The sequence below is a fragment of the Toxorhynchites rutilus genome, chromosome 2 (genome assembly GCF_029784135.1).
Source record: "Toxorhynchites rutilus septentrionalis strain SRP chromosome 2, ASM2978413v1, whole genome shotgun sequence".
In the NCBI taxonomy this organism is placed as follows: domain Eukaryota; kingdom Metazoa; phylum Arthropoda; class Insecta; order Diptera; family Culicidae; genus Toxorhynchites; species Toxorhynchites rutilus.
The window spans coordinates 26,825,031-26,960,876 of NC_073745.1; the positions used below are offsets into that span (position 1 = coordinate 26,825,031).

Sequence of the window (135,846 nt, forward strand, 5' to 3'; positions counted from 1 at the left end):
TTTCGTTCGACGACATTTTTCCAAATTTACGAAAAATTGACAGTGAAGCATGGCCAACGTGATCTATACACTCTTATCTGATTATAAGCGAAAGCTGTAGATATAATTCCTAAAAATTAAATTTCTACAGCGTTTTTTCCGTGATGCAATTTGATGTGACACACCCTTTATTTCAAGCAGACATATTCCAACCAAAAGTGACAATTGAAAATTTTCGGAAAACTCTGAAGGAAAATGGGAAAAATCGAAAAATTTAATTCGCATGTGTTCTACAACTACATATTGTCAAGTGTTGTTAGTTCATTTGATGTTCGCGGTAACGAAATTAATCTTCGTTCGAAAGTGGAAATGGATTTTAATGTGATAAAACGCACTCACATATTCTTCTATCTATATAAATGAAAATGGATCGCCGAATAACACATAAGAACAAAACTCGAGAAAGGAATTGTCCGATTTAGGGCTGTCTTCATTCTATCATATTTCCTGGTTCAAACATTTATTCCATGTAACGAAGAAACATGTTATTTGCACGAGAATTGCGACTGAAAATATCTGATTTTAATATTGTCGAGTTTTAGTAGATGTACTGAAATTTTACAGTAAAAAATAATTTTAAAGGGTAGATTAGAAGATCAATCAATGAACAGTTCAGTGATTGGACCCATGAACGTGCGCTTAGTAAGAAAACTTGGATGTGACAACGAAATATAAATTTTGGGCGGGACGTAGTTTGCCGGGTCAGCTAGTAATTTTATAAATGTAAACCGTAATCCACTCAGAAAGTTTTGTCGTCAATGGAATGTTTAAGAGTAAAAATCGTGAATAGATGTAATCCTGTAAACGTTCGATTTATTTTTTTTCGAGGTTTCATGTTATCGGTGTTCGAAGCTTAGGGGGAGGGGGGCACATTCGGACACTTTTTTTTCCTTAATTTTAATATTTTTTTTGTAAATTAAAAAAAAAATCATTGAGAAACAGTTTTCCCGTTATGCAACCGTTAGTTGGGAAATTATCAAAGACAATGGACCCAGTTGGACCACCTGTGAGCTAGAATCATGAAAACGTTCTTTTCAAAGCTAGTTCGATAGCTCTTTTCTTCTCATCTTCGTTGAAGCTGGTTCTATCGGTTTTCTTTTAGTAGTTTCGAACCATCATTAGGTCTGAGAATCGGACTAAATTGATGTTTGTCAGTAAACAACAATCAGACACAAATTTAATGAGGTATTAAACAATGTCCGAATGTGCCCAACCACCATCCGAAGACAAATCATAATTTTATCTAATAAATAGACCTTTATTTCCCCGTTGTATGCACGTTTTTTTCATTTCATATCAGTTACTAACTGATGTGGTGTACTTAAATTTCTAAATCCTTCACAAAGGAATTAGGGAAATACTTACAACTTCAAGCGCAAATGTTTAGAAACGTGTATGAAAAAGGGCACAGTGTTGTTTTCGTAAGTAATAAACTACTAGGATATGTCAAACCATATGACAGCTGTAGGTGGAAGGGCTGTTAACTTACTTATATTTTTAATTTGGTTGAAAATTGTACCACTTAATTTTTACAAGCGTTGTCCAAAACTGCACCCCTTTCTTCTATCGATTACGACTTATGGAGCTCGGTTGGAAGTCATAATGGATTTATGAATCATTGCAAAATTGATAATAATATTCCAAATTTTATCAACTACCATTGTATCCATCAGCAAATACTGTGCGCAAAAATATTTGGTTAATATAACAGTTCGGCTGAAAAGTTTATAAGGTAAGACAGTAAAACTATTTCTTTTTGCAAAATTCAATTTTATTATTCAACATAATTGCCTTCGAGGGCGGTACAGCGACTATAGCGATCTTGCAACTTGATGCCATTTTTATGGTACTTTTTTGGTTTTTCCTCAAAATGGGCCTCCGTTTCGGTAATCACTTCGTCATCGGTCTTAAATTTCTTGCCAACGATCATTTCTTCAGGTCTGTGATCAGAAAATAGTCGCTGGGGGCCAGATCTTGAGAATACGGTGGATGCGGAAGCAATTCGAAACCCAATTCATGCAATTTTGCCATCGTTTTTATTGATTTGTGATTTGTCTATTTTTTTCACAATTAAAAAAAAGTTGCTTCATTTTCAATGCTGTAACTCACGAACCAATCGACCGATTGCTGTCAAATTTTGACACGTATCCATTGAAAGATGGTGCTTTGTGATAGTCAAGTAGATTTTTGCAAGAGGCGCCATCTAGACGTCAACCTTATGAACTTTCAGCCGAACTGTTAGATAGTCAAAATAGTTAACTACGTATAAAAAGCAGTTTGCAGAAACGCAAATTCAGGGCAAGAGAATTGTCGATAAAAAATCGGAGAATTATTATTACACCCCGAGGTGCAAAGTTTTTTTTTTAAAAAACCTCAATTTTTTAAATCATATCCTCAATAAGTGGGTAGATGATCTCGTTTTTCATTGTGTCATCATAGAGAATCAAAATGAATTAAATTTGAAACATCAACGAAAAAAAAAACTAAAAACACTCTTAAAAACACAATTTAGGAGACGAGATTTAAAGCAAATACGATCATTATGCAGATTAAATTTCTTTGTTACGAAATGAGTTCAACAGAAGATTTGAAGATATTTCAATACTAATATAATTCATGTCATCCAATGAAGGAATCAACATAGAAGAAATGTCAATGAAATCAAAAACATTGGTTGAAAATCAAATATCTTCAATTTTCATGGGGACATATTCAAGAGAAATCAAGAGAAATGCAACTCTTTATTTCAGAAATATTCCAATTTCAAAAATAATTTTTTTTTCATTCGCTATCCAACTCTTGACGAGTAAAGTTCAGTGTCGTTATTGTGCGTTGCCACTTTTACTATTGTGCGATTGGTATAGTGTACGAGTGAAGGTCATTGCTGTCCGCTTTCGAATTGACCTTTTGTGAAGTGGAACAAAGGAAGCAGCGCTCTTGCAGCTTGCAGCCCTTGGCGGCTGTTGAACATCGGCATAACGGGATCGCCATCGTGTGGCTGTCGTTAACGGGAATTAACATCACGTGACCGTGTGAGCTATTCTTGCGCTATTGTGTTGATCCATAGCGCGTAGCCTCTGTCTCTCCCTGGTTAGGGCAGTAGAGCGCAGTATCGGAACAACTTTTATTTTAAGGTACACATATTTAATATTAATATTATTATTCAACTCATTTGTTCATTGTTTAATATTATTATCATAATTTATTTTTGTTTTGTTATTTTTTTTTTTCGAGAATATTGTTAAAATCAATAATATATTAGAAATAAGACAGAAATTTTTGTAAAATGGAGGATAGTGGAGGATCTCCAGAGATGGAGATCTCCGATAATGAATCCCATTTAAGATCTGAGAAAAAACATAAACGAGTCCCTCAAAAAGAAGATAATTCTTCTGGGGACGAATCTGCTCATCCTTCCAAGCCCCCCTCTAAGAAAATAGCAAGCCTCCCTTCTGAACCGACTGTTACTTCCACTCCCCCTCTACCATCATCGATTTCGCTTCCCCCTTCTGATGTTTCCGATCCAACCCAATCCTCGTCCTCGTCTTCTCCCTCTGTTGTTTCCGCTCCACGTGTCAGAGTTTATCCAGAAGATGCACCTGGAACTGGCCCGTGGGTTGTTTTCCTCCGGCCAAAACCAAAAGGAAAAAGCCTTAACGTGATTCAGATCATGAAAGATCTGGCCAGATACACTTCTGTATCTGAAATTCGCAGGGTTAGACCGAACAAATTGCGGGTTGTCGTGAATGAACGGAAACACGCAAACGAGATTGTTGCTGACCAACACTTCACTCTCGAATATAGAACATTTATACCCTCCCATAACGTAGAAATTGAGGGGGTGATAACTGAAACGGGTCTGACGAGCGAACAAATAAAAAAAGAAGGAAAAGGCAAGTTCAAGAAGCTTCCTTCAATGGAAGTAAAGATCTTGGACTGTCGCCAACTCGGGAAACTCTCCCATGATGGGGACCAAACTAAATTTACGCCGTCAGACTCGTTTCGAGTCACCTTTGCTGGTGCCGCCCTCCCTGACTACGTTATGGTGGACAAATTGAGACTACCTGTGCGACTCTTCGTGCCAAAGCCCATGACTTGCAACAAATGCAAGTCAGTTGGTCACACTTCAGATTATTGTGCCAACAAGGAGCGCTGTGCCACTTGCGGAGAGCAACATGAGGGGAAATCCTGCAGTGCGACTGAGCATAAGTGTCCATATTGCGGAGGATCCCCACACGCGCTCTCAGCTTGTGAAACTTACAAGAGTCGCTGGGAGAAACAGAAGCGCTCTTTAAAGGAACGCTCGAAGCGCACTTTTGCGGAAATTTTAAAGGGCGCTTCTCCACTGGCCCAACAACAACAACAACCAATCTCAACACACAATAGCTTTTCCACGTTGCCAGTTGATGAAATGGAAGCGGACACAGCTAGCGGGGGCACACCGTTTATTTTCAAAGGGAATCCCCGGCGCAAAAATGTGACCACTCCCAAAGTTCAAGAACAAGTCCCCACGGTTAAATCCTCTGTTAGCTTGCCTAAAAAATCGAGTGCAGCGGACAAGCAAAATCAGGTTCCTCCTGGCTTCCGTGGGAATATTTCATCTTCGAACGACCCAGCACTCGAGGGGACATCAAAAACCCCAACTGTCCCTATTTTTCCGTCTAGTTCAACTTCCCAATCGGGATTTATAAAGTTATCTGACCTTTTGGATCAAATCTTCAAGTGTTTTAATGTTTCCGACTCCATCAGAACCATTGTCATCTCAATGCTTCCAGTATTAAAGACAATTTTACAGCAATTGATGCAAACATGGCCCCTCCTTGCAATGATTATCTCTCTTGATGTCTAATTTAGATAGAGAGGTCGGAGATATCACTGTTTTTCAGTGGAATTGTCGTAGTCTTATCCCTAAATTGGATACATTCAAATTTTTAATTCATAACTTCAATTGTGATGTTTTTGCTCTGTCCGAAACTTGGCTTTCTTCGCGAGATGATATCTCTTTCCACGATTTTAATATAATACGCTTGGACCGCGATGACAGATACGGAGGGGTACTATTGGGGATCGATAAGTGCCACTCATTTTTTCGAATTGACCTTCCACCTATTGGAGGGATCGAAGCTGTTGCTTGTCATGCAAACATCAGAGGCAAAGACCTCTGTATAGTCAGCTTGTATTGGCCTCCGAGAGCTGCGGTTAGCCGTAAACAACTTGATGACATGTGCTCACTCCTTCCTGAGCCACGATTGATCTTGGGAGACTTCAACTCTCACGGAACTGCCTGGGGGGAACAGTACGACGACAATCGTTCATTGTTGATATATGACCTTTGTAACAACTTCAATATGACCGTTTTGAACACTGGGGAAACAACACGTGTGCCTAAACCTCCTGCTAACCCAAGTGCTCTTGACCTCTCGCTTTGCTCGAATTCACTATCGTTAGATTGCAAGTGGAATGTAATCCAGGACCCCAACGGTAGTGATCACTTGCCAATCAAAATTTCCATCACCATTGGGTCGAATTCTTCTGAATCTATAAACATGGCATATGACCTCACAAGACACATTGACTGGAAAAAATATTCGGACGCGATTGCTCTAGCCATCAATTCCAGAGATGGTTTACCTCCATTGGAGGAGTATAACTTCTTTTGTCGTTTGATCTATGACAGCGCGGTTCGCGCTCAAACGAAATCCATCCCAGGTTCCACTATTCGTCGAAGGCCTCCCAATCCATGGTGGGATAGCATATGTTCCAAGCTTTATGTAGAAAAATCGAATGCATTTAAAGCTTTTCGGAAACGTGGAACCCCTGAAAATTTTCAGACGTATTTGGACCTTGAAAATCAATTTAAAAACTTGATCAAAGGGGAAAAAAACGTGCTTATTGGCGAAATTTTGTGGGAGGTTTGTCACGAGAAACGTCAATGAAAAAATTATGGAAAGTGGCTCGAAACATGAGAAATCGCTCTTCAACGAATGAAAGCAAAGAATATTCACATCGATGGATTTTTAATTTTGCACGGAAGGTTTGTCCTGATTCTGCTCCTGTGCAAAAAATTGTTCGAGATATACCACAAGATAGGTGCGATCTTGATTCCGAGTTTTCGATGGTAGAATTCTCTCTTGCTCTCCTTTCATGTAACAATTCTGCTCCGGGATCGGATAGAATTAAGTTCAACTTGCTGAAAAATCTCCCTGATGTGGCGAAACATCGCTTGTTGAACTTATTCAATCGGTTTCTGGAGCATAATATTGTTCCAGATGATTGGAGACAAGTACGAGTTATAGCTATTCAAAAACCCGGAAAACCCGCGTCCGACTTCAATTCGTACCGCCCAATAGCAATGCTGTCTTGTATACGGAAATTGTTGGAGAAAATGATCTTGTTTCGCCTTGATCGATGGGTTGAAACGAATGGCCTACTCTCAGATACACAATATGGGTTCCGCAGGGGCAAGGGGACGAATGATTGTCTTGCGTTGCTTTCTTCAGAAATTCAAATGGCTTACGCCGAAAAAAAACAAATGGCTTCAGTATTCTTGGACATAAAGGGGGCCTTTGATTCTGTTTCAATAGAGGTTTTGTCAGACAAATTACACTCTCGGGGTCTGCCGCCTCTATTGAATAATATGTTATATAACTTGCTTTGTGAGAAACATTTGAACTTTTCTCACGGAGATTCGGCAGTAAGTCGGGTCTCTTACATGGGCCTCCCCCAGGGCTCATGTTTAAGCCCCCTTTTGTACAACTTCTACGTAAGCGACATTGACAATTGCCTTACACAAAATTGCAGCCTAAGACAACTTGCAGATGATGGAGTGGTGTCTGTCGTAGGATCAAACGAATCCGACCTGCAAGGACCCTTACAAGATACTTTGAACAATTTTTCAACCTGGGCCATTGGGCTAGGGATCGAATTCTCCACGGAGAAAACAGAGATGGTGGTTTTTTCTAGGAAGCATAGACCAGCAAAACCAAAGCTTCAACTTTTGGGTAAACCGATCACTCATGCTATGTCATTCAAGTATCTTGGGGTCTGGTTCGACTCCAAATGTACTTGGGGGGCCCATATTAGGTATCTGAGTAAAAAATGTCAACAAAGAATAAACTTTCTCCGTACAATTACCGGCACCTGGTGGGGAGCCCATCCCGAAGATCTTATTATGTTGTATCGAACAACTCACTGAGAGAATTCTCAGTGATGGAGTATGGCAGTTTCTGTTTTCAATCAGCTGCCAAAACACACCTCATTAAACTCGAGCGAATTCAGTATCTTTGTCTCCGTATTGCGTTGGGATGTATGCCCTCAACGCATACCATGAGTCTCGAGGTTTTGGCAGGCGTACTCCCACTAAAAGATCGCTTCAATTTATTATCTCTTCGGTTCCTCATCCGGTGTAAGGTTATGAATCCATTGGTGATCGGAAATTTTGAGCAATTGATCGAGCTAAATTTTCATTCTAGATTCATGAGTTCATATCATGAATTCAACTCCATGCAGGTTGATCCTTCTTCGTATACTCCCAACCGTGTTTGTTTTCCTGACTACATCAATTCCTCTGTACATTTCGATCTGTTCATGAAGGAGAAAATCCATGAAAATCCAGATTATCTTAGATTGGGGTTCGTTCCTACAATCTTCAATGCAAAGTATGGGCGTATCAATTGTGATAATATATACTTTACTGATGGGTCCTCTATGAATGAGTCCACAGGATTTGGAGTGTTCAACGTATTTTTTAGCACCTCACACAGTCTTCAGAATCCTTGCTCGGTATATATTGCTGAATTGGCAGCGATATACTGGGCGCTGGACAGCGTCGCCTCACGACCTGTTGAACACTATTACATTGTAACGGATAGTCTTAGCTCTGTCGAAGCTATCCGTTCAGTGAGGCCGGAAAAGCACTCGCCGTACTTCCTTGAGAGAATACGAGAAATTTTGAGTGCTTTATCCAGACGCTGTTATGTCATTACCTTTGTCTGGGTCCCTTCACATTGCTCAATTCCGGGTAATGAGAGGGCTGACTCATTAGCAAAGGTAGGTGCAATTGAAGGCGATATATATCAGCGTCAAATCGCCTTCAATGAATTTTATTCTTTAGTTCGCAAAAATACCATCGCTAACTGGCAACGCAAGTGGAATGAAGATGAATTGGGCCGGTGGTTTCACTCGATTATCCCAAAGGTTAGCCTCAAACCGTGGTTCAAAAGTCTGGATTTGAGTCGGGACTTTATTCGCACCTTCTCCCGACTCATGTCCAATCACTGTTCGTTAGATGCACTACTCTTCCGTTTCAATCTTGCCAGCAGCAATCTCTGCGTTTGTGGCCAAGGTTATCACGACATCGAGCACGTTGTTTGGTCATGCGAGGTGTATCTGGTCGCCAGATCGAATTTAGAAAACTCCCTTCGGGCCCGAGGAAGACAGCCCAATGTGCCGGTGAGAGATGTGTTGGCTCGGTTAGACCTTGATTACATGTCCCATATATATGTTTTCCTTAAAGCTATAGATCTTCGTGTGTGATTGTCCCTACATCCTTATACCCTCCTTTCCTTCCTTTGCGGGTAATTCGTCCCCTTGCTATAAATAGTAGAATAAGTTGAAATGTAAATAAACTATAGATATACGAATAGATTTAAGAATTGAGTGTTCATCAACATTGTTACAATTTCCTTATATCCCATCCTTCTCCTAAAAATATGTCACCCTTCTAAACTCGAGTACACCGCGAGTAATCGGTTTTCCACCTTACTAACCATAGATGTAAGAAAATTGTTTATATATATATAGCTTTAAAAATATATTTAAGAATTCGGCTCCTTTAAACTTAAGTAACTGAGCCTGTAAAAATAAACGAATTAATAAAAAAAAAAATAAAAAATTATTTTTGTACTTTACTGTAAATTTTATTGGAATTTACTTTAGGGGCTGTCCACATACCACGTGGACAACTTTAGGGGGGGGTAGGGGTTACGAAAATGTCCACGTTTGTCCACGGTGAGGGGGGAGGGGGTATAGATAATGTCTACGTGGACAAGTTAAATAAAAAGTTAAGTAAAAGTTTGAAAAAAAATCACATCTTTTTTCAGCAGTAAATGAAATTTATTCCGTATTTCCAAGAAATTTATCGGTATTTATCAATAAAAAGATTGAGCTGGCTGATAGTGCTTACCGGACGATCCATATTTTTCATATCGAATGAATACAATCGAAACAAAATATCGCTCTCCTTTGACAGATTTCTATTTGGCAGCCTGTTTGCAAATAAATGTGAGTGCATTTGGACAAAAATATGAAAAACATGACCAAAATATACAACCTAATGTTTCCACCGCTTTATCAGATATAAAACAAGCATTCAGCACATAAAGCACAAACATAAAATGTGTTGCTACTTATTAACAATGACCTTAAAAACATATTGTATTGGTAGGAATGGGTGGTTAGAAGTTTGGCCACCCCTGCTATAGCGGATAAAGCATCAGATTTTCCGTTTATAACGACTGACTAAGGGTTGGTTTAGACTAGGGATATATTCATGTGAAGAACTATGACGAGATTTATAGAAATCGCATCATCCGTTTACACTAGCGTGAACTTCTATAATGAATATATTCATATCTTCGGTGAATTTATTCACCTGAAGTAGAACTGCATCCAACTTTAGTGATTTCTCACCAGTGAGAAATTCACAAGCGTTTACATATGCTGAATTTATTCAAGTTATATATACCTCGAATAAGTGTATCATATTTATTCTCATCCGTTTACACCTATTTTCACGTGAATAAATCCATCTATAGCTATAGATCTCCCTAATGTAAACCCGCCATAACATCTATGAGCATGGATCAATTGGACCAGGATCATGGATCAGATGTTGAAACAGAGGAACTTGTATCAGAGGTGGAAGTTTTTAAGACGCAGATAAAGGACCAATTCCCTGACCTAAACTCTTCGATGCCTTTAGGCATCTTGAACATTATTCTCAGATATTCTCTCGATGCATTTTATCCTAACATCGAGACGGCGCTACGAATTTTACAGACGCTTCCAGCTGGCAACGTGCGAACGCAGTTTCAGCAACCTTAAATTGATTGAAAATTCTCTGCGTTCTTAAATAAGCGAAGACCGACTCAATGGCATGGCAATTCATTCGAACGAGAAAAAATCGCTAAGACTTTGATTTTGATGCAATTTTGGACTATTTTGCTTCAGCTAGATTTGGCTATAGATCTACTTCACGTAGTACATCACACCAAAGTACAGATGGCACAGAATTCTGAAATCACTAACTGCTGATAGGAGGGACCATGAACGTGATCTAGTATTCGAGCTCTCGGAAGCAAAAAACGAGTACGCAGTTTCAACAATTCTTAAAAATGTCCCACACGGTGGATTTTCAAGCAAAAAAAAGCATGTTATCGTCATAAATTCAAAAAATGGCCTACATACCTTATGATTACGGCTTTTTCGTTTTGCTTTCTTTGCAAAATCTGAACTGGATGTGTCTATCGGGACTGCCCACACCATCATGACGAAGTACCTGGGATAGAATCCGTACAAGAAACTCAAGGTTCACGGGGTAACAACGAAGAAGAGGCTGAACAGAGCCAACCTGATAGTTTCACCGCACGCAGGTCAGGAGTTTGAGTTTTCTTATGACAAACTCATTGTCTTGCAACAGCCGCACAATGTCCAAAATGATCGGCTGTGGGCGCCCATGTTGGCCAGCATCGCCCCGTCCCACATAAACATCTCGCGGAGCCCCCAAACCATCACCGACGCGGCTCCCACTGGTGTTTATCGAGAAAAATGTGAAAATCAACGTCGCGTACTATAACACCGAGGTTCTGGAGATGGTTGTGGCCACGGCACTTCAGTACCTCTAAGGGAAGAATCATTACGTCTTTCATCAGGACGGCGCTCCGGCCGCACCTACCAATGTCGTTCCAGCGTGGTGTCGAGAGAATTCGATAAGAGTTTGTAACCTCCCAGCTCCCCAAACCTTAATTTTCAGGACTTCTATGTATGGTCGTACATGCTGGACCAATTTAAGAAGCTCTAACGCAGAAAAAAAAATTGTATTTTGATTTTTTCAACTCATTTTTGATGTGTATTCGATTTTATTGAAAACTCTGCCATGACGTGAGTGACATCCCTTTTATGAGCAGCCATGTTTTTGATGCCGACATCTCGAGCACCAAAGCAGCTGAGATGTAGGCGATTTGATTCGTTTTGAACGAGAGGTTGCTAAGTTGACCGCCTTTGTGTAGCCAGCACAGAAATTCATGAGCATAGACATCATAACCTTAGAAATGCTTCGTGCGATCCTGCTGCAGTATTTTAATCGCAATCGCAAAGTAAAGCTTACGAATGATATCCAAACATCTAAGAACTATCCAGCGGAATCCTTGGCTACACATCATCGCAAATGCTGAACATATTTGCATCAATATTGACTCCAAAAAATAAACAATGCGTGAGCCCTATCTTTATGCTGCCTATGCTCAATTTGTATTAGTTGGGATAGGAGTGATAGGACTCTGGTTTTGAACCCTACTGACAGCTGAGATGTAAGCACTTTTATAGCTTTTGAACTCCACTTGAACCCCATCCCACCTGGTCATATCGCCCCTATCTACCCTATGAATCGAGTTTTTATACAACTCTGAAATATCAGAGGACAGCACATAAAGCGCAGTAGCTCATGACTGGCAATCAAAACCGTTCATTAAATTTAGAAAATTCAAACCTATCTGTGCTTCCAAATTTTTTTGTAAAGATGAAAACTCCTTCATCCGCGGTTTTTGCACGAAGAGTTCGGGTTAGAAACCCCATCCGTCGACAGAGCAGAAATCCAAGATCTGCGAACAACCCCTCGACACAATCCAATCGGCAATTGAATCCCGTTGCGTCCAATAGAAGACTGGTGCAGGCAGTAGACCAACGAAACCGCAGAAGGATTACCGATCAAAATATTCCGATTGATCAGAGGCGCCCCGTTATCTGCGATGGCGAGAGCATCGCCTACGATGCCATTACTCAGCAGTTCGATGCCAAAAGAGTTCAAACTGCGGTGGACTGGTTCCAAAACGCCGGTCATCAGACAACCGCTTTCATTCCGAAATACTTACGGGGAAAGGCATCGAACGCATACGCGTTCGATAATTTGTACAACAATGGTAAGATGATCGAAGTCGACTGCAGCACCCCTGGAACGGCCGAAATGAACGTGCAATTGGAAGCTCAAATGCTCCAGAAAGCGGTTCAGGATGATGCGGCTGTGTTATCGGAACGGGAATTTCGACAATCATATCATGAAAACTCTAGTTTTCACCCAGTTATAGAACAAAGGGTGATTGGGTTTTGCTTTTTCAAATCTGCGATTTTCATTCCAACCGATCCGTACGGTCGCCGTGGAGCGAATCTTATTCAAATTCTGAGAAAATAAACAGTTTAAAAGAATCAAGAGTCAGTTGTCTACTCAAAAACTAAACATGTTTCATTGAAATCGTCGAACATACAGCAAACAAAACTATTTCCCTTGTTCATTTTTTTTTTTTTTGAACAGAAAAAGTAAACAAACCGTACAATTGAAACATTGTACTTTTATCCTTAGAGTTTCTGGTTTTCTATAATCTAACACACGTAATTTAATTATCGTCCTCCTCCTCGGAACTGCCGCTACTTCCCGACTCCTCTTCGTCCTCTTCGGATTCGGATTTCCGGCCCTTTTTCTGCGCGTTCATCTTCAGAACGTAGTCCTGGATGCGGTCCTTGGGTAACGATTTCAAGAAGCGCTCGAAATCGACCAGATACTGCTTCTGGGCTTGCTTCATGCGGTTGGCGATCTCGGTCTTTTTCGTCGCCGAAAGATTCGCGAACGATTCCAGATGTTTGCCCACCTTGCCCTTGTAGACTCGCTGCCGGTAGAACTCTTCGATCACTCTGCGAATGGTGGAAGGAGAGAAAAAAAGCAGGACGATGAGCGTGGTTAGCTTCTGATGGGCTACTTTGAAAGGTAAACATGAATTGTATATGGGGCTCTTTTTTATACACCGGTATCGAACTCTCACTGATCGGCTCAACCATTTGACCTGAATTCAATTACTATGTCGACAAATATGCGGTAGCTATGGGCCATCGTTTTGCCGTGAAACTTGAGCGAATGATGAACTGGACATAACGGATTGTGATAATTTTATATATATTTTTTGTTATGAATACTTTCGAACATTCACGTTTTCTTACTAAGCGAAACGTTCGTGGGTCCAATCGCAGAACTCTTCATTGATTGATCTTCTAATTGATCCTTTACAATTTCTTTTTACTATAATTTTCCTAGTACTTCTATAAAACTCGTTATAAAAATCTCGTGTTACGGCGTTTGTTACTGAACTCCTCCAAAACTGCTCGACCGATTTTGAATGAAATTATGCACAAAAAACCTGGTAGGCATAAGAATAGGTTGTAAACTATATATGATACCGCTAGGATATCGATTGCCATATCTTTAATACCGAATATACGTGTGAGCACATTTCAAGTCACAAAAAAACTCTGACGAAAATCCACTGACCGTTTTGAAGGGAAACTTTGAAAAACGAGATCCCGCCACAGGCACTTTATTACTCATTCTGAATTAATATTTATGAACATATGGTTAAAGGATACGAAACAATCAATATGTGGATTTTTATATGTATCGTATGATGGTTCGACATGATCAGGACAACGGGATTTTATGATGTCGTGAGCTATACTAACAATGCATGGTCGACAAATATGCAAAGATAGAGAGCGAACGACTGCGATTCATTCGACAGAAGCAACAAAAGCGGCGTGCAGAAGAATACATTCACTTGCGAGACGCTATCATGAGGAAAACCAACACAGCCTTTGCTATTACCAGGCCAAACCGCATGCATTGCCATGACACACGTATATTCATGCAAAATAACGGTCCCAGACGTTGCTGGATGAATGAGATTGAATGGTAAAAGCGTGGATTACCTCATACGCACTTTTTACTTTAGTTAGTCGACGGAATACGCTCTGAGGAAATCGGTAGCGTCATTTCCTCTGAACTTCTAAATCCGTCAACTGATCATCTATTATCCTACACTCTGTCCAACTTCTATAAGACTACCCTGATTCTATTTCGTTGCAACACAAACAGTTAGAATTTCAACAAGATACATTCATACATTGTATACTGCTTAGAATAAAGTATATTTAACGTCAATTTTGTTCCAAAGAGTTGTTTGTTTATTCATTGTGCTTAAATATGACAATTTCAGCTGTCCAGTTTCTATAAGACCACTTCAAAATTTATAAGTATTATCAATGAAAAATTCAAAACGATAGGCTGATTTACATGTCAATAATTGGTGTCCCACTGTCGGTTCATGTGAGCTTTCGCAAAACTCAGACGTCTTCCGAGGTGAGATGGTGTAATATGAGGAGTTTTAACCTTTTATGCCCTTTTTATGTGAGGATTTTTTACCAAAATTTGATGAATTGTCACCCGAGCAGTTAAGTAGTTGAAATATTGCTTTATTTACACATGCGATTGTGAGGTATTCGAACCTGTTCTGGCTATTTCCCGCTTATCCCGGTCAGAGAGCTTCGATTTACATGGAGCTCTCTTCTTCTTATCGTATCCTTGAGGATTCGCCAAATAATTCAGCACTACTTGATTGGATCGTCCAATCCGACAAGAAATTTCTCTGATACAAACATTTTCTTGGTGAAATGCATCGATTTGTATCTCTTCTCTCTCCGTGAGGACTTTTCCCTCCGGCATTTTCCAGATTTAATTGACAAAAACAACTAAAACAACGAAAAATGTAACTGGTCTTATAGAAACTTGACAGTTGAAAATACGAAAACGTTCTTTTACGCTCAGCACTTGAACACACATATAAAAATCATGCAGTGTATGGTAGTCACCTACACACCAGAATATAAATTGAAGCATTGTTTGTTCACAATGACACAAAGCAACAAGATCATCACTTGGTCAGAATTACCCGAACGGATCGCAATATTGCCTTCTGTAATCCGTACGGCTCAAATCCATTTGGGTTGTGCAAATGCTGCAACCTTGCCACACAATTTGACATAGACTACAAAAATTTAAATCTTCTACATGACTTCTATTTTATATGAAGAAATTAAAAAAATTAAAAAAATTAAATGACAGTCGAGCCGGGGCGATCTCGACCGGTCTGCTAGAATGTTTCAAGGCTACTGTAGCAGAAAAATACCGTCTCCACAAGATCAGATACTCGGACGGCTCAAAAGGACCACCAGGAGTTGGTTTTGGGGTAACAGATAGTAATAATAGTCTGATTTCCAGTAAGAAATTCGCGGACATCTGCCAGGTCTTCTCGGTCGAAGTGGCCGGCATCTTCGAGGCAAGTACAACTTCATCTTCCAAGCCGTTGTTGGTCGTCTCCGATTCTACTCTGCGACCACTGCCGACTCCACAACTCCGTCGAGCACTTCTTGCTTTCTTCTTGCCCGAAATTTGATGATCTGCGAAATCTTCATGGAATCAGTGGGAGTGTAAGAGACATCTTGAGGGATGATTCGTTCCAAAATCGTGCACGTGTTTGTTATGTGGACAATCCCTACCCGTGGTGATGAAATGGCATTCCCTCAATTAAGAAATTTTATCCCAGGTCTTCCGGCCTTGCCCCCACTCGTCTGCTTCCGTGGAACGTTTTATTTTGGAATATAACTTCTATAAGACTAAAGCGCGGAACCGGTTAACAATGCATAATATATTGGCCCCAAAGAACTATGTTAAACTGAACACCGAAGAAAGTGGTTTGGTGCACATGTCCGCAACTATTAAGGGGCGAACACGAAATTATTGCGACACCGAAAATGTCATGCCAATTTTCTTATAATGTTCAGAATCAAACCAAAATTTTGGGGTAGTTTTATACATATATTTACTTCAAAAATCAAAAGAAAAGTTGATCGATGGAGCCTTGAGTGTAAAATTGAACGCATTTTCGCTTGATGCCCTCCATCAAAGTCTTTACAGTGTCATCCGGTACCAGTTTCTCAGTTTTTTTTCCATTTTCTTAACATGTCCTTCTCGTCTTTGACTATCTTCTTGCTCTTCCGAAGTTCCCGCTTCATTATTGCCCAGTACTGCTCCACCGGGCGCAGCTCCGGCCAGTTTGGCGGGTTCATGTCCTTTGGAACAAAATGGACAGAATTGGCCTCACACCACTCCAGGACACTTTTAGAATAGTGGCATAATGCCAAATCTGGCCAAAATAGCGGAGCTTCGTCGTGCTGCTGCAAGAACGGCAAAAGGCGCTTCTCGAGGCATTCATATTTGTAAATCTCGTCATTTACTGTGCCCTCTGTCACGAAAGGTTCACTCCTCAGTCCGCAAGAGCAGATGGCCTTCCAAACGAGATATTTGGAGGCGAACTTCGACATTTTCTTTTTCTTAAATTTGTCGTCCACATCGAACTGGCTCTTGCAGGTTAAAAACTCCAACCCCGGAATTTGCTTAAAATTGGCTTCTATATACGTTTCGTCGTCCATCATACAGCAGCCATATTTTGTCAGCATCTTCTCGTGGAGCTTCCGTGCCCGAGTTTTAGCCGTCGATTGTTGCCGCTCATCGCGGTTTGGGAAGTTCTGTACCTTGTATGTATGTAGTCCAGCTCTCTTCTTTGCATTCTGGACGTAGCTCTGTGACATGCCGATCTTTTTAGCCAAATCACGGCTTGAGACGTTGGGATTTGCTTTAATCATCCGCTTCACCTTTCCCTCCGTCTTTTTGTTCTCCGGTCCCGGTTTTCTCCCAGCTCCTTTGCCGTGGTCCAACGTCAACCGCTCCTGGAACCGCTTCAACACTCTGGAGACGGTTGAATGGTGAATGTTCAACATTTTTCCCAACTGCCGGTGCGACAGGTCAAGAAATTCCAGGTGTTTGGAAAGAATTTGTTCTCTCGACTCGTGTTGGTTAACCTCCATTTTCGTTGAATCGAAAAACACGGCTTCGAGTTTGACAGCATGTAGACAATACACATCAATGAGAAAGTGTGCAAAATTTGGTTGATTTTTACCCAAAGGTAAAAAAATATAGGAGGTTGGGTTCAAGACACGACCGGCATTGTTGACGTAGAACTACACTGTAGTTTGATTCAAGTCGCTTGTTTATAACTGCGGATATTATTTTATAATGCTTCAAATATTTTGAAATAACCATTTTAACAGGTCGCCCTGAAATGTTTTTTGTTTATTGTATAATCATTTCACGATAATTGTTTGATGATTCATTCTTGTGCTCGCAGAACAATACATGCTCGAGATAAGCACAGCTGTCATCCTTAGTGGGGAAAGCTTTGCTACTGGCAAGCGAAACCAAATCAAATACAAAATTCCAGAACAACATTTACTTACAACATTTTCCCAAAAGGTAGTATCCCGTGTCGGGCACAGGTACAGAGCATTGGAGACAGCAACATCACAATTACGAAAACACTTGTAATACTAACCTCGAGCCAACCGCGAGTAATCGGTTACATATTACTAACATAGTTATAAGGCAAACATTGTCGAAATATTGAACTCCCGGCCCCGTCAGGTTGATGCCATATGAGCCTTAATAAAAATATATATTTTGGATAAAAAAAAAATAATTACTTTCTTGGTGACTAAATAAGCGAAATAAATTCTATCTGCACGCGAACCCAAATAAATCAATGACTTATTATAACTTATTGAATAATTTGGTATTACCCAAATATTTTTTAGTACACAACCTTAACACCTGCTTTATCATAGCGTCAGTTCAATGCATTGATGCAATGTCAAAGGCACCAACGAAGCCATGATGATGACAGAAAACAAACAATGTTAACTGCTTAGAAAAAAGGCTGAATATTTGCCTCAGCAGGGATTCTTTACTAATACCCTAGCGTAAATAATTCCCTCCCGCTATCTCCCCTCCTTGTTTATGTTTATCATTACAAATGGGGTTTCAGCGTAGCGAATATGCACTATTTTTACATACGGGTTATGAAGCACACACGTACGCACACAAATATCCATATATCGATGACTTGAAGCAACTCAATATACACACACTTATCTCTGTTTTGCGCCCTTCTCAACAGAAGCCCTTTTGTTAGTATTGCCAGTCTAGATTAGCTTAGCTGTCATCCTTTGGGAAGAGAGTTTTCCTACTGTCATGCGAAACCAAATCACTGACAAAATTCCAGAATATTTATTTTCTTGGTGAGCTGACGATAGCCTAGCTTGATGATTCTTCACGCAATTGTGAAGCAATACATTAATGCAATAGCGTCTGTTTGATACAATGATTGCAATGCCAGAGACATGACGAGACGAGTGAGTAATTTGGTCGCGTCCACAGCTCAGTCCGAAACGAAAACATATGATGGCGCAAAACAAGGGAGAACAAGCGATGTTCATTTTTTCGTATCTAGAACGATACTGAAAGTTTGCCTTTCCTTCCTTTCCTCGTTAAATCTAAGAGACTTTAAACTTCTTCAGTTCATTCGCCTCTAGCCGTCAGAAAGGCCCTTGGAAAACTCTACTCTTTCCTCATATTACTCCTCTATCTCCATTGCCTTGAGAAAACCATTCGATCCCTCGCCATCCAGCTCGCCCAGCAATGGTGTTGTCCAGTCGGTGTCCTCACGAAGAATAAAGTTTGCCTCAGCAAGATCCACTGTTTATACTCTAGGCAAATATCTCCCTTCGTTCTTCATCTTTTCCTTTGTTCACGGAGACTACACATCTTACGATTTTCCCATCGTCGCTCGTCGATAAGTTGCTCATTATTGACAGCTCTGTTCGGGAAATCACACAAATGGACAGAACAAATATATGAGGAAATGGGAATGCTTCCAATTTTCATTAATTTAAGCCATATACAGACTATGGGATTATAATGTATAGCATATCAAACAAATCTTAGGGAATTTCCGATTTGTTTGGTATGTAAATCGCCAGAATCCGTTCACGGCAAAAATAATTATTAACGTTAACTTTATTTCATAAAAACGTGACCTGTTTTCTGATTTGGCACCCTTAATGAAAGACGTAGTTCTACGTCAAAAGTTATGCCCTGTTGAATATGTCGCAAAAATCGTATTCGCCCTTTAGAGGCGAATGAACTGCAAAGTCTAATACAAACAAGGAAGGAAGGTCTGTAACCAACAAGTCTAAGTATGATGCGTCGATATATCTAGATCAACATGTCAAAAGGGCCTATCTCCTTTCATCGATTCTCTTCATCGGCTCTCTCTTTCGATAACCACGGCCTTTCAGACAGATTTTGCTCCAGTTTTTCCATGTAATTTGATAAACGAGATTCCCTTTCACACTCCTTATCGTCGAACACATCAGAAAATGTTGTTGCTGCTGAGTTATTAATGAAAGAGAATGTAGATGAATAGAATCGATCAAAGGAGATAGGCCCATTTGACATGTAGATATGGTAAGCAGAAAAAAACTGTTGAATCATGATCTACACATCATGACTTTAAACTTTTGCACTTCTAGTTCTGAGTAGAGGCCTTGTGGACAAACTCAATCCGAACTCTTTCTTCACCTGTCTTAAGAAAGATATTTCATTGCTCGTCAGCAAACTGCCTCCGCCTCCGCTGTTCGACCGTTTATTTTCGGTCGGATTTAAAAAATGTCGGTTCGACAAAAATCCAGACAAATCAAGACTTTTAATTTTCCAACATTCAGATTTCAATTGAATACACCTGGTAACCTTGTTACGTAGCGATAAATACGGGAGAGGACATTGCAATCAGCGTATCCTCAACAAACAAATTGGATACAAGTACTATTAAACATTCGCTATCCAACTGTTGACGAGTAAAGTATTGTGCTATTGGTATAGTGTACGAGTGAAGGTCATTGCTGTCCGCTTTCGAACTGACCTTTCGTGAAGTGAAACAAAGGAAGCAGCGTTCTTGTAGCGAGCCGGACTGGCAGCTGTTGAACTGTACTGACCGGCATAACGGGATCGTCATCGCGTGGCTGTCGCTAACGGGATTCATCATCACGTGGCCGTGTAAGCTATTCTTGCGCTATTGTGTTGTCTCCGTAGCGCGTAGCCTCTGTCTCTCCCTGAATAGGGTAGTAGAGCGCATAATCGAAACAATTTATATATTAAGGTACATATATTTATAATTAATATTATTATTCAACTCATTTGTTTATTGTTTAATATTGTTATCATAATATTTTTCTTATTGTTGTAAAAACCATAAATAAATTAGATATAAGACAGAAATTTTCTGAAATGGAGAATAGTGGAGGATCTCCAGAGATGGAGATCTCCGATACTGAATCCCATACCTGGGAAAAAACATAGACGAATACCTCCTAACGAAGATACTTCTTCTTATGACGAATCCGCTCATCCTACCAAACCCCCCTCCAAAAAATTGCAAGCCTCCCTCCTCAACCCACCGTTACTCCCACTCCACCATTCCCATCATCGCTTTCCTTTTCCCCTTCTGATGTGCCCGATCCAACTCAATCCTCGTCCTCGACCTCGTCTTCCCCCTCTTTTGTCTCCACTCCACGTGTCAGAGTCTATCCAGAAGATGCACCTGGAACTGGCTCGTGGGTTGTTTTCCTCCGGCCAAAACCAAATGGAAAAAGCCTTAACGTGATTCTGATCATGAAAGATTTGGCCAGTTACACTTCTGTATCTGAAATTCGCAGGGTTGGACCGAACAAATTGCGAGTTGTCGGGAATAACCGGAAACACGCAAACGAGATTGTTGCTGACCAACATTTCCCACTTCGCAAATCGAACAATCATACCCTCCCATAACGTAGAAATTGAGGGGGTGATAGCTGGAGCGGGTCTGACGAGCGAACAAATAAAAACAGAAGAAAAAGGCAAATTCAAGAAGCCTCAATGAAAGTAAAAATCTTGGACTGTCGCCAACTCGGGAAACTTTCCAATGATGGGGACACAACTAAATTTACGCCGTCCGACTCGTTTCGAGTCACCTTTGTTGATGCCGCCCTCCCTGACTACGTTATGGTGGACAAATTTAGACTACCTGTGCGACTTTTTTGCCAAAGCCCATGACTTGCAACAAATGCAAGTCAGTTGGTCACACAGCAGATTATTGCGCCAAAAAGGAGCGCTGTGCCACTTGCGGAGAGCAACATGTGGGCAAATCCTGTAGTGCGACTGAACATTAGTGTCCATATTGCGGAGGAACTCCACACGTGACTCAGCTTGTGAAACTTGCAAGAGTCGCTGGGAGAAACAGAAGCGCAAATTTTAAAGGGCGCTTCTCCACTGACCCAACAACAACAACAACCAATCTCAAAACACAATATCTTTTCCGCGTTGCCAGTTGATGAAATGGAAGCGAACACAGCTAGCGGGGGCACACCGTTTATTTTCTAAGGGAATCCCCGGCGCAAAAATGTGACCACTCCCAAAGTTCAAGAACAAGTCCCCCCGATGGTACCCCCTGTTAACTTGCCTAAGAAATCGAGTGCAGCGGACAAGCAAAATCAGGTTCCTCCTGGCTTCCGTGAGAATAGTTCACCTTCGAACGACCCAGCACTCGAGGGGACATCGAAAACCCTAACTGTCCCTGTTTTTCCGTCCAGTTCAACTTCCCAATCGGGATTTATAAAGTTGACTGACCTTGTGGCTTAAATCTTCACATGCTTCAATGTCTCCGACTCCATCAGAACCATTGTCATCTCAATGCTTCCAGTATTAGAAACAATTGATGCAAACATGACCCATCCTTGCAATGATTATGTCTCTTGATGTCTAATTCAAATAGAGAGATCGGAGATACCACTGTTTTACAGTGGAATTGTCGTAGTCTTATCCCTAAATTGGATACATTAAAATTTTTAATTCATAAGTTCAATTGTGATGTTTTTGCTATGTCCGAAACATGGCTTCCTTCGCGAGATGATCTCTCTTTCCACGATTTTAATATTCAGCCCTATTCTGTATTCCGACGGATTTCCATTTCGTTCGAAATCGTTATTTCGTTCGAGCTATAATTTCGCTTCACCTATTTCGAACGTTTTGCCACTTTAATTTTCTAAGAGAAACAGTTCGAACGAAATGCAAAAACAACTCGACGGAATACAGAATGGAATTTGATTAAGTCGCTCGAAATATTTCGAATCGATCGAAATACAGAATATGGGTGATTATAAGCTTGGACCGTGATGACAGATACGGAGGGGTGCCATTGGGGATCAATACGTGCCACTCATTTTTTCGAATTCACTTGAATTTCACTCCTTCATGAGCCACGGTTGATCTTGGGAGACTTCAACTCTCACGGTACTGCCTGGGGAGAACAGTATGACAACAACCGTTCATTGTTGATATAAGACCTTTGTAATAGCTTCAATATTACCGTTTTGAACACTGGAGAAACAACACGTGTACCTAAACCTCCTGCTAACCCAAGTGCTCTTGACCTCTCGCTTCGCTCGAATTCACTATCGTTAGATTGTAAGTGGAATGTAATCCAGAAGCCCAACGGTAGTGATCACTTGCCAATAAAAATTTCCATTACCATTGGGTCGAATTCTTCTGAATCTATGAACATGGCATATGACCTCACACGACACATTGACTGGAAACAATATGCGGACGCGATTGCTCTAGCCATCAATTCCAGAGATGGTTTACCTCCATTGGAGGAGTATAACTTCCTCTCTCGTTTGATCTATGATAGCGTGGTTCACGCTCAAACTTGAAAATCAATTTAAAAACTTGATCAAAGGGGAAAAAAACGTGCTTATTGGCGAAATTTCGTGGGAGATTTGTCACGAGAAACGTCAATGAAAAAATTATGGAAAGTAGCTCGAAACATGAGAATTCGCACTTCAACGAATGAAAGCGAGGAATATTCACATCGATGGATTTTTAATTTTCCACGAAAGGTTTGTCCTGATTCCGCTCGTGTGCAAAAAATAGTTCGAGATATACCAAAAGATAGGTGCGATCTTGATTCCGAGTTTTCGATGGTAGAATTCTCTCTTGCTCTCCTTTCATGTAACAATTCTGCTCCGGGATCGGATAGAATTAAGTTCAACTTGCTGAAAAACGTCCCTGATGTAGCGAAACATCGCTTATTGAATTTATTTAATCAGTTTCTGGAGCATAATGTTGTTCCGGATGATTGGAGACAAGTGCGAGTTATAGTAATACAAAAACCCAGAAAACTCGCGTCCGACTTCAATTCGTACCGCCCCATAACAATGCTGTCTTGTATACGGAAATTGTTGGAGAAATGATCTTGTTTCGCCTTGATCTATGGGTTGAAACGAATGGCCTACTCTCAGATACACAATATGGATTTCGCAGGGGCAAGGGGACGAATGATTGTCTTGCGTTGTTTTCTTCAGAAATTCAAATGGATTACGCCGAAAAAAAAAACAAATAGCTTCAGTATTCTTGGACATAAAGGGGGCCTTCGATTCTGTTTAATTGTGGTTTTGTCAGATAAATTACACTCTCGGGGTCTGCCGCCTCTATTGAATAATATGTTGTATAACTTATGTTCGCGCGCAACTGGTATAGTAGACAACTTGCAGATGATGGAGTGGTGTCTGTCGTAGGATCAAACAAATCCGACCTGCAAGAACCCTTACAAGATACTTTGAACAATTTTTCAACCTGAGCCATTGGACTAGGGATCGAATTCGCCACGGAGAAAACAGAGATGGTCGTCTTTTCCAGGAAACATAGACCAGCAAAACCAAAGCTTCAACTTTTGGTTAAACCATGCTATGTAATTCAAGTATCTTGGGGCTGGTTCGACTCCAAATGTACGTGGGGGGCCCATATGAGGTATCTGAGTAAAAAATGCCAACAAAGAATAAACTTTCTCCGAACAATTACCGGCACCTGGTGGGGAGCCCATCCCGAAGATCTTATAATGTTGTATCGAACAACTATCCTCTCAGTGATGGAGTATGGCAGTTTCTGTTTTCAATCAGCTGCCAAAACACACCTCATTAAACTCGAGCGAATTCAGTATCTTTGTCTCCGTATTGCGTTGGGATGTATGCCCTCAACGCATACCATGAGTCTCGAGGTTTTGGCAGGATCGCTTCAATTTATTATCTCTTCGGTGCTTCATCCGGTATAAGGTCATGAACCCATTGGTGATCGGAAATTTTGAGCAGTTGATGGAGCTAAATTTTCACTCTGGATTCATGAGTTCATATCATGAATTCATCTCCATGCAGGTTGATCCACCTTCGTATATTCCCAACTGTGTTTGTGTGCGATCCCTCTGTGCATTTTGACCTGTCCATGAAGCAGGATATCCATAGAATTCCAGATTATCATAGATCGGGGATCGTTCCTACGATCTTCGAAGCAAAGTATGGGCGTGTCAATTGTGATAATATGTACTTTACTGATGGGTCCACAAGATTGGGAGTGTTCAACAAAATTTTCAGCACATCCCATAGTCTTCAGTTTCCTTGCTCATGTATATTGCTGAATTGGCAGCCATTCATTGGGCGCTGGACAGCGTCGCCCCACGACCTGTTGAACACTATTACATTGTAACGGATGGTCTTAGCTCTGTCGAAACTTTCCGTTCAGTGAGGCCGGAAAAGCACTCGCCGTACTTCCTTGAGAGAATACGAGAAATTTTGAGTGCTTTAACCAGACGCTGTTATGTCATTACCTTTGTATGGGTCCCTTCACATTGCTCAATTCCGGGTAATGAGAAGACTGACTCATTAGCAAAGGTAGATGCGATTGAAGGCGATATTTATCAGCGTCAAATCGCCTTCAATGAATTTTATTCTTTAGTCCGTAAAAATACCATCGCTAACTGGCAACGCAAATGGAACGAAAGTGAATTGGGCCGGTGGCTCCACTCGATTATCCCTAAGGTTAGCCTGGTTCAAAAGTCTGGACTTGAGTCAATATTTATATTTGTGTTTGTGGCCAAGTTTACCACGACATACAGCACGTTGTTTGATCGTGCGAGGTGTATTTCGTTACCAGGTGGAATTTAGAAAACTCTCTTAGGGGCCGAGGAAGAGAACCCAATGTGCCGGTGAGAGATGTGTTGGCTCGGTTAGACCTTGATTACATGTCCCAAATCTATGTTTTCCTTAAAGCTATCGATGTTTGTTTGTGATTATCCTTTTATCCTTATACCCTCGTTTTCTTCATTTGCGAGTAATTGGTCCCCTTGCTATAAACAGTAGAATGATGATGATGATGTTGGATTAAAGAGGCTTTAAACTTTTCAGTTCATTCGCCTCTAGAACAGTAGAATAATTTTAAATGTAGATACACTATAAATAACGAATAGATTTAAGAATTGAGTTTGATCATCAATATTTTTATAATCTCCTTATATCCCACCCTTGTTCCGGAAAAAAATGTCACCCTTCTCAACTCGAGTCAACCGCGCGTAGTCGGTGTTCTACCTTACTAACCATAGAAATAAGAAATTGTTTATATGTAGTTATAAGAATATAGTTAAATTAATTTATAATTTCGGCTCCTTAAAACTTATGTAACTGAGTGTGTAAAAATAAACGAATAAATAAATAAAAGTACTATTAAACCCGATCGACTACTGGGAAACCCTCATCATATAAAGTGAAAACATGCCATCCATCCCGAAAGGGTCCACGGGTTCAAGTCTTCGGACTACCGCCATACAGTTCATACAATCAACGTTAGTCTACATCAAACATCAAATAAGCGCACTTACTTGGGGGGCCTTTCCGGTTCCTTCATGGCGGGTGTTGCCTGCTTCTCTACCTTGGGCTTCTTCTTTTCCGTCACCTGCAGGGGTGCGCCTTCCGGTGAAGAACGTTTCTTCGAATCACCTTTCCCATTTTTGCTCGTGGTACTTTTGTCCTCATGACCAACAGAGTTCGATGGTGCTTCATCATTTTGTTTGCTGGATTTTTTCTCCACTACCTTCACAGGTGATACCACTTTCGCTTTTTTATTCGGCTGGCGTGGCGGCGTAACATCTCTTGTCTCTGGTTCTGGCGCGGGATTTGCCTTCTTTTTCTTACTCTTGTTTTCTTTCTCTGGTTTCTGTATTGTCGTTGACTCTGCTGCTGGCGGATCCTCCTCCGCCGGTACGGAATGGCGTTCTTCTGCCTTGATGGTTTTTACCCCGTCAATGGATCGTTTTTCTTCCTTCCCCTTTTTACCCTTATCAACCATACTTTGCAAATATTGTATTTCGGCCTCCCGCTTCTCTGGCGGTAAATTTTGGATAAACACCCGATACTGGACAATGTATTTCTCCCGTGCGTCTGCATATTCCAGTTTAAGCTCCTGCGTCTGTTGTTCCGTCAGCTTCTTGTAGTCTTCGTTCATCAGGCGCTCGCGCTCAGTTCCAACGATGTTCTTCTCTTCATACTTTGGGCGAAGTTTTCGCATAAAGTAATCGTACGGATTCCGTCCAACAAAATCGGGTTTACCGTGATAGCGGTCCAGTATTTCCTGTTCCTTCTTATTCAGCTTACTTTCACTCTGCATCTCGAATGATTCTTTGATGTATTTGATCTTGTTCTTAACCGCCAATGTTTCCCACTCCTTTCGCGCCTGCTGCAGAGTTATATTGGATGAAATCTCACGGCGCGAGTAATAGAACAGATTGAAAGGCGTTTTCGCTAGACCTTTGATAACTTTGGGTGCATTCGCTTTACTCTGGACAGGGTTTGTCTTCCTGAAAATAATATTAAGCTCTAGAAGAAAAAAAAATGAATCGTAAACAATTACTACCATACGCACTTATATTTTTCCATCTTTTCCTTGTATTCAGCTTTCAGTCGGGCAGCTTCATCCTCATATTTACGCCGCTTCTTCTCGGAAAGATTCTGGTACTCACTGGCAGCATACTTGAAAAGTTCTCTCGGCTTCAAATCGTTTTGCTCCTTCCACCTGGGCAAATTTGTTTTGAAGAAAATGTTATAGGCTGACATTGGCATTTTTGGTTTATCCGCCTCCAACAGTTTGTGCACGACTTTCGGGACATCTTTCAATATCTCGGTTAGCGTTTTGAAGGGGCGCACCTTCGAGATCAGCATCAGTGAAACTTCCTTCACCTCTTCTGGGCTGTGGTTTGGCAGCTCTATCTTGTCCCAATCAATCGCCTGCAGTGAGGTCTTTATCTTCCGGACGTCCCTCTTTGGCAAGGCAGCATGCAACTTTTCCAGCAACAGATCGTAATCTTCCTGGGTCCAATTTTCCGAAATCACTTGGTCCTCAATCTCGGCCTCGGCGGCGGATTCGTCAGCAAGGTCCTCATTTTCAGTATCAGATCGTATGTCGTCGGAAACAACTCCCTCAAATTTCATCGACAAACGAGTACTTTCCTTTGGCTCAAACACCGACATAGAACGGTTTCTCATGTTTGTTTGATTTTTTTATATCACCAGCGTTTACAAGCAATCGTCTTCTGCTGGTGGCTATTTGTTTTGATGCACTCCCGCTGAAATGACTTTTGGGGTTAGACAACAAGCACTCTACTGAAAGCCACAAATCGTGAGATTTCACCGATTTTTTGTGCAATTTCCAACAGACTCCAATAACGTGAACAAATACGCGGATGTAGCTAAAGAAATTGACAAAATCGACATGCAGATTTGCAGGAAAAACGGCCACAATATACGCGCGATGCGTTGAGAGTCGAGCCAAAGATTTTGTACTTTTGTTTGCATTTGTTTCAAGATAAAGTGAAAAAGATGGGAATTTTGTAGGTATAATATCATATCAGGGTAGAGTAGTAGGCGGAATATATTTGTGTTGGTGAGAAAAATATGGTGTATTATTTGCATCCAATATACAATGTGATGGAAGAAACAAAAAAATTATGAAAATACTCATGGTTAGGCTGTCCAAACGGAACGTTTTGAACGGGACATTCATATTCCACTCCCAACAAAAGTCAATCAAACAATTATTATTTCTACAAACATAAATACTCATATATAAGAATGGCGATTCGTGAGGCTATAATAAACATTTCACGAAAATATTTTGCGCCATTTGTTTTTTTTCTATGTCTGTAATAAATCATATATGAGTATGGCAAAAGTCGTATTTGGTGCTTTGACAATTCATGAATGTATTCATATTAGATCGCAATTCAATTTCAACATAATCGCTATTATAGCCGGTCAAAGTTGCATATTCATCCAAACAAATCCGGTAAGCATTTGCCATGTATGTATATGGCCTCCACTTTTGCATGCATATGCCAGTTAAGTGCGATCCACATACAATATCCACGTCACGTTCACGTTCCGTCATGTCACGTTGCGTCAATTATTCTTCCTTGGAGGAATTCCATTGAAGCATTCACATACACTAACAACGGCAAGTCGAAGTTCCCGTTGCCGGTGTATGTGAATGTTTACATAAGAACTGCTTGGAAGAATAATTGACGCAACGTGACGGGACGGAACTTGAACGTGACGTAGATGGTGTATGTGAATCGCACTTTAGGCGCATTATATGCCAACCAAATTTTAGGGCATATAATGTTATATATACGCTTGTTATACGATGTAATGTTTGCTGGGTACATTTCGAGTTCGCCGGATCAGAATGTCAGTATGTCACGCGATGACCTCCAATTAATCGTTTCGCATCGAATCGCGTTCACTATGTCTTCGGCCTTAGAGCTTTCCCGCAAACGCGCCTGCATCGTACCGTCTGCACTATTTCTTAGGCCTAACGAATCATCAGTAAGTCGATTAACATATCGTTAGTAACGATGATTATCAGCAATTTCGTTTGCAAAATAAGTCCCTCGAACAATTGTTTCTCACAACTTCAAATTTCCTAAATTAAAATATTTTGACGTAGAACTACGTCTTTCAGGAAGGGTGCCAAATCAAAAAACATGTCACGTTTTCGTGAAATAAAGTTAGCGTTAATGACTATTTTCACAACGAACAAATTCTGATACTTCGCATACCAATGGAATCGGAAATTCTCTAAGATTCGTTTGATCTACTATACAGTACAATCCACTAACGCCTAAACAGTTTAAATTAATGAAAACTGGAAGCATTCTCATTTTCCCATACATTTGTTCTGCCGATTTGTGTGCATTCCCGACCAGAGCTATCAATAACGAGCAACTGATACATTCGTATCTGTCCGTTTTCAACATATCTGGTATAAAAAAGCCATCCGCGATTCGAAGCCACACCACTTCTCGTTTGGTGATCATCAAAGCAACATGGTTGCCGCAGAGCGTCGAGCGGGAGAGGATTGTTTTCTTGTCGGGTGGAGGAGGAGTATGGAATAGAGGTTCTTTCCACGAGGGACCTTCTCAGGGCTAGAGGCGGAAATCAAAAATAGAATAGAATGTAAACACAGATGCGAGTGAGCTAGCATAACACAACGAGCGGATATCATTAATGCCTCATGCTGATTTCTCACACATACACACACAACTCGATACAAGGAAAGGAAGCCCAGTGATGTTATTTCTAACACACGTGATGTCCGACGGTAACTCATGGGACGTTTTCGGATTACAGACTGCCGCGCGTTTAGGTTTTCATAAGACTGATTTTATTTTCTCTCTTCACTTACCAACTAACTTCGGTGTATGTTTTTATGTTCCCATTTTCCGTCCCCAAACTCAAGCCACCAACGATGTTTTCAAAATAAGTTAATGTCAACCATGTGTTTGACAAACAAATGTGCGTTGCAGCGTGAGCAAGGTTATGCCCATGTCGAAAGTAGGAAGTGGGTCATAAATATCAAATGTGTTCTGCAGCGTGAGCAATTCTATGCGCATGCCGAAAATATGGATTGGGTCATAAACATACTGCGCATGCTGTTTAGGTACAATTATGTAAATACGGAAGGGATATCGAATAGGCTTCGTCCTGGTGTCTTATGGCCTAGTGAAGATTGTCTGTTAGGCAGTAATTTTGGATGTGCATGAATAAAATGAGTGCACGTAAGTATAAGATAGAAGAAGGGTGAGTAGAGATGCTACAGCCCTCTGTATCGAGGTGTGCTACGACAAAGAAGAGCAGCATACGAGAATTTCTTGTGCTAGTGCGGATATTGAAGACTATCCAGAATTTTGGAATATAGATATACAGTGCATTTATTTAGATAAACGTATAATTCATGAAAGTATGCTTTCAAATTCCAGCAGGGTAATCTTACTGTTGCATGTTGTGGGGTTTGATCGCATCTCAAGCGGAATATAGGAGCAAAAGGGTTCATAGTTTGTGATAGATATTTGAGTGGGAAGGAGAAAGTCTGATGCGAGTTGAGCCATATAAACGAGAAGTACTGATAGATTTCGACTCTACTTGACCCATACTGAAGTAAAAATTTAAATACACCCATATCTCGCTTTACGGCTTAGATACGTTCCACGAAACTAGGCCGCAAAGCGAAAAGCCGTATAGAGAATCAATTATTCTAATACAAATTCATACAAATTCAATCGGATCGGTTGTAAATACGGAAAATATGGATAATGGTTTATCATTCAAAATACATATCATCTTTTCATTTTATTTGTACATAAAATAATAACAGACTTCAAAAACAAATCATAATCTATAAACAAAAATGAAACAACTTCATGTTCCATAAATTATGTATTGATATCAACAATTTTTTGCCGTTATAGCGAAACAGTTTATGCCGTAAATCAAAAACGTGCCTCAAATGGAGAGGGCCGTTATGACGAAATGCCGTATAAGGAGCGGCCGCATAGCGAGATATGGGTGTAGCTAAAATAATATTACAAAAATTTCGATGCATTCTAAAATAATATCCGAAGTGATGAACAAGTGGATTGAATAATATAATTCCGTAGTTCTACGTCGAAAACTGCGGTTGTGTCCTAGATACAACCCATTACAAATTTTTCCTAAAGTGCAAGCTATTCTAGTACTAAACTATATTTATGCCGGACTAGAATGACTTGCAAATTTCATTTGAATTTGTGCTTATTTGGAAAAGTAAACGTGCTTTCATTTTTCTCAATAAATATCTACCTAAAATAGATAGTAAGTTGATTCTCACCAATAATTCTACAAAAAACTCTAATCGATTACTTAAATGTAGATATGAACATCATGCCTTCTGTTCTGCTGAACACTCGAGTGAAATTACCAGATGTTGCGTTCTGGAGACTGACCCAATGCACAAATCACTGGATGAATATTCTGTGGATGGAAGAGCAATCGTGGACAATGGCGAAGGAATCCAAAAACGAATCGAACTCAACCGTTGAGCGAGAACGCTTCGACGTTGCGCGTGTTACTTTCCGAAGCCTTCCGGACTGTTCCAGGGAGGATCTCCATAAAGTTTGTAAACTAGCACGAGATCGTATTTCCCCGTCGACATTTCCGGTGATTCATTACAATGATCATTCGGAACCACGGTTCAATAGCTCTAATGTGGCAAGTTTTTGGCTCAATGATGACACGTACTCCAGTGTTCAGATTGAATCGTCAATGGCCGAAGTCCAAAATTGGATCAATTTTCCGGCGATTTTCGTGATTGAATGTGACACGGCCGAGATCTATCCGAAGTTATTTGAGGCAAACAGTAAGAGTTTCTGTTTAGCTTGCTGCTCTCTGGGTTCTTCGGCGTATTCATCGCTAACGCCAACGGACTTATTCAGCTGTTTGCTGTCAACACCCGTCCAGGTGGCTTACGATTGGCACTTTAGTGGAACTGGCCGTATTGCGGCGCCGATTCCAGGAGATCTGGGAGATAAATATTCACTGTACGGTCAGCTAGAGTGGATCTTGACAATAACAACAGATGCCATCGCTAGATATCGCTTTTCAACAAAGCTTTTCGAACGGTTGTTCCACAGTGATCTGTTGGTAGCGACTTTATTCCGCCGATTTATGCTTGCGGAAAGAATTATGAAGAAATTCGGATGTATCCCGGTATCTTATCCCCCACTTCCAGAGTCTAGTGGCGAAGAAATGTGGGTTCTGTGGGATCGCGCAATGGATCGAACGATTGAACTAGCTCCCGACTGTGACAAGCCAAATTTCACTCTAATCAACGGATTCCTAGCGGATATCATGGAGCATATGAAACCCAGAGTAATTCGAATCGGAAACTATAATTGAAACTTTTTTTTTTAGATTCATTTCTTTTCTTGCAGTACACATATTTGATTGCAAAGGTGCTGACGTATTCCAAATATAATTCGGACTATTTTGATGTTTTCAATCAATGTTGGGAAAATTTGTCCGGCAAACCACATCTACAGGATGCAATCACGAGAGAAATAGTCACATGTCTCAATTCAGTGGATCAGAACCTATTCGAAAAGATTGTAATGTTCCTTACCAACATTCTGTCCACGAAACTATCCAAAGTGTGCCACCTGAAGGGTCTATCAGAAGTTAATCTACTCTCGAAGCTACCGAAAAATTCAGATAATGACTTCTGTTTGAGGACAATATTTCTACAGCTAGTCGTAGAAAAGAATTTTCCAAGTAGCGCGGATAGCAAACAATTACTGACCACATATTGCTCAAAGCTCATGGATCATCCGAACGCAGACATTCGAATGGGGATCACTCTTCTTGCGGCCCTGCTGGCGAAAGGGAAGTCAACACTGGTTGAAATAAATGTTGAACGGCTTTTCCGCAATCCGGAGCCTAGAATGCGCGCTGTTGCACTTGAGGCTTGGGCCATAGCTAACAAGAACTCGGATGAGAAAGACGGCATCGTAGATAAGATTTTATCCATCTTCGTGGCCAATTGTAGTCCGTTTCTGCACGGAGAACTGACGGCACATCTTCGATCGACCGCTGTCGGACACGTTCAAGAGTTGGTTTCCGCTTGCAAACAGGAACAATCAAACGCGTCTGGATTGATGAACAACAAAAGCAAGTCTAAAAAGAAGCACAACAGAGCTCAACTGATGGCCAAATCATACAAAGAGGCTGAGGTGGCCAAACTGTGGCGCGTGCTGAATTCGCTTTCGGAAGATCCAGAAATGCACCTTCTAGTGTCCTTCATCAGACGGAAGGCTACCGAAAACGACCAGGTTAAGAAGAAAGCCAGAAAAAGAATTATCGACGAGCTTATGTTGATACTGCCGGAGAGGAAATCTTTTCTCGAAAGATCAATTCAGGGCTTTTTCGATAGTTTTACTGTAACTGCTGCGGCTGACGATATGGTTGCGGAAGCTCAACACGAAGGAGTTGGAAGTGAGGCAGAGTTTAACGATACGAGACAGCATAACCCTTCGGTGGCTGCTCTCAAAGAGCGGAAAAGTATTGTTACGCAGCACGCTCCGGATCTGATAGGATTTGGACCCGGTGAGCAGTTAGCGATCGCCTTCAGGTAAGTATTGGTAGTGAAAACGCAATGGATTTGTTATATTTTTTGGTTCATAAATGTACTGATGTAGCATAAATACTAATTTTTGAGGTTTAAAAAAAGATGACTACAGCAGAAGAAGTCAGATTCATTCTTATTGACGAAGCGGTTTTGACAATTCGTTTTTCCTATTTTTGGGAATTTATTTTCCCAGAAGCCTTCTAGAGAATACACATAGGGAAACTTGTCGATAATCAAACGGTAATTGATAATGATAACACACCTGGAAATAATCTCAGCAAACGGAAACACAAGTTTATCACGTTTTGGTCGATGGTTGACACTTCTCAGATATCGACGTCAGAACCTATCGTAGCACTAACATCGAATCAGACCACTATCTGGTGATGTTCAAACTGTTCTAAACTGTCAGTCGTCAATAACATAAGACATTAGCACACACCATGACTGCAGGAGCCGAACGCTACTACAACATACTCGTAGCGGGGTTAGAAGAGCAGGATACTGCTCCCCTTGATGAATTCTGGTACACCCTTGAATCATCGTCATCGGGTATGAACAACGTGGACAACGGAACGAATGATTTGATGGCGAGTACCGAGAAGGATGCAGCACTCGCAGCCATACTGCAAGGGGCGACTCGACAAAACGTGGAACGATACCAATTAACACGTTAAGCCCCGCGTCGATCCCTGGGGACTGACAATGATTTTTTTTAACCAATCTGACCGGACCGACAGTTGAATTTTCGTTCGAAGAGTGTCGGCATTGGAAACGACAACAACCAAGCTACAAATAGATATTTCGAAAAGTTCACTATCGAAAAGCTTACTGTCGGTCCCCTATTTTGGCCGGGGCTCAACGTGTTAAAGTTGTTTCGCCTTGATCGATGGGTTGAAACGAGTGGCCTACTCTCAGATACATAATATGGGTTCCGCAGGGGCTAGGGAACGAATGATTGTCTTGCGTTGCTTTCTTCAGAAAGGGGGCCTTTGATTCTGTTTTATTAGAAGTTTTCTCAGACAAATTACACTCTGGGTCTGTCGCCTCTATTGAATAACATGATATATAACTTGCTTTGTGAGGAACATTTGAATTTTTCTCACGGAGATTCGGCAGTGAGTCGGGTCTCTTACATGGGCCTCCCTCAGGGCTCCTGTTCAAGCCCCCTTTTGTACAACTTCTATGTAAGCAACATTGACAATTGCCTTACACAAAATGGCAGCTTAAGACAACTTGCAGATGATGGAGTGGTGTCTGTCAAATGTACTTGGGGGGGCCCATATTAGTTATCTGAGTAAAAAATGTCAACAAAGAATAAACTTTCTCCGTAAAATTACCGGCACCTGGTGGGGAGCCCATCCCGAAGATCTTATAATGTTGTTTCGAACAACTATTCTCTCAGTGATGGAGTATGGCAGTTTCTATTTTCAATCAACTGCCAAAACACACCTCATTAAATTCGAGCGAATTCAGTATCTTTGTCTTCGTATTGCGTTGGGATGTGTGCCCTCAACGCATACCATGAGTCTCGAGGAACATTTTTTGGTAGGCGTACTCCCACTAAAAGATCGCTTCAATTTATTATCTCTTCGGTTTCTCATCCGGTGTAAGATTATGAATCCAGTGGTGATCGGAAATTTTGAGCAGTTGATCGAACTAAATTTTCATTCTGGCTTCATGAATTCATCTCCATGCAGGTTGATCCTTCTTCGTATATTCCCAACCGTGTTTGTTTTCCTGACTACATCAATTCCTCTGTACATTTTGATCTGATCATGAAGGAGAAAATCCATGGAATTCCAGATTATCATCGATCGGGGATCGTTACTACGATCTTCAATGCAAAGTATGGGCGTATCAATTGTGTAATCGGTTATCGAGTAATCGGTTATCTACTTTATTAACATTAGAATTAATGAAAAATGTGTATATATATCTGTAACAATACAGATAGGAGTTTGGCTCCTTTAAACTTATGTAACTGAGCCTGTAAAAATAAACGATTTAATAAAAAAATAATAATTTAATCAATACAAACAAATGCTTACTAAAAAACGGTAGCCCCACGTCAACCTTGCGGTCAGGGCCCGAAATCTTCGAAGGTGAAAAATGAGGACCGACTCTACTCTCAGTAGCTTCGCTTCGACTAGAACTGCTTCGGCAGTCGCCGCCAACAAAAAGTGACTTGACTAGAAAATGAATTGACTAGCGTTGACTAGCGAGGATGACTGGTGAACTAGTCCAGTCAGTGGTTATTTTAGCTGACTCGACTAATGAATACAAATCTGCCTCTTCATTCAACTGACTTCAATCCACACTTCCATTTCCCCCTGACACTAATTCATACCCGCGTACACAATCTTATTTTTACGTCCATATAAAGAGGAACGAAAACATGATTTCTGATGCAAAAATGAAGTTACCCCATCAACGGACGGTTTATTGTCTACCCATCGTGAACTCAAACCAACGAACTTAGGACCTATAAAGGTCCTCGCGTTAGTATTAGTTAGTATTAGGCGTGCAAAATAGCGCGCACACACTGCACGTTATTTTATACGTGTAAGTAATTTTCGTGTACGATACAAAAGAATCTAGCTCACCTGTAGCGTATGTCAAATAACGTTGAACTCAAACATCGATGCATGCACATGTACATGGGAGAGAGAAAGAGAGGAACGAATTCATTTTGAAGGGAGGTTACTTCAAAGTGCAATGAGAACAATTTGACTGGGAAGAATGAAATGATATAGTAGAGTCGGTAGAGGGAGATAAACGCCCGACTGACTGTTCAGTCGTTTTGGCGGAGAAACTGCGTGAAGAAGCCAAAAATCATTACTAACTGACTATGGATATAGTCAGTCAGTTAGTCAGCTGACTATTCTCAGTTGACTATGACTATGCAGAGCCCTGCTTGCGGTTATATCATAAATATAGCCCACCCATTTTTTATAAGAAACGATTCTACTAAATATTGCGACATTCTGAGAGATCACATAACTTTTTTTATGTGAGATTGTTGTTTTATAGCATTTTATACCGCATACACACACCACTTTATTTTCATCATTATATAGATTAGTGATAAAACAACCACTAAAGTTCTGTTTCTATCCACCAGGGATCACGTTTGTTGGCAGTCTTATTCTGGAGAAAGTGCAATCCTGAAATCAACCGTCTCCACCGGCACAGACATATCTAACCACATCACATCGTTACTTCCCAACGTTCCACCAGTTTCCAACAATCTACTGGTGGGCCATAGCGATGGTACAGTTCGTATATGGCAAACGACTTCGACCGGCTCGGTTCCTGGTTATTCCTGGCAAGCACTGTACGGTCTCGATGCTATTCCTTCACCTAAAACAGCGAAGGTTCTGTTTGCCGCCTTCGGTGAAACACTGCTGTCGGCTGGAGCCCCCCGCTATCTTCGCATGTGGGACCTGGCGGAGGGATGGATGGTTGCGGACATCGATACCGGAACGGATCACCCTACGACAGCTATCGAGTGTCACTCACGCCAATGTCTAGCGGTTGGTGCAGCCGATGGGGGGGTTAGATTGCTGGATTTGCGTGCTTCTAATGCCGCTGGTAAGATGGCGGTAGTCGCGAAGCACCGAAGCTCGGTTCGTCGAATCAGTGTACGACCTGACGGGATGACCATGATGAGTGCTTGTTCGGATGGAGTTTTCTACACCGTCGATTTGAGGAAGCCGTCTGCTCCGCTGAAACAATGGACAATCGATGGACAAGCGGTAGACGACATTGCGTTCCATAAAGCCTACGATATTGTGGCCTGCGCTGGGGAATCGACCGGCGTCTACTCGACCGATGGTGAGCTTTTGTGCGATGTGAATGCTGAACTGAAGAGAGGACCGTCTTCATGCGTTGCCTTCCATCCGAATGACGCAATGTTATGCGTTGGATACAAGGATAATACAGCAGTGCTGTATTCGAGCGAGTGATAAAATGATACAACGTTTCTAGTGAAATAAAATGCCACACCGGTAAGCATATTCAAAATTTTATTCATTTATGGTTTACATATTAGTGCACATAGTCAAAAATCTTTTCACAGCTATCACATCCAAACACATTCATCTCAACATTCGTTAACAGCATATTATTACAAACATCAAACATTCTTTCACTGTTTTTTTAATATTTTCTTCTGTGTCCCTCTCAATGATACGATACGATACGATTCGTTCTGGCGTGGATTAAAAGCTAATGTTTCATCTTTTTTTTTAGTCATAAATTCAGTATATTTGCGTATTTCTGTATATGACTGTGGCGTATCTTACAATATTGTGTGTGTGTGTGTGTGTGTCCACTCGCTCCTTGAAAGTAGCTGTCAAAAGCTACTTGCTTTCGTGGCACAAAAAGGCAATCCTAAACTAAACAGACAGTGTGTGTGTGTTTTCGACATGCTCAAAGTTTCCATTTCCAACTACTTGACCGTCATTTGCGAATGGTGTCTAATATGGTTAAAATTAAAAAAAAGTACGGACATTACTAAACTCCGCTTGAAATGATAACTGTGGAGATGCAATCAAATTTGGCTATTATCATGGATTAATGGAAGCAGCGAGTGTGTGAGGCTATTATGTGTGTATGTGTGATACAGAGCAGTTCGACGCAGAATCCAGTGATTTCACCCTCTTCGATATTTTTGTAACCTTGTTCATGTTTTGTGGTGCAATACCAGTATCATATGAATAAATACAGTTGAGACTTTTTCTTACGGAAAGGCGAATCCAGAATTAGGGATCTTTTCACACGGAAATCATAACGTGAAAGCTACCTGTCTGATCGAAACGTGGCCTTGGGCAAAGTGAACGGATAGTAAGACCCTCAATTGCATGCAACTGATCATCTTGTGTGGAACGTGAATAATACCTTCACCCCTCCCAGTTAGACGTCTTTCCTTATTCAGAGAAATTCTAGAATCACAGTGAAAGACCGATAATGTCAGTGGAATCTAAACACACACGAAAATAGTAGCGGAACCCAAAGCTGTCATTGAGGAAAGCGGCGATGAAGGCACGTGATTCTCAATCCTACGCCCAAAGAAAGCGGCATTCGATCGCGTTGATCATGGAATCTTGCTTGCCAAACTCAACAGATTAGGAGTATCATCTAGCTTGCTTTCGTGGCTAAGCACATATCTACGCAATCGCAAAATTTCCGTTAAATCGATATCACTCGACTATTGCCACGTGGAACAAGATTATACTATGCTGACGACGTTAAAATTTATCTGTCTATTGATAACGTCACAGATTGTTTGAGACTTCAAAACTTGATTGTTATTTTGCGGATTGGTGCAGTTCTAACCACATGACAATCAACATTCAGGAATGCACTGCCATCAGCTTTACCCGCAAAAAACAACCAATCATATTTGACTACAGCATTAATGGCACGATAATCCAGCACAGTGATAGTGTCATGGAATTCGGTGTCGATTTGGATAACCCAATGTCGTTTAGACAACACTATATCTATATCATCAATGAAGTGTACTGTCAGCTTGGAACTATCCTTCGAATCGGTAGAGAATTCTGTGATCTTGGCATTTTACGCACTCTCTATTGCTCTTTAGTTCGTTCCATCCTTGAGACAAGCTGTGTTGTTTGGAATCCGCATTATGAGTACTGGATACTTCGTCTCGAAAGGATACAAAAGTGCTTCATTCGTAAAATTTGCGGCATGCTGCCTTGGAGAAACCCCGATGCTTTACCACCTTACGAGGAACTTTGTCAGCTTGATGGCATAGTTCCTCTCGAGCAACGACGCAAGGATATCATTGCAAGGACTGTCCATAAGATCCTGTCGGGTTGTTTAGACTGCCCTGCTGTTTTGTCGCGACTTCAGCTGTACTGTCCTGTTCGGCCTCAACGAAATCAACATTTGCTACGGGTTGATGCGCACCGCACTAATTATGGTCTTCACGAACCTATTCGTCAGATGGCTTTAGAATATAATCCGTCGTGGAAGTTTTTATGTACATTTAGATTATCTCATGTGCAACCGTGAATATGTATGCGTATTTTAGTATTGTTGTAATTGTTATCCAATTCTGTTATTTGCTAAAATTGTATGTCATTTTTTTTTGTTTACGATATAAAAAAGATATTGGGTTTTTATGATGCATTGAGTTCAAATTTTACGTTTGCTCAAGATGGCTTTTCCCAATCTTTACTCTTTACTTTTTACCATTAAGACTTATTGTCGGATGGTCGAATTTGTGAGAAATGTAAGAAACTATTTATGTTTTGATTATACAGTATCAAGCAAATTTTTGGATAAAAAATTCATTGAACAAAAAATATATTTTTAAAATTAAAATTCATTTTTCTCGAAAATATTTTTTCAAAATTCTCATACAATTTCCAACAAGTCACCCATACATCGGAAGATGGGCACTTTTATAGGGAGATAGTTCATATTTTAAAAAGATCTAAAACTTTGTCGAATACACTATATTCACTATTATATATAAGTTATCACAGTACCCTTTCCCAAAGGATGACTCAACGAGCACATTTACTTTTCCGATCCTGAAAACGTGAATATCAACTCCGCATCAACGAATATCCAAAACCGCTGATCATCCAAACACCAACATTTCCATCATTAAACCAATGCACCGAGTAATGCTGACGAATCAATAGAATCACGCCATCCACCATAATCGTTTATCTTTCCAAACATCGCAACATTCACCCAATGCTCCGAGGAATGCTTACGAATCCGTAGAACCACGCTATCCAACATTATCTGTCGTTTACAAAACACCCATCATCGAAGAGAATCTTCATCCAGCCTGATATCCAGCCAACCCTTAGTCATCATCGAAACGAGAGGATGTTTATAAACAAAAGCCACCAGTGCATTGGACAATCACCAACGAAAGGAGATAGCGCATCATCATCCAACATCATGAGAACCAAAGCCACGATCAGATTTGAATATTCCAAGTATGCTATGTATGATTCCAAGTTGTTTAAAAGACCCATGCGTTTACACCCGCAACGTTTCGCTGCTATCTGAGATGGTGTTGCCAACAGCCGGTCGAGTTGGCATGAAATTCATCACATCAATAGTAGACGTCATCATCAATTCGAAGTACTGCTTTTGCTGTTTTGTAGTCCAGTCAGCGAGTGTAATTCGATAATTGAGTTGATTTTCCGACCCAATCAACGAACGATCTCTGTATGGGTGACACATTCATTGTTGCTTGGCGGAAATATTGCATGAAATTTGAGTGATGCATGAAATCTAGCATCTGATTACTTCTACATGTTTACGTCCGAAAAAGGTGTTGTTCAAGAATGTGCCTGTCACAAAAAAGCCGAAACGGTCCATGACATTGGAGACGAAGGTCGAAATCTGCCTTGCTCAAGGTGAGAGACGGCCTGCATTGAGCAAAAAGTTCAATCTGAGCGGCACAACGGTAAAAACGACAAAAAAATTGCAAAATGACAAAATTCACGATGCTGTAATAACGGGTGGCAACTAAAATATTCGGTGATTTGAACGCTCAGGTCGGCCAAGAGGAGGAGTTCAGATCGGTAATTGGTAGGTTCAGCGCCTGTGCCTCCAAGAATACACGTAGCACCTTCTTCCAGCACAGCCTCCAATACCCTGGAGATCACCACAGCAAACAAAAACACAAATTGAGCACGTTTTGATCGACGGTCGGCACTTCTCAGATCTCATCGACGTCAGAACCTATCGTGGCGCTAACATCGATTCAGACCACTACCTGGTGATGGTCAAACTGCGTTCTAAACTGTCAGTCGTTAATAACATAAGACACCAGCGCTCACCACGGTATCACCCACGACGACTACAGGAGCCGAACATTGCTGCAACATACTCGCAGCGTCTTGAAGCTGCGTTACCGGGGGTAGACGAACTGGAAGCTGCTCCCCTCGATGAATGCCCGAAATGTGCAAGAACAAGGAAGGAGGCATCTTGACGAACGAACGCGAGGTGATCGAAAGGTGCAGGCAGCACGACGATGAACACCTGAACAGCGACGATGTATCATCCCCGACGATGAGTGAAGTTAAGGAGGCCATCAATCAGCTAAAGAACACCAACGCAGCTGGTAAGGATGGACTCGTAGCGGAGCTCTCCAAGGGAGGCCCGGGAAAACTTTTAGAGTGTATGCACCGGTTGATAGTCAGGATCTGCGACGCAGAACAGCTACCGGAGGAGTGGAAGTACGGGGTAATTCGCCCCATCTGTAAAGAAGGTGACAAGCTGGATTTTGGGAACTGTCGTGTCATCATAATTCTGAATGGTGCTTACAAAATTCTGTCTCAAATGCTCTTCCGCCGTCTATAGCCAATTTTTATACTGCGGCAGATCCTCCAAAAGTGCCGCGAGTATTAGGCAGAGCTGCAATCCATCACCGTCAATGTCACAAAAAAGCTGACCATAGCCACTCAATTCCTCTCACGGTACGTGAGATCCAAATATTCAGTAGTGCTACTCACTTTCTTGTTTCTGACACCTAACCAAATGACGGTTGGTTCCAATGCCTCTCACTGCCGATCGCTCTGTTTACAACTTTACGTTACGAGAGCGGTGGTTGTGGCGTATGATGGTAGTAGAAATGTGAGTGATCAGACAGTTCCAATCATTTTTGATAATCGCGACGGTTGTTTAGATTCGTTTGTTGAAGTAGAAGTTGTTGTTGTTAGAGATGTCTAAATTTTTCGTTTATTCGATTATCGATTAATCGTGCGCCAATATTCGATTCATTCGAACAATTGTCCTTCAGTATTCGATTAATCGAGCGAATATTTATTTCTTGTAGTTAAAATGAACAGACATATATAATAAAAAATATTATGGTGTCATGATTTTATAAGTTACATTAAATATAATTTTCAAATGAACATGGTGCAGCATAATGGTTTTTGAATGAAATGGTATTTAAGTATATTGATAAATTTACCATTTCATAATTATTTGCGGATCATGAAAACGATCCGATTGAAAACCGACAAGGCGTGTTTTTTTTTGAGAACTATTGAAGTTTAGTTAATAAACGTGAGATGAACACAAAAATTTAATTTTTTCATAAAACGAAAAAAAAGTGATCTCAAAGAATCGCTCAAAAATCATCCTCTTGCATTGAGGCTTTATTGAGAAACTTCTTATACCTTATACTGCGCCACGAACAATTCCAGATGGAATATATATTTGCTTCCTGGCTGCTCCCGGTGTTCATAATACCCGGCAAACTCAACGTTTGCGTCTTCAGACTCATATCGCGATTTTTAACCAGATTCGGTACCAATCCACAGATTATAACATTCGATAGAACGCCTTGGGATAGCAGTTCGTATAGCTGTTTCCTCACCACTTCCAGCAATCTTACAATCTTACATTCAAAATTTTAAGAATATCCTCCTAAGATAGAGCCGGCACTCTTATTCCCAAGCAACGACTCCTAACCGCGGGAATAACCCGCGAAGTAGAATTGGCGCACAAAATCAATCTGCACATAGACAAATAATTTTCAATGGTTCTTCTCAGCGCATCCTGGGTATCTTTGGTCAGCTAATCCACTTCGGACAAGACGAGTCTCATATTCCCTCTACCCACTGGGATCAATTTGCTTGATCAAATTCGATACGACCACCCTGCTATATATCACGGCAACCGATTAATTCAACTCGATGTGGTAATTACTGCTGATGGTCCTGATTTCCACCTTCCGGTTCGAGGGCGTTGTGAAATTGATTATCTCATTGCGTAGCCGTTCCGCGCCCGGTTGGTAAAGTTTCCGCAGCAGACACATGATGCGAGTTTTCTTACTGGCCTGGAAGGACCGTAGAACATGCGGGAAGTCTCTCTGGGAGCGAAGCTTAATCAGGTAGTCCAGTTCGAACAGCTGGCGCGGTCGGTAGCGGTCAACCCAGAGAGCCATTGTACACAAAAATATTTGATGTATAATGTATAAAAAAATACTTGGTGATTTGTTTTCGTGTTGGCCTTTGTCAAAGTAAGAGCCCCCGCATGCTGCAGACTGACTTGTCGACCGATAGTTCGGTCGGCTTCTTAATCAGTACGGAGAGGTATGCATGTACGCACATTACACCGATTCAATTGGGTCGGTTTTTGCACCAGTACGCCGATCCGACCAAACTGTCGGCTGAAAAAAAAGTCTGTAGTGTGCGGGGGCTCTAAATATCATCACCTCCAGAGATGTCAGATGTTTTTTTTTTTGAAAGTCTTCGACAAAAAATTGAAATGTTGATGTGTATAAATGGCAGATATTTTTGTAACCGCGAGAATAGCAAAGTAATGTATGAAAAAAGGGGTTGTTAGCGCAGGGAATCAAGTCATAAAGAGTAGAAATACCATATCCCTGCAGCTAGTAACTAAAAATATAAGTCTGCAACAGGATAGGCAGGACATCAAACATCAGTAAAATTGCGAACATGTCTACAAATTTAGCACCGTTGCAATGATGAGAAACAAATTTAGTAAAAAAAAATCGAAGTCGAACGGGTTTCAAAATGCATTATTTTGCTAATTTCAAACCCGATCGGGATCCGCAATAGAGGGGATAGTCAAGGCGTGTCATTCCACAAACTAAGTACTAATACAAATGACACGTGTAATACTACGTAGAGTCGGCGAAGTGCCACTAAAAACATTAAGGCCATCTGAAAAGATGAAAAGAAAATACATGCCTAAAAGTATAATATTCTTCAAATTATATTTAAAATGAAACTATATATTCACATCTGGCATCCCTGGTCGTAAAGAACGAACACAAAGAGGCGAATGTTGTGAATATCGCCAAACACCAAACCATCAGCTAGACTTTTGAGTGTCGCACTATTCTGACATTTCAGCAACAGGACACTCACCAAAGAGCTGGGATTTCTACTGTCAAGTAGAAGCTCACCATGTGTTAGTGTTGTGCTAATACTCTTCTCACACTATTGAACTGGCTTTGTGATGGTCACCAAAGATAATCGTAGTACAAAATTTGTTGATTATCTTTGTGTGAGTATCATCACTTGATTCTCACGACAAATCGCAGCTCTGGTATTAGGTCCCTACGCACCACATCTTCATTGACTTCAAGGCAGTATATGATACAATCGACCGACGATAGCTATGGAGGATCATGGACGAACATGGCCTTCTCCGAAAGTTGACAAGCGTGATTCAGCTAACGATGAACGGTGTGCGTTGCAGTGTGCGAATCCCAGGTGAGCTGTCGGAATCGTTTGAGACTCACAGGGGACTCCGATAGTCGATAGTCCCTCCTGTCTGCTCTTCAACGTGGCGCTGTTAGGTGTTATGCGGAGAGCGGGCTTCAACATGCCGGACACTATTTTCAACTAGTCTAATCAGTTTATCTGCTTCACCGACGACGTGGACATAATCGGAAGAACACATGCGACGGTAGCGGACTTGTATAGCCGACTGAAACACGAAGCAGGGCTGATTGGGCTTGGGATCAATGCGTCTAAGACTAAATACATGCTAACAGGGACTGAGGGACTGATCGCAACAGAATTCTTCTTGGTAGTAGTGTTGTGATCGAAGTCGACGAGCTCGAGATGGTAGAGGAATTCGTCTACTTTGACTAGTTGATAACAACTGACAACAACAACCGTGAAATTCGAAGACGCATAGTCTAAGGAATTCGCTACTATGGACTCCACAAATCCTTAATGGCCAATAAACTACGACCCCGTACGAAGTGTACCATGTAAAATTTTCTGATTCGACCGGTTGTTCTCTATGGACACGACGATGGCACAATGTGGAGAGGAGCCCAGCAAGCGAGTTGGTTGGCCCAGGTGGAGCAGGACTTGGCAAGAATCGGTGCAGTCGGGGTTGGAGAACTGAAGCTATGAACCGAGTGCATTGGCGGAACAATGTTGTGAATCAAATTCAATTTCGCATTCGCACTCAAGTGTTCCAACGAAACGTCGTCCCGGATGTTCGGAGAGGCGGAAAAATGAAATATGAATAATCATGAATATCATGACTCATATTCTCAATTCTCAATGACTCAATTCTTTCTATACTAAATTGAACAGTAGAACCAATATGGTGACGGATAAAACCTGATATCTGGAATGAATTCAACAGCTTAGGATAGAAATTGAAAATCATCCGAATCAAATGAAAATCAAACACTAAAGCCATCATCGTTCACCTGTTCAACACCAACGATTAGCAATCTAAATCGATCGTAGCTGAATTGATCTTTGGAAAATCGGAAAGGAAAAGATCGATCTTCTAAATATCGATCCAAGATCGTGATGCTCATGAACAACTGCTGAGAGGTCCAAAATGAAAAGCGTCTTACTATGATCATTTGGACTTGCGGTAGGATCCGTAGAACTGGATAATGAGTGACAGACTGCCCAGGATTATTTTAATGGAGTCGTAGAATAAAACATCCAAATCACGAATAAGGGTGTAGCTCATTTGGCATAAGGCTATCGTATCAAATCCGAGCTTCAAACAGTGGATAATACTGTATTCTATACACGAAGCCAGAATAGTGACATCATACCAACAGTTTCATTATTCCGCACTACACACATCGTGTTAAATCAATTTGCAAAAGTGCCTGGGCGTTGTTCTTTGTCTGTTATTCGCTCCGTGGGGCTAATATTAATCAGTGTTACGTTCGAAGGACGCTAGGTGTGTATGTGTGTGTGTGGGTGTGTATCCCTACTGGACCTTGCGTCTCTAGCGCAAGCTTTTCACAAATCGTCATCTCCGATCCACTCGAACGCTTCGTTGTGGACCGAATCCTTGCCATTCTTGAACCGCACCGTCGTGTTGAACTCCTTCAGCTTTCGCCGAATGAACGACGAGGTGCCATTGTTGTGGTTGCTTCCGTTGGATTGATTCGATGTACTGTTACTATCACTCTGAAAGCAATCAACATATTATTGATCGGACCTTTTCTACCCACCCAGTCATCTCTATAATTACAATACTACTCAGTGTATCCGTTGAGCTTGAGTCGGTGATGCAGTAATTGGTACCATCCCGTCTGATGTAGGAAAGAGGAGCGAACTCGGTCTGGTGAGACTGCAAATGGAATGCAATGATGAAATTTGAAGGTCAAGCATTCACCTTCTCAAACTCACCTGAACATTATTCATATCGTAGCCATTCTTCTGGTTTAGTAGTTCGTCTACGATAGACTGAAGGCACACGGACATAAGCATCGACTGTTCGCTGTAGATGGTGATCCATTTGAGCTGATTTTTGGCCATCAAATACTCGAACGAAAGCTCCAAGTTGTTCGACAATTCTCTGCTTTCCGACGATGAGTTTGAGCAGATTTCTTCATTCTGTGAAATAGAAACAAAGTGTCAGCATATTCCACTATTGGCTGCGCGAGCCTCCCACATGCACTACTAACGTTATGAATCGTTGTTACCCGCCAGCATCTTATTCGTGTGACCTTGAATTTGGTTTCCTGTATCTTCTTCCCGTAATGAGTTAACAAATTTAGCTCCCTGTTTCCAATGATCACCGTCGCCATCGTGTTCGACTGAGGGTAGTCTACGCACACCCGAGGAAACTGCAAACAACCGTACAGAGGCAGCTTGCGGACGATTTCGAGATACTCGCGCTTATTCCCCCGCGCCTGGAGATCGGTCAACTGCTCGCTCAAATCGCGACTGGTAATTATCCAGCCCCGTTCCACGTCGCTCAGCGACTGGATGTAGAGCAGATTCAGTGCGATCCGGTCCCGCATCAGCTCCAGGTCGTAATTGATGTCCCAGTAGCTGGTTCGTATCACTATCTTGCAGTCTTCCCATTGCTTTTGGGAAATGAAAGGTGCCTCAAAATCCATCAGCTTCTTGGCGATGGTGATGTCCCCGCTGCTCTCTTTGCGCACCAGGTACAGCGAAAAATAGTACGTGTACTCTTTGGGGAGGTCTATGAGGGCGCAGGCTTTCTCCAGAACCTTGCTCGAGCAGTCGGTGGTGAGCGCCTTGGTCGATATTCGGTAGCCGTTCATGAGATACACGTCCACCGTCACGTCGCGGCATTCTGTGAACGAGGACTCCTGCTGGGCATTCAGCAGAAACGTTCGCAGCAGCTCCGAGCGGCACAGAACCGGATCCTGACCGACTGCGGAAAAAAAATGAAACATTGGAAATTAAAGAGAGCTTGGGCGATGATGGAGAGCTAAGATGTAACTTGACAGACGAACTGTCCCAGTTATTCAGATAATCTAGAGAATTCTATGACTTTGAATTGTAAAAAAAAAGACGGGTGGGTAATGTCGGGGACATAACCGGAGTGACGTAGGACTATACAAAGGGGACAGCTTTTGCTAAATATGTATTTTAAATATATTGTTTTATTTTCTTCTCTTACGTGAATACCTACCTATCTACCTGAAAAATGGATTAGTTTACTGTTTACTCTTTATGAATATGTTGATGGTTCTGAAAAGAACCTTTGGTGTTGTGTTTTTGTTATCACTCGATATTCCCATCTTGTTCGGTTAAACCTTCCTGTTTAGCTATTGCGTTTGCCACTCGCCACAGCTTTCACAGTTGGAAAATTTCTTCCCATCCAGCTTGTGACATATTTTACAGTAAATTACATTCAATGGCACGTCGCATTACCACCACTCAGTATCGGATTGGTGGTAATTTTAACTTGTAATTGAACATTTGCGATGACAGTGGTACAGTGTCGACTTTCAATGTGGGGTCATAATTTGGACCCCGAACTCTATGTTTACAAAAATGTCCAACTAAATATGTCGCATTGCAGGTCCGTCCAATTAGCTAAATGTCGAGATAAGTGTAAATTACTGTACTTTCAATCTAGAAGCAATTTAAAAATTGGTGAAAATCAATAAGCTCAGAACAACTGCCAAATTCACATACTCATCATATCCTGGTAAACAAATTATGAAAAAATCAATTAGTGTTTTATTATTATTTTGGATATTGTTTTAGAAAGCATTGAGCTGTATTTCCTAAACTCTTTTTTGGAAGGTTTAATGGCCCTAAAAAGCGCCGTGTTTTATGGAATGGTTCCAATTTAGAAAACTTAATACTCGTGGTTTTGAAAAAAACCATTTCGAACGCCCTCGATGCCGCCTTGTTCTGGATTTGCTACAAAAGCAGTTTGTATAAAGAACAAACTTTTTTCTTCTGCTACCTGATGCCGTTTGGCGATTGCGTTTGCCACTCGCCACTCGCTGCGACTGCCTGTTGTTGTCTTGATGTGTTCTGTTCTGAATGCGGTTTTTCTTATCGTCGCGAGCAGCTTTACCAGCCAACTCGATCACTTCGGCGGCCGAAACTATATAACGCCGGCTAGGTGGACTGGTGCACTGGTACTAACGCGCTCGGCCTAGCTACCCTTGCGGGGAACTCCAGATCAACACGGTTCGAGCGGGATTTTGCCTTTCCCTTCAATTTTCCTTCTTTACCATGTCCAGACATGGCTGCTTTGGTTGGTTTGTTGATGTGTTGTGATGCGAACCGATGTGGTGTACGGTTTGAATGAGAATGATCGTTACGGCAGCGGAGCGGGAATTTTTAATCTGACTGGCTGGCTCGAGAATTACGCATGTGTGAGACTGCGACCAATGTTTCGTTCATTTTTTTCTTTTTCCTTTCCAATCGTGCTTCATTCTATTTCGCTGCTGCTCTGGTTGCCCGTTTTGGTCGGTACGATTTGAGGAGCACAAAATGGACCAATCGAAAATGGGCACATAGTGCATTTTGACAATGCTTGATATTTCACAATTATTCAATTATTTATCTCAAGAAAAATGAAATTTTATTCGTTATGATAGATGCGTAGATATATTTCCTATCAATTGATGCAAAAACCTTTGCGATCTATTGAGAAATGCTCGAGTTTTAAGCGTTCCAAATCTTGCATTTTTTCCTACTTGTTCAGTGCCTATATTTCCATTTCACCCCCTATATCTTCCGGTTAGACGTAGTCCTACGTCAAAAATTTGGAAATTTACAATGACGCTACATCCCATGTAGAGATTGGATCTTATTCACAACATTGTTCCGCCAATGAACCCGGTCCATTGCTACAGTTCTCCAACCCCCGGCCACACCGATTCTTGCCAAGTACTGCTCCATCTGATCCAACCACCTCGCTTGTTGGGTTCCTCTTCTTCTTGTCCGCAACGGATTCGATGCGAACACCATCTTTGCAGGGCTGCTGTCCGACAGTCTTGCAATACGCCTTGCCCATCGTCCTTGTCCAACCTTGGCGATTTTCTGGATGCTGGGTTCGCCATAGAATTGCGCCAGTTCGTGTTTCATTCTCCTTCTTTTTTCCTGTACACCGCCGTATATTGTTCTGAGCACTTGGCGTTCAAAAACACCAAGTGTTTGTGGGTCCACTTCGAGCATCATCCATGCTTCGTGCCCATAGAGAACAACCGGTCGAATTAGGGATTTGTACATAGTATACTTTGTACGGGGTCGGAGTTGTTTGGACCTTAAGGATTTACTGATTTACGATTTCCGTTGACTATGGGTATTCGAATTCCACGGGTGTTGTTATTGTCAGTTGTTATCAATGAGCCAAAGTACACAAATGTCTCTACCATCTCGAGCTCGTCGCCGTCGATAACAACACTACTACCAAGGAGGATTCTGTCATGATCAGCCAACTTTAGTGATTTCTCACCAGTGAGGAATTCACAAGCGTTTACATATGCTGAATTTATTCAAGTTATATATACCTCGAATAAGTGTATCATATTTATTCTCACCCGTTTATACCTATTTTCACGTGAATAAATCCATATATAGCTATAGATCTCCCTAATGTAAACCCGCCATAAGAGGCACTGGTCTCAAGCACAATCAGCTCGCTTCGTGTTTCAGTCGGATATACAAGTACGCTACCATCGCATGTGTTCTTCCGATTATGTCCATGTCTTCGGCGAAGCAAATAAACTGATTGAACTTGTTCAAAATCATGCTCCACATGTTGAAGCCTGCTCTCCGCATAACACCTTCCAGCGTCATGTCGAGGAACAAACAGAAGAGTCCATAGCCTTATCGAAGTCTCCTGTGTGTCTCGATCAATTCCGACAGATTACCTTAGATCAGGATTCATCGCAATTCTCGATCTGCTTGACGCCACAAAAACTGCTCAATTCCTACTGCACTGCTGGACTGAGGCAGATGATAGGAATCAAAAATGAAAACGATCATATACTTGATCTGTGCTTCGTCAGTGAAGAACTATGTGAGTCATGAAAGTCATGAAAGCATCAACACCACTTGTTACTGGTGAATCTTAAATTGAAACCTTTCCGATAATTTCAGGATGCTTTCGAAAGGGTTTCGTACGATTTCAGTAAACCTAATTTTAACGCGATGAACAATTTCCTGGTACAAATTAAGTGGAAAGACGTTTTTCAAGATTGTGACTGATCGACTAACCTCGTTGCATCGATCATGTCCAGTGTACTACTGTATGCAATTCAGTTTGTTCCAGTGAAGACGAGACGTGAGGATCCTAAATCTGCCTGGTTAAATGGTGCTTTGAAGAAACTTAAATGAGTGAATGAGTGAAGCAATCTGCTTTAAGACAGTTTATCAAACACCGTACGGATTTAGGATTCAACAAGAGTGAAATATTTGAAGACGAATGTTGAGTATAAACAGCATAATAATCGTCTCTACAGTGCTTATCAAGACCGTCTGCAGAGTCGTCTTACGGTGAATCCTAAAAGTTTTTGGCGTTATGTCACAGACCAACGAGAGGAACCCGGTCTACCGTCTACTTTGACCAACAGCTTATTGGAAGCAGATACGACTACCGACATCGCTGACCTGTTCCACTCTCAGTTCAGTTATGTGTTTGTCAATGAACACTTCGTCCGCAGGATGTTGCTACCTCTACCAGAAATGTACCCCGATTTCTTGCGTCTGAGCTGGATTTTGTTATCACCGACGATATGGTATTTGCGGCAGCTAAGAACATGGAAACCTCCACAGGAAAGGGGGCCCGCTGGGATTCCATCGCTCGTCTTGGAATGTTGTGTGGACACACTTACGTCGCCTCTAGTAACACTGCTCAATCTGTCCTTATCTTAAGTGTCACCTCTAAGTTGTTTGAGCTGATCGTACTTCATGTGTTAATGCAAAGCTGCTCACAGGAACAACACGAATTTATGCCTAAGCGTTCCACGACCACTAATTTGCCGTGCTTCACCTCGTTCGTGATACATCAAATTGAGAATGGACTATAACTAGACGCTATCTACACCGACAGATCCGCAGCGTTTGATAAGATGAATCATCGAATAGCAGTAGCTAAAGTGCATTTTCTTTTGCGTTTATTTTTGCTGAGTGGCTGCAGGGTCGGCACAAACCCCCATTTTCACCGGAGGACCATCATGCACAGCTCTGTTTAGAGTCTCACGTTGGAATGAGAACAGTGGGGAACACGGGAAACAGACACTGATTTGAGCCGCACCTTCGTCATGAAAAGACGATCGGATAGGCCTCCATTCCTGTCAGCATACGACCAAGATCTCACCGGGGTTCGTTACCCGATCTCCACTATGATTATCCGTATCCCAGTTCGCATTGCGGAGAGATAGTGTTATGTTTTACCGAACAGGAAGTTAAGGACTTCACAAATGGGGTCTATTTTATGCCTGCAGGCAGTGATGACATTTTCACTGAAATGATACACCCGCGAGTTTCATGTCTAAACTGAGGATACAGTCATCATTCACCAAAAAGAAACCATGTGCTTTTCCCTTTCACCGGCGTATATATAAAAAGCCAGTGTGCGCTAGTTTGGAGAAATCTTGGTGCGAGTGAGTCACACTCTCCTACACTCTTTACTCTTGGGAGCTTGAGTGGATGAAAACCTGTGTTCAGTAATGAAGCGAGCTGATCCACACTCTGTCACACTGAGGAGTACACTGAAGAGCGCAATCTCATTCGACATATAATCCAGATTATTCTCCATAGCTCTTTTCGTGTTATTGAATCGTATGCGGCTTTAAAGTCGATGAATAGATGGTGCGTAGGGACTCTGTACTCACGGCATTTCTGGAGACATTTCACGGCCGCAAGGTGAAAATTTGGTCAGTAGTAGACCGGATATTCGATTAATCCAGTCTGATAACCTCCCACTAATCTGTTTGTAAGTGGCGATAGACGACGGAAGATGATTTGGGAAAACACATTGTAGGCTACATTCAGGACGGTGATTGCACGAAAGTTTGCATAGTCTAGTTTGTCCCCTTTCTTGAAGGTAACCCGATCTTTCAATTCCTCCGGTAGCTGTTCTGTTTCCCAAATTATGACAGTCGACCGATACCAACTTTTCCGGGCCCATCTTGAAAAATTCCGCTCCGATGCCATCTTTCCCAGTTGATTTGTTGTTCTTAAGCTGTTTGGTAGCATTCCTAACTTCACCTATCGTTGGGGGTGGTACACATTCATTATTTACTGCACCAACGTAATCGTTTCCATCGTCATCTTGGTCCTCTGCCTGTACACCATTCAGGTGTTCATCGAAGTGCTGCCTCCACCTTCCGGTCACATCACGTTCTTTCGTCAGTATACTCCTATCCTTATGCTCATGGGATGAAGCCTTCTCTCGATGTACAGGTCGGACTCCATTATATACAAACTCGATTATATGTGATTCGATTATATACAATTTTGGACTCGATTATATAGTTTGGAAAAAAAATATTTTTTTTAATATCAAATATGACTTATTTCAAGAAGAAATGTAACCTTTCAACGTTAAGGTGTAAATTAAGTGGCTATTAGATGTATAGTGGGGTAGAAATTTTTGAAGATTTGGCTTGAATTTTCACTAGGAATTGTTTTTTGCGAAATTGCAGCCAAATTAAGAAAGATAGAAGTTAGGTGTCAAAGAACAAATTGTAGAGTGGTTAGAGAGCTTCAATTTAATTGATAGAGACAATCTAGTATAATATAAATTTTTAGGATGAAATCAATAACACATTAAAATTATTAACTTTTAAGTGTTTCCCTTCCAAAATGTTATTAAAATCCACTAATTTAGATGTTGCACTACTGTATCCTGTACTAAATTTTCGCATCTTTCAAATGAAAGCAACAGAATCGACTTCCGTAGCGTACTTTGTAGTGTAGTAACAGTTTGAGGCAACAGAGTCCGAAACAAAAAAAAGTTCTATAACTCTGTCATTGTTGAAATTCGAACATATGCGTAGAAGGATTTTTTTCGTCAAATATGATCGTCTATCCACCTCCTGAGAGAATCTGGATTAATTAATTGTTTTCATGTAAGAAAAATCGCTCTTCAACGAATGAAAGCGAGGAATATTCACATCGATGGATTTTAAATTTTGCACGGAAGGTATGTCCCGATTCCGTTCCTGTACAAAAAATTGTTTGAGATATTTCACAAGATAGGTGCGATCTTGATTCCGAGTTTTCGATGGTAGAATTCTCTCTTGCTCTCCTTTCATGTAACAATTCTGCGCCGGGATCGGATAGAATTAAGTTCAACTTGCTGAAAAACCTCCCTGATGTGGCGAAACATCGCTTGTTGAATTTATTCAATCGGTTTATGGAGCATAATATTGTTCCAGATGATTGGAGACAAGTACGAGTTATAGCTATTCAAAAACCCGGAAAGCCCGCGTCCGACTTCAATTCGTACCGCCCAATAGCAATGCTGTCTTGTATACGGAAATTGTTGGAGAAAATGATCTTGTTTCGCCTTGATCGTTGGGTTGAAACGAATGGCTTACTCTCAGATACACAATATGGGTTCCGCAGGGGCAAGGGGACGAATGATTGTCTTGCGTTGCTTTCTTCAGAAATTCAAATGGCTTACGCCGGAAAAAAACAAATGGCTTCAGTATTCTTGGACATAAAGGGGGCCTTTGATTCTGTTTCAATAGAGGTCCTGTCAGACAAATTACACTCTCGGGGTCTGCCGCCTCTATTGAATAATATGTTATATAACTTGCTTTGTGAGAAACATTTGAACTTTTCTCACGGAGATTCGGCAGTAAGTCGGTTCTCTTACATGGGCCTCCCCCAGGGCTCATTTTAAGCCACCTTCTGTACAACTTCTATGTAAGCGACATCGACAATTGCCTTACACAAAATTGCAGCCTAAGACAACTTGCAGATGATGGAGTGGTGTCTGTCGTAGGATCAAACAAATCCGACCTGCAAGAACCCTTACAAGATACCTTGAACAATTTTTCAACCTGGGCCATTGGGCTAGGGATCGAATTCTCCACGGAGAAAACAGAGATGGTGGTTTTTTCTAGGAAGCATAGACCAGCAAAACCAAAGCTTCAACTTTTGGGTAAACCGATCACTCATGCTATGTCATTCAAGTATCTTGGGGTATGGTTCGACTCCCAATGTACTTGGGGGGCCCATATTAGGTATCTGAGTAAAAATGTCAACAAAGAATAAACTTTCTCCGTACAATTACCGGCACCTGGTGGGGAGCCCATCCCGAAGATCTTATAATGTTGTATCGAACAACTATTCTCTCAGTGATGGAGTATGGCAGTTTCTGTTTTCAATCAGCTGCCAAAACACACCTCATTAAACTCGAGCGAATTCAGTATCTTTGTCTCCGTATTGCTCTGGGATGTATGCCCTCAACGCATACCATGAGTCTCGAGGTTTTGGCAGGCTTACTCCCACTAAAAGATCGCTTCAATTTATTATCTCTTCGGTTCCTCATCCGGTGTAAGGTTATGAACCCATTGGTGATCGGAAATTTTGAACAGCTGATCGAGCTAAATTTTCAATCTGGGTTCATGAGTCCATATCATGAATTCATCTCCATGCAGGTTGATCCTTCTTCGTACATTCCCAACCGTGTTTGTTTTCCTGACTACATCAATTCCTCTGTATTTTTTTATCTGTTCATGAAGGAGAAAATCCATGGAATTCCAGATTATCATCGATCGGGGATCGTTCCTACGATCTTCAATGCAAAGTATGGGCGTATCAATTGTGATAATATGTACTTCACTGATGGGTCCTCTATGAATGAGTCCACAGGATTTGGAGTGTTCAACGAATTTTTTAGCACCTCCCACAGTCTTCAGAATCCTTGCTCAGTGTATATTGCTGAATTGGCAGCAATACACTGGGCGCTGGACAGCGTCGCCTCACGACCTGTTGAACACTATTACATTGTAACGGATAGTCTGAGCTCTGTCGAAGCTATCCGTTCAGTGAGGCCGGAAAAGCACTCGCCGTACTTCCTTGAGAGAATACGAGAAATTTTGAGTGCTTTAACCAGACGCTGTTATGTCATTACCTTTGTCTGGGTCCCTTCACATTGCTCAATTCCGGGTAATGAGAGGGCTGACTCATTAGCAAAGGTAGGTGCAATTGAAGGCGAAATTTATCAGCGTCAAATCGCCTTCAATTAATTTTATTCCTTAGTTCGTAAAAATACCATCGTTAACTGGCAACGCAAATGGAACGAAGATGAATTGGGCCGGTGGCTCCACTCAATTATCCCTAAGGTTAGCCTCAAACCATGGTTCAAAAGTCTGGACTTGAGTCGGGACTTTATTCGCACCTTCTCCCGACTCATGTCCAATCACTGTTCGTTAAACGCGCTACTCTTTCGTTTTGATCTCGCCGACAGCAATATCTGTGCCTGTGGCCAAGGTTACCACGACATCGAACACGTTGTTTGGTCGTGCGAGGAGTATCTTGTTGCCAGATCGAATTTAGAAAACTCTCTTCGGGCTAGAGGAAGGCAGCCCAATGTGCCGGTGAGAGATGTGTTGGCTGGTTTAGACCTTGATTACATGTCCCAAATATATGTCTTCCTAAAAGTTATCGATCTTCGTGTCTGATTGTCCTTATATCCTTATATTCTCCTTTTCCTTTTCCTTCGCGAGAAATCAAATCCCTTTTTATTAACAATAGAATAAGGTGAAATGTAAAAACATATTAGATATAAGATAGGCTTAAGAATTGAGTGTAATAAATGTGAGTGTGAATGTGAGAGTGAACATTGTCAACATATCCTTTTATCCCTTCCTTTTCCTGAAGAAAATATGTCACCCTTCTAAACTCGAGTAGACCGCGAGTAATCGGTTTTCTACACCATTAACATTAGAATTAAGGAAAAATGTGTACATATACTTGTAACAATACAGTCAGGAGTTTGGCTCCTTTAAACTTATGTAACTGAGCCTGTAAAAATAAACAATTTAATAAAAAAAAATGTAAGAAAGGTATTTTCTGACTTTAAGTGGATGAATCAAAAATCAAATTCCTCTTTTATATTCAAAAAACGAAAAACATATGCAAAAACAAACCAACAAAAAAAACATTTTTTTGACTTGATTATATATGAAAAGAGAACAGAAACTGTATATAATCGAGTCCGCGCTGTATTGAGTTTCCGATAGAACTTTCGCATCTCATGAGAACGGTGCAGCTGTTCTAGTTCTTCACACTTCTCCTCTTCCATGCGGCGCTTCTTTTCCCGGAAGAGTTGGATTTGCTGTCTCCGCTTCTTTTGTCGTAGGATTACGTCTTTCGGGAACATATTGGGGTACAAATTGAAAATCGAAAATTGAGCACATCGTGAAAATTGTCCAATTTCAAACGCTTACTACTCAGTCATTTCATGATGGATTGATGAAATTTTCGCGTCAATCGATTTCGGCACTCCATAACAATTTTTCAAAATAATGTATGTCATGAAACTAACTATCGAACAATTGAAAAATCTCAACCCCTATCCTAATGGAAATACCCTCTTTTGATTGGTCGAAATTGACGACACATGCGGCGGGTCCCTAACAGAGACATCAAAACCAAGCAGCCTGGGGGAATTCGGCATTGCAAAAACATAAAAGAAAGAGGAACTTTTGTTCCTACCGAAATGTGTTCCCTAACAGAGACATGTTTCACACAAGGAAAGCTTATACGGTGAGAAAAATTGTAAAAGTGAAGAAATATTAGAAAATTTGATTTCTCATATGCTCTACATATAGTATAGTATGTTGTGTTATTGTTAGTCCAATTTAAATCCGCATTGAATTGAATAAGCACTCAGAAAGTATAAATTATAAAATAAAATTACCTTTTCTATTTCTAATATGTTTTCTCTATGTTAAAGTAACAACTTTTTACTGATGAGAAAAAATGATGATTGTGTACGGTATTGCTAATTATCTTATATTACATTGGTGAGTTTTTTTTCTTTATTTCATCCTTTTCATCATTTCATCATCATTTATTTCACAGGAGGCATCTCGTCTAGGATCACAGAGAGCTGTTTTCATCATATCTTATTCCACTTCGACATATTTTATCCGGTACGCACCATCCAACGACTGTTTACCATCCTTCTATCATCATCACTCGGTAAACATTGGAGGTGAACAGACAATACCGAACAACCAAACAAAACGGCCTTTTCAGGGCCATCAAATCATTATCAAAGAGTTCACCGATGTAATTTTTCCAACATATCCAAAAATCAACAGATAGCCTGACGGAATCCTAGGTCAACTATGCGGTCGTGTATCGGACACAACCCTCCTGTGACTTTTTTTTTTTAAATAATGATGATGGTCCCACCTCATTCCCCTACAACGGTTTGAGCAGGACGAGTTACCTTATTGATAATATTTGAGTTACTGTATTTCTTTATTACAACATACTAACCAGCAAGTATGGAAAAGTTCATTTGCTCATTTCTCCACACCTGATTATAAATCACTCTTGTATCTGCTTAGAATAATCATGGCGAAAAGAATGCAGCAAACAATCGTGAGATTGCACGATGAATCATTTTACACTCCCCGACCATCTTCATTCGGGACTGATAGAAAACATAACAAAACAAAGAGTGGAAAACAACATTCAATGAATGAGTGAAAATAGATTGAATCTGCGTGTATGTATGATTTTATTTTCCCTTGTACTCTTTTCCTTGTCAGCATTCAAGTGCACATGAAATCCACCTTCCCTCTCATCAATAACTTGCGTTAATATGGTCTTTTGCGTTGGCTTAGATCGTTTCATACTAGAAACACAAAAATGTCATGTCAAAAAAGTGCACAGGAAACAACTAGATTTCAACTATCTACCTATATTTTACTGCCGCGATCGAGGCTCAATGATTGCTATTTGAGTGAAAAACGAATGATTTTACAGAGACACTCGCTGGACAGTATTCCGTATTTTCCGTTCTAATCGAGAAGGAACTTTGCGAAGAGGATAGGTCAATATGTCAGTATTAGCCATGAATCTACAAGGGAAATCCCGCTTTATCAGATCCCCGGCCACGGCCTGCAATTGTGATCGTTTCTGAGTTCTAGTAGCTGAGCAAATCCAAGCCTAATTTTAGCCGATACTTCAGGCCCATTACTTTGCATATCCCAAGGCATGTCAAGAAAATTTCCAAACTGAAAAAATCCTTGACCGATTAGGAATTGAACCCAATACCTATGTCAGCATTAGCCTTGAATTTACAAAGGAATTCCCGCTTCACTGGATACCCGACAACGGTCTTTTAATCGTTTTCGAGACCAGACAGCTGAGCAAACCTAAGCCTAATTCCAGCCGATACTTCAGGCCCTACATTCAACCTGGGGTATAAACGTGTCAACCTGAATCTGCAATGAGATCCGCCACAACACAGAAGAGTCTTGATATAATTATCTGTTGAGATGATGAATTTACAAGTATTCCGATTGAGCTATCCCTAGCTTACCTCAGGTTTCCACATTAAACCCCTTATTTGATCAAAAATTCTTTTGCTTTTGTTCAATCTCACGTTTCTCTATGTTTGACAACGCGCGCGGGCTCAAACTATTGCAGACTTCACAATTATTTTTTTTAAATTTAATTGAATAACTAAGATTAATATAGAGCATAAAAAATACCATCATCACCATAGTCTTGACATGAAAAACACACGGACACACATACACACAAAAGACAATAATTTCTTCGTTTTATGAAATAATGAAAAATCTAGCGCAGTTGCTTACTGTTTTCGTCATAACTTCCACTTCTCCATAACTTCTTCCTGTTAGCGCTGTTAAATTTTGTTTAAAAACTCATGGGTTACTATGATTGACGATGCACAAGGCGTTAAGGTAAACGCTTGATTAATTGGTAAAATTTATTTATTTATTTTTTAATGCAAGCGTTAGCTATCTGACACTCTGTAACACCTGTTAAGTCAAGATAACAAATCTGTATGATAAATATTTGGGCTTAGGTATAAGATGTACTGAGTTGAAACTTGAGTTTGATTGATAATAAAAGTTTTCATCGAATCAAAACATGTCAAGTTCAGAACATCAGAAACTTAAGATATCTAATAGGTTTACTGAGTGAAAAAGAGAAAATATCAATAAAAATTATAAGAGGTTGTGTCCAAGATACGACCGCATTGTTGACGTAGAACTACGCTGTTATTTTATATAAGTCGCTTGTTTATACCTTCGGATATTATTCTATAATGCTGTGAAATTTTAGAAACAACTGCTTAGTAGAATAATCTCTGAAATGATTTTTTCATTGTAGAATCAGTTGACGATAATTGATTGATGATTCATTCTTGCCGCAAAACAATCGTATGTCGCAATTTATTTCATGTCAATGCATTAAAAATTTACCTCGAAGGCTATTCCGGTGGCCTTTTTCGAAATTGACATAGACTCGGCTACAGTCGATTATATACATGTTGCAGCAGCACCATTATTCCATATCTCATAACTACATCAATATATCTTTGGCACCGCATGTAAACAACAACAATGACAACCCTTGCACGTATCAAATATCATGCTACATGTTATTTAGTATTGCCTCAAAGGAATCGCACCTCTAGATATCGTTCGTACAAACTAAGCGTAAACCAAGCGCCTTGACTTTGGTTGCTGCCTGGGCGTTTACATTTTCGACCGACGCGCCGAAATCGCCTACTTCGCTGTTGTTCGGTGCGGTGTCACATTCGCGAAGGCTCGGTTCAGTGCAAGCGCTTTTCACTGCATCAACACCGCGTGCATCATTAGATGACGCTTACCTCGTAATTTGATTGCCCCTGGCAATGCGTTCGCTTTTTGCAGTACTCGAGCCTGCCTTCCTCTTCTTCTTGCTCATCGCACACTACGTGAAGCGTCCAATTTATGACGAGGAAAGAAGAACACACGATACGAATAACGCGAAAAACGAACAGAAAAATCAAACGACGATTTCCAAGTTGGATTACCACTGGTGGGGTCCAATCTTAGATCGAAGCGCAGCGAAAGCAAAGTGAACTGGATTACTCAACAGTCCGATGCCGAATGAAAGTTTGCCTCAGTTTGCCACTGTTTATACTCTAGGCAAGTATTCCCCTTCATTCTTCTTCTTTCCTTTGTTCACGGAGATTCCTTAATCCTACGATTTCCCCTCCGTTGGTCGTCGATAAGTTGCTCGTTATTGATAGCTCTATTCGGGGAAGCACTCAAATGGACAGAACAAATATATGGGCAAATAGAAACACTTAAAGTTTTCATGAATTTTAACCATTCACTAACCAGGGGATTCTAATGTATGGCATATTAAACAAATCTTACGGAATTTCCGATTCGTTTAGTATGTAAATCGTGAAAATCCGTTCGCGGCAAAAATAGTTATTAACGTTAACATTATTTCATTAAAAACGTGACCTGTTTTCTGATTTGACACCCTTTATGAAAGACGTAGTTCTACGTCAAAAAGTAGAAGCTTGGAGAGAAGATAAACAATCGATGTACAACATAGGGCGCTATTCCAGAAAACTAGACGAGTAGACGAGCGCTCGTCTCGTTTGTTTTCATATTCCAGAAGCCGAGCTCGTCTAAAAACAGACGAGTAGCTCGTCTGGTTCGACGACCGTTTGGCCGCGCTCGTCAATGAATCAGTCGAATCGTCTAGTTTGTTTGATGTGTTTGTTCACCTTGTTGATTGAAAGCATCGGTATTCTTCTGCTTCGTCTTTATCTCCAAAAAATGTTTCACGGCTAAACTAGTGTTGCATAAGCAATGTATGTTCTCAACTGCAACCATCAAATTCAATTCAGTAATTGCAAGATTTTACAGATTTTCAAATGGGCCTCTTCCAAACAACACAACCAAATGTAAACATTGAACTCATATCCAGGGATTAGAGATGGGCAAACCGTTCATGAACTGTTCAAAAGAACTAGTTCATCAAAAAGAGTGAACGAACGGTCGTTCTTTTTTACTGGGCAACAGTTCACATGAATTGCTTACCCAGTTCAGAACGAACTGTGTATACAGTTCAGAACGAACTGTGTATGGTGATCGGTGTATAAGAGGAAGGCGAGCGAATGAGTTATGCACGAATACTGCTGCAAGGTAAATAGTCCTCACATTAACGAATGGAAACAAACGAAAGCCCCATGAAATAACAAAAATAAGATGTCTGTATTGTCGTTTTCATAATAAAATGCAATATTTCAGGACACGATGGTTCTTAAATTGGATTGTTCGATTATTTATCAAATAAAGTTTTAATTTCATATTTTTAAGTTGAGGGTAAATATTTCAGTAAGATATGCAATCATAAAAAAACAGTTGAAAGCGAAACGATTCAAACAGTATTTTTCAACAGTAAATAAAAATGCTGATATGAAATGTTTTTATATTATATCATATTGTGCTTGATAATTTCGAGAAAGTCTTTCGCGTTTTGGTACATTTTTGCTATAGCAGTTATTGCAAAACATTGTAGAAAAGCAGCGCAACGCTAGTTTGTGCTGAAAATAACAAATCACGGCTCAAACTAGATCAAAATTTCAAAATCATAGTTTGATTTTCTATTTTGCTAAGATATTTTTAACAAAATTCGGACACAGAGTTATTGCTAACAAACAGCATTTCATGAATGAAAAGAACAGTCCTACATAACATTTCATACTTTTTTATACATGATTTGGCATATCCCTCTAATGTACGAAAGAGTGAGTGAACTGCTCAAAAGAGCTAGTTCACTTAAATGAACGGTTGGTCACTGAACGGTTCATTAAAGTGAACTGTTTTGCCCATCTCTACCAGGGATGCTAGATGACTGTTTTGAATATATTAACACGGCACGAAAAGGGTCTTCACATACTGAACGAAGATGAGTAACTCAAAACAACTACTTTATTGGAAATGCATATATATATATATATATATATATATATATATATATATATATATATATATATATAGATTTAAAATTTTACTTGATACATCGTTGATTAGGTGAACAAACATTGCCCCCAATAAATCCATAATAACAAAACGTCTGAGTGATGAAACCATATGCTCGAGAAAAAATATCAATGAAACCAAAAGATATATGAAACTTATTCCTTTTATGTTATGTTTTCTAAATATTTTGGCACTAAGAAAAGAGTATCGATTGAACAATTTTAAAACTGCCTGTTGTTTTTCTCAAAACAAAAAACAGGAAGTGGGTTATATCTATGGTATAACCGCAAGGGTGACGTAGGACTATCGTTGATTTAGAGATCATTTGTTTGAAGTTGAATCTAAATCCATCCTGAATGAATGAATAAATAAATATTTGGGTGACTTCAAAAACGAGAGTGTTACTTTGAAGACTCAAGGTTTTATGCATCCAATATTGGATACAAAAAACCTTGTTCTGAAGAATAATCTTCAGAAGCTTTCCTGTTAACTGCACTTGATTGACAAATCACAAAACCAAATGTATGTGGTCGCAGTATTATATGGATAGAAAACATTAAAATAAACTCGCTTGAATGTAATTTTCAATTCCAAGGGGAACTGGCAGATTATTTTTCAGCAACGATCATTTCTTTCCAGGTTTCCTCTCGATAACCAGCAAACGAAAAGAGTTGCGCGCGTGTATGTGTGTGTGTGTGGCGGCTGCTTCTATGTCTTCCCGAGGAACCGTATTTCGATGCTGATACTCTCTTGGTCACCTTCTCTTCTCCTTCTGATCGATCGGCTTTTCTGCGCTCCCTCACAGTTAAAACAAACTGATTGCATTTCAGGTCAGGTCAAGCCAGGTAATGAATACCTCGATCCCTCGCCGTTCAGCTCGTTCAGTAACGATGTTGTCTTGTCGATGTCCTCAGGCGTCGTGCACAAATTACGTAACGCAAAAATCCGGATTTTGAACCTCCCCCCCTTTCGTAACACAATTTCCTATCTCTAATAAACAGAAAGTAACGCAACATCTAACCCCTCCCCCCTTATCGCGTTACATAATTTGTGCACGACGCCTCACGAAAAATGAATGGGTTTCACCACCAGAATATCATTTCAGTATGCTTTTCGTGCGTGATTGAATCGAGAGAAGGTGTGGTTTACGATGGCAATTTGGAAGGCAAACTAGAGGAGAATGAACTCTCTGAGTATGAAAATTTCGGCGACTGAGCAATAATCGATTGAAAATTATATAATTTTGGCGATACGAAACATTTTCCGTTTTTCATGTTATGCATCCAATATTGGATACGAAAATTTCCACTGATTGGGAAAAAAATATTCAGAAGCTTTCCTGTTAATTGCGATTGATTGAAAAATAACAAAACCAAATGTATTTGGTTGCATTGTTATATGGATAGAAAACATTAAAATAAACTCTTTCGCATGAATGTATTTTTCAATTTCCAGGGGAACTGGCAGATTATTTTTCAGCAACGATGATAGCAACGAGAATTCCGCGCGTGTATGTGTATGTGTGTGTGTGTGGCGGCTGCTCCGATGTTTCAAGCGGAACCGTGGCATCACTCTCCTCCTGATGGATTCCCTTTTGGCCTTAGGTGCACAAACAGGCTCTTGGTGACACCGTTCATCAGCGTTTTCATGATAAACGAAATAAGCTTCACAACAACAGCGACAACATGCTCCAATCGCTGTTCAATCATAACTGAGTGGGTTTACGAGCGGCGCTCGCTTATATACCGATTGGTGATTTCAATAGCCTGTTTTGAAAGCAATTTTAAGACTATTGAAACAAGTTTTTGGATGAAAAAGTAACAAGTATATGACGCGTAGACATTTTATCTTTCAAATGAAGTGTTTATCATACCATTTCGTTCAGTTGTTTAAGAGCTATTAACGCTCAAAATCTCGGTCTCCAGCGTAACGCTTTCGTTCTCGAAACTTTGGTTTTACACCCCGGTATAGAAATGAAAGACGTAGTCCTACGTCAAAACATGTCTCCTCATCTGACATCACTGATCATACCGAGAAAAACTGACTGAAGTCTCTCCAGTCTACCAAATAAAACATTTCAATGAAACTAGTGTACTGGAATGGGATATTTTGCTCGTTTCGACAGTGACAGAAGCCGAGACGAGACGAGACAAATTGCTCGTCTCGTTTTATGGAATAGGGCCCATAATTAAACACAAGAAACATAAGAAGCTAAAATTTCCAAACAATCGAAAGAGTATCGAATGCAAATTGATATCTTGCAAAAAAACAGGAAGTGGGTTATATCTATGGTATAACCGCAAGGGTGACGTAGGACTATCGTTGATTTTGAGATCATTTGTTTGAAGTTGAATCTAAATCCATTCTGAATGAATGAATAAATGAATATTTGGGAGACTTCGAAAACGAGAGCGTTACGTTGGAGGCACAAGGTTTTATGCATCCAATATAGGATACGAAAAACCTTGTTCTGAAGAATAATCTTCAGAAGCTAACCTGCTAAATGTACTTGATTGACAAATCACAAACCCAAATGTATTATATGGATATTTTATGGATAGAAAACATTAAAATAAACTCTTTCACATGAATGTAATTTTAAATTCCCAGAGGAACTGGCAGATTATTTTCAGTAACGATTAGATATTTCCACATTTTCCTCGATACTGGAAGCCCACCAGTGGTTAATACTAACTCGATAACCACCTGTTAATAGTACTTGAATGAAAAATATTTGGTCACAGTGTTACATGAATAGAAAACATTCAAATAAACTCTTTCACATGAATGTATTTTTAAATTCCCAGAGGAACTGGCTGATTATTTCCCAGCAATGATTAGATCCTTCCGGAACTTTCTCGATGCTGAATGGCATCCAAACGGAAAGAATTCTGCACGTGTATGTGTCGATCCTTCGCCGTCCACCTCCTCCAGCACGTTAAGCAACGATGTTGTCTTGTCGATGTCCTCACGAAAAATGAATGTGTCTCACCACCAGAATATCGCTTAAGTATGCTTTTTGTGTGTGATTGAATCGTGAGAAGGTGTGGTTTACGATGGCAATTTGGAAGGCAAACAAGAGGGGAATGAACTCTCTGAGCTCGGAACTTTCGGCGACAGAGCAAGAATCGATTGCGGGCGCATACAATATTGGATACGGAAATATCCTACTGATGGGGAAGAATAATCTTCAGAAGCTATCCTGTTAATTGCGATTGATTGAAAAACCACAAAACCAAATGTATTTGGTCACAGTGTTACATGGATAGAAAACATTAAAATAAACTCTTTCACATGAATGTAATTTTAAATTCCCAGAGGAACTGGCTGATTATTTTCAGTAACGATTAGATATTTCCACATTTTCCTCGATACTGGAAGCCCACCAGTGGTTAATGCTAACTCGATAACCATCTGTTAATAGCACTTGATTGAAACATATTTGGTCACAGTGTTACATGGATACTATTTACATAAATACATGAATGTATTTTTAAATTCCCAGAGGAACTGGCAGATTATTTTCCGGATCTTTCTCGATGCTGAATTGCATCCAAACGGAAAGAATTCCGCGCGTGTATGTGTGTGTATGTAGCGGCTGCTTCGAGATCTTCCCGGGGAACCGTTTTTGGCATCACTCTCCTCCTGATGGATTCATGTCTAGCCTAAGGTGCACAAACAGGCTCTTGGTGACACCGTTCATCAGCGCTTTCATGATAAACGAAGAGCTTCACCACAACAGCGATAACATGCTCCAATCGCTGTTCAATTAGAACTGAGTGGATTTCCGAGCGGCGCTCGCTTATATACCGATTGGTGATTTCAATTGCCTGTTTTGAAAGCAATTTTAAGACTATTGAAACAAGTTTTTGGATCAAAAAGTAACAAGTATAGAACGCGTAGACATTTTATCTTTCGAATGAAGTGTTTATCATACCATTTCGTTCAGTTGTTTAGGAGCTATTAACGCTCAAAATCTCGGTCTCCGGCGTAACGCTTTCGTTTTCGAAACATTGATTTTACACCCCGGTATAGAAATGAAAGACGTAGTCCTACGTCAAAAAGAATAACAATCCGGAGCACCGCACACCAGAGTCGCGAAATCGGATCTCACCTAGTTGAATGTACCGCTCGAGGCTAATCCTCCGCTGTTCGATCTGTCCCGGCGTCAGTGGAAGCAGCTTCTTGGACGGAAAGCTCGGCAGCACCAGTGTGGGCAGTGACCGTTTCAGCTGCTCGTGAAGGCTGTGCAGCTGTTTGTAGCGCAGGCAGCAGTGGAAGCTACCATTGATGTGTATGTTGAAGCCCTGTGGAAAGTAAGCACAAGCAGAGAGAGAGAAATAAAAACAATGAACTTTGGACACGCTAGAGTACACATTTTGAAGATGCCGGCTAATAAGTAATTAATTATGTAATGATTGATGGGTGGTTATGTGTGGAACCGAGAGAGAGAGAGCGGGGTAGATACAAATGATTTACAAAGCACTGAACATAAATTACAAGAGAACACTTGAACGCAGAGATGAAAGCAACGCACTTGCTTGCACTGTGTGCGTTTCGGATTGGAGTCGACGGTTTCGTTCATATCAACCGCCTTCATCACGACGTGTATCAGATTATACAATAACACTTCTTTTTTTAGTTTGAAGGCGGCAAATTCATACATTTCAATCATCCTACCCCACGTTTCCTTGTCGCAATTGCTGAAGCGAACTGTTTGGATCTTGGAGTGGGCGAAATGAAAGTGATAACGATGTGTATTAAACAATTTGCGATCGGTAGGGGCGACATCGAATTGGTTCATTTGTGTGGAACGGAATTCGAAGTGCCTCTCGGTTCAATGGTTTTGGGCTGCAACAGAATTTATAATTGGCTGTTGGCGATGTGGTTGTCTGAACAAACGGTGGGCGGTTTAATAAACGATGTGCATCCAATGCAAGTGACGCAGTGTTGTTGTTCTTGAACCACAGACCGCTTGCGATGTGCGAATATGGTTTGCACTAGAATGGAAGAAGTTGTTCCAGTAAATTATCCACTAGCAAAAATAGGGTTCGTGTTTCGAAATGATAGATTTGTTCCCATGAGCTAAATAGACTGAGACCAAATGGATGGCACTAGAGTTCAATCACGATGACCTGATAAGGAATAAGAAGCTTGTCTGTTTGCTTTTCATCTTCAAAATTCCTCCATCGAGAGTATATGAGTGATATTCCTTCCAAACACCCAACCATTTTCTGTGGGATGAAACTTTGCACACGCTTTCGGTTTGGGGGACGAATTATTTCACACGGCTGTGAAAAGGTTATTTCCGACAAATGCGTTTTTTAAAGAAAGGTATCAAAAGGCTCAAGAACATTAATAAAAGTACTACACATACAGCCATTCCATGCCAAACCGATATAGTGGTTCTCAGATTTCTGTGGAAAGCAGTAGTTTTGTTCCTTATCGCAAAATACCAGACCCGTATTTCTCTATATTTTACTAGGGTATCCACTTCCATTTTAGGGTGGTCCAAAAAATCGTTTTTCCCCTTTTTTCCGAAATTTCTATTTGACGTAGGACTACGTCTAACCGGAAGATATAGGGGGTGAAATGAAAACATAGACACTGAACAAATAGGAAAAAATGCAAGATTTGGAACGTTTATAACTCGAGCATTTCTCAATAGATCGCAAAGGTTTTTGCATCAATTGATAGGAAATATATCTACGCATCTATCATAACGAATAACATTTCATTTTTCTTGAGATAAATAATTGAATAATTGTGAAATATCAAGCATTGTCCAAATGCACTATGTGCCCATTTTTGATTGGTCCATTTTGTGCTCCTCAAATCGTACCGACTAAAACGGGCAACCAGAGCAACAGTGAAATACAATGAAGCACGATTGGAAAGGAAAAAGAAAAAATATGAACGAAACATTGGTCGCAGTCTCACACATGCGTAATTCTCGAGCCAGCCAGTCAACTTAAAAATCCCCGCTCCGCTGCCGTAACGATCATTCTCAGCGAAACAGTACACCACATCGTTTCGCATCACATCACATAACAAACCACCACAAGCAGCCATGTCTGGACATGACAAAGGAGGAAAAGTGAAGGGAAGGGCAATTCCCCGTAGGTGTATTCGCCAATTGCTCCGCAAGGGTAGCTAGGCCGAGCGCGTTAGTACCAGTGCACCAGTCCACCTAGTAAGCGTTATATAGTTTCGGCCGCCGAAGTGATCGAGTTAGCTGGCAAAGCTGCTCGCGACGATAAGAAAACCCGCATTCAGAACAGACCACATTCGGTTCGGTGGACATCAAAACAACAACAGGCAGTTGTAGCGAGTGGCGAGTGACAAACGCAATCGCAAAACGGCAGCAGGTAGAAGAAGGAAAAATTTTGTTCTTTATACAAACTGTTTCGGTGACAAATCCAGAACAAGGCGGCATCGAGGGCGTTCGAAATGGTTTTTGACGTAGGACTACGTCTTTCATTTCTATACCGGGGTGTAAAACCAAACTTTAGAGAACGAAAGCGTTACGCCGGAGACCGAGATTTTGAGCGTTAATAGCTCTTAAACAACTGAACGAAATGGTATGATAAACACTTCATTTGAAAGATAAAATGTCTACGCGTCATATACTTGTTACTTTTTCATCCAAAAACTTGTTTCAATAGTCTTAAAATTGCTTTCAAAACAGGCTATTGAAATCACCAATCGGTATATAAGCAAGCGCCGCTCGTAAACCCACTCAGTTATGATTGAACAGCGATTGGAGCATGTTGTCGCTGTTGTTGTGAAGCTAATTTCGTTTATCATGAAAGCGCTGATGAACGGTGTCACCAAGAGCCTGTTTGTGCACCTAAGGCCAAAAGGGAATCCATTAGGAGGAGAGTGATGCCACGGTTCCGCTTGAAACATCGGAGCAGCCGCCACACACACACACACATACACGCGCGGAATTCTCGTTGCTGAAAAATAATCTGCCAGTTCCCCTGGGAATTGAAAAATACATTCATGCGAAATAGTTTATTTTAATGTTTTCTATCCATATAACACTGCAACCAAATACATTTGGTTTTGTTATTTTTCAATCAATCGCAATTAACAGGAAAGCTTCTGAATATTTTTTTCCCCATCAGTGGAAATTTTCATATCCAATATTGCATAACATGAAAAACGGAAAATGTTTCACATCGCGAAAATCAAGTCATTTTCGAGCGATTATTTGCTTTCTACTCATATAATGCTGCGACCAAATACATTTCGTTTTGGATTTTTTCAATCAAGTGCGATCAACGTAAGACCACGTCTTTCGGAAATTTATTAGAGGTGCAATGAATCTTTAGGAATTCCCGCTCTACGCGCACTGACAAACAAAGTTTACTCAACAATTTCTCAAACTAGAAATGGGTGTTGTGAGAAAGGATTAGCGAACGCGAAAACGACAAACGGGAGAAAGATACGTTTGGAGGTTGAAGGAAATTGGCAGAAAACTTCATTCTATCATTCAAATAATGTGATTAATACCACATCGTTTTGCCAGAAAGAGATTATTAATGCTCAAAGGAGGAATCGAGTCCTCCGAGGAAATTACCCAGCGCAAATTAGAGTCGACTATCGATTGCAGCATTCGTACACAAATAATTTTATAATGCATTTTCACCAAAGTTATTTCTTCGGATATATTCACTACATCATGTCATGTATTTCATATTCTTCATTAAGAAATCCATATCCATGGCACCTACCGGTAACGAATTATTATCGAAACCACGATTTTCGATAAATGCTCCTTTCAGTTCGGCCTGTAAAAAACTTTTCTGTACTCTAATCCATCAAATTTGGAGCCCTGAAAAGGGCCGTTGATTATATGCTAAGCTAATATAGCACGCTCTCCTCGGATACAATGGGCCAGCTGGATGTCCTTGGGCATGATGTGACGTGTTTTGCATGGATAGCACACAAATTGGTATCTTCGAATAAGCCTCCTTCAGCGTCATAGCCGCGGAACTTTGGAAGCGCAAGTCGGTTTTGAAGTCCTGAGCAATTCCACGAACCAAATGCTGCAAAGGTAGCTTGCGGATCAGCAATTCGGTCGACTTCCGATAGCGATGAATTTCACGCAAAGTTCCCGGTCGATAGCGATGTGGCTTCTCCACCTATCCTGCTACTGGTGCGCTTATCCGAGCTGACTTCGTGTGCCTTACCACCGAATGACTAACGAGATCGAGTCCTCACGGTGCGAGAGTAGAGTAAGAAATGAACGAAAGCAAAGGAAGCGTCATTTTATAAACCATAAAAGTATAGAATCTAAATCCCACCCTTATTATATTCGTGAGTATACAGTAAGCTTATACAATAAAGAGGGTGGGGTTTACATTCGATTCTTTTATGTTTTATAAAATGACACTTCCCTTGCTTTCGTTCATTTCTTACTCTACTCTCGCACCGTGAGGACTCGTTTCATCGGGACTAAGCAGACAGCTCGTTAGTCTTTCGGTGGCAAGGCACCACGAAAGCAGCTCGGATAAGCGCATCAGCCGCAGGAAGCGTGAAGAAGCCACATCGCTATCGACCGGGAACTTCGCATGAAATTCGTCGCTATCAGAAGTCGACCGAATTGCTGATCCGCAAGCTACCTTTGCAGCATTTGGTTCGTGGAATTGCTCAGGACTTCAAAACCGACTTGCGCTTCCAAAGTTCCGCGGTTATGACGCTGCAGGAGGCTTATTTGAAGATACCAATTTGTGTGCTATCCATGCAAAACACGTCACATCATGCCCAAGGACATCCAACTGGCCCATCGTATCCGAGGAGAGCGTGCTATATTAGCTTAGCATATAATCAACGGCCCTTTTCAGGGCTCCAAATTTGATGGATTAGAGTACAGAAAAGTTTTTTACAGGCCGAACTGAAAGGAGCATTTAGCGAAAATCGTGGTGTCGATGATAATTCGATACCGATAGGTGCCATGGATATGGATTTGATAATGAAGAATATGAAATATATGACATGTTGTAGTGAATATATCCCCATATCGAAGAAATCACTTTGATGAAACTGTTTACCGTTTGTCGTTTTTAATTGTTGGGAAAGGGCATTATTTCTGCTGACTAAATTCCAAGAAAAAAATCCATTCCTTCTTTAAGCGTGATTCATTCTGCCTCGGATCAACGGAACAGTGATAATCATTTCATACAAAAGATAAAATGTCCAAGAGTTATATGATTGCTATTTATTGAGTCGAAAAATTGTTTCAATAGCTTAATGATAGCTTCGAAAACAGGTTATTGAAATCATTCGTATCCGTATGTAGCGCGCCCACTTGGAAACCCATTAATCTTATTGGAATGTGAGATGGGGAAGCTCATACTTACGTCTATGCATTATGCTGTACACTACAGACTTTTTTTCTCCGTACTGATTAAGAAGCCGACCGAACTATCGGTCGACAAGTCAGTTTGCAGTCGGCGGGGGCTCTTAATTTCGTTTTTGCAGGCCGAACCGAAAAAATTTCAGTCGAGTTAACTCTTTTTTACAGTAATGCTTTTGAATCCGGACACTTTGCATTACATTCAATATCATACCACAGCCATAACATTTTTTTCATGTTGAATTTATGCGATTAATAGTTGCTAATATAGTTACTGATAGTTTCTTGATAGTTACTAATCAATCGCATTAATTCAACATGCAGAAAATGTTGTGGCTGCGGTATGGTATTAAATGTAACGCAAAGTGTCCGGATTCAAATACATTACTGTATACTTACTTCGATGTTATTCGTTTCTCTCTCAGGGTAAGCAACGAATATAATAAGGGTGGGGTTTAGATTCTATACTTTTATGGTTTATAAAATGACGCTTCCTTTGCTTTCGTTCATTTCTTACTCTACTCTCGCACCGTGACGACTCGTTTGTTTGGGACCAAGCAGATAGCTAGTTAGTCTTTCAGTGGTAAGGCACACGAAAGCAGCTCGGATAAGCTCACCAGCCGCAGGATAGGTGAAGAAGCCACATCGCTATCGACCGGGAACTTTGCGTGAAATTCATCGCTATCGGAAGTCGACCGAATTGCTAATCCGCAAGCTACCTTTGCAGCTTTTGGATCGTGGAATTGCTCAGGAACTCAAAACCGACTTGCGCTTCCAAAGTTCCGCGGTTATGACGCTGCAGGAGGCTTATTCGAAGATACAAATTTGTGTGCTATCCACGTAAAACGTGTCACATCATGCCCAAGGACATTCAGCTGGCCCATCGAATCCAAGGAAAGGGTGCTATATTAGCTTAGCATATAATCAACGGCCCTTTTCAGGGCTCCAAATTTGATGGATTAGAGTTTAGAAAAGTTTTTTACAGGCCAAACTAAAACGAGAATTTTCGTTTGGATGCCATACAGCATCGAGAAAATTCCGGAAAGATCTAATCGTTGCTGAAAAATAATCTGCCAGTTCCCTGGGAATTGAAGAATACATCCATGCGAAAGAGTTTATTTTAATGTTTTCAAATTATATGGCGAACACAGCGACCAAATACATTTGATTTCGTAATTTTTCAATCAAGTGTAATTAGCTGGAAAGCTTCTGAAGATTATTCTTTCCCATCAGTAGGATATTTTCGTATCCAATATTGGATGCATAACATGAAAAACGGAAAATGTTTCGTATCGCGAAAATTATATAATTTTCAATCGATTATTGCTCAGTCGCCGAAATTTTCATACTCAGAGAGTTCATTCTCCTCTAGTTTGCCTTCCAAATTGCCATCGTAAACCACACCTTCTCTCGATTCAATCACGCACGAAAAGCATACTGAAATGATATTGTGGTGGTGAAACCGATTCATTTTTCGTGAGGCGTCGTGCACAAATTACGTAACGCGATAAGGGGGGAGGGGGTAGATGTTGCGTTACTTTCTGCTTATTAGAGATAGGAAATTGCGTTACGAAAGGGGGGGGAGAGGTGGTTCAGAATTCGGATTTTTAGCGTTACGTAATTTGTGCACGATGCCTGAGGACATCGACAAGACAACATCGTTACTGAACGAGCTGAACGGCGAGGGATCGAGGGATTCATTACCTGGCCTGAACTGACCTGAAATGCAATCAGTTTGTTTTAACTGTGAGGGAGCGCAGAAAAGCCGATGCTGATACTCTCGTGACCAAGAGAGTATCAGCATCGAAATACGGTTCCTCGGGAAGACATAGAAGCAGCCGCCACACACACATACACGCGCGCAACTCTTTTCGTTTGCTGGTTATCGAGAGGAAACCTGGAAAGAAATGATCGGTGCTGAAAAATAATCTGCCAGTTCCCCTTGGAATTGAAAATTACATTCAAGCGAGTTTATTTTAATGTTTTCTATCCATATAATATGTGCAGCCGTGGACGAGTGGTTAGCGTCCCACACTATCATGCCGGGTGTTCGGGTTCGATTCCCGTTCTGGTTGGGGGATTTTTCGTCAAAGAAAATTCTTCCGGCTTGCACTGTGGTCACGCGTATTCTAGAGCTTGCCACTTTAGAGTACATTCAAGGCGTTGTTTTGCCGTTGAGACGGCAAAAGTTCCACAGGGAACGTTAACGCCATTCAAGAAGAAGATCCATATAATACTGCGACCACATACATTTGGTTTTGTGATTTGTCAATCAAGTGCAGTTAGCAGGAAAGCTTCTGAAGATTATTCTTCAGAACAAGGTTTTTTGTATCCAATATTGGATGCATAAAACCTTGATGCTCCAACGTAACACTCTCGTTTGATGTCACCCAAATATTTATTTATTCATTCATTCAGGATGGATTTAGATTCAACTTCAAACAAATGATCTCTAAATCAACGATAGTCCTACGTCACCCTTGCGGTTATACCATAGATATAACCCACTTCCTGTTTTTTTCAAAACCACGAGTGCTAAGTTTTCTAAATTGGAACCATTCCATAAAACATGGCGCTTTTCAGGGCCATTAAACCTTCCAGAAAAGAGTTTACGAAATACAGTTCAATGCTTTCTACATCTGTTACATCTGCATTGTATAGAAAAATAACTAAGGAGCAACATGATGAGCTATGTATTTCCTGCTGCCCTGTTCTTATTTTAAAGGACTTTAATCCGAAGGGCATCCGTCCCTGTATCTACTGTTGGTTTTTCAGAACGCTTATAGCTCGTTTGTTTCTCGACAGATCGTAGAGTTCGTCTCCAAAACCTCAGTTCTTTTTCATTTTTATTCACTTTGTTGGCAGAGACTACAAATCTTACAATTCATTCGTCTACGAAACCACAGTTTAAGGTACGGTAATGTACTCAATAGTAAAATATATGATAGTGAATGAGCAGATGACCACCTATGCATTCCCTATCACAGCCATCATTTTGATTGTGCGATATGAACATACACCGAAAGATGCCCGGCGTTGAACATTTAATAAGTACAAAGCCTTTAGAAAAAAAATCAAGAATCAACTATAAGATAGTGAGAAAAAATTGAGAATGTTTGTAAAAAAAAAACGCAAAAACACAACACCAAAGGTTCTTTTCAGAACCCCCAACATGTTCATAAAGAGTAAACAGTAAACTAATCCATTTTTCCATTCACGTAGGAGAAGAAAATAAAACAATATATTTAAAATATATATTTAGCAAAAGCTGTCCCCTTTGTATAGTCCTACGTCACTCCGGTTATGTCCCAGACATTACCCACCCGTCTTTTTTCTTAATTTCATAACTTTTGAATTACTGTACCGATTCTGATGATCAACATATCAAATTAAAGCCAAGCTAGCTAGTCTTCTCTGAAAAAATATTACACTTACGGATAAATCGGATGTTGTTTTTGTAGTGTTTTTGTTCTTCATAGTTTACATGGTCCCGGGACCAAGGGTGCTATATTTTTTCATATTTTTTCTTGAAAAATAAGGTTTTTTATATAACATATCCAAAATTCAGAGTGGCGTTATTTTTTGCTCTTGAGTTAAAGTTTTTCAAAGTAAACCGATGGTACGAAAAATCATTTTTCCCCTTTTTTCCAAAAATGATTTTTTTTTTGAAAATTCATAACTTTTAAACTACTGGGCCGCTTCAGATGATCAATATATCAATTTGAAGTCAATGAGTTGGTCTTCTTTTAACACTTTCGTCGCCCCGTCACCCAGATATGGGTGACACTTTCCTCGTTAAAATTGAATAGGATTTTTATAAGGAATTTAATAGAATAGGTAACTATGGGATGTGTAGAAAAATAATAAAATCATAACCAAATTATTATAATGTTTATACTATACTTTTTATTAATTTATAGTACGGATGGTTTGAACTGCAGTTTTTGTTTTTTTGCGAAACCCATATAATAAGTCCTTGGCATGTGTTATTGTTGTCCATTCGTCTTCAAATTAAGAAAAATATTGTTAAATTATGTAAAAGTTGTCTACAAACTAAGTTTGACCTCCATTTAATAATTTATTCACATGTTGGACCCTGCAAGAAACTCAAAAACGTCACGTTGGGCGACGAACGTGTTAAAAAAGACCACACTTGCGTAAAAATTGGATTCTAGTTGCATAGATGTATTATAGTCGCATTGGAATATTGAACGAAAACTGAAAACATGTTAACTTTGAAAAAACAACTCATAAAAGAAAAAAGACACCTCTCTGATATTTGGATATGTTTTTTTTGCATTTCGCGCATCAATTTGTGAGGAATACCGCTGTCGCAATATTCTGTTTGGTGCATAGAAATTAATTTCGGCGGGAATATTCGGAACATCAACGTCCTTCCGTACTGCCTTTCAAGTGTTTCATGGCAGAGAAGCTGGCAACGATCCTCAAACGACGGCAAGTTAGATGTCGTGCACTCACTCTATTTTTGACAACATGAAAATAGGCGCTCCATCATATGTAACAACTTTGTCGAAGACAGTTTTTGTCTGGAGAAAAACTGTCGTGCTCTGGATGCGAATTTCCACTTAAATGGATACCCTGGACCATTGCACGGTCGCATTGCAAAATGCTTGATACGCTCTAAAAGACTTCTGAAGACAAAATTTGAAATATAAAAGTTAGAGCAAAAAACAAACGGTTTTTTCATGGTGACTCTAATGTAACTTAGAACAAAAACGCTAAATCTGTTGTATTCAAAGATAGGAAAATACTTTGTTCTGCAAAGTTGCTTAAAATAACTGGGGCTACAACAATGTCGAACCCACAGAGAAAAATAGTTGAGAATATGAGAGGCGAGGTAGCTCGGTCGAACCTTACCGAAGGATCGTATCCTACGGTTCAAACTAACCGGGCAATCAGTGGAACACAGGTTTGCTTGAGAGAGGCCGCCACTTCCGACGATGGGTCGGTGGCCGACTCGGATCGCGTCATTTCGCCGGCTAGGAGCCGCATCGATTGCTTATCCTCGTGAAATGGGGACTTCGCCCTCATTACATTGACCTCAAAAAAAATGAGTGGGTTATATCTATGATATAACCGCAAGGTTCACGTGGAACTACCTTAGCTTAGCAATCATTCGTTTGTATTGATTAAATTCTTGATTGAATGAAACAGTTTCCAAATTCAATTGAGTTCAATATATTTGCTCTGTGAGTGAAAAAAATTAACAAATGCCGTGTAAAGTCAATTCATTTATTGTGATTGATTGTTCTTCGTTACAAGTAAATTTAATGACGGACCTTTTACGTTTGGTATGATGACTAGAACAAAATATATGTACGGAAGAATTATCAAACGTTTGATGAACCAGCCTAAGGCTGAAAATCTTTCCAATAAAGACAAAAAAAAAATTATCAAACGATTATTTTATTTTACATTTCCCTCTGAAGTTTACATTCCAAAAGTGTACATACTTCTCGAATCTCGAATTTGCTTGAAACTGGGAAGTTCATTCGCTTCTAGTGGCTGCACGATTTTCCCAGGTTCCTAAGTTTAGAAGATCATGTTAGGACAGACATATTCCACTCTGCACAAAGGCAAGCGAGGACAAAAGTACTCGCAGTTTGCATTTATTTGCAGAGCCGATTTCCCTAGAAACCTCGGTTTTGAAGTCTGTGTTAGGGAAACACATTTCAATCGGAACAAAAATACCCCCGATTTGTATGAATTCGCAATGCCGATTTCCCCACGCTTCATGGATTTGAAGTCTGTGTTAGGGAAACACATTCCAGTCGGAACAAAAATACCCCCGACTTGCATGAATTTGAAATACCGATTTCTCCAGGCACCTTGGTTTAGAAATCTCTATTAGGGAACACATTTTGGTGGGAACAAAAGCTCCCCCTACTTTCGTGTGTTCTTTTTCTTCTTTTTGGCTTTAAGAGGGTTTAAACTTTTCATTTCACTCGCCTCTAGGCTCTTTCGTGTGTTTGCAATGCCGATTTCGCTGCTTGGTTTTAAAGACTGTGTTAGGGAACATTTTTCGATGAGAACAAAAGTCCCCCTACTTTCATGTATTTGCAATGCCGATTTCCCCAAGGCTGCTTGGTTTTGATGGCTGTGTTAGGGAAACCGTAAATCGGGCCAATCAAAACGATGCAGTTAGGGCGTTTAGATAACGCCTAATATTTTACAGTTATTCAATTGTTTATCTAATGAAAAACAACATTTTGTTAGTTGCGATAGATGCGTAGAAATATTCCCTATCAAGTGATGCAAACATCTCTCCTATCCAGTACGAAATGTTCGAGCTATAAGCATTCGAAATCTTTCATTTTTTCCTGCATGTTCTGTGTTTAGGTTTTCATTTTACCCTCCATATATTCCGGTTAGACGTAGTCCCACGTCAAAAAATTCGAAAAACGAAACGAAAAAAAAAAAATTAATAATAGAAATTACCCTTTTTTCCTGTGAGGCATTTATAGCCATGTTATTTCTCCCGCTTAACAATATTTCAAGCCTACTTGTGACATTACACTTTTGTCTGAGCGGATGCTTCTGTTTCAGTTCTTTTCTTGGCGATTTTTTTCGGTCACGCTTTTGAGGAATACAGTAAGGGTTGTTCATGATCCTCAGTTAACAAGGCGGTACAATTATTTTATTTTGACGTAGGACTACGTCTTTCATTTCTGTACCGGGGTGTTAGTTCAAAGTTTCGAAAGCGAGAGAGTGACGCTGGACTGCAAGGTTTTGAACGTTAATACCTCTTTACCGGCTGAATGGAGTGGTATAATAATCACTTCATCCGAAAGATAAAATGTCAACGAGTTATATGATTGTCACTTATTGGTCCAAAAAATCGTTTCAATAGCTTAAAAATTGCTTTGAAAGCAAGCTATTGAAGTCATAACAATCTAGCTCATTGATGATGATTGGTGATTGCAATGTGTTCCCGAACACGGACGCAAAATCTAGGCACCTGGAGAAACCGTCATAGCGAATACATGCAAACTGTGATTCCTTTGGCTCGCTTGCATTAGTGTTTGGGAAACCATAGCGGACACAGGCAAGGCGTGAGTACTTTTACTCGCTTTCGCATGGAACAGTCGTGAAAAATTGTTTGCGTGTCAATGCGTCCGAGCGAAGAAGTATTCGCACCCATTCACGCATTCGATCTGGTGTTCCCGTGATGCAATCCAATAGCATCAGTTTCTGTTCTGCTTTCGCATGGAATAGACATGAAAAAATTGTTTACGTGTGAATGCGTCCGAGCGAAAGAAATATTCGCACCCATTTACGCATTCGACTTGGTGTTCCAGTGATGTAATCCAATAGCATCAGTTTCTGTTCTGCTTTCGCATGGAACATTCATGAAAAATTGCCACAAGGTTATATAGAATTTATTTCGTTTTCACCGTGAAATGGCGCCCTCAGTTTCTACGCATGAAGTGATCATGAAAAATCTCGTGTTATTCTCACGAATCACATATCAAACATCTTCAGTTGCTTTTACAAGGCCACTCAAATTTCATCGGTTCATTTCGGGACCACCAACAAGTTCGAAAGAGTTGAATTTTATGTTAATAACAATTCCATACTTATACTCATACTCCCACACATTAAAAAGAAAAACTTTCAGCAATCTTTCAAAATATTCATTCATTCATTAATTAAGAATTGATTCAGATGCAATTTCAAATAAATGATTACCGAGCCAACGGTAGTGTTACGTCTACCTTGCGGTTATATCACAGATATAGCCCACTTCTTGTTTTTAAGTTATTTTAAACTAAAAGTTGGTATTTAACACAATCCCTCTTCCGGTTTTTTCCATATTCTGTTTTTCAATTTCCTGTTCTATATACCACCCCCATCAGCTTAATGATCAATCGACACCCAGCAAATGTCTTTCCCATGGTGAGCAGCGATTGCTTTGAAACATTGTGGATTTGGTTGAACGATTTTGGGAGTGGGACAAATTATTCAAACACTCCAACATTACTTTTCAATGCAACTGACCGGTTGGCACTTTTCAGTAAATATAATAAGAATCGAAGCTGACCTAGAATCACAAGAGTTGCAACTTAGTTCTTTGCTTCAAATGCGTAATGTGAAGTACATTCGAAGTACATTTCGATCAAATCCTTATTACTCAAAGCAAATCAATGAATCGAAAACTCAATCTCAATCGAAAACAGTTCAGTTTTCTGCGAGAGTTCGATCCCTAAATTCCTTGCCCAAGAAGACAAGTTGTCTATAAAATTTTGCAATGGTAATTACATATGAACAATTCCACCCCAAATCAGCCGGCTGCTGACCTGAACCTCTCCGATTTTTTTGAAAATGGGAACTTATGATGGAAACTACCTAAAAGCACAATTTTTCATTATCATATGATTAGTTTTAATTATGACTGAATTTTCTATAGCTTTAACACTCCTATACTCGCGCATTGGTCTGTCAGACCGAGAAATCAATAATTCGTTCATTTCTCAGAAGATAACAACGCTTCGACTTTGCGATTCTCTCTAGCTTCGTTATTCGTCGTTCGTCATCGTTTAGCGTATCGCATGTGTTGGTACAAAGGGGACGTGTGTCACTTTTTAATACTTTCGGTCTGACACACCGACGCGAGTAAAAGAGTAACTCTTTTGGACAAGTACCTTTTGACGTAGAATTACGTCTTTCATTAAGGGTGTCAAATCAGAAAACAGGTCACGTTTTTATGAATAAAGTTAACGTTAATAACTATTTTTGTCGCGAACGGATTTTGGCGATTTATATACCAAACGAATCAGAAATGTCCTAAGATTTGTTTGATATGTTATACACTACAATCTCATAGTCTGTATATGGTTTAAATTGTTGAAAATTGGGAACATACCATACTTGTTCTGTCCAATTTGGTGCTTTCCCGAACAGAGCTGTCAATAACGAGCAACGAAGGGGAAATCGTAAGATGTAAAGTGAACAAAGGAAAAAAAAAACGAAGGGGAATATTTGCCTAGAGTATAAACAGTGGATCTCGCTGAGGCAAACTTTCATTCTTCGTGAGAAAATCGACTGAACAACCTTGTTGCTGGGCGAGCTGGACGGCGAGGGATCGAATGCCTTTCTCAAGGCAATGGGGGATGAGGACTCGTATGATAGATAAGTAAAGTTTTCGAAGGGCCTTTTTGAAGATTACACACGAATGAACTGAAGAAATTTAAAGTCTCAAGCACGGAAGGAAGGCAAACCTTCAGTATCGTTCTGTATTCAAAGCAATGACAATCGCTTGTTCTTGTTTTGCGTCTTCGTTGCGTCTTGTCACATGTCTTCGTTTCGGATTGAGCTGCGGACGCGTCCAAATTACTCGCTGAAGCCTCTAGCATTGCAATCATTGCATCAAACTGACGCCATTGCATTAAGGTTCTGTGTGTGGGTAATCATCAAGCTAGGCTATCGTCAGCTCACCAAGAAAATAAATGTTCTGGAATTTTGTCAGTGATTTGGTTTCGCATAACGGTAGGAAAACTCTCTCCACGAAGGATGATAATGTAGACTGGCAATATTAACTTCTGTTGAACAGAGTGCAGAACGGAGATAAGTGTGTGTATATTTAGTTGCTTCAACCCATCGATATATGGATATTTGTGTGCGTACGTGCGTGCTTCATAACCCGTACGTAAAAATAATAAATCTTCGCTACACTGAAACCCCATTTTTATCTGCCTACAATTTTTTGACGTAGAACTACGTCTTTCATTAAGGGTGTCAAATCAGAAAACAGGTCACGTTTTTATGAAATAAAGTTAACGCTAATAACTATTTTTGCCGTGAACGGATTTTGGCGATTTATATACCAAACGAATCAGAAATGTCCTAAGATTTGTTTAATATGCAATATACTAGAATCTCCTGGTTTGTAATTGGATAAAATACATGAAAACTCTAAGCGTTTCCATTTTCCCTTACATTTGTTCTGTTCATTTGTGTGCTTTCCCGAACAGAGCTATCAATAACGAGCAACTTATCGACGAGCAGCGAAGGGGAAATCGTAGGATTCAAAGTCTCCATGAACAAAGGAAAACAAGAACAATGAAGGGGAATACTTGCCTAGAGTATAAACAGTGGATCTCGCTGAGGCAAACTTTCATTCGGCATTGGACTGTTGAGCAATCCAGTTCACTTTGCCTTCACTGCGCTTCGATCTAAGATGCGACCCCACCAGTGGTAATCCAACTTGGATATCGTCGTGTGGTTTTTTCAGTGCGTTTTTGGCGTTATTCGTATCGTGTGCTTTTCTTTCCGCGTCATAAATTGGACGCTTCTCGTAGTGTGTGATGAACAAGAAGAAGAGGAAGGCAGGCTCGAGTACTGCAAAAAGCGAACGCATTGCCAGGGGCAATCAAATTTCGAGGCAAGCGTCATATAATGATGCACACGATGTTGGTGTAGTGAAAAGCGCTCGCACTGAACCGATCCTTCGCGAGTGTGACACCGCATCGAACAACAGCGAAGTAGGCGACTCCGGCGCGTCGGTCGAAAATGTAAACGCCTTTACCCAGGCAGCAACCAAAATCAAGCTCCCCCCGCTGGTGGTGAAGGCGGTCGCTCTTGACAAACTCATCAGCGAATCCGCATCTATGGGTGTTACAGCAGAGTACAAACTGTGTGGCATAATTCAGTCTTTTTCCAAACAGTTAACATTGTTTGTTTTTCGTCATCATAAGGGCTTCGTTGATGCCTTTGACATTGCATGAATGCATTGAACTGACGTTATGGCGAAGATTGAGCTCCAAAAAATCATTTGGGGAATACCAAGCATCGTGAATGTCGTACTGGAATATTATGAGTTATTTGGGTTCGCGTGCCAGTCGCAAAACTGCCTTCAACTAGGATTGCGCTAATCTTGATCATAATAAACCAATGCTACTGTTGATATCAACAAAAAGAGCTTGTTTAGACACCAAGAAAGTAAATGTCGTTCTGGAATGTTGTATGTGATTAGGTTTCGCTTGCCAGTAGAAAAACTTCCTCCACTGAGGGTGGCAGCTGCGCTTAACTCGAGCATGAGAAAGTAATGCAACTTTTTTCGAGACCAGTAATATTAGGCTGTCAAAAAAGTCCTGCGGTATTTCCGCGAGGTGTCGTTGTAAGCGCGTAGTTCTAGTTGTATTCATTGTATCGAGTCATACTATAGCTTGTTGGAAAGGTATTTTTGCGCGCTATAATATAGTCCTTGACAGTGTTTTGTTTGGTTAAGTCGATCGTGAGTTATAGTGTCGCAAATATGGAGCAAAATAAAGAGAAAATCCGACATATTTTACAGTACTACTATGACAAAGGCAAAAATGCATCTCAAGCTGCCAATAAAATTTGTGCAGTTTATGGACCCGATACAGTTTCCATTTCCACCGCACAACGATGGTTTCAACGTTTTCGTTCTGGTGTAGAGGTCGTCGAAGATGCGCCACGCTCCGGAAGGCCTGTCGTCGAAAATTGCGACAAAATCGCTGAATTAGCCGAGAAAGACCGGCATAGCAGCAGCCGTAGCAGCGGCCAATAACTGGGGATAAGTCATCAAACCGTTATTAACCATTTGAAGAAGCTTGGATTCACAAAGAAACTCGATGTATGGGTGCCACACACGTTGACGCAAAAAAACATCTGTTTCTGAAGCGGATGGTGACTGGCGATGAAAAGTGGGTCACTTACGACAACGTGAAGCGCAAACGGTCGTGGTCGAAGCCCGCTGAAGCGGCTCAGACGGTGGCCAAGCCCTCATTAACGGCCAGGAAGGTTCTGCTGTGTGTTTGGTGGGATTGTCAAGGAATAATCTATTATGAGCTGCTTCCCTATGGCCAAACGCTCAATTCGGACCTGTACTGCCAACAACTGGACCGCTTGAAGGTAGCACTCATGAAGAAGAGGCCATCTTTGATAAACAGAGGCCGCATTGTCTTCCATCAAGACAACGCCAGGTCTCACACTTCTTTGGTGACGCGCCAGAAGCTCCGGGAGCTCGGATGGGAGGTTCTTTTGCATCCGCCGTATAGTCCGGACCTTGCACCAAGTGACTACCACCTGTTTTTGTCCATGGCGAACGAGCTAGGTAGTCAGAAGTTAGCCACAAAAGAGGCCTGTGAAAATTGGCTATTCGAGTTTTTTGCCAATAAGGAAGCGAGCTTCTATAACAGGGGTATTATGAAGTTGGCATCTCGTTGGGAACAAGTCATCGAACAAAACGGCGCATATTTGACTTAAAACAGATGATTGTAACTAATTTTATGAACAAATGAAAATTCAAAAAAAATACCGCAGGACTTTTTTGACAGCCTAATAAAAACAGAATCGTTTCTTTTGAGAATAACGCAAAATGATGAGAAGTGTTTACATTCCTTGTAGTTTCAAGCCACCAAGGTATGACTCTGTATGCATGCTATGGCGAACGCTTGTTTGGCGCTTGGTTTACGTTGTACGAACGATGCCTAGAGGTGCAATTCCACTGAGGCAATACTAAATAACATGTAGCACGATATTTGATACTTGCATGTGTTGTCATTGTTGTTGTTTCCACGTGGTGCCAAAGATATATTGATGTAGTTATGAGATGTGGAATAATGGTGCTGGTGCAACATGTATATAATCGACTGTAGTCGAGTCTATGTCAATTGCGAAAAAGGCCACCGGAATAGCGTACGGCGTAAATTTTCGATGCATTGACATGAAATTAATTGCGACATATGATCAGCTAGTGTATTGTTCTGCGAGGGCAAGAATGAATCATCAATCAATTATCGTCAATTCTACAATGAAAAAACATTCCAGAGATTATTCTACTAAGCAGTTGTTTTTAAAATTTTACAGCAGTATTGAATAATATCCGAAGGTATAAACAAGCGACTTATATAAAATAACAGCGTAGTTCTACGTCAACAATGCGGTCGTATCTTGGACACAACCTCCTATATTTTTTTCATATTCTAGAATATTGTTGAATGAAATGTATAAATTAATGTTAGTGGCATGGAATTTTTTTTTGAATATAATGCATAAGATTATTACCGGACTATTCCTAATTGATTTCAGTCCCTTTTGCAACTGGATTGAACGGATCCATATATTAACTATTCGTCGATATATTCGTCGTTAGATTCATACAATGGAACGAAGATGAATTGGGCCGGTGGCTCAAAATTATCTCTAAGGTTAGCCTCAAACCATGGTTCTAAAGTCTGGACTTGAGTCGGGACTTTATTCGCACCTTCTCCCGACTCATATCCAATCACTGTTCGTTAGACGCGCTACTTTTGCGTTTTAATCTTGCCGACAGCAATCGCTGCGTTTGTGGCCATGGATGTCGTGGTATCGAGTGTGAGTGTGAACATTGTTGTAATCTCCTTACATCCCATCCTTTACCTAATGAAAATGTGTCACCCACCCACAATATAAATGTTTGACTTTCGTATAGTTATTCGGTAAATATAATGGTCATACATATACACACTTGTAAAAGAATTTCACTTGTGGAAAAATTATAAACAGTAAACTATAAACTAATCGGTAGCTTATGGTAATTTTTAACTGTTACAGTTTCGGGGATATTTTTCTATAATGGACAATACCAACAAGAAAACAAGAAAAAGAAAAGGATGTTCCTAGAAATCCTTTCATATCATCTTTTTATGCCCCATCTAAAAAAGGCATTAATTATTAGTTTACCAACAAAACAGAGACAAAGAATATTAGAAATATGCAAACTTTATATTCCAGAACCTTTGTCATCTGGTAATTATCTAGTATATCGTTATATATTCTTCTCTTCGATAAAAGACCCGAAAAACACGCAACAACTGCATGAAATGTAAAAAATATGTTTGTTTCAAGCATGCAGTTATGCTATGTTCTGATTCTTAAGGCTGATTTAGACGATGCCAGTCAGCGCTCTAGTTGAAGTATCCAGTGAATAGAGAACAGACACTCTGTTTAAGTTAGAGGCCAATTACTTGTTCGATACTGGTACAAGTAACTTGAACAGAGTGTCTGTTCTCTGTTCACTGGAGACTTCAACTAGAGCGTTGACTGGCATCGTCTAAATCAGCCTTTACTCCAATGAAACCATAATCGATTAATACGTTTTTATGTTATTTTATAGCTCTATATACTTCCATGAATTATATTCAGTTGCTTACTTTTAATAAATATCAGTGAAAAATTATAATTTCGTTATTTGTGTTGGAGTATCAAAAATTACTCTATTTTAAGGAATCTGAATTAGATGACTGTTAAAACATAATAAAGACGAAGAAAACATATTTTTTGGAGTTTTTTTCATTCAATCATACCCTCTTCTTCAAATAAATGCCAATAAAGCCTTAAAATACACAATGTCAACATTACAGAGAAGTTCAATTTTCGGTCTGTGACACCGTGCGCGAGTATACTTGTTATGATTTTGCACGCGAGTACAGGAGGGTTAAAATTGCTTTCAAAACAGGCTATTGAAATAACACAAACCTATGTATAAGCGGATGCTCGCTAGGAAATCCACTCAGTTGTGATTGCGTAGCGATTGATGTACGATCGCTGGAATGTATTTCTCTAACACAAACTTCATAACCATGGAGCCTGGGGAAATTGGCATTGCAAAAAAGATGCAAGCTGATGGTACTTTTGAACTCACTTACATTTTTGCAGACCAGAATGTGTTTCTCCTACACTGACTTCGAAACCAATGAACCTGGGGAAATCGGCATTGCAAAATTGACGCAAGGTGCGGATGCTTTTGAACTCGCATACATTTCTGTAGACCGGAATGAGTTTCCCCAACACAGATTTCAAAACCAATGAGCCTGGGGAAATCGGCATTGCAAAATAGATGCAAGATGTGGGTACTTTTGTACTCCGAAATGTTTGCGGATTTTAAAAGCGGCATGAACACACCACAACGTTATTCATGACGGCATTGTAAAATATTCTTTCGTGTCTTCAGTTCACAACTTCTACGTATACCGATTGGCAAAATGTTGATAACAATTTGCTGCGATAATGTCGATAACGTCAGAATCAAAACTGAGTGCCTGAAGTTCATCAAATCAAGCAAATTCGCGGTTCAAATAGTACGTACACTTGGAAGATGCAATAACTCCAGAGGGAAATGTAAAATACATTGATCGTTTAGCCATTCTTCTGTTCACATATTTTGGAAGTCCACGATAAATTAATGGAATGAACAAGGCATCATGCCATATGTCAGACTTGCAACGAAGAACGTAATCTATCCCAATGCATGAATTGACCTTAATTGGGATTTATTATTATGAATCCGTTTATTTTTACAGGCTCAGTTTACATAGGTTTGAAGGAGCCAAACTCTTAACTATATTTTTACCAGAATATATTGACATGTTTCCTTAATTCTATGGTTAATAAAACAGGAAACCGATTACTCGCGGTCGACTCGAGTTTAGGGGGGTGACACATTTTCATTAGGTAAAGGATGGGATGTAAGGAGATTGCAACAATGTTCACACTCACACTCGATACCACGACATCCATGGCCACAAACGCAGCGATTGCTGTCGGCAAGATTAAAACGCAAAAGTAGCGCGTCTAACGAACAGTGATTGGATATGAGTCGGGAGAAGGTGCGAATAAAGTCCCGACTCAAGTCCAGACTTTAGAACCATGGTTTGAGGCTAACCTTAGAGATAATTTTGAGCCACCGGCCCAATTCATCTTCGTTCCATTTGCATTGCCAGTTAGCGATGGTATTTTTACGGACTAAAGAGTTGACGCTGATGAAAGTCGCCTTCAATCGCACCCACCTTTGCTAATGAGTCAGCCCTCTCATTACCCGGAATTGAGCAATGTGAAGGGACAAAGATAATGACATAACAGCGTCTGATTAAAGCACTACAAATTTCTCATATTCTCTCAAGGAAGTACGGCGAGTGCTTTTCCGGCCTCACTGAACGAATAGCTTCGACAGAGCTAAGACTATCCGTTACAATGTAATAGTGTTCAACAGGTCGTGAGGCGACGCTGTCCAGCGTCCAGTGAATTGCTGCCAATTCAGCAATATACACTAAACAAGGATACTTAAGACTGTGGAAAGTGCTAGAAAATTCGTTGAATGACTCCAAGAGGACCCATCAGTGAAATACATATTCTTACAATTGATACGCCCATATTTTGCTTCGCAGATCGTTAGAATGAACTCCGATCGATGATAATCTGGAATTCCATAGATATCCTCATGGTATGCGTTGAGGGCATATATCCAAACGCAATACGTAAACAAAGATACTGAATTCGCTCGAGTTTATTGAGGTGCGTTTTGGCAGCTGATTGAAAACAGAAACTGCCATACTTCATCAATTCGATACAACATTATAAGATCTTCGGGATTATCTCCCCACTAGGTGCCGGTAATTGTACGGAGAAAGTTTATATTTTGTTGACTTTTTGACGTGAAAATGAAAACCTAAACTGGAAGAACTTCCATTTTTCCTATACAATTGTTCTGCCGAATACTTATGACACGAATATTTAATAATAGATCGGAAAAATGTTTGCATCAATTGATAGGAAATATTTCTACGCGTCTATCATAATTTTTAAAATATTATTTTTCATGAAATGAACAATTGAATAACTGTAAAATTTCAAGCGATATTCAAACTCCTTAACTGCCAAGTTTTGATTGGCCCGATTTACGGTTTCCCCAACACAGACTTCAAAATCGACGTACCTGTGGAAATCCTCTCGGCAAATATACATGCAAGTCGGGGGTATTTTTGTTCCCACCGAGCTGTGTTCCCCTAACACGGACTTCAAAATCAATGTGCCTGGGGGAATCCGCTTTGTCGAAACATGCAAGTCGGGAGTATTTTTTTCCCACTGAGCTGTGTTTCCCTAACACGGACCTCCAAATTAATGTGCCTGGGGGAATCCGCTTTGCAAATACAGTGGAACCCCGATTATCCGCGAGCGGATGATCCACGGTGCGGATTATGCGCGGCAGAAAATTCCATAGTAAATCAATAGACATTCCCGGAATTTGTCAGTGAATGATAGTTTCATGTACTTCTGTTTTGATCATGGCTTTCACGTTATCTGACTACTCGTGTACACGACTTCGTAGATGGATAGATTGATGTTCCAGTATTGACAAAACATAGTTTTCATGCTGAAATATCTTTTTTTTTTGACGTAGGACTACGTCTAACCGGAAGATATAGGGGGTGAAATGAAAATCTAGGCACTGAACAAGTAGGAAAAAATGCAAGATTTGGAACGCTTATAACTCGAGCATTTCTCAATAGATCGCAAAGGTTTTTGCATCAATTGATAGGAAATATATCTATATCTATCATATCGAATAACATTTCATTTTTCTCGAGATAAATAATTGAATAATTGTGAAATATCAAGCATTGTCCAAATGCACTATGTGCCCATTTTTGATTGGTCCATTTTGTGCTCCTCAAATCGTACCGACCAAAACGGGCAACCAGAGCAGCAGTGAAATACAATGAAGCACGATTGGAAAGGAAAAAGAAAAAATATGAACGAAACATTGGTCGCAGTCTCACACATGCGTTATTCTCCAGCCAGCCAGTCAGCTTAAAAATCCCCGCTTCGCTGCCGTAACGATCATTCTTTGTGTGGACACCGACTGGACAACATCGTTGCTGGACGAGCTGGACGGCGAGGGATCGAGTGCCTTTCTCAAGGCAAAAGGGTGGAGGTGGTAGCGCTGGAGTAGAGTAGAGTAGAGTTTTCAAAGGGCCTTTCTCAAGGCTAGAAACGAATGAACTGCAAAAGTTTAAAGTCTCTATAATACAAGACCTTCCTTCCTTCCGTAACGATCATTTTCATCCAAACCGTACACCACGTCGTTTCGCATCACATCAGATCAACAAACCAACACAAGCAGCCATGGTTGGACATGGCAAAGGAGGAAAAGTGAAGGGAAAGGCAAAATCCCGCTCGAACCGTGTTGGTCTCGCGACGATGAGAAAACCCGCATTCAGAACAGACCACAATCGGTTCCGTGGACACCAAGACAACAACAGGCAGTTGCAGCGAGTGGCGAGTGGCCAACGTAATCGCAAAACGGCAGCAGGTAGCAGAAGAAAAAGTTTGTTCTTTATATAAACTGCTTTGGTGGCAAATCCAGAACAAGGCGGCATCGAGGGCGTTCGAAATGGTTTTTTTCAAAACCACGAGTACTAAGTTTTCTAAATTGGAACCATTCCATAAAACACGGCGCTTATCAGGGCCATTAAACCTTTCAAAAAAGAGTTTATGAAATACAGTTCAATTCATTTTAAAATATTATCCAAAATAATAATAAAACATGATTTTTTCATAATTTGTTTGCCAGGATATGATGAGTATGAGAATTTGGCAGTTGTGCTGAGCTTATTGATGGTTGGGGACTTTCTCGATTATTCAATTTTCACCAATTAAATTGCTTTCAGATTGAAAGTACAGTAATTTACATTTAGTTCGACATTTAGCTAATTGGACGGACCTGTAATGCGACATATTTAGTTGGTCATTTTTGTAGACATAGAGTTCGGGGTCCAAATTATGACCCAACATGTCCAAAGCTGGATGGGAAGAAATTTTCCAACTGTGAAAGCTGTACCACTGTCATCGCAAATGTTCAATTACAGGTTAAAATCGCCTCCAATGCGACACTGAGTGGTGCTTCGGCATATCGCATTAAATGTAATTTACAGTACAACATGCTGGATGGGAAGAAATTTTCCAACTGTGAATCCAGCGGCGAGTGGCAAATGCAATCGCTAAACAGGAAGGTTTAGCCGAACAAGATGAGGATATCGAGTGATAACAAAACAATAAACTTTTAGATTAAAGATAATTTTGTGATCCTGAAAAGGACCCTTTTTAGCCTGCATGTGAATCCAACGAGCGAACAAATCGTAATGAATGTAATTTTTTGCCATCACTGCCTTTTAACGCTCATTCGTTCGTCTCGTTGGACTCGCCCCTTTGGCTGAGTCTGCCGATTTGTCTCTATCCTGTGAGCGTGTATCGCTAAAGTACAAAACGCGCGGATCCGCTGAAAAAATATATCATTCTCTTTCAAACCGTAAATCAATGTGGTTGTATGGCATCGTTTCACATCACATCGCATCAACGGATTGGTTCCGGAGCACCAGTATACCTAATAGCGGTTATAGAATTTCGGCCGGCAGAGTGCTCGAGTTGGCTTGCAAAGCTGCTCACGACAATAGGAAAACCCGCCTACAGAACAGAGCACATTTGGTTCGGTGGCAACAACTAGTTTCAGCGAGTGGCAAACGCAATCGCAAAACGGCAGCAGGTAGAAAAAGGAAAAAGTTTGTTTATACAGACTGCTTTGGTGGCAAAACCAGCCATCGTAAAACACGGCGCTTTTCAGGGCCATTAAACCTTTTAAAGAAGAGTTATTAAAAGTTTTTCACAATACCAATGCATTCTAAAGTGACATAATATGATATATAATATGAACTGATTTATTTTGTTTATGCTTGTTTTTGAACTTATTGGTGGTTGGGGTCTTTTAAGTAGATCATTCAGTTTTCACAAACCCATGCATGGTTCCCGAATTGAAAGTGGGAACAAATTACAACACATTGTATGCAGGATGGCATTCACGATAGCAAGCAAGAACTGCTTTCTTTGGTTGATAACTGATGTTGAACATTGACTGAGGTTAGATCTGCATTGTATAGAAACATAACTAAGGAGCAACATGATGAGCTATGTATTTCCTGCTGCTCTGTTCTTATTTTAAAGGACTTTAATCCGAAGGTCATCCGTCCCTGTATTCACTGTTGGTTTTTCAGAACGCTTATAGCTCATCTATTTCTCGACAGATCGTAAAGTAAAGTTTTTATTTACATTGTTTGCGGAGACTACAAATCTTACAATTCATTCGTTTCCGAAACCACAGTTTAAGGTACGGTAATGTGCTCAATAGTGAAATATATGATAGTGAATGAGCTGAGGACCACTATGTATTCCCTATCATAGCCATATTTTTGATTGTACGGTATGTGCATACGCCAAAAGATGCCCGGCGTTGAAAATTTAATAAATACAAAGCCTTCAGAAAAATATCAAGAAGCAACTATAAGATAGTGAGAAAAAATTGAGAATGTTTGTAAAAAAAACGCAAAAACACAACATCAAAGGTTCTTTTCAGAACCTTCAACATGTTCATAAAGAGTAAACAGTAAACTAATCCATTTTTCAGTTAGATAGGTAGGTAGAAGGAGAAGTAGGGAAGAGAAGAAAGGAGAAGGAGAAGAAAATAAAACAATATATTTAAAATATATATTTAGCAAAAGCTGTCCCCTTTGTATAGTCCTACGTCACTCCGGTTATGTCCCCGACATTACCCACTCGTCTTTTTGTGTTTGGAACATATTTTTAGTCCTTTATTGCGTTATCCGCGATTTTCGTTATTCGCGATGAGCTAGCCAGACTATTTTGCGGATAATCGGGGTTCTATGGTACATGCAAGTCGGGGGTACTTTTTGGTGTTGTGTACTTTTGTACTCGCTTGTCGTTGTGTTTCCCTAGAACTTACTTTTAAACTGAGAAGCCTGGGAAAATCATCAATTCTTCCGTTCGCATATTTTGGTAGTCCTAGGCATCATATCAAACGTAAAAGGACGTTCATCAAATTTATTTGTAACGAAGAACACAATCTATTAAAAAAATGTCGAAGCATTATAAAATAATATTCGAAGTAGTAAACAAGTGGATTGCATAATATAATTGCGTAGTTCTACGTCGAAAATATGCGGTCGTGTCCTAGATACAACCCCTTACATTTTTTTAATCCATTTAATCCATTCGAACCGTATCGACGGAGCATTAGCCAGGATCGGCAAATGACTGGTTCATCTTCTTCAAATTCCATTCAATGTATTGATCAACAGCATATCGCATACTCACCGTGAATGATGATCCTGTATTGTCCGAACTAAACTCTTGTGTGTCAGGAATTGAGAAATGCATCGTCCCTCCGTATGGCTCCGTTACACTCCTCCGCAGGACAGTGACACTTTATGCAATAGTGATACAAGCAAGCGTAGACAACTTCTCAAATATTATTCCACACCATCTCCTATGTTGCCTATGTTGCGATGGTGAACGGGAGCTCTTCTCACAGCGGACAATCAAAGTGCGATTGCTGCTGGTTCCGTAGATGATAATTGACCCGAGTTTGTAGAGCTGTGTTACGCTTCCCTGGTGATACACATCGTCTACTACATAAATCCAAGACGTAGTGTGCGCCTCTATTTACGCTAATAATAGTGTGATTGTGTTTGGCTCCTCCACTTTCCGATTCAGTTAAGACTAGCCTTTGTTGCTATTCTTCGTTATCATACATCAATCAATGTTGGGCACTGCTTATCCGCCTGATGTCGTCGTATATCATATGCCACAACAAAGGGAATATAGTGTAATGAAACAGTCGGACTACGGCACCACCACTACCAATACAAAAAGGATTGATGAAATTTAATTACGCGATGGTCGATCTTCGACATTATCAGCAGATTCGGGACGGTTCCAGACACAGATGGTATCTCTCGCAGTGTTCTCTACGTCACGCGTTGTAAAGTAAACGTGAGCAAAAAAATGCTAAAGCAAACACACCGAAATTCGATAATCACTGCACTGCTGTTATCTCTGCATTCACTTATTTTGCATTAACTATCAACACGAGATTATCACTCACAACATGCATTGCACAACAAACACGAATGAACGACGGCGAATGACTGCGGGCAGAATGGTCCACAGAGAGAGCTCCACTGTCTTGGAACTCATGAACTTTGTTTCGTGCAAGATGGTGGAATTGACAGGTGGCTCGTAATTGACACTATCTAGCGAAGACGTCTGAGGTTGGTGGAACGGTAGTGTTTGGATTTGTTATTAAATAGTTCCTAACGTTGTTATGGTTATGTTTCAATTCCTCGAAGAAGGAAAACAAAAACGCAGCTGATTGCAACTCAAGCCGGACAGCAATGATCTCAAAGTTGTAGCATGTAGATAACTTGGTATATGATTTTTGTTTGGCGAAATCAGTTTAAGATTACATGCAATATAATAATTCAACGGAGGATGGAAGAACACCAAATTCGTTATTCGAAAAAACCGTGCCGAGCCGGAAGAGTACTCGCCATTAAGGCTAGGCGCAAATTGAGAAGCGTATTGCGCTCATCAACGAACACGAGACTACCAACACGACTCATACGTGCCACAAACGTAGCGTGGTGGAGCGCATATTCAGTCGCAGTTTGGTGTAAATAACGTGCCACTCGCAAACAATGTCTGATTCACACAGATTTGCGCGATATATTTATTTACTAACACAATCACCCGACCGGTACGACCAGCACGAGAAACTGTGGTTCAGCCACAGCGTCACACGAGTCGTGTCTCACGAGCGCTCCACAATCTCGCGTCATCTGGCCAATTTGCGTCGTTCTATCTGTTTTCATTAGCCACAAAAACAGGCGCTATATCGCGGCAAGTTACTCGCGCTATACGCGTCTCAATTTGAGCCTGGCCTAAGGCGCAGTCATTCCGGGAAAGTTGATCGCCTCCCATGAAATGTGTCACGTTCCATGGGGTGATGCTGAGAATACAATTGCCGAATATAAAGTTCTATGTGATGCAACTGGTACCCTTAGAAAAATCCTCGGTCGAAAACTACTAAATACATTTGGTAATGCAAAATTAGTAGAATGTACAAATTTTTTGTACATATTGTCAACAAACCCGCATCCCTACCAGAGATTAGTATATTTTACTCGATAACATTAGTAAGCTTGGATATTGTCATATCTGAAAATTGGTGAGAAAAGCGCGTATTAACCATTTTCATTGTTCCTATAAGGCAATACGGAGGTATAATAAGGATATAATTCTGATACGTGCATTTTCGGCGAGAAAATGTAGCCGATATTGGGCTTCCGAATCATTGTTCTGCTTGACATATGTGTTTATTAGTACGGTCGAAAATGACTATAGATTGGTAGTATTTACCAAAAAATTCGTTATATTTACTAATATTTCTCTCAGTGTACCTTTGTTTCGGCCAGCGGAAGTAACGTCCCTCCGAATGCTATTCCGGTAGGAGAATGTGAGGACGGAGAGCCACTGTTCGTCGGTCGTGTATCGCACGAGAGAACTCAAACGGTCCGTGAAGTGCAGCCGTCACATGGCACTTGCTACGTTCCATACGGCGGACAGGAACTGGCATTCGACGATGATTGTCATATTATTACAATTAGCTATTAAACACACAGAACGATTCGTCATTCGGTACATGTCACCTCTGCAGCCTTAAAACATTTGAAAAATTACACATCAAAAACAAGAATCTTGTGGGAAGCGAAGATCCTATTTACCGTACGTTTTGGATGATAAGTTATATTCGGGATAACAGAAAGCTGTAATAAAGCTAGCAGTGTGTTTTTCAATAGTACATAGTTGAGATTTATTTTTCCTTATAACACGCCTTGAACTCACTCAGAACTCACATAGCAAGCTCCAAAATACGTTTGTCCGGAGAAATTTCGTTGACGAAAAAGCTTCAAAGTGTTTTAGTGTTGTTTAGATGCGTTCTATATTTGTAAACAAATTCAAACATACGTGAGTAGCGCCTGAACGGCAATTTTGACATTGCGTTTTACCTTCCACTTTACTTTCTTCACTTTTGGTTTCGTGCTCTTGTTTATGTATCTGAGAGGCAAGGCGCAAATTGAGAAGCGTATAGCGCTCGTAAACGAACACGAGACCACCAACACGACTCATACGTGCCACAAACGTAGCGTGGTGGAGCGCATATTCAGTCGCAGTTTGGTGTAAATAACGTGCCACTCGCATACAATGTCTGATTCACACAGTTTTGCGCGATATATTTATTTACTAACACAATCACCCGACCGGTACGACCAGCATGAGAAACTGTGGTTCAGCCACAGCGTCACGCGAGTCGACACTCACGAGCGCTCCACAATCTCGCGTCATCTGGCCAATTTGCGCCGTTCTATCTAGTGATCCCCGATTTTTGAAATTAATCGTTCATCCACTAATCGAATACTTTTAAGCAGTTTCTTATTCGATACGATTAATCGATCCTAATAATCGATTAATCGATTAATCGTCACACTGAGAGAAATAATTAGTTAGACTAATATTTCTCATTCGTTAGATAGCCATCTGGAATCAAAAAAGTGTTCATTACGTCTGAAAATCAATTATTATCTTTTACGCTCCCCTAAACTCGTAAACGAAGCTCATCTCGCATCGACGGCATTGAGCTTCTTTTAGGAGTTTAGGAGAGCGTCAAAGATTATGATTGATTTTAAACTGATAAAACTGCAGCGGCTGTACAGTTTTTTTGCTCTGGGTTTGGATCGATTAATCGACGTAAATTATTCGTTCGCTTCGATTATTGGTTGTGCAGTATTCGTTCGATTAATAATCGATTTCTGTAGGAAGTATTCGATTAATCGATTAATCGAACGATTACCGGGGATCACTAGTTTTATCTGTGTACATTAGCCACAAAAACAGGCGCTATATCGCGGCAAGTTACTCGCGCTATACGCGTCTCAACTTGCGCCTGGCCAGAGAGAGGAGCCAGCTCGCGTTTGTTGTGATCAAGGCGCTTAAATCAATGTATAACAGGTGAAGCAACATAATCACTTTAATAAGAAGGGGATTATGGTTTGTGGAGCGGGGGTTGTTTGTTTTGTTATTGCTAGGATACGCCATTTTTCCATTTTCACATGCGAGAGTAGTGGAAATGAGAATGAAATTCTACAGAATATCCCTTCTTATTCACATAAATTCGCGAAAGCCGAACATAGTAGGCATCGTTCGAAGCGTCGTAGCAGTTTGTAGAGAGCCGCCGGCAGCGTTCTGATGCTGTTTGTAAACAATACCGACAGCAATTCCAATATGGCTGAAAGTGCATTTTATATGATTGTTATACCTGGTGTATATAGAGACGCCTTGGTTGTGATCACCCACGGCTTACAGAGACAAGGCTAGCTACTCCGGATCAGTCATTTTTTAGTGACGTCATCTGAGTCGTTGAAGTACACAATGTGTTCTTATTTTTTATTTTTCGTGCTTTGTAAGTTTGTGCGTTGATAATATAGTTGATTATATTTAACACCATGAATAATTTGATAAAACATTTATCCACAAAGAACATAATTCTCGGTTTTTCGGAAAGCGAAAGAATCTCTTTTTTGGCCCGATAATGTCATTTTCATAATTTATACACCCGCTCACAGCGCATTGAACCATTTTCGATTTTTCATTTCAGGAGCATTTACGCGTAAGTCGGAAAACAAAATACAACTGGCGACTGTTTACACTGACGACTCGGATGCCGTCATCAAAAAAAAAGTTTATTCGCTAAAGAACTAGCCTTGTCTCTGTAAGCAATGGTGATCACCCTTATGTCAGCGCGAACCAGTCACGGTGAACCAAGAGGAAGTATTGTACTCTGTAGAATATTTTAATATGACATTGCTTTTCAAGTCTTTTTATGAAGAAAATTATTTTGACGTCGGACTACGTCTTACATTCCTATACTGAGGGTTAAGTTTAATGTTTCGAAAATGAGAGCGTTACATTGGAGAAACAAGATTTTGGGCGTTAATACCTCTTTGCCGGATGAACGGAATGGTATGATAACCGCTTCATTCGGAAAATAAAATGTCTACGCCTTTTATGCTTGTTACTTTTTGATCCTAAAACTTGTTTCAATAGCTCAAAAATTGCTTTGAATACAAGCTATTGTTTTTCTTCATTGGCGGGAATTTTAGCGATAGTACTAGTTTCTCTGGACCATCGAGTTAACCTTCATCAGGTTTTTGAGTGCCTAAATACTCCATAGAAACCTGTGAGGCATTTTTGGTCATCAATCTCATAAGATGATTTTTTGAATATTGAATATGAAACTGAATATGTTTCGAGATGGCGATAGTACGTAAATGGTTCATGAACTGCAATGGTGTTAGGCGTCGTTGTTTCGTCCTTACTACCCCAAAAAGGCTTTCGAGCCGTCTTGAGATAGAACGGATGTGCATACTGTGGCATCCCGATTAGAGTACTTTCGCAATACTACATAAGTTAGCACTAGTGTGTCAGACGAGACCGATGCTTTAAAATGGCGAACGTCATTTGGAAGCTCTGTGGTAACATTCATTAAATAACTTAGCTCTTAGTGATAGGATATCACACACACTTCACTATATCACTCTTCTATGAGGGTCTTTTGAAACCTCAAAATAGCCGCAGTAGCCATTGCAACGGCTTCCAGTAGCCTTCGAGAACGACCTGCAATTTGAATATTTAATGTTTCCCAATACCTTAACTTTTTTCAATAGAACAAATTGACCTGGGTTGTGATGTTTTATTGACGTAGGACTACGTCTAACCGGAAGATATAGGGGGTGAAATGAAAATCTAGGCACTGAACAAGTAGGAAAAAATGCAAGATTTGGAACGCTTATAACTCGAGCATTTCTCAATAGATCGCAAAGGTTTTTGCATCAATTGATAGGAAATATATCTACGCATCTATCATAACGAATAACATTTCATTTTTCTTGAGATAAATAATTGAATAATTGTGAAATATCAAGCATTGTCCAAATGCACTATGTGCCCATTTTTGATTGGTCCATTTTGTGCTCCTCAAATCGTACCGACCAAAACGGTCAACCAGAGCAGCAGCGAAATAGAATGAAGCACGATTGGAAAGAAAAAAGAAAAAATATGAACGAAACATTGGTCGCAGTCTCACACATGCGTAATTCTCGAGCCAGCCAGTCAGCTTAAAAATCCCCGCTCCGCTGTCGTAGCGATCATTCTTTGTGTGGACACCGACTGGACAACATCGTTGCTGGACGAGCTGGATGGCTAGGGATCGAGTGCCTTTCTCAAGGCAATGGGGGCGGAGGTGTAATGAAGGAGTTAGAGTAGAGTTTTAAGGGCCTTTCTCAAGGCTAGAGACGAATGAACTAAAAAGTTTAAAGTCTCTATAATACAAAACCACCACCACCACCACCGTAACGATCATTCGCATCTGAACCGTACACCACATCGTTTCGCATGACATCACATCAACAAACCAACACAAGCAGCCATGGTTGGATATGGCAAAGGAGGAAAAGTGAAGGGAAAGGCAAAATCCCGCCCGAACCGTGTTAGTCTGGAGTTCCACGCAAGGGTAGCTAGGCCGAGCGCGTTAGTACCAGTGAATCAGTCCACCTAGCCGGCGTTATATAGTTTCGGCCGCCGAAGTGGAAAAGCTGCTCGCGACGATAAGAAAACCCGCATTCAGAACAGACCACATTCGGTTCGGTGGACATCAAGACAACACAACAGCCAGGTGCAGCGAGTGGCGAGTGGCAAAACGCAATCGCAAAACGGCATCAGGTAGCAGAAGAAAAAAGTTTGTTCTTTATACAATCTGCTTTGGTGGCAAAACCAGAACAAGGCGGCATCGAGGGCGTTCGAAATGGTTTTTTTTCAAAACCACGAGTACTAAGTTTTCTAAATTGGAACCATTCCAAAAAACACGGCGCTTATCAGGGCCATTAAACCTTTCAAAAAAGAGTTTACGAAATACAGTTCAATGCTTTCTAAAACAATATCCAAAATAATAATAAAACACAAATTGATTTTTTCATAATTTGTTTGCCAGGATATGACGAGTATGTGAATTTGGCAGTTGTTCTGAGCTTATTGATGGTTGGGGACTTTCCCGATTATTCAATTTTCACCAATTCTTAAATTGCTTCTAGATTGAAAGTACAGTAATTTATATTTAGCTCGACATTGAACTAATTGGATGGATCTGTAATGCGACATTTTTGTAAACATAGAGTTCGGGGTCCAAATTATGACCCCACATTGAAGGTCGACACTGTACCACTGTCATCGGAAATGTTCAATTACAGGTTTCAATTGCCTCAAATACGACACTGAGTGTTTCTCCGGCACGTCGCATTAAATGTAATTTACTGAACAACATGTCACAAGCTGGATGGGAAGAAATTTTCCAACTGTGAAAGCTGTGGCGAGTGGCAAACGCAAAAGCTAAACAGGAAGGTTTAACCGAACAAGATGGGAATATCGAGTGATTAAACAGTAAACTAATCCATTTTTCAGGTAGATAGGTAGGTATTCACGTAGGAGAAGAAAATAAAACAATATATTTAAAATATATATTTAACAAAAGCTGTCCCCTTTGTATAGTCCTACGTCACTCCGGTTATGTCCCCGACATAACCCACCCGTCTTTTTTTTGTGGAAAGTAACATATAACAGTTATGTGTCAGTATGCTGTAGAATCTTCCTCTGGTTCTTTTGAATATCCAATCATTACTCCATGGTTCCGCGTCGAGAATCACTCACGCCAACTGCCTTTACAAAGGTTCAACGATAACTGACTCTCCCAATAACTCTCGTGCCGTGAGTCGCGCTGCTCGGTGCTTGCTCGTTTGTTACTGCTCTTTCTCCCTCTCGATCTATTCTCATATTCTCTCATGATATGATATAAAAGGGGATACTGGGGAGTGATGGCTAGATCGTAACTCTACAATGCATTCTCTCTATCGGTCTATTGATTGATTATCTTTTGGCATGATACCATAAGGGATACCTGGGAATATTCAACTAACTATTGTCTCTACAATCCCTTCTCTTCTCCATTATTTCTTACATTTTTGAACTCATTTGATCGCATATATACCATGCTATTTTGTGCCAACCAACATTCCTCCTCGTTAAATATTGCATCGATTTAACTCGATCGTATTTCTTCCAACTTAACATCATTATCACTCTACCACTCAAAATCGTTGGTTTCTCCTGTCACTGTTATGTCATCTATGTTAATAACAATGCCTTCTACACCAGTCGACACACCGTTCATTTCGACATCAACCTATTCTCCCGAAATGTCACTTTCATTCAAGAGGATGCCACACTCTTTAGCTTATTGAAAATTGTGTGAAACGTAGTGTTCACACAATTCCATTCAATGTATTCCATTGTAATAACTAGTTAATATTTGATATCGTTCTTTCCTTTAGGTATGACTACCATCATGAATATCCTTTTCGGCGGACATCTTCAATAACTACAATTATGAATTTTTGATATCTACTTTCTGTTTCCTCTGCTTAGCGTTTGAAATCCTCTTATAAGTCAATTTAGGCTGTTGGTAATTCACAGGCCTCGATCCGAAGATTATCAATATTAGGTTGTTTCAAAAGTTCTTAACCTCAATGGCCAATCGCCTCCTAAATGCCTGGCACCATACTGAATAGCATTTTCACTACCTCAATGCTTTCCACACATAAGAGATGTCTCATCATGCGCGGAATGCTAAACCTGTCATCCACTGTGTCGTACATATGCTCACATGGAGCAACCCATTATGCGCTATCGCTATCGTTATCGTATCGTCAGCCTGTGCTCCGCTTAGCTTCCACCACGCGGTGGCCGCTACGAATGTATCTTTCATGCGCTGTATCGTGTACCCTACATACGCAGGCTGCAAGACTGTGGAAGCAAGGTGAATTCCACCACTCGGTGGATGCTCCGCATACACCCATCATGCTTTCGTTTGTAGCACCGCCAACCCACAGATGGGTAAAAACTTTTTGAAATGCACTGATACTTCAATGGGTTCTCGATTAGCATAGTCTCAATTGAAATTTCTGTTGTGCCAAGCGGTTCCAATCGAATGAATATCGTCTATACCTGCTCACCAACTATGTCCATTAAAAATTCTACCGAAAAGACGCCAATCATTGCAGGTAACCATCTCACTATTGCTAGCATAATTTTATCAATGCATAATGGAGTAATGATAAAATTTTCGGTATTTATTGATATTCAAGAAGCATGTAATCTCTCAACCATTGTGGCACTGGTGTGGCATTATCAAAATTTATTCACGAATGAAGAAATTAGATTTTTCCCAGTATCGGATGAATTCTCTTCTGTTGAAACTCAACACCATATCTGTCATAATGAGTATAACACAAGAGTCGAGACGCATGAGATTTGTGTGGTATATTGATCGAAAACAGCATGAACGAATTTTGAAAAGCCTGCATTCAGGCACCTCCATTACTGTCAATAATTTCAGGTGATTATCACAAACGTTAAGTTGATCTTCATCGCTTGCAGTGAATTTTTATTGAAAACGTGTCACCCATTGCGCATATAAATGGTGGTGTATGTCATTTCAGGGCAATCGTGAGTAGATTCATAAAACGTAGCAAGAGTTTTTCTATACATTCTATTGTCGAACTCGCCAAAAACAAGAATTTTGTGTGATGGATTGTCATCCTTAAACAATTAATCGATTTTACTCTCAATTGGTGACGTTGAATTTTATGCTTTGATTTTCACTAACACACAATGATCTTCATTTTCGACCTTACGAATACCATGACGAAAAAGAAGGTGCAAATGAAAAATGAACTTCATGGCAAGCTGATGTTGATGTTCATTCCACTGGGGTTCATTGACAGTGTTGTTTCATATTTATCGACTCTCGCTTGAGCAGTAGGTTATCAATACAAGGAAGGCAGCAATTCGCTGAATTTGAATGTCGTGAACGTGAATATTTTCAGCACTGCTCTCAACAGATTCTACGAGCCCTCGTTCATCATTTGTATTTCAATTTGGAATTGAATCAAATAAGTTAAGAAATTAAGTTATTCCACTTCCCATTTTTCTTCCTATGTATAAACGAACGAATGTGGTTTGATTATTTAACCTCTACTAACTCGTCATTCCACATTATCTTGAGAAGTGCCTTATCTCGTTACGTGCGAGACAATCGTAAGAATCCATCCGTTGTTTCCATGCTCCACATCTATCGCGATCTCTATCCCTAGTACTAGCCTCTTGTTTCACATGAACAATCGCATTACCTTCTCTTTATCGATAAAATTGCATCAAGCTGTTTGCGTTTTCATCTTCGGAATAAATTGGTTGTATGACACATCAACAGTTTGTTTCATCGACTGAATATTTCGAGTACAACATAAAAAAATCGTATACATCTCATTCGTCTACATCTACAGCTTCAGGATGAGTTTAATAGTTCTCAATCACTCCTCCCACTCCCGAAATAAATCAGAATCCTTGCGGCCACTCTTAATCCATATTCGCCGTGACGTATGGGAGAAAGTATTCTAGTCTGATTCAAACACACGCAATTAGTTGATCAAATCAAAACATTAGTTGTAAGGCTTGGTATGTCCGTTTCACAAATTCCCCCTTACACAATATATTCATGCTAAACTTCTCAATTGTTATTGGTGTTCTACAATTTTCAGTGGACCTCGCTTTTTAATAGAACCTCACCAAACCTAGTCATCAATATTGGTGCGTTTTATTTTCGTCTATTTTTTTTTCTCTATAGCGCTTTATTTCCAAACCATTAGTGCGTTTTAACTTATAGTTAGTCTCATTTTCCTCCGGCACTACAGTACGCATCCGGCCTCGCCATCAGTGTTAATGCGCTTCGACATATGGTCGTACTCGCTTTTCCTCCCCCGGCGCTACGGCTCTCAACCGGCCTCGCCTTTAATTTTTGTGCACTTGCACTCAAAAACGGACTCGCTCTTTCCTTCGGCGCTACGGTTCTCAACCGGCCTCGCCTCAATGTTACAATATGCGCTTCGACATATAGTCGGACTCGCTCTTTTCCCCGGCGCTGCGGTCTTCAACCGGCCTCGCCATTAGTATTTGTGCGCTTCGACTTTTAGTCGGACTCGCTCTCTTCTTTGGCGCTAGGGTTCTCAACCGGCCTCGCCATTAGTATTTGTGCGCTTCGACTTGCAGTCGGACTCGCTTTTCCTCCCCCGGCGTTACGGTTCTCAACCGGCCTCGCCCTAAGCATTCCTGAATCATTTTTTTACCTTCAAAATAAATGTTTCGCTCCAACTTCGACTTATACTGATATGTATGATACAAACAATTAACCGAGTAATTACCGGACATCACTACATGTCTGCTCAATGAGTAGTGGTTAAAGTTAACGTAATCCACATTTTCTCCCAGAAATTAGCGTTTTCTCATTCCTCCCATTCTCTCACTACACATCTTGTTCGGAACCATCGAGAAATAAGTTTGCATCTTATTGCCATAATTTCTCAATATAATAATTGATATTTTTCTTGTTAATTGTAGCATCTAGCAGCGGAATGTCCTTTCAGAGCTCAGCCTGTTTCGGGGAAGCTAGAAAGCTTCTGGGATCATTTGTACTACATGGCCAAGATTTTGAGGACCTCAAAAGAACTAATTGCTTGAACAAACCGTTCAATGCACGTACGAAAGTTCAGGCAATCAACATTCTGGGTATCGCATTAGGAGTGCCGGTTTCTACTGCGATTCAAGTTGGAGCAGAACCCCGTGACGATGAATGTCTTTTCGCAATTGAGGATAGCAATAAGCTGAGGAAAATAGTTGATAAAATGCGAAGCCTTTGCTTTGAGTTGATACCTCTAGCAGTGATTTATAGGAAAAACGGACAGCAGCAGATCAACCCAACAATCCTCATCAAAATGACTCCGCGATATGGATTTTGCACTTACCTTGATATGTCTGGAAGAATTTATGGAAGCTTCTCGCTGTTTCTGTCAAATAATAAATTGCCAATGTCGCGACTCTGCTACCCAAAAGGTGGTGAAATATCCTTCGATTCGGACGGTTTAATTAAATTGGATTTTTGTGAAGTTGGTGTCCAAAACGAGGCTCTCGAAACCGCGGATGCATTCATGTCAACATTAGGCATCATTGGCACTGTTGGAGCTATGTTTGTCACTGGGGGTATGGTTACACCATTGTTGTGGGCAAGACTAGGTTCCTACGCATACGGTGCATGTAGAGGAATCTCCATCCTGAGTGACGCTAAAGAGCATGGCTTATCTTTGGATCCATTCGAGGTATTCTCATATATTGAAAAAAAGGCTAACTACCGTCTTACATATAATTATTTTCCCACATCAGAGCGACGAAGCACGAAGACATTGGTTGAATTTAACTGCCAATTTGCTTGCGTTTGCCTCAACTGGAGCCACGTTGGCGTCAAAGGTATCCAAAGGCTCTAAATTAATAATAGCGGCTGAAGCAGTGCAGTATGCCACAGCGGGAGTCTCGATTGTATACACCTATAACTATTGGGGGACATTATCACTCAGAGATAAAATTCAACTTTCCTGCGCTGTGTGCTTTGCCTTGCGAGAAGTGATATCATTGGCATTTGCAAAGGATTGGATCCGAAACCGACAGTTGGATGGTGTGTGTTCATTTTTTAGCACCAAGACCAACGGCTCACCAGTGCATATAAGACGAACATTGCAGAAAAACGATGGAGTTTTGGAAAAAGCACTGAACATGATAAAGATGATTCAGCAACATTTCATTACAGTAACGACAGATGAGGAATTCATGACAATTACCTTTTGTGGAACATTTGAGTATAAAACAAAGTATATACTAGGTCTGGTATCCGGTGAATTATCGAAATTTATGTTCATGATTAAGGGTATCGGTAAGAAGTACGCGGAGTTGGAAAATGATTCTTTCACCAACGCAGCAAGTCGTAAAATAACAGTGAGGTTATTATTTTCGCGCCACGTTTATTTTTCTCAGAAAAAAAGTTTATATTTCTTTATGACAAATAGATAAAGTGAAGTTTTGATGCATAGCTTTAAGTATTTATAGCTTTTCCTTTTGTTTTCTTCTATTAGATCTAGAAAATAGTGAAGTGCTGTATAGAATAGTTTTAGAACATAGGTTATGTTTTAGAAAATATCATTAGTCATAGTGTAAGGTGTGTGAATATTTTATGGACATTGAAGAAGATTGTTTTGCTGGATTCGAAGACTGTCTGAATGAGGACGTGTTTCCGAATCAAAGTAGAGATGTCTACCGGATGTCTGGAGTGAGACGACGCTTAGAACTGGACGATGACGATAAGGCAAGCGAAATGAAAGGTAAAAAGAAAAAAGAAATGGCTCATGCAAAAGAAAAAATGGCGGACAAGGGCAATTCAGAGTCAACTATGAATCACGAAAGTATATTACAAATTATAGAAAATTCTGGAAATTCCGAACAAAGCAACAAAATAAAACCGAGTCGTCATAACGAACCTAAAACAAACAAAGAGAAAAGTAGCTCACAACACAACACTGAATGGATTAAAAACACCACAAATACGATTTTTTTCATAGAAAAACAAGATAAAGAGCAAAAACCAATTCATCCGATGGAGTTGGCTAAAACTCTTTACAATGTGGGAATTAAAAAATATCGAGAACTCAAATTTGCCGGATATGGTAGATTTAGAATAACGTTTGACAAACCAAAAGAAGCCGAACTATTAATAAATTCGAAAATTCTCGTAGACGAATTTAAACTACATATTTACGTCCCCAATATGTTTAAAGAAACCATAGGTGTAATCAGAAATATTCCACTATCTCTTACAGAAAAAGATATACTAGAACATATCCTTTCAGGTAGCCTAAAAATAACAAAGGTTGAGCGTATTAGCAGATGGACAAAGGAGAAACTGATTCCGACATATACCGTTAAAATTTATATTGAAGGTCAGGAAATTCCGGAAAGTGTTTCAATCTTTGGAATAAATGCCAGGGTTGAACACTATGTTTACCCGGTAAAAATGTGCACCAAATGCCTAAGATATGGTCATAAGGAAAAGGTATGCAAATCAAACCAAATTCGTTGTTCTAACTGTGGTTTAGAACATGATATGAAAGAATGTTCTTCATCATCACATTGCTTTCATTGTCAGGGTCCACACGCGGCAAACTTTAAGGATTGCCAAGAAAAGATAAGACAAAATAAAATCAACTACATAATGGCAACACAGAAACTGACTTTTCCGGAAGCAGTCAGACAAATTCCAAAAACTTCTCACGTTCAACATAGACTAAACTCTATCATCGATTTCCCGATACTACAACACACTGCAAATCAGGAAACGAACAATTCGTCTCCCAGACAACATTCTCTTAACATGTCCGTGCAACAATCGGAATATGAAAATATCAAACAGCTAGTGAAAGAAGAATTGCAAAAACAATTCAATTTGGATGCTATTTTTAATAAAATACAAAAGATATATCATTCCATAACAAAACATACTGCGCAGCAAAAAACACGTAAAGATTCTATTGATTCTGATATTCTCCTAATAAACATAAGCGATCAGATCAAATCTATTATTGACCCGGAATTAAAAACAATGAGCGAAAAAATTCTCCAAAAGCAAAATGGGAATGCAAAGGAACCTAATCTTCATGCAACATAATATAACTAGTATCAGAGCATCTGATACGCGCAAATCACTTAAACATTTCCTTGTAACTAACAATATAGACATTGCCCTCCTTCAGGAAATTTGGATGAAACAAAATGAAGAATTCAAATTTCCAGGTTATAATTTTATTAAAACTGTGCGGCCATCCGGATACGGGGGCGTCGGTATTTTAATAAATAGTAACATAAGATTCGAAGAACTCCATATTCAACACATAGATCCTCTAGAAGTAATAGCAATGAAAACACTGAATACCACACCGGAACTCTTAGTTATTTCAATTTACATCCCTCCGTCACCAATAAATAATAATGACATCAAAGAACCTCTTTGTAAGCTCTTTGAGTTTATAGAAAGATCAAATTCACCCACTATCATAGCAGGGGATTTTAACGCACACAGTCAAGTCTGGAACGCTCATCATCCTACGTGTCCCAGAGGAAAACTGCTAACAAATCTCTTAGATAATACGCACCTCATAATCTTAAACGACGATACACCAACAATGATAAATCTCCCAAATATCACTCCATCCATCATTGATCTAACGCTAGTAACACCAACTCTAGCGAATAAAATAGATTGGAAAATTCTAGACGAGGAAATTAACAGTAATCATAAAATAATATTATTTGAAATACGGAACTCAATGAAAAAATACAACAAGAGCACAGAATATTTGAACAAGAAAAAAATAATCGAGGATATCAACTATATTGACATTAACAAAATGGTGTCACCACATGATATAGTCCCACTATTTACGGAACAAATACAGAAATCCAAATACACTATCAGGAACGAAAAACATATACCAAAATCTTGGTGGAATGACGTTATCAACGAACAATTAAAATTGAAAAACAGATATCTAATCACATATTTCAGAAATCAAACGTATGAAAACTATTTGAATTTCAAAAAGGCTAAAGCCAAGCTCAAACAATTAATACGAAAATCCTCCAGAAACGACTGGCATGATTTGATTAATTCAATAACGCCAAGTATGAATAATAAACAATTATGGAACACAATCAAAAAAATCAGTGGTGGTCGCACTGGAAAAAATAATGTACATTTACTAAATGACAGCAGCTTAGCGACAGAGTTTATACAAAATAACTTCCCACAAATATCACACGACATACAATTCACTGAAAAACCAATTACTAACCGAATAGAAATCAATTACCAAGAAATAGACAGGCTGTTACGTTCACGGAAAGATAGTTCTACTCCAGGAATAGATAGCATATCGTTTTTTATGTTGAAACGTACAAATCCTAAAATAATAAAAAAAATCATAGAGATTTTAAGTATGGCAATAAATGAAAATATCATTCCAGATGATTGGAGGATCATAAAAATTATCCCTATACTAAAACAATCAGCGAATCCAAATCATTACAGCTCTTACAGACCCATCGGGATGCTATCCGTGGTACTCAAACTGAACAATTTCATAATTAAGAACCGTCTTACCGATCATATAAACGAAAACAACATATTACCATCATATTCATTCGGATTCAAAAAGAAGGTATCGGCCATCAACTGCGTAAACACTCTCCTGTCGCACATTCACCATACCAAAAGAGAGGGAAATATAATCATAGCTACCTTCCTAGACTTATCAAAGGCTTTTGATAATGTAAATGTAGAGAAGTTGCTTTCGATACTTGAACAAGTAAATACTCCGTTTGTCATAATTAACTGGATTTTTAATTATCTCAAAAAACGTGAAATTATACTCAAACTCAATGATGGTACAAATATCACTTCAACCACGAATAAAGGACTCCCGCAAGGATGTCCCCTCTCGCCCGTTTTATTCAACGTCTATACGGTCAATATACATAAATTAACTACAAGAAACAGAATTATCTTTCAATTTGCAGACGATTTCACAGCAGTCGTTATGGCTAAAAATATTGAAGAAGCCACTATTACAATGAACCGCTTTTTAAATGATATTGCGAATATTCCCAATGAATTGAATATGCAAATCAATGTGAGCAAAACAGCATCGGTGATATTCACTAACAAATATCACGCGGCTACAAACCTGCAATTGAATAATCACCTTATTAATGTTAAACCATACCATAAATTCCTGGGTATTTACTTAGATCACAAACTCAAATTTAAAACCCACATAGACATCACAGCTTCCAAAGCCAGAAGAAAAATAAATATATTGAAAATGTTAGTGAAGAGAAAAAATGGAGCTCATCCAACCACCATGCTACGTGTCTCGAAAACCGTAATTCAATCACTGATTGATTACGGATTAACAATAGTCGCATCCACGTCTACAAACAATTTCACGACTCTTGAAACGATACAACACCTGTATATCAGAATGTCAATGAGATACATGAAATCAACTCCCAATCACGTTATTTTAGCAGAAACAGGTGAGCTTCCCTTGAAAGAAAGAGCAGAATTTTTAGCATTGAAAGAATGCACAAAGCTATTTTATGAAAATAACAGTCCAATTGTTAAATATCTCAATCCGTTTATGAACACAGACTTAACCACCAAACATTGCACATTTCTAGAAAAAATAATAGGATTAAATAATCATCATCTTTTACAACTGGCTCGAAAAATACCATACCATCCATCAAACAAATTAGAAATTATTCCACAAATACCGAATATTTCAAAAAACAGAACACCCACAGAAATCCAAAAAAGAACAGTCATAGAGCTTATAAATACGAAATATACAAATAATTACCAAATCTTCACAGACGGATCAAAAATACAAGGGAAAACAGGATACGGAATCTACGACACACAAGAAAAAACATCCTATAGTGGAAGACTAAATTCACAAATCACAATCATGAACGCAGAATTAATAGCCATACTGAAAGCAATCAACCACATCATTGTTAGAAATATAGAAAAGGCAGTGATTTTCACAGACTCTAAAAGCGCCGCACTACTAATTGAAAACACAAAATCAACCGATAACAATATAGTTTGTGAAATTTTTGACAAAATAAACAATTCAAATTTGACAAAACTTACGCTCCAATGGATTCCAGGGCACATTGGAATAAATGGGAATGAGCGTGCAGATCATGCAGCTAAACTGGGAACAACTATGACACGAATAGAAAACATAAAAATTCCAAAAGATGATCTAATTCTTAGTTTCAAATACGAAACAACATGCTTATGGGAAACTAGATATAAAATTATATCGCTTGAAAAGGGGATCAACCACTATAAGATAATGCCGAATATAAAATTAAAGCCATGGTTTATAGATTTCAGATTGAGCACAGAGCAAACAATTATAATTTCAAGATTGAGATCAGGCCATACCGCTACGAAGGATAAATTACACAAGTGGGGTCTACTCCCTGTCGACAGATGCGAATTCTGTAACGTTCCAGAAAATATTTCACACATCTTACACGAATGCACAAATTATAATCATATCAGATTAAAATATCCCTTATTGCAGGGAAACCCTGACATCATAGCTATTCTAGCCAGAAACAAAATAGAAGATCTAAAACAATTAACAGGATTTATAGGAGAAACCAAAATAAGCATTTAGGGAAATAAAATCAGCACTTCGCTGTAGTCACACGATAAAGAACTATGAACCTCGGTCGAAATCAGTAAAAGACATTGAAACGTCACAACACTTGGCTGTTATGGATCGACAGGTCTGCGCCAGAATCGAGAAATAAAAAAAAAAAAAAAAAAAAAGTACGCGGAGTTATTCGCAATTTTGAGAAGAATGTTTGGAGATGCTCCACTGCTGAAAGTTGTTTCGAAGCGAGGAGAAGAAATGGGAGGTAATGAAATCGCTTATGCCGAATCTATCAATCAACTTATTGAAGTGTATAAACTGTGTATCTCAATCTGTGAAGATAAAATTAAGCTGATGGATACCAAGTTGGTCATCGGGGCTGGCCATCATTTTTCTTTGGGATCCGCATTCAAAATATTCATCACAATAGCAAAAACCAAGGCATTATCCCTGCTCAGAGCCCTTCTAGATCTGAATCCTGGCGAAATCGATAAGTTAAATAATTTTCGCAAAAATTGGAAGGACGAATATATCTTTTTCGAATGGATAATTACCGACTGCCAGGCGAGTGGAGACATGCTTGAAAGGCTTCATTTCTTCCTTCAAATCCGTGATATTTGCGAAGGCAAAAAGCTTCCCATCACAAAGCTTGTGATCGGTCAAGCTGCCGTCGAAATAGATGGACTAATGTTTATCGATCAGCAGCTATTTTCTAAAACATCGCATCCCGCACATATTGTAGACCCAGGAATGATTCGTATCCTCAAAACCGTCGAAAAAGCACCCCGAGAGTACTTGAACGATCTTTGGAAGAAAACTTGCCTTCAGGAAGAACCATTCATCGTTTTTCTTGGGAAGATGGATGCTCTCGAAGAGCTGTTTAGACGTTACCCTCGGTCGATATCGAACCTCGTTTCATACACAACAATAATGCAATGTTCAGATTTTCTCCGTTTCTATTATTACACAGTTTTCGCTTTCAACCGACTGAACGATGATGAAAAGTCTTCTGATAGTGGTACCGAATCGCTAGTGTCTCATTTTAACGCACTAAAAGAAAAAGCAGCAGAGCTTTCGCTTGAAGGCTATTGTCCTGTAGATAGTAACCAATCAGTGGATGAGATGGATGAGGAGCAGTTAATTGAAGCTATCAAAACTCAGGCGAAAAAGGGGGCGTTACGATTCGGTCCTATTGAGAACGCTGTGCTCCATTTGGAGAAATATCCGACGCTACGGCTGAAGTCGGAGATTCTGAAATACAACCGATTCATTGCTATGAAGAAGTTCTCACATCAACGTGTTTCCATCATTGATGGCAAAAATTTGATTCTTATGGCTAATGCGCAGATGCAAATCGTAGTTGGGGTGGTTCACGGAAAAGGTTCATATATCGACAATGTTCAATTAAATATAAGCGACCGCCAGTTCGTTATGCCCTAATGTACCTTTCTATGAAGAATATTGGTCTTATATTAAAACATATACACATATATTTTAACATGCCCTATTGCAGTATATAAACCTATTATTGGAACCCACTTGAGAGTATATTATTTCGAATATCCGATAGTAAATAAAAAAACAATAACATAAAATTGTGTTGATATCAATACAATTATTATTTTTACGTTTAATAATAGCGAATTCGTTTTTAAAACTGAGTCAGTGCCACACTGACTCTGTAATAAAAAAACGTTTTCAGTTTCACGAATGCGGTGGTTTGTTGGTGTGCGTTATATAGTCTGATTTGTTTATATTTGCGACGACAAATGTACAGTGTCGACGTCTGGTGGAGATATTAGTGCTTGGGAGGTAAAGTATTCTCTATAAGATCAGAAGGGCCAAGTGCAGTGTAAAAATATAAAAGTTTGAATGAAAATTTTTACTTCATATTGTTTGATTACCTAACACATGTAGTCCTGACACTCACTTAACCATTTGTCGATGCATTTCCTGTTTGTTCCACAAATAATTACTATTATAATATAAAATCATCATTAGACACAGTATAATAACCTTATAATATTTTTTTTTACTTATTCATTTTGATAATTATTATATTCTGTTCATATCGAACAGTTGGCCGATTTTTTTAATATGGCTGAGGGCGGAAAGGACCCCCCGTTGACGCAATTGAATATTTCTGATACCGAACCTCCTCCTGAAGAGCAGGAGGATGAAGCAGAAATTGAGGTAGAAAATTCTGTTTACGAAGTTGATAGTTCCGAAGATGAGGAAATCGACGAGAAACAGGATTTTCGTCCTAAAGAATACCCTGAAGGCTCCAAAGGCCCATTCATTGTGTACTTTAGACGAAAATCCAAACCTCTCAATGTCATTCGTATCTCGAAGGAACTAACTCAACATTTTTCTGACGTTACCGAAATTACACGGATGGGGCCAGACAAACTACGAGTTGTCGTCTCAAGCAGGACCCAAGCAAACAAAATAACGCGCTGCGACCTCTTTGCGATTGAGTATCGTGTATACGTACCCTGTTGCAACGTCGAAATAGACGGCGTAATAACCGAAAAGGGTTTGACCCGAAAAGAGATAATCGATGGTGTCGGTCGCTTCAAGAACTCCACACTAAAAACTGTGAAGATTCTTGCATGCGATCGACTGAAATCTGTGTCACATAAAAATGACAAAAGAATTCTCAATCGGACAAACTCTTTTCGTGTGACTTTTGAGGGTTCCGCCCTTCCAAATTACGTTGCAATAGGGGCACTTCGTTTACTTGTTCGATTGTTTGTACCCCGGGTAATGAAATGCAACAAATGTATGCAACTCGGTCACACGGCCGCCTATTGTTGCAATAAAAAACGTTGCGCAGATTGTGGAGAGAGCCATGATGAGAATCCTTGCGCGAAAGAGCACAAGTGTCTTCATTGCGGCGGGACTCCTCATGATCTTATTCAATGCCCGGTGTACAAACAACGAGGGGAAAAACTCAAGCGTTCCTTAAAGGAACGTTCCAAGCGGACTTTTGCAGAAATGCTTAAGAGTTCCGTGCCAACGACACAGGACAATCCCTACTCCATTCTGCAGAACGACGAGCCTGTTGCTGACGCTCCCAATGCCGGATGTTCCGGTACATCGCAGGGTGCCATTAGGAAAAGAAAAATTACTTCTTTTCCATCACTCCCCAGAAAGAATACCGAAACTTCCCAAGTTGGAATGAAGCCTCGAACTGAACGTGCTGAGAATAGGCCGAAGCAAGTACCTCCCGGTTTACGTGGTCATGCTACCAACCAGGGGTCCTCAGCACTTCCCGGAACAACAACGAACACGTCTGTTCCATTTTCGCGGTCGAAGCAACAGCCACTACCTGGCCTGCTTGCGCTTTCAGACCTTGTGGATAACATTTTAAATGCTTTAAATATAAATGATCCTCTTAAAAGCATAGTATTATGTTTGCTTCCGGTTGTGAGAACATTTTTGAAAGAAAAATGTGACTTTTTAGCAGCGTTCATTTCCCTCGATGCCTAATTCAGCACAAGAGGTCAAGGATTTGACCACTGTCATACAGTGGAATTGCAGAAGCATCATCCCTAAACTAGACCAATTTAAATTTTTAGTTCACAGTTCTAACTGTGATGTATTTTCTCTCTGTGAAACATGGCTTTCTTCAGCCGATGAGCTGAATTTTCACGATTTCAACATTATTCGCCTAGATCGTAACGACTCGTTTGGTGGCGTACTATTGGGGATCAAAAAACGTCACTCCTTCTATAGAGTCACTATCCCATCGATTACAGGCATTGAAGTTGTCGCTTGCCAGATACAAATCAATGGCAAAGAACTCTGCATTGCTTCGATATATATTCCTCCCAGGACTACGGTAGGCCGCCATCAGTTCTTTGATATTATCGAGGCATTGCCGGAGCCGCGGTTAATCTTAGGTGACTTCAACTCCCATGGAACAGCATGGGGGTCACTCTACGATGACAACCGTGCCACGTTGATTTATGATCTGTGCGACAACTTCAACATGACAGTTTTAAATACTGGGGAAGCAACTAGGATAGCCAACCCTCCTGCAAGGGCAAGCATGCTAGACATATCTCTCTGCTCTTCTTCATTATCCCTGGATTGCACATGGAAGGTAATCCAAGATCCCCACGGTAGTGATCACCTACCAATAATTTTATCGATCGCCAATGAATCAAAATCTAGTGAGTCAGTCGATATTGCGTATGACCTCACGAAGAATATTCACTGGAGAAAATTTGCAGAATTAATATCTGAAGCAATCATTTCGATGCATGAACTTCCTCCCCTTGAAGAGTATAATTTTATATCAAGTTTGATTTACGATAGCGCACTTCAAGCTCAAAAGAAACGTGTACCGGCTACCACTTTCCGACGTCGTCCTCCATCACTTTGGTGGGACAAGGAATGTTCAAAGGTCTACCTTGAAAAATCATCCGCTTTCAAAAAATTCAGGAAAACTGGATTAGTGGAATGGTTTCGAAAGTACCAAGCTCTAGAAGCCAAACTAAAAGGTCTGATTAAAGCAAAAAAGCGTGGATATTGGCGGAAATTCGTCAATGGTTTGTCAAGGGAGACCGCTATGAGTACTCTTTGGAATACGGCTAGGAGAATGCGTGGCTGGAACCATACCAATGAAAGCGAGGAATACTCTGACCGTTGGATTTTCAAATTTGCAAGGAAGGTTTGTCCCGATTCTGTTCCTGCACAAAGCGTCGTACGCGATATTCCGCTCCAATGCGATTATGAGAATTTTTCGATGGTGGAATTCTCAATTGCCCTCCTCTCATGTAACAATTCAGCTCCGGGGTCGGACAAGATTAAATTCAACTTGTTGAAGAATCTTCCCGACTTGGCAAAACAGCGTTTGCTGAACTTGTTCAACAAGTTTCTGGAGCTGAATATTGTCCCGCATGACTGGAGACAAGTGAGAGTGATAGCCATACGGAAACCCAACAAGCCGGCTTGCGATCACAACTCGTATAGGCCGATTGCAATGTTATCCTGTATTCGTAAATTGTTAGAGAAAATGATTCTACTTCGTTTGGACAAGTGGGTCGAAACAAACAATTTGCTGTCAAATACGCAGTTTGGCTTCCGCCGAGGTAGAGGGACAAATGATTGTCTCGCGCTGCTATCTTCTGAAATCCAAATCGCATTTGCTCGCAAAGAACAAATGGCTTCCGTTTTTCTCGATATCAAAGGGGCATTTGATTCAGTTTCCATGGAAATTCTCTCAGAGAAGCTTCATAATCGTGGACTTTCACCAATTCTGAATAATTTCCTGTACAATTTACTGTCAGAAAAGCACATGAATTTCTCTCATGGCAACTCAAAATCTTCTCGTTACAGTTTTATGGGCCTACCGCAAGGCTCCTGCCTAAGTCCCCTTTTGTACAGTTTTTACGTCAATGATATGGATGATTGTCTAACTAGAGACTGCACGCTGAGACAACTTGCAGACGATGGAGTTATTTCCATCACGGGTACTAATCCCGTCGCTCTGCAAGATACCATGAACAATCTGTTCACGTGGGCCCTCAAGCTGGGTATCGAATTCTCTACGGAGAAAACTGAAATGGTCGTTTTTTCTAGGAAGCACGAACCCGCCCAATTCCAGCTTTACCTATCCGGCAAAACGATCCAACACTCTATGTTTTTCAAATACCTGGGTGTATATTTTGATTCTAAATGTACCTGGGGGAGACACATTGCGTATTTGAAACAGAAATGCCAGCAAAGAATCAATTTTCTCCAAACAATAACCGGAACATGGTGGGGTGCCCATCCAGGAGACCTCATTCAGTTATACAAAACAACGATATTATCAGTGTTAGAATATGGCAGTTTTTGCTTCCGATCAGCTGCCAGGATTCATATTCTCAAGCTGGAGAGAATACAATATCGTTGCTTGCGTATAGCCATGGGGTGTTTGCATTCGACACATACGATGAGTCTCGAAGTTTTGGCAGGAGTACCCCCGCTTACTCTTCGGTTCACAGAATTATCCTACAGATTTCTCATCCGTTGCAAGATCATGAATCCATTGGTGATTGATAACTTCGAAACTCTACTCCAGCTGACTCCTCAGTCAAGTTTTATGTCTTTATACCATGAGTACCTTACCCACGACGTGCACCCTTCACCAGGCATCTCCAACCAAGTTTGCTTCCCATACTTTTGCAATTCCTCTGTCATTTTTGATCTGTCCATGCGACAAAAAATCCATGAAATACCAGATCACCTACGCTCCAATGTTATTCCGTCGATATTTTCGGAAAAATATGGGAAAGTTAGATCTGATAAAATGTTCTTTACTGACGGTTCATACATAAACGGGTCCACTGGCTTCGGCATCTTCAATGAAAATTCCAGTGCCTCTTTCAAACTCAAAGATCCTTGTTCCGTGTATGTCGCAGAAATGGGTGCGATATACTATGCTCTAGGGATCATTGAAACACTGCCCATCGACCATTATTTTATTTTTTCAGACAGTCTCAGCTCAATAGAGGCAATCCGCTCAATGAAAGTTGATAAACGCTCATCTTATTTCCTAACAAGAATAAGACATCTATTGAGTGTTTTGGTCGAAAAATTATTCAAGATTACCTTAGCATGGGTTCCCTCTCATTGCTCGATTCCGGGGAATGAGAAAGCGGACTCGCTAGCTAAGGTGGGCGCTTCAGAAGGCACACTTTTTGAAAGGCAAATTGCCTATAATGAATTTTTTCACATTCCTCGTCAGGACACACTCGTTAGTTGGCAGCGCATGTGGAGTGAAGATGAGTTCGGTCGTTGGTTACACACGATTATCCCTAAGGTCTCGACGAGTGCATGGTTTAAGGGATTGAATGTAGGTCGTGATTTCATTCGCGTGATATCTCGGCTTATGTTCAATCACTACAACCTAAACGCGCATCTCTATCGCATTGGGCTCGCAGCAAACAATCTTTGTGATTGTGGCGATGGCTACCACGACATCGAGCATGTTGTCTGGTCGTGTATCCGGTTCCATGCTGCTCGCTCTCAGCTCTCTAGAGCACTGAGAGCAAAAGGCAGACAATCGGATATCCCCGTCCGGGATATCTTAGGTAGCCGGGATCCTGATCTTCTGCTTCATCTATACCTGTTCCTCAGAAACGCCGATGTCAACGTTTAATGATGTTTCCTTCGTTGTGTCCCCGTTTCATATCCCTCCTAGCGATCGATAAACTTTTACTTAGTCGCGGCAATACATACACACACTCTTTACAGATGCACGGGCCAAATGTTGTGCAGTCCACTGATCATTCAACAAGAGCCAAAGGTTGTACCGCTCATGACAACTCTACACGAACTGATGATTGCGCCGGCTAGTGACCATTCTATCCTGGATTCCTCGAGTCGAGAAAGACGCACCACGCTAGATATGGGGTACAGACTAGGGGGGCGTTGCTGATTAATGGTCAGCTGCATCCCAATAGGAAGTAGCCCGTGTCGGGCACACGTATAGAGCATCGAAGACTGCAACATACCAATTATGAGAACACTTGTAATACTAACCTCGAGCCAACCGCGAGTAATCGGTTACATATTACTAACATAGTTGTAAGACAAAATTTGTCAAAATATTGGAATTCCGGCCCCGTCAGGCTAACGCCACATGTGCCTTAATAAAAAATATATTTTGGGAAAAAAAATTAGACACAGTTTTCGTTCAATGTTTCTGCGATATCGGAAAAAACCCTCTTATTTCATCACATAAAATAAATATTCGATACGTTAAAGTAAATTTTCATTCCTAATTTTGATTTTGAGAGCATGTTTATTCCTCCTGAATATCCATAATAATTTTCGCCTCCCAATGAAAGCACACGGAGCTTAATGCCGTCTACTCGAATATACTCTTCAAAATCAGAATCCGAATTGGATTACGATTCAAATAATACAAAAGCAAGAGCAGCATGTTTTCCATTTTCATAGTCTTTATTCTTAGATTTTCCAAAACAATACTCGGAACTTGACAGTTCAGTATAGTTGTATTGGTGAACCCGAGTGCCAACCCGTGAAACATCTCAGTGCGAAACTAAAGCCGGGTTCAGACGGTGCGAGTAAGCATACGAGTCGGTCTAGTCAGTTACTGCAGTGCAGCTACTCACACCGTGTGAACACATCATGCCAGTTATTGTCATGTGTGATCCGGCGTGCGAGCTACTTCAAAGTTTTTTGAATTTACTCGCACTTGCATGCTTCACAACGTCAAAAACAGAATTTAGCGTTCGAATCAGTGATGCCAAATGTAATGAAATGTCTCTATTTTTAAGATATTTGAAAATATGTGAAGATATTTATAGACTTGAAAATTATTGGAAAAACAAATAAAACCCTCATAGTTTCTAAACGAAATAATTGTTATTTCGTTTTGCACGCTGGCGGGGCACGCTTTCTTTTTGAGATAGTTTTCTTGAGAATCTCTAATATAGAATCATTATCAGATCACAACTTACAAAAAAAAGTATTGTTCTAAGAAACAGAATACATATTCGATTTAAAAAAGTACATTTTCATTCATTATTAAAATTTTTGAAGCGTATTTATTGCACCTGCAAATCGACTATCATTTTCATTTCACAAAATAAATAAAATTAAAAAAAAAAATCTTTTAGACTACCATTTATAACATCACATCCTTTCGGAATTATCTGAGCTATGGATGTTTTCGAGATTCTAAAAAATATCGACAACAATCCCAACGATATTCCAAAACAAAGGCACATCAATGTCATTTCTAATTTAACTCTTGCAGGTACAGCATCCCTCATGACTGTATCTTGGCGTTGTATTCGTGGAGCAATTAAATCCAACAGTTTTTTCACTTGTTCAGGTGTTATTATCAACACTGCTCTGTAATCACGGGGATCCTCATCGTAGAGTTCCTTCAATATTGTATTTGTTGCTCCTTTTCTTTGCATCTAATTCCTGGCCCGAATCCTTTTCTCTTTCTGCTTTTTCGGATAGTACCTTCAGTTCAAAGAAATTCAGCACAAAGTATGTATTTTTAAACACGATCAGCGTTTGTTTTGCTATAAAATTGTGTGATGATACATTCAACTGAAAACCTAAGATGAAAACTGCCAATAAAGAAGTCGATTTTGGACCAATCATTTGACAAATTCGGACCTGATTGCTGTTTCTGACTATTTGATGGACATTTGAAAAGTCGCCTGGCATCCCTGGTAAACCCGTGCCGTAGTATCTAGTTTCTCGCCAGCAGCTCACACTGTGTGAACGGACAAGGCGAGTCAACCAATTGTCAAGCGAGTCCACCGGGTCAGTAGCTGCTCATTGTCAAGTCAGCTACTAGCAACGTATAAATGGGCCTTAACAGCTTTCGGGGCGAACTAGTGCGACACTGAGTGCGAAACTGAGAGAATAAAAAAACGTTTTGACAGCAGTTAGTGCGGCACTGGGGTTGAAACTGAACAAAAACGAATTCGCTATAAGTCTATAATGTAAGTTTCAGCAACTTTAACATTGGTTAAGAAAATTGTGTGGCAAAGCTCGGAACACTGCCACGGGTGTCTATGCTGTCAAAAATAGTAAACGGAAAAGTATTACATTCAATCAAAATTACTCGGCCAACGAAGAGAAGGGATAAGGCTCCCCAACGTGAATATGTGAAAACAATACGATCAACGAAGGAAAATGTCAAGGAATTATCAACATCGAGATACTGTGCGGAAGAACTTGTTAAAATCAATAGAGCCCCAATTCGCATGTGTTATAAATTTGCTCATGTTATGGGGGCGCTACACGATTCGTCCAACGTTTCGCTCGAATGTTGGACTCAAACATTTGACTAGATGAATCGACAAATGTTGTGACGAATGTGCTGCTACACGGTGAAGTGAATGTTCGATTCAATGCAATCGGTCCAAACAATCGGCGAGTATTTGGATCGAATGTTTATTGTTTTTATTTACCATCAAGAACGTTTGGAAATTGAATGACGATGCGAGTATTGAAATTGCTGCCGTAGCAATTGTACTGATATCGGGCTGTAAATTAAAAATGTTTGAAATCAACATTATTAAACAAATTTTATAGTTCCTTCATCTGCAACTTGTAAACAAACCAATCTGTCAATGATAGATTCGGACGAATTGTGTAGCGGTGTATCGAATGTCATCAAGTGTCGAATGTCAAAAATCCTTTGACTCGTGCCACTCGCGTTGGAAGGTAATCCACAACGAACGGATTACTTCCAACGCGAATATTCGACGCTCGACATTGGAGGTTCGTAGCTCGTCCATCGATTACACGATGCGTCGAACCATCGAGCGTCCAACATTCGAAGTTGTTGGTAGCATCGTATAGCGCCGGCATTACGCTCGCGTGTGATCAGAATTTTATTTCATATGCAAATATATATATATTTATATTTACAATTGTCCTCCGGAACACATCGTTCATATATTTTACTTTAGTATTGTATTGTTATTTTTTTCAAATGTATTCTATGACTCGCGTCAGTGAAGCGTCATACAGTCTGATATGTGAATTGATTTATTTACGTATCAAAATCAAAACAAACGGTGTGCCTTCCTCTTCTCTCACAAACACTATTGCCCCATAAGATCACGTGGTTTTACCTATACAGGTCAGACTCGATTATCCGGGATTCGATTATTCGGAATTTTAGACTCGATTATCCGGAGTATTTGATTTTCGGAAATTTTGAATAATTTGCATAATAATTCCATATTGAATAGCCAATATGGGTATCAAATGGAAGGGCTTGACTAGTTGAACTCAGTTATTTATGAAAAATGCAAATCCAAAATGGCCGCCACCACAAAATGGCGCCATATTTTTGACGTAGGACTACGTCTTTCATTTCTATACCGGACACGGTAACGAAAGCGTTACGCCGGACACCGAGATTTTGGGCGTTAATAGCTCTTAAACAACTGAACGAAATGGTATGATACACACTTCATTCGAAAGATAAAATGTCTACGCGTTATATAATTGTTACTTTTTCATCCAAAAACTTGTTTCAATAGCCTTAAAATTGCTTTCAAAACAGGCTATTGAAATCACCAATCGGTATATAAGCGAGCGCCGCTCGTAAACCCACTCAGTTATAATTGAACAGCGATTGGAGCATGTTGTCGCTGCTGTGGTGAAGCTCTTCGTTTATCATGAAAGCGTGGATGAACGGTGTCACCAAGAGCCTGTTTGTGCACCTTAGGCCAGAAGGGAATCCATCAGGAGGAGAGTGATGCCACAAACGGTTCCCTGGGAAGAGATCGGAGCAGCCGCCACACACACACATACACGCGCGGAACTCTTCGTTTGGGTGCCATTTAGCATCGAGAAAATTCCGGAAAGATTCAATCGTTGCTGAAAAATAATCTGCCAGTTCCCCTGGGAACTGAAAAATACATACATTGCGAAAGAGTTTATTTTAATGTTTTCTAATCATATAACACAGCGACCAAATACATTTGGCTTTGTGATTTTTAAATCAAGTGCAATTAACAGGTGGTTATCAAGTTAGCATTAACCACTGGTGGTGGACTTCGAGAAAAATCGAGAAGCATCCGGAAAGACGTTACTGCAAAGTAATCTGCCAGTTCCCCTTGGAATTGAAAATTACATTCAAGCGTAAGAGTTTATTTTAACGTTTTCTATCCATGTTATACTGCGACCAAATAGAATTGGTTTTGTGATTTTTCAATCAAGTGCTATTAACAGGTGTTTATCGAGTTAGCAGTAACCACTGGTGGGCTTCGAGTATCGAGGAAAATCTGGAAAGAACTAATCGTTGCTTAAAAATACTCTGCCAGTTCCTCTGGGAATTGAAAAATACATTGATGCGAATGTATTTATTCTAATATTTTCTATCCATACAACACTGCAACCAAATACATTTGGTTTTGTAATTTTTCAATCAATCGCAATTAACAGGAAAGCTTCTGAAAATTATTCTTCCCCATCAGTAGAAAATTTTCGTATCCAATATTGTATGCGCGCGCAACGGAAAATGTTTCGCATCGTGAAAATTATATAATTTTCAATCGATTATTGTTCAGTTGCCGAAAGTTTCAAACTCAGAGAGTTCATTCCCCTCTAGTTTGCCTTCCGAATTGCCATCGTAAACCACACCTTCTCTTGATTCAATCACGCACAAAAAGCATACTTGAGCGATATTCTGGTGGTGAAACGCATTCATTTTTCGTGAAGATATCGACAAGACAACATCGTAATTGAACGAGGTGAACGTGCTGGACGAGCTGGACGTCGAGGGATCGAGGGATTCGTTACCTAGCCTGATCTGACCTGAAAGACATGCAGTTTATTTGGAACTGTGAGGGAGGGCAAAAAAGCCGAGCCATCAGAAGGAGAAGAGAAGATGACCAAGCAAAGATATTATCGTTGCTGAAAAATAATTGCCAGTTCCCCTGGGAATTGAAAAATACATTCATGCGAAAGAGTTTTTTTAATGTTTTCTAACATATAACGCAGCGACCAAATACTTTTGGTTTTGTGATTTTTCAATCAAATGCAATCAGCAGGAAAGCTTCTGAACATTATTCTTCCCCATCAGTAGGATATGTTCGTTTCCAATATTGGATGCGCGCGCAACGGAAAATGTTTCACATCGCGAAAAACATAATTCTCAATCGATTATTGCTCAGTCGCCGAAAGTTTTAAACTCAGAGAGTTCATTCGCCTCTAGTTTGCCTTCCAAATTGTCATCGTAAATCACACCTTCTTTCGATTCAGTCACGGACAAAAAGCATACTTAAGCGATATTCTGGTGGTGAAACGCACCATTCTTTGTGTGGACACCGACTGGACAACATCGTTGCTGGACGAGCTGGACGGCGAGGGATCGAGTGCCTTTCTCAAGGCAATGAGGGTGGAGGTGTAATGCAGGAGTTAGAGTAGAGTTCGAAGGGCCTTTCTCAAGACTAGAGACGAATGAACTGAAAAGTTTAAGCACTTAAATCAATATAGAGACACAGAGTCTCTATAATTCAAAACCATTTTATCCATGAATCGCATTCATTTGTCGTGCGCACATCGACAAGACAACATCGTTACTGAACGAGTTGAACGAGCTGGACGAGCTGGATGGTGAGGGATCAAGGGATTCATTACCTGGCCTGACCTAACCTGGAACGCATTCAGTTTGTTTGGGACTGTGACGGAGCGCAGGAAAGCCGATCCATCAGAAGAAGAGAAGACGACCGAGAGAATACCAGCATCGAAAATTGGTTCCGCTTGAGACATCGGAGCAACCGCCACACACACACACACACACACGCGCGCGCAACTGTTTACGTTTGCTGGTTATCGAGAAGAATCCGGAAAGAAGTGATCGTTGCTGCAAAATAATCTGCCAGTTCCCCTTGGAATTGAAAATTACATTCAAGCGAAAGAGTTTATTTTAACGTTTTCTGTCCATATAATACTGCGACCAAATACATTTGGTTTTGTGATTTTTCAATCGAGTGCAATTAACAGGTGGTTATCGAGTTAGCATTACCCACTGGTGGTGGACTTCGGGAAGAATCTGGTAAGATACCGCTGCTGCAAAATAATTTGCCAGTTCCCCTTGGCATTGAAAATAACATGCAAGCGAAAGAGTTTATTTTAATGTTTTCTCACCATATAACACTGCGACCAAATACATTTGGTTCTGTGATTTTTCAATCAAGTGTAGTTAGCAGGGAAGCTTCTGAAGATTACTCTTCCCCATCAGTAGGATATTTTCGTATCCAATATTGGATGCATAAAACCTTGTACCTCCAACGTAACGCTCTCGTTTTCGAAGTCCCCCAAATATTCATTTATTCATTCATTCAGAATGGATTCAGATTCAACAACACTAAATCAACGATAGTCCTACGTCACCATTGCGGTTATACCATAGATATAACCCACTCCCTGTTTTTTCAAAGCCCCATCAATATGGGTATCAAATAAAAGTGCTCGACTGGTAGAACACAGTAGATCATAAAAAAATCCAAATCCAAGATGACCATAGTTCCCAAATACACAATTTCTTTTTAATGGTTCCATTTAGCTTGCCCTGTTTGTATGTTTGTTTGAGTGTTTTTAGGGTTGTCTCACATTAATAGAAAATTGACCCCGTTCCCAATGACTGATTGATCTGAAATTTGGAACATACCTTTAACCCTTTCAATACAGCAGTGTGCTCCGTCGGAGTGCTACGGAAAATTTAAATTGAGAATCTAGGTGAATAGACCAAGCTTATTTCTTACATGTACCCACTATATCGAATATGATTTGAACAAATTTGGACGAAAAAATTTATTATTCAAAAACTATGAGACCTTCAAAATTATAGACAGAGAGAGAAATGTAGGAAATTATGTCTATTCTCATTTTAAAAAGACGGGTTGGTAATGTCGGGGACATAACCGGAGTGACGTAGGACTATACAAAGGGGACAGCTTTTGTTAAATATATATTTTAAATATATTGTTTTATTTTCTTCTCCTACTTCTCCTACTCTCCTACCTGAAAAATGGATTAGTTTACTGTTTACTCTTTATGAACATATTGATGGTTTTGAAAAGAACCTTTGGTGTTGTGTTTTTGTTATCACTCGATATTCCTATCTTGTTCGGTTAAACCTTCCTGTTTAGCTATTGCGTTTGCCACTCGCCACAGCTTTCACAGTTGGAAAATTTCTTCCCATCCAGCTTGTGACATGTTGTTCAGTAAATTACATTTAATGCGACGTGCCGGAGAAACACTTTGCCACTCACTGAAACTAATTGTTGCCTTGATGAGCGCCGAACCGAAGCTGCTCTGTTCTTGATGCGGGTTTTCTGATTGTCGTGAGCAGCTTTGCAAGCCAACTCGAGCACTCCAACGACCGAAACTCTATAATCGCTGTTAGGTATACTGGTGGTCCGGCACCAATCTGTTCGGCCTAGTTACCCTTGCGGAGCAATCAGTGAATGCGATCAACAGGGAACTGGAGACCTGTACGGTTCGAGTGAGACTTTGCCTTTCCCTTAACTTGTCCTCCTTTGTTACGTCCACGATGCCGATGCCGTACAACCACACGGGTTTACGGTTTGAAAGAAAATAAGGTATTTTTTTGGGGTCCGCGTGTTTTATACTCTAGCGGTACACACTCACAGGATAGAACCAAAACGGCAGACTCAGCCAGAGGGGCGAGTCCAACGAGACGAACGAATGAGCGTTAAAAGGGAGCGATGGCAAAAAAATACATTCATTGAAACAAAGATGCAAAACAATGGTTGGTCACTTGAAATGTAACGAATATTGTATCAAACAAAATGTAAAGGTGGAATAAATATATATTTAGTTAAAAAAAAAAAAATACATTCATTACGATTTGTTCGCTCGTTGGATTCACATGCAGGCTAAAAAGGGTCCTTTTCAGGATCACAAAATTATCTTCAATCTAAAGAGTTTATTGTTTTGTTATCACTCGATATCCCCATCTTGTTCGGCTAAACCTTCCTGTTTAGCGATTTGTTGCCACTCGCCACAGCTTTCACAGTTGGAAAATTTCTTCCCATCCAGCTTTGTGACATGTTGTACTATAAATTACATTCAATGCGACGTGCCGACGCGCCACTCAGTGTCGCATTGGAGGCGATTTTAACCTGTAATTGAACATTTGCGATGACAGTGGTACAGTGTCGACTTTCAATGTGGGGTCATAATTTGGATCTCTATGTTTACAAAAATGTCCAACTAAATAAGTCGCATTACATGTCCGTCCAATTAGCTAAATGTCGAACTAATTGTAAATTACTGTACTTTCAATCTGGAAACAATTTAAGAATGGGTGAAAATTGAATAATTAGGAAAGTCCCCAACTATCAATAAGCTCAGAACAACTGCCAAATTCACATACTCATCAGATCCTGGCAAACAAATGATGAAAAAATCAATTTGTGTTTTATTATTATTTTGCATAATGCTTTAGAAAGCATTGAACTGTATTTCCTAAACTCTTTTTTGGAAGGTTTAATGGCCCTGAAAAGCGCCTTGTTTTATGGAATGGTTCCAATTTAAAAAACTTAGTACTCGTGGTTTTGAAAAAAAACCATTTCGAACGCCCTTGATGCCGCCTTGTTCTGGATTTGCCACCAAAGCAGATTGTATAAAGAACAAACTTTTTTCTTCTGCTACCAGCTGCCGTTTTGCGAACCATTTCGAACGCCCTTGATGCCGCCTTGTTCTGGATTTGCCACCAAAGCAGATTGTATAAAGAACAAACTTTTTTCTTCTGCTACCAGCTGCCGTTTTGCGATTGCGTTTGGCACTCGCTACTCGCTGCAACTGCCTGTTGTCTTGATGTCCACCGAACCGAATGTGTTCTGTTCCGAATGCGGGTTTTCTTATCGTCGCGAGCAGCTTTTCCAGCTAACTCGATCACTTCGGCGGTCGAAACTATATAACGACGGCTAGGTGGACTGGTGCACTGGTACTAACGCGCTCGGCCTAGCTACCCTTGCGGGGAACTACAGATCAACACGGTTCGAGCGGGATTTTGCCTTTCCCTTCACTTTTCCTCCTTTACCATGTCCAAACATGGCTGCTTGGGTTGGTTTGTTGATGTGTTGTGATGAGAACCGATGTGGTGTACGGTTTGAATGAGAATGATCGTTACGGCAGCGGAGCGGGGATTTTTAAGCTGACTGGCTGGCTCGAGAATTACGCATGTGTGAGACTGCGACCAATGTTTCGTTCATTTTTTTTTTCTTTTTCCTTTCCAATCGTGCTTCATTCTATTTCGCTGCTGCTCTGGTTGCCCGTTTTGGTCGGTACGATTTGAGGAGCACAAAATGGACCAATCAAAAATGGGCACATAGTGCATTTTGACAATGGTTGATATTTCACAATTATTCAATTATTTATCTCAAGAAAAATGAAATGTTATTCGTTATGATAGATGCGTAGATATATTTCCTATCAATTGATGCAAAAACCTTTGCGATCTATTGGGAAATGCTCGAGTTATAAGCGTTCCAAATCTTGCATTTTTTCCTACTTGTTCAGTGCCTAGATTTCCATTTCACCCCCTACATCTTCCGGTTAGACGTAGTCCTACGTCAAAAAAGTTATTTCGCTTGTTTAGTCACCAAGAAAGTAAATGTCATTCTGGAATTTTGTATGTGATAAGGTTTCGCTTACCAGTAGCAAAACTTCCTCCACTAAGGGTGACAGCTGCGCTTCTCTCGAGCATGAGAAAATAATGCAACTTATTTCAAGGCCAGTTTCTTTTGAGAATAGCGCAAAATGATGAGAAGTGTTTATATTTCTAATAGTTTCAAACCACCAATGTTATGGCTTTGTATGCATGCTATGGTGAACGCTTGTTTGGCGCTTTGTTTACGTTGTACGAACGATGCCTAGAGGTGCGATTCCACTGAGGCAATACTAAATAACATGTAGCATGATATTTGATACTTGCAAGTGTTGTCATTGTTGTTGTTTCCATGCGGTGCCAAAGATATATTGATGTAGTTATGAGATGTGGAATAATTGTGCTGGTGCAACATGTATATAATCGACTGTAGCCGAGTCTATGTCAATTGCGAAAAAGGCCACCGGAATAGCGTTCGAAGTAAATTTTCAATGCATTGACATGAAATAAATTGCGACATACGATCAGCTAGTGCATTGTTTTGCGAAGGCAAGAATGAATCATCAATCAATTATCGTCAACTGATTCTGCAATGAAAAAACCATTTCAGAGATTATTCTTCTAATTTCACAGCATTATAGAATAATATCCGAAGGTATAAACAAACGACTTATATAAAATAACAGCGTGGTTCTACGTCAACAACGCGGTCGTATCTTGGACACAACCTCCTATAATATTTTGTTAATAATTCATCAGTCCAACGAAGTTTTTCAACCCGCGGAAAGATCCGATTAAATGAAATTGCATCCATATCAAAATTTTTGATATGAAAACTTGAAGAATTGCTAAACATATCCTTTTAAGTTCACGGTGAAATAATTTTCAGAATGCCTTGCGACATTCGAGCGTGAATATGAACGGGGAAATATTTTGACGTCTATATTCACCACTGTTTTCACGTTCACGTTCACCGAAGTCGGTGAACTATGGTGAGTTCACCAACAACTCGATTCCACGATGAAAATTCAGAATCGTTGAGAAATATTGAATTAATCCATTTTTATCAACATGAACTGTGTTTAAATATGTTTTTCAACTAGAAAATGTTTCTTCCTAGCGTTTCAAGATGTTTTCCTCACGTTTTATATATGGGATGATGAATTATTAACAAAAAAGTGATTGTTAATGTTCACGTTCACGGGAACTCTAAACCTGCCTTTAGGGAAACACAGTTCGTGGGAACGAAAATACGCCCGACTTGAATGTACATTTGCAGAGTGGATTTCCACAGGTTCGATTTTAAAGTCTGTGTTAGGGAAACCGTAAATCGGGCCAATCAAAACTTGGCAGTTAGGGCGTTTAGATAACGCTTGACATTTTACTGTTATTCAATTGTTCATCCAATGAAAAATAATGTTTTTCGTTTATTCGATTATCGATTAATCGTCGGATCATTTTTAAATATTCGATTCATTCGAATAATTGTCTTTCAGTATTCGATTAATCGAGCGAATATTTTTTTCTTGTAATAATAATGAACAGACATTACATAATAAAAAAGATTATGATATCATAATTTTAAAAGTTACATTAAATATAAAATATATTGTAAAATAAATATGGAAGAGAATCATGGTTTTTGAATGAAATTATATTTCAGTATATTGATAAATTTACCATTTCATGATTTTTTGTATCACGTTGTGTATCGGGTTGTCGATATTAGATGGTCGCTGTTGGATAAAACAATCCATAGTGTTACGGACGGAAAATAGACATCACAATCCGATAGGGAATCCCAAATAAAAAAAGGGAAACAAGAGCAAATTGAAGCGATAAAATTATAAAATTGAGAGATTCATTTATTGCGGATAAGGGTAATAAACTAGGATGCTTCGGCCGCTTGTGGACGAAACAAAGGAAATAGAAAAAGGGAAAAAACGTTTTCCCCAAGAAGATTGTTTACGTCTCCGGATAGGGATAGGGAAAGAAAAACAATAACATAAATTTTAGGCCTGATGAACAGACGACAAATATTTTCTTTTCTCTTTTTAGTTTTTTAGTACCTGTAGTCTAAGAACAGAACTCACGCGAAAGCGTAAAATTTTTCTTTACCATAGAGAAATTTTCACATAACCTAACTCTTGACCTAAAAATGTATTTACCTTGAAAAATGTTCCTTTTTTCATTAATCGCGATTACTGTGACAACTATTCGATATATTCATATTTTTTTTTTTATCTGTATTATAGTGATTTTCAACTCATTTGGCTGGTTCGTCACTTGATTCATATTTTGATTTTTCATTATTCGATACTAAATTACTCGATTATATTTGCAGATATTCGATTATTTGAATTAATCGAACGATCAACCGACGTCTCTAGGCATCGGACTGTTGAGCAATCCAGTACACTTTGCTTTCGCTGCGCTTCGATCTAAGATTGGACCCCACCAGTGGTAATCCAACTTGGATATCGTCGTTTGGTTTTTCTGTTCGTTTTTCACGTTATTCGTATCGTGTGTTTTTCTTTCCGCGTCATAAATTGGACGCTTCGCGTAGTGTATGATGAGCAAGAAGAAGAGGAAGGCAGGCTCGATCTCTGCAAAAAACAAACGCATTGCCAGGGGCAATGAAATTTCGAGGCAAGCGTCATCTAATGATGCACGCGATGTTGGTGCAGTGAAAAGCGCTCGCACTGAACCGAGCCTTCGCGAGTGTGACACCGCATCGAACAACAGCGAAGTAGGCGATTTCGTCGCGTCGGTCGAAAATGTAAACGGCTTCTTTGGTGCCTTTGAGAATGCATCAATGCATTAAACTGACGTTATGGCGAAGCAGGCGTGAAGGTTATGCTCCAAAAAAATATTTGGGGAATACCAAGCATCTTGAATGTCTTACTGCGTGCCAGTCGCAAAACAGCCCTCAACTAGGATTGCATTTGCGCTAATGTTGATCATAATGAAGCATTGCTACTGTTTTTGAGGTTGCTATTAACAAAAAGAGTTTATTTCGTTTGTTTAGTCACCAAAACAGTAAATGTCGATCTGGAATTTTGTATGTGATTAGGTTTCCCTTGCCAGTAACAAAACTTCCTGCACTAAGGGTGAAAGCTGCGCTTCTCTCGAGCATGAGAAAGTAATGCAACTTTTTTCGAGGTCAGTAATATTAACAGAAGCGTTTCTTTTGAGAATAGCGCAGAATGATGAGAAGTATTTATATTCCTAGTAGTTTCAAGCCACCTATGTATGGCTCTGTATGCATGCTATAGCGAACGCTTGTTTGGCGCTTGGTTTACGTTGTACAAACGATGCCTATGGGTGCGATTCCACTGAGGCAATACTAAATAACATGATATTTGATACTTGCAAGTGTTGTCATTGTTGTTGTTTCTATGCGGTGTCAAAGATATATTGATGTAGTTATGAGATACATGTATATAATCGACTGTAGCCGTGTCTATGTCAATTGTGAAAAAGGCCACCGGAATAGCGTTCGAGGTGAACTTTCAATGCATTGACATGAAATAAATTGCGACATACGATCAGCTACTGTATTGTTCTGAGAAGAACAGAATGAAGCATAAATCAATATCGTCAACTGATTCTACAATGAAAATAACCATTTCAGAGATTATTCTACTAAGCAGTTGTTTCTAAAATTTCACAGCATTGTAGAATAATATCCGAAGGTATAAACAAGCGACTTATATAAAATAACAGCGCAGTTCTACGTCAACAATGCGGTTGTATCTTGGACACAACCTCCGATAATTTTTCTTTGACATAGGACTATGTCTTTGATTTCTATATAGGGGGATAACTACGAAAAATGTAACGATTCATTTAGAGTTTTCAAACGCATATTACTCAAGATCGTTATTGCGACGTATGTTGTTATATACCACTAGCTGACCCGGCAAACTTCGTCCCGCCCAAAATTTATTTTTCGTTATCACATCCATGTTTCCTTACTAAGCGCTGTTCATGGGTCCAATCGAAGAATTGTTCATTGATTAAAAAAAATACCTTTAAAATTACATTTACTATAAAATTCCTAGTACTTCTACCAAAACTCGTCATTATAATATCAGATTATCTCAGACACAATTCTCGTTCAAATTCACCCCTAAATCAGACAATTCCTCTCTCGAGTTTTGTTTTGTTGTTTGTATATTTATATAGATAGAAGACGATAGTGGAGTAGGAGTGCGTTTTATCACATTAAAATCCATTTCCATTTTAGAACGAAAATCAATTTCGTTAGCGCAAACATTTGTGTTTCATTTGTATGGCAGCCTCCCCTTGGAGAGGGGGGGAGGAGTATCGAACCATTATAGAAACGTTTATCAATCTCTAAAACCTCCCCTCCTGTTGAGAGGGGGAGGAGTGTCAAACCACCTTAGAAACAGTTATTGCCTCCTAAAATATCCACATGCCAAATTTGGTTCTATTTTCTTGATTAGTTCTTGAGTTATGCAGAAAGTTATGCTCCATTTGTATGGCAGCCCCCCCCCCCTTTTGAGAAAGGGAGAAGTGTCTAACCACCATAGAAACATTTATTGCATCCTGAAACCTCCACATGCCAAATTTAGTTTGATTTGCTTGATTAATGTTCGAGTAATGCATAAATTTGTGTTTCATTTGTATGGCAGCCCTCCATTAGAGATGGGGGAGGAGTGTCAAACCACCATAGAAACATTTATTGCATCCTAATGCCTTAACATGTCTAATTTCTTTTGGTTTGCTTGATTAATTCTCGAGTAATGCAGAAATTTGTGTTTCATTTGTATGAGAGCCCCCCTCAGAGAGGGGGGAGGTGTCGAACTATTATAAGAACCATCTCCGACCCCAAAAACCCTTACATACCAACTTTTGTGTCGATTGGTTCGGTAGTTCTCGAGTCCATAGGAATCAGACAGACAGACAGACAGAAATTCATTTATATATATATATATATATATATATATATATATAAGTTAACGCAAGCAACATCATTTTCCCCACAGCAACAGAACCGATCACTGTGGAACAGTTTATCGGTAGCATCAATTCGCAAACGCAAGCGAAACAACAATTTAGGACACCAACGTAAAACACCGATTCGGACTCTGTACCTGACGCGACAACGGACTGGATAGAATGTGCAGCGTAAGGGCTTTAGGTAAATGGCTAGGCTTCATGATGTAAAATTGACAATAATAAAATCAGTCTAACTTGTACTCCCGGCGAAACCGGTCTTTCCTTTTTAAAAACTCTTCGATATCCTCATGTAACTTAATTGGCGCAGTCGGTAGGATCGCTCGTTCAAGTGTTCACGCGTAGATCCAATTCGCGAAAGTGATTTCCCGCGCGAACGAATATCGAGTGGCTGACGATTGGAGAACTACAACGGACGCACGAGTGATACCTTTTTATCAAGTAAGTAATTAGATCTTAGTCAAATTAACAATCATTTAATCGGAGTGGTACAAAGCTTACCCGAAACAAAAAAAGCTGTATCCACATCCATAAAATATAACAAAAACTACTAATTCAGAGAGACGAGCCCGGGTAACACCGTAAGCGACTCTTTTTATATCACAAAAGTGAACTACTAATCTAAAACAAAAACAAACGTTAAATCAGAAAAAAAAACTAGCTAATCTAACAAGAGTGATTTAAGTTTTACCTTGGAGTGCTTTGTGAATAATCGCGAAAACAATGAACCCAAACAGTTTTAACATATCCCCTGAATTACCGAGGAGCAATACCTCAGCACAGGAGGAAAATTTAAATGAACACGAAGAAGCCGCCAGAATTGCTCAAACAGCGGTAATGTTCGACAAGGCGGAGAAAATCCTAAAGGCGATGCAAACGCCCCAGGCAATCCGCGAATTGCCGCAATTCGACGGTAACCCCGTCAAATTACACTGCTTCATTAGAGCAGTGGAAAATCTGTTGCCCTTTTTAGAAACTCTTAAAGGGACACCCTTCGAGCAAGTATGGCTTCAATCCATACGCTCGAAAGTAACCGGAGATGCGGACCGAGTTTTAGAAACATACGGGACACCGCTAATCTGGGAAGAAATTAAAGCTAACCTGATAGCTTACTATAACGACAAGCGTGATTCTGTCACGCTTACCCGCGAATTGTTCCAACTGCAACAAGCTGGAACAATAGAAGATTTTTATAGTTCGGTTCATCAATTGCTTTCGCTTTTGATAAACCATACAAATATTTCAACATTCGATCTCAACTTGAGAACGGACAGAATCTCGACACACCAGGAGAATGCTCTTCAAGTGTTTTTAGCAGGACTAAAAGAGCCCATCGGCGGGAACGTAAGAGCCCGCCAACCAAAAAAATTAAAAGAAGCTTTCGATGCTTCTATTGAAGAGAGAAACTATCAAAATAAATGCGGTCTTAATAAGATGGAAACTACAAATCGATTCCAAAAACCGATTGTTGTAGCACCACCTCCCCCACCAAGGCAAAAGAACTGGAATAATTTTAATCATTACCAAAGAGCCCAGTATCAGCCTCAAACGAATCATTTTAATCCACAGCAAAATTTTTCGAGATTACAAATGAATCCTTTTAATCAACGGCAAAATTTTCAAAGACCTCAAATGAATCAATTCCACACACCTTACCAACAACATCAGAACCAAAGCTTTCTAAATCAACCGCAAGTTCCTCCGCGAAACGTATTCGCCCCAAGACCAGTTCAGATGCCGAAGCCTACTCCCATGGATGTAGACCCTTCAATAAGATCTAATAAAATAAACTATATGAATAGACCTCGGAGAGCAATCAATTACCACGAAGGCACAAATATGTCTGATCCTTACGGCCCGTACGAAGGACCAAATTGTGAATACGAAACCTATGATGAAGAAAATTATGAGCAGGATAATTATCACAATGAATCGATGGCTAGTACATCTTTTCAACCTGTGGTAAACAATCAGGAAGAGAGTGTCGAAGAAAATACCACTTCCACTGATGAACTGAATTTTCAGATAATTACGGCCCAAGAAACTCCTCCGTAAACAATTTTATACCGTACATACAAATCAATACCACTAAAGGACCACTGAAGTTTTTGATCGATACGGGAGCGAACAAAAACTACATTAGTCCGAAACATGTCAATTTGGACAAATGCAAGTTCACCAAACCTGTAAAGGTAACGAACGTTAATGGTTCGCAAAATATAGATCAATTCGTAAATTTCAACCCCTTTTCCACAATACCAGGATCAAAAAAACAAATATTTTACATATTCGACTTCCACAAATTTTTCGATGGTCTCATAGGATACGAGACCTTACGTGAACTAAAAGTCAACATATTAACAGATCAAAATGAGTTGAAATTCCCCACTGGCGTACTGAAAATGTTTCGAAAATATCCAAATTCGGCAATAATCCAGTTAAATTCCAATGAGACAAAAATTGTGAATTTACCAACTATCATCAATAATGGAGAATTTTATTTGGAAGATGACATTTTTCTCTCTAAGGACATTATCATACACTCTGGTATCTACAATTCAAAAGATAGCCATGCTTTTTTCACTGTATCAAACATATCAAAAAACCCTTCAAAAGTATTAATAAAACGTCCTCTAGATGTTGAACTTAACAATTTTTCCTTAGAGGAACCGAACCAAG

The 135,846-nt window shown here is 40.1% G+C and overlaps 5 protein-coding genes and 1 pseudogene across 5 annotated transcripts; 3 read left to right on the forward strand and 3 right to left on the reverse strand.

Moving 5' to 3' along the window:
* Positions 1 to 9,214: 9,214 nt before the first annotated feature.
* On the reverse strand, positions 9,215 to 27,799 carry LOC129770268 (nucleolar transcription factor 1-like). Its single transcript, XM_055772983.1, has 4 exons — positions 27,635 to 27,799; positions 26,870 to 27,569; positions 25,830 to 26,804; positions 9,215 to 13,002 (listed from the first exon to the last, which is right to left on the reverse strand). Exons 2-4 carry the CDS (start codon positions 27,487 to 27,489, stop codon positions 12,708 to 12,710), a joined length of 1,890 nt encoding a protein of 629 aa, XP_055628958.1. The 5' UTR covers positions 27,490 to 27,569; positions 27,635 to 27,799; the 3' UTR covers positions 9,215 to 12,707.
* On the forward strand, positions 11,837 to 12,505 carry LOC129765616 (probable ribonuclease ZC3H12D). The gene has a single exon (XM_055766028.1). It carries the CDS (start codon positions 11,837 to 11,839, stop codon positions 12,503 to 12,505), a length of 669 nt encoding a protein of 222 aa, XP_055622003.1.
* Positions 27,800 to 31,070: 3,271 nt separating the features above from the next.
* On the forward strand, positions 31,071 to 37,446 carry LOC129765324 (protein raptor homolog). The gene is made up of 4 exons (XM_055765501.1): positions 31,071 to 31,131; positions 31,190 to 32,187; positions 32,250 to 33,442; positions 36,564 to 37,446. Exons 2-4 carry the CDS (start codon positions 31,192 to 31,194, stop codon positions 37,405 to 37,407), a joined length of 3,033 nt encoding a protein of 1,010 aa, XP_055621476.1. The 5' UTR covers positions 31,071 to 31,131; positions 31,190 to 31,191; the 3' UTR covers positions 37,408 to 37,446.
* LOC129765326 (replication factor C subunit 3-like) lies at positions 37,435 to 45,813 on the reverse strand (annotated as a pseudogene).
* A 143-nt stretch (positions 45,814 to 45,956) lies between these two features.
* Positions 45,957 to 93,852, reverse strand: LOC129765325 (sorting nexin-17). The gene is made up of 6 exons (XM_055765502.1): positions 93,025 to 93,852; positions 66,808 to 67,000; positions 46,878 to 47,596; positions 46,600 to 46,806; positions 46,442 to 46,540; positions 45,957 to 46,377 (listed from the first exon to the last, which is right to left on the reverse strand). The coding sequence occupies exons 1-6, from the start codon at positions 93,085 to 93,087 to the stop codon at positions 46,207 to 46,209; spliced, it is 1,452 nt and encodes a 483-aa protein (XP_055621477.1). The 5' UTR covers positions 93,088 to 93,852; the 3' UTR covers positions 45,957 to 46,206.
* Positions 93,853 to 104,021: 10,169 nt separating this feature from the next.
* LOC129765617 (uncharacterized) lies at positions 104,022 to 112,597 on the forward strand. The gene is made up of 5 exons (XM_055766029.1): positions 104,022 to 104,124; positions 104,200 to 104,266; positions 104,329 to 105,083; positions 105,148 to 105,819; positions 111,153 to 112,597. The coding sequence occupies exons 1-5, from the start codon at positions 104,104 to 104,106 to the stop codon at positions 112,479 to 112,481; spliced, it is 2,844 nt and encodes a 947-aa protein (XP_055622004.1). The 5' UTR covers positions 104,022 to 104,103; the 3' UTR covers positions 112,482 to 112,597.
* Positions 112,598 to 135,846: the final 23,249 nt, after the last annotated feature.

Bases quoted from the DNA above. Each gene is read 5' to 3' on its own strand.
- LOC129765616 (XM_055766028.1), top strand. From the start codon at position 11,837: ATGAAAACTCCTTCATCCGCGGTTTTTGCACGAAGAGTTCGGGTTAGA.
- LOC129770268 (XM_055772983.1), bottom strand. From the start codon at position 27,489: ATGAGAAACCGTTCTATGTCGGTGTTTGAGCCAAAGGAAAGTACTCGT. The intron at 26,805-26,869 runs GTGCGTATGGTA...TATTATTTTCAG, and splicing joins GAAAAGATGGAAAAATATAA to GAAGACAAACCCTGTCCAGA. The intron at 13,003-25,829 runs GTAAGTGCGCTT...CACCATTCGCAG, and splicing joins GAACCGGAAAGGCCCCCCAA to AGTGATCGAAGAGTTCTACC.
- LOC129765324 (XM_055765501.1), top strand. From the start codon at position 31,192: ATGAACATCATGCCTTCTGTTCTGCTGAACACTCGAGTGAAATTACCA. The intron at 32,188-32,249 runs GTAATTCGAATC...CTTTTCTTGCAG, and splicing joins TGGAGCATATGAAACCCAGA to TACACATATTTGATTGCAAA. The intron at 33,443-36,563 runs GTAAGTATTGGT...TCTATCCACCAG, and splicing joins CAGTTAGCGATCGCCTTCAG to GGATCACGTTTGTTGGCAGT.
- LOC129765325 (XM_055765502.1), bottom strand. From the start codon at position 93,087: ATGCATTTCTCAATTCCTGACACACAAGAGTTTAGTTCGGACAATACA. The intron at 67,001-93,024 runs GTGAGTATGCGA...TACTTTCCACAG, and splicing joins ATACAGGATCATCATTCACG to GGCTTCAACATACACATCAA. The intron at 46,378-46,441 runs GTAATTATAGAG...GATTGCTTTCAG, and splicing joins CGGATACACTGAGTAGTATT to AGTGATAGTAACAGTACATC.
- LOC129765617 (XM_055766029.1), top strand. From the start codon at position 104,104: ATGATACAAACAATTAACCGA. The intron at 104,267-104,328 runs GTTTGCATCTTA...TGTTAATTGTAG, and splicing joins TCGGAACCATCGAGAAATAA to CATCTAGCAGCGGAATGTCC. The intron at 105,084-105,147 runs GTATTCTCATAT...TTCCCACATCAG, and splicing joins TATCTTTGGATCCATTCGAG to AGCGACGAAGCACGAAGACA.